This window comes from Pan troglodytes, chromosome 23 (genome assembly GCF_028858775.2).
Source record: "Pan troglodytes isolate AG18354 chromosome 23, NHGRI_mPanTro3-v2.0_pri, whole genome shotgun sequence".
Classification (NCBI taxonomy): Eukaryota; Metazoa; Chordata; class Mammalia; order Primates; family Hominidae; genus Pan; species Pan troglodytes.
In genome coordinates, this window is record NC_086016.1 from 38,288,870 (window position 1) to 38,431,594 (window position 142,725).

A 142,725-nucleotide genomic window follows, 5' to 3' on the forward strand; every position below is an offset into this window, starting at 1 on the left:
TGGTGGGCATGTCCCGTCAGACAGCAATAACTGAAGCATCCCCTAAGAATAACCCTACATTCCTTGGTGAATTTTTGTTCAATGTTCCAAGGTATGGATCCCGGGAATGGCCAATCCAGATGTTTACATCATACTTATGAAGAACTCTGTTCCTTGGATCAGAGGTTGTGCAAGGAACCAAGACCTTTTGTTTTGGGCTAGGTGGAGGTTTCCTGGCAGAGGTGCTAAGTGGAGATTGCTCTGGGAAGAATATTATATAACCTGCATGCATTTGACAAACAGGAGGGGATTTCTTGTCTTGCCTGCTGCTCCTGGGCTCCCTGTACATAAGCTCCCTGAATAAAGCTTATGTCTCACCTGCTGTCTCCAGGTCTTTTCTTCTGTCTCTCCAAGGCTGTGTCCTGTCAGCTCATTAGCATAGGGGTCCAGCATGACAAATATAAAACGGTGTTTAACATTCTTTGGGTTATGTTTATATAAATGTGTTATTAATATGTGTTCCAAAATTGTATGAGATTCTATAGGTCTAATATGTCTTGGCATATGTTATCAGAAACAATTATGATTATTATGTTAAGTAGTTGTTTGCCACAGAAATAAAGTAATTTCCTTGTCGAATGTGTCTTTACCAATGCTGTTCTCATACTTTTGTTATCTGCAATAAGTGTTTTACTTTACTTCTCAAAAAACAGTTTATGATCAGCTACAGATTGTGCCATTGGACTAAGAAGAAAAATAAACCTTCCAGGACTGTAATTCAAAAGTTGATGTGGTCATGAAGATTGCTAACCCAATATCAAGTGGAAGAAGGTAATTACATGGGAGTGAATTAATGGAGAACAAAAAGAAATTTTTAATGACTTTTTGTTTAATATACGACTGATTCTTTTGTTTTTCTTAGTCAAGAAAACTTCTTTTTCCCTTTGGGCTAGTTAAGCTAGTGACAGCACCTAACTAGTGACACCCGGAATTCAAACTCAGGCTTCCTATCTCCAGAGCATGCACTCTCACTATTTCATGTCCCAGCATAAGAAAATTATTTAAATATATTTATTTACTCCCTAAAGAAAAAGCTAGGGCCGGGCGTGGTGGCTCACACCTGTAATCCCAGCACTTTGGGAGGCTGAGGCGGGTGGATCACCTGAGGTCAGGAGTTCAAGACCAGCCTTGGCAACATGGTGAAACCCCGTCTCTACTAAAAGTACAAAAATTAGCTGGGCACAGTGGCTTGTGCCTGTAATCCCAGTTACTCGGGAGGCTGAGGCAGGAGAATCGCTTGAGCCAGGGAGGTGGAGGTTGCAGTGAGCCAAGATCGCGCCACTGCACTCCAGCCTGGGTGACAGAGGGAGACTCCGTCTCAAAAAAAAAAAAAAAAAGAAAAGAAAAAAGAAAAAGCTAAAATTGGGACTAATTGCTCTTAATTTGGGTAAGTGGAGCCGTCTGTACTAATTGATTGATTGATTGGGAAGGGGTAAGTAGAGCCCTCTGTACTAATTGATTGGTCTTAACCATCTGCTGCACTCACTTATTACTTTATTTTTTTAATTTAAGAGGACAGAAGTCAGTTTATAGTAGTTAGTAACTGCTAACCTCAATAGCAAGTTAGGTTCTGGTGTCACTTTCTTTGAAGGTTATGGAGCAATGTGAGCATGTGCCAGTGAGAAATAAGCCTGCCTCTGATATGGAAGTGCTGGGAAGGGAAGAGTGTAGTCCCTTTAAATGATATGGAAGGGGGAAGCTGAGCGCTTCCCCCTGTAATCCCACCTTTGGGAGGCCTGTAATCCCAGCATTTTGGGAGGCCAAGGCGGACAGAGCACAAGGTCAGGAGTTCGAGACCGACCTGGCCAATATGGTGAAACCCCGTCTCTACTAAAAATACAAAAATTAGCTGGGCATGGTGGCGGGTGCCTGTAGTCCCAGCTATTCGGGAGGCTGAGGCAGGAGAATTGCTTGAACCCGGGAGGCAGAGGTTGCCGTGAGCCATGATTACACCACTGCACCCCAGCCTGGAGACAGAGTGAGACTTTGTCTCAAAGAAAAAAACAGAAAAGAAAAGAAGTGGGGGCCTCACACACAGTTTCCTGGATAACAGGAACTATTGTAAGAGATCCCACCAAACCACAACCATGCAGAATGAATCACAGCCCTGCACAAAGGCCACCTCTATGAGGACATCTGCCCAACAACTGTCTGTTTAACCTTGAGCTAAGGTGATCCTTGTTATTAATTCTTGTACCTAGGGATCATTATTTAAAATAACTTACATAATTCTCCCCATTTTGTCTTTAAAAACCTCTGCTTTCAGCCGGGCGTGGTGGCTCACGCCTGTAATCCCAGCACTTTGGGAGGCTGAGGCGGATGGATCACCTGAGGTCAGGAGTTTGAGACCAGCCTGCCCAACATGGAGAAACCCCATCTCTACTAAAAGTACAAAATTAGCCGGGCATGGTGGCACATGCCTGTATTTCCAGCTACTTGGGAGGCTGAGGCAGGAGAATTGCTGGAACCTGGGAGGCGGAAGTTGCAGTGAGCCGAGATTGCGCCACCGCATTCCAGCCTGGCTACAAAGCAAGACTCCGTCTTGGGGGAAAAAAAAAAAAAAAAACCACCTCTGCTTTCCTTTGTCTCCCTGAGTCGGCCTGTGGTCCCACCATGGGGTGTCCTGGCACATCATGTATTCCCGGATTTACAAATCCTTCTGCTCATTCCAGAATAAACTTGTTATCTTCAGAGACTCCCTTTCTGTTGTTATTTTAGGTTGACGACAGACTCCCTGAACGTAATCTCATAGTGGAGCAACCAGAATGGGGACTGCAGACTCAAATCCAGGTGAGAATCAGGTGTCTCTTAACTTCAGGGATGTGGGACGTGAGCAGAGACCATCCATTTGGAGATTCCGAGGATCTAGTGACTAAGAATAGGGCTCAGTTTCACCATCGACACCGCAGGAAAATTCACCCAGGATGTCTGCAGCTCCAGAGGAGGGGGCTTGGGCCAAAATCTTGGGTCCATATGCAATTTCGGCCACTGAGAAGGCAAACCCAACTCGAAGGGGGAAATGAACCCTGAAATTGCTTTGGAAGATGTGCGGTGACATCGCCAGCACCACCTAGTGGAAGCTGGAAGTGTGGACAGCCCTCCTCACAGCCACCACCCCCACCCCGCCCTGCCCCGCCAATGGAGAGATGTGCTTGGCCAGGTCATGCCCGATGTCATTGTCTGTGTGCACCATGACAGGGACCCCAGCACCCTGTTCTGCTCTTTTTCAAGGCACCCTGGAAGGAGGTGGCGAGCTTCAAGCTGGGCATTTGACAATGGGGGCTTCTGAAGGCATCAGTGGCTAGCGGAGACAAACAAGCCTAGGACTGCAAAGTGCAGGGGAAGGGAATTGTGTTTCATGCCCACAGCCCCTGGGGACCCCATAGGAGGCTGAGGGAGCAGCCACTGGTCCCGGCCACTCACAGCCCGGCCACTAGCAGTGTCTCATGGACAATCCTTTTTGTCTTTCCTCATATGGAAAAATTGGGCCCTGAGTAACAGGTGTCAGCTTCAGGAAGGTTCAGAAGTAGGTATAAAAACGACAAACACAATCAAGCTCATATTTTCCTGCTGAAGTCAAGACAAATGTGTGTTTCATTTTGATGCACATATAACATTTAAGAGAACTGGACTCATTCACAGAGTTAACAGAGTAGTTTTTGGATTCAAATTTGAAATAGGTAATTGAGTAATTGATATAGATGCAGGATTTCAGCTTGAATGCCTCTCTGCTGATAGGTACTGAGGGTGCTGCAAATAAGCTTTAGCCCAGGGAGAGGGAGAAGCATCTAGCTCAGTGGATCCCAAACAGGAGAAATGAGGAGTGGAGGGTAGGGAGGGTGCTGTGAGCACCCACAGCACCAGGATCTCTGGAACATGCACCAAGGGGCACTGCCAACCTCTATCCCCTTCCCTCCAGCAGCCAAGAGACAAAGGAGACTCTTGTCTGGAGTCATTGCGGTGCCAAAGCATGACCTTAAAAATGATAGCAACTTAGCTGGGCGTGGTGGCTCACGCCTGTAATCCCAGCTCTTTGGGAGGCCGAGGTGGGAGGATCACCTGAGGACCTGAGGTCAGGAGTTCGAGACCAGCCTGGCCAACATGGTGAAACCCTGTCTCTACTAAAAATACAGAAATTAGCTGGGTGTGGTGGCAGGCACCTGTAGTCCCAGCTACTTGGGAGGCTGAGGCAGGAGAATCGTTTGAACCCAGGCGGCAGAGGTTGCAGTGAGCTGAGAGCGCACCACTGCACTCCAGTCTGGGTGACAGAGCGAGACTCTGTCTCTAAATAAATAAATAAATAAATAAAATAATAGCACTTAGCTGCTGTGGAAAACTATATGGCGGTTCTTTGAAAACTTAAACATAGAATTACCATAGGATCCCTCAATTCCACTTCTGGGAATATACCCAACAGCATGAAAACAGGGACCTGACCAGATATTTGTACAGTCATGCTCATGGCAGCATCGTTCACCATAGCCAAATGGTGGAGGCAACCCGGGTGTCCACCGACAGATGAACGGATAAGCAAAATGGTACGTGTACCCACAGGGAATATTATTCTGCCTTAAAAGAGGAAGGAAACTCTGACCCATGCTATAACAGGGATGAACCTTAAGGACATTCTGCTAAGTGAAATAAGCCCGTCACAAAAGGACACATGCTGTATGATTCCGTTCATGTGAGGTTCTTACGGTGGTCAAATTTATAAAGATAAGGAGCAGAGTGGTGGTTGTCAAGGGCTGGGGGAGGGAGAATGAGGAGTTCATGTTTACTGGGTACAAAGTGTCAGTTTTGCAAGAGGAGTTCTGTGGATGATGGTGGTTGTGCAACAACGTGAATGTAATTCCACGAAACTGTTCACCTAAAAATGGTTAAAAAGGCAATTTTAGGTTATGAATATTTTACAGTTAAAGTCTTTAATTAAAGTCCTTTCAAAGCCCAACCTTTGCAGAAAAAAAATTATAGCACCTGAGCCCTTTTTGGTTTGCAGAACATTTTCACACACATAGTCATACATGCTTCAACGACGGTCCTGTGATAAAAACATTTATTAATTTGGCTTCCCAGAGGAGAAAACTAAGGTTCAAATGGGGTGAAATGGCCAGGTGTGGTGGCTCATGCCTGTAATCCCAGCATTTTGGGAAGCCGAGGCAGGTGGATCTCCTGAGGTCAGGAGTTCGAGACCAGCCTGGCCAACATGGCAAAACCCCATCTCAACTAAAAATACAAAAATTAGCCAGGTGTGGTAGTGCACACGCCTGTAGTCCCAGCTACTCAGAAGGCTGAGGCACGAGAATCACTTGAACCTGGGAGGCACAGGTTGCATTGAGTCAAGATCACTCCACTGCTCTCCAGCCTGAGTGACAGGGACTCTGTCTCAAAAAAAAAAAAAAAAAAAAAAAAAAAAATCCAGGTGTGGTGGCTCACGCCTGTAATCCCAACACTTTGGAGGTCAGGAGTTTCAGATCAGCCTGACCAACATGGTGAAACCCTGTCTCTACTAAAAATACAAAAAAATTAGTCAGGCATGGTGGCGGGCACCTGTAATCCCAGCTACTCGGGAGGCTGAGACAGAAGAATCGCTTGAACCTGGGAGGCAGAGGTTGCAGCGAGCTGAGATTGCGCCACTGCATTCCAGCCTGGGTGACAGAGTGAGACTCCATCTCAGGAAAAAAAAAAAAAAAGATTCTGACAAAATGCCGTGAAGATTGTTTGTGGATCTTGTCTTGCTAAAGTGGAGTTGGATTCAGAGGGTTGGGGGCGGGGTCTGAAAGTTTCTAAGCAGTTCTCACGTGGAGCCAACGCTGCTGGTGCAAGGACCACCATCCAGCAGCAAAGATCCAGTGTACTTCACTTAATAGACAAGGAAGCTAGCCGGGAAGGGAGTGACTTGCCCAGGGTGACAGGGCAGGGTGGCACATAGGAAGCTAAGGGCCAGGGAACGTGCATGCAGCTGTTCTGCCAAAAATCGGTCACCTTCTTAAGCTGACCCAGATAGTGTCCACTTTTTAAAAATTTTTTATTTATTTATTTTGAGACAGAGTCTCACTCTCGCCCAGGCTAGAGTACAGTGGCACAATCTCAGCTCACTGCAACCTCTGCCTCCTGGGTTCAAGCGATTCTCCTGCCTCAGCTTCCTGAGTAGCTGGGATTACAGGCACACACCACCACGCCCGGCTAATTTTTTTTGTATTTTTAGTAGAGATGTTGGCCAGGCTGGTCTTGAACTCCTGACCTCAGGTGATCCCCCTGCCTCAGCCTCCAAAGTGCTGGGATTACAGGCGTGAGCCACCATGCCCGGCCTTGAACCAAGGTTTCTAAGATGCTCTTAGCCTCCTTGGATCTGGCCTAGCCCACCTTTCCATCTTAGCTTTTCTGCACAACCGCCCACAGCTAGCCCAGCCTACGCCTCAGCCAATCTGGTTCCCGACGATGCAGAGCCGGCATTGGCTGCAGAAGCCAGGCCTAGTCCTGTTCAGGGCCCCCTGGCCGCAGACAAATGCTACAGACACGGCTCGTAGCACATGGTTCTCTTTATTGTGATGCTCAGTGGAAAACATCTGTAAACCAGCTTACTGTAGTGGTGACAGCTGCAACACATGCTAAGGCACTTTTATTATATAAAAAAGGGGGTAGGGTGGGAGTTTCACTCACTCCTTTGTGACAGCAACTGGGACCTGAATTCAGAGCTTTGTAGGCATACGCAGCTTTTATATCGCTTCATGATTTGAGAGTTTGTTTCCTTTAAAAAAAAAAATGCCTTCTTGCCATAAGTCTCAATGCAGCATATACAAAACAGTTAGGAATACAAGTAAATTCGGCAACCAGTGTAGACCAGTGAGGACAAGCTACTCTCTTCTAAACAAAGGCAGTGAGAAAGACTCGGAATTTTATCATTTATTACAAGAAAGGGGAAAAAAGAAAACCTTATTTTGCTTTCAAAAATACCTGTGCAGGTGGCAGATTTTTAAACTATACTGAGTCAACGGTGCAGGTAAACTACCCTCGGGCCCAGTCCTAGAGTAGACACAAGATCGCCTGGGAGGGCCGCTGGCCCCTCTAACGCTCTGGCTGTCAGACTTGGGACAAGTCCCTTAACCATTAAATATATTTGGTCCCCAAGAGTGTTGGGAGAAGCCACTGGAAGGCTGCTGGCCTTTCCAGCTTGACCCCGACAGCCTTGCTGTGGCAGAGGCAGGCTGTCCTCGGTAAAGGAGGGGAGGGGGCATTGCACTTGAGACATTTTAGAATCAGGAGGGAGACAGCGGACAGTGGCGCTGCCTGGGACAGGGTGGGGAGGAATCCACTCCTCCCCCCAGCCCAGCCTTCTGTGCCCTGCACAGAGGTGGAGGCCCAGGGCCTGCTCCTTCTGGACCGCCCAGAGCCATGGGAGTGGGAGGCCCAAGGGGCAGAGGTGTGTGAGGTCACCACGTGTGATTGCAAACAGCAAAGAAAGGAGGGGGAGTGGGGGCGCTGGTGGCAGAGGTCAGGGAGGCTGACGACTGCGGGGGGTCCGACTACCAGAAGGCCTCAGTCTGAAGAAAAATAGATTCATAGAAAACTCTGGCCCCTCCCCGGGGGCCTGCCCTCCTCGCCTCAACATCTTGTGCTTTTTGGCAAGAGAGGGCTGAGGAGCCTGCTGGTCGCTCTCTGCCTGGGCCCGGGCCCTGTCTCTTTGGTATCAGATTCTGAGCGGGGGAGGGAGCTGGAAGGGGATGCGGCAGAGGAAGCCAAATGCCCTCAACAACACCTGGAGGGAAACGGGATGGGGGCACGGGGCAGAGGGCAGGAGGAGGCACGTTCACAGCAGTCCCAAGAACGTGGGGAGAGGCGTGCTGCGGGGTCTGGGAAGGGGAGGCTGTGGTGTCTGTCTGTCCATCCATCTCAGGCTGCAGGAGAAGAGGCTTATTCAGCAGGTTTGGCCTCAGCCCCATCCGCTTTGCCATCCACCTCTTCGTCGGAGCCATCCCCGGCACCTTTCCGGGCCATTCGGCGGGGCACGACAAACGGCAGGTCCCCGCGCCTGGGGGCAGAGGTAGAGGCAGAGGGTCAGCGGGCCCGGCCAGGCCAGGGGCGGCCACAGCACAGCCCACACATCTCAAAGCGAATTCGAGAGGGAAACCAGGTGCCTGGCTGCTCCCACCAGAAAGAAGCAAAGTGGAGTCTTGGGAGCCACAGCTGAGCTAGACAGGACCACTCTCAGGAAAGCAGGCAAAGCTTCCCGCAAAATGTTTAGGTGTCGGACATCTTCACACACAACAGTAGCACAAAAACAGCTCAGGCAAACAGGACCAATTACAATAGGAAAGGCACAAAAGTAAGTGTAAAATGCCATCCTCTGTTGCAACTCCTATAAAACCGGTGAAACCAAGACAGGTAAACAGGCGTGCCTGTTCACACAGAGTACAAAGACAGGCACCCTCCTTCTACCACATGGCAGAAAATTCATATACAATACTGACTACTTATGCTTAAAAAAAGAGCCCCATGAAGGCCTGGCACGGTGGCTCATGCTTGTAATCTCAGCTCTCTGGGAGGCCGAGGCGGGTGGAGCACCTGAGGTCAGGAGTTTGAGACCAGCCTGACCAACATGGTAAAACCCCGTCTCTACTAAAAATACAAAAATTAGCCGGGCATAGTGGTGCATGCCTGTAATCCCAGCTACTCCAGAGGCTGAGGGAGGAGAATCGCTTGAACCCGGGAGGCAGAGGCTGCAGTAAGCCGAGATTGCACCATTGCACTCCAGTCTGGGCAACAAGAGCGAAACTCCGTCTCAAAAAAAAAAAAAAAACAAAACACGTAAACACATAAGAAAAAAACACGTAAGAAATGAGAATCTCAAAAAACACAAAATGAGAATCTCAAAAAACCCACAAAAAACACATAAGAAATGAGAATCTCAGAGAATAAGATCCTCTGCTTCAAACATTCACTACTTCTTGAGTGTTAACACTCCCTGAGAAACGCAAAGGAGCGTTTTTAACCTCTGTAGGCATTGTTCATGAGGCTCACATTCGTTTTGCAGATATTTAACTGAGGCACCTAACATGTGCCAGGACTGGGCCAGGTGGCCTCAAGCAACTTCCAATTCAAAAGACAATAGACTTTTAGGACAGCTGGGAATAAACTACCTAGAGTTTACTGTGTGTTCAAAACACTAAGCTAAAGCCTCAAAGGCAAGGAGCCAGAAGGGGCAGGGATTGCTTTGTGCGGTCCTTTCTTGGTGACATTCGTGCCTTGCTTGTGGGCTCTGGTTGAGGAACAAGCTACCTTTTGAGAGAAGTGCCGAGGCAAAGGGGCGGGTGGGCAGGGCGGCTCACCTGAGCTTGTTCTTTAGGGAGCTGACTTCGCGGTTCATGGCATCGGCCGTCTCGGTGGCGTCCTCCAGCTCGCGCTGCAGTTTCCGGCGGGAGGCGTTGGCCCGCTGGGCCTCCTCTTCGGCCTCCTCCAGCTGCCGCTTGAGCTGCTTCAGGCGGGTAGATGCCTTGTCGGCCTGCGGAGATGGACGTGTGGCCCGTGGCCCCGGTTAGGGGCTCTGGGCGTGCAGCCAGCCAGCCCCACTGCCCTGCCTGTCACCCCATCTGCTGCCCAGCCCCGCTGCCCTTCTCACTGCCCCACCAGCGCCCACACCTGGTCCTTGTACTGCTCGGCGTTCCTCCGCTCGTCATCCACCTGCAGCAGCACATCCTTCAGCTTCTTCTCGGTCCGACGCACCTGTTTGCAGGCTGCCTGGCGCTCCCTGCATGACAGACAAGGTGGCTCAGAGGGAACACCCTCCGTCAGAGGGTCCGGCCAACAAGCCCTAACCTGGACCACCCATTCCCCAGGGCTCACTGGCATCTAGGGATCACGTAGGGAGGCCTTTGCTAGACACCTATGTGTGCCTGGCTTCTTACGACGGGCACTGCAAATAGCCCCATTTACAGATGAGGAAACGGGCTCAGGTAAGGGAAGCGACACACCTCAAAGAGCATCTATGTAACTGGAAAAGAGGTTTGGGGGCCTTGTGTAAACCCCATTCCCTCCAAGGAAGTCTCAGTCCTGCTGAGCCCATAGAACAACTGCCCCAGTGGGCAGGACCCCCCTGTACCTCCTGCTCTGATTCACTCTCAGACACAGCCACCAAAACTCCTGGCTTTAGAGGTGGAACAGAGAATCCTGTTCAAACCCCACAAGCTCCCCCAACCACCCAACCTGTGGAAGGGATGAGGGCCCCATCAGGAGGGAGGGAAACAGCCCCAGGCTCAGGAGACAGAGAGCTGGTTGTGGCCCAGGTTTGGGCAGGACTGCAGGGGGGCCAGAGTTTTTTCCAGGACAGCTGGGGTTGGGCGGGGCCGGGGGCACGTACTTGGTCTCGTTGTCCAGCTGCTCCTCCAGCTGTGCGATCTTGGCCTCGAGGGCGGTGATGGAAGCCTTGTACTTGGACTTGACAGTGCCCTCCATCTCCTGCAGCTTGACCTTAAGCTCCTTGTTCTGGCGTTCCAGCTGCTGCCGAGCATTCTCGTTCTTCTGGGCGTGGCTGCGCTCCAGGTTCAGGTCGGTGTTGATCTGGTCGATCTGCAGAAGAAGGGCCAGTGACCTTGGGGAGGGCTGGGGCCCTGGCTGGAGGGCATGAGCAGGGCCAGAGGAAGGTGGCAGCAGGATCCCACCAAACCCTTGGGGTCCAGAGTCTTGGGTCTCCCAGAAAAGGGAAGATTAGAAACTTCTGAACACCCAACACAGAAGCCAGAGGGGGACCTTTCAGGTCCAGGTGCCTGGACATTTTCCCCTAAGCGCCTGGGGAGCAGCTGGCACTTGGCCTGCGCTTCTGCCGGCTGGGTCCAAGGCCAGCTCTGCCGTGGTGGCTCCAGCCAGAGCCCAGGGTGGGAGAAGTCCTGGCACCCACCTGCAGGTTGGCCTTCTTCAGCCGGTCGTTGATCAGCTCCGTGTTGCCCTGCTCCTCCTCCAGCTCCTCCTCCAGCTGGGCGATGCGGGCCTCCAGACGCCGCTTCTCCTCTAACGCCAGGGCTCTGCAGGGTGGGCGGGAGAAGTGAGGGGCCTACCCTGGGGACACACCTGGTCCCCCCCAACTCTGCCCCCTCACTCAGCTCACCCTTTGCCGCTGCTGTTGGCGATCTCGTCAGCCAGCTCATCCCGCTCCTGCTGGGCCTGGCGCTTGGCACGCTCAGCAGCTGCCAGTTCCTGCCACAAAGACCCAGAGTGTGACCTGAAGGCAGCCACAGCCCCACAAGACCATCCTTCCCAGCCCCAGGCACCCTCCCCTCAAGCCCTTCCCCAGGCCCACCTCCCCACGAAGCCCTTCCTCCAGAAACCCTCTAGCTCACAGGGCTGGTGCCCCCCTGAAGATATAGCTTAAACACCATATGTTTATAAAACTCTTACATTTAAGTGCTAGGAATCAAGCCAGGTGCCAGGGTATGGCGATAAGTAAGAAGTGTCCTGGCCTAACCAGGGAGACCACGTGGACAGAGTCACTCAGGGCGGCCCCTCCCTGTTCTGGGTGAGCCAGAGCTTGGAGTCAGCTCTGGAGGCCACAGGCAGATGGCTACATCCTGGACGCACTCGCAGCCGGCACATCACACTGCAGGGCACCCTCCAGACCTGGGAAACACTTCAGGACGGGCTCAGGTGCGACGGGCAGGGCGGCCGAGGGGACGCTCAGACCCCTTCTCACCAGGCAGCATTCACAGCAGGAGGTGGTGGTGGCCACAAAGCCTCATCTCATGTGAGGGATGCCAGTTTCACACACACACACACACACACACTCTGATCATACGAGGGAGCCCCGCTATGAAACGGAACCCTGGAGGGAATCCTTATGTAACCTGAGAGCCATCCCCAGCCAATTCCTGGAGCCCAGTCGGACTCCAGCCCTGTCCTCAGCTGAAAGCCCCACGCTGCCACCTGCTGGCCGCAGGGCAGCAGTGCCGCTCTCCATTGCAGCCCCACCCACCTCCTGCAACTGGATCATCTCGGCCTCCATGCTCTTCAGCTTCTTCTCGTTCTCTTTGGCCTGGGCCAGGATCTCCTCACGAGAGGCGCGGGTGTCATCCAGCTCGCGCATGCAGTCCTTCATCTGGGCCTGGGGTGGGGACAGAGGCTTGGCACCCCACCCAGCTCCTTGGCCCTCCACCCCAACCCTCATGGGTCACCTCGCCAACAGGGCTCATGGCTGGTGCTCCACTCAATGCTGTATTTAACCAACTAACCGTGGTGACAGGGCAAAAAGGCAACTAAAGACAACCATCTGTGTATCCCACCCCTTAAATGCACACTTTGACAGTGTTCGTCACCATGGACGTGAGCCCAAGCTGAGCTTCATTTTCTACTTTCTGTCCCCTCCTGTGGGCCGGAAGCCAGTGCCCATGGTGCCACCCCTAATGCGCACCTGCCACTCAAAACCAGTGCCCAGCCTGCCGGGCTGTCCCCACCACAGGCAGGAAACACCTTTCCTTTTGTTATTCTCCTGTTACTTCTTTTAACACTAAAGATCTTTGTCAAATAGCCTTTTTTTCCTTTTGCAGATAAATCCGAAATTGAGATTCCCCAAATCAAACAGAGTGACTGGCTGTGTGCAGCCCGACCACACCAGTAAAAAAATGCCACCAGCAATCAGAGCATCTATGCCCACAACCTTGACCACAGTGAAGTTTTAAAGCTTTTGTGGGTTTTTTTTTACACTTAAAATTTTTTTTTTGGCCGGGCGCAGTGGCTCATGCTTGTAATCCCAGCACTTTGGGAGGCCGAGGCGGGTGGATCACAAGGTCAGGAGATTGAGACCATCCTGGCTAACATGGTGAAACCCCGTCTCTACTAAAAATACAAAAATTAGCCGGGCGTGGCGGCGTGCGCCTGTAGTCCCAGCTGCTGGGGAGGCTGAGGCAGGAGAATGGCGTGAACCCGGGAGGCGGAGCTTGCAGCAAGCCGAGATCACATCACTGCACTCCAGCCTGAGCGACAGAGCAAGACTCTGTCTCAAAAAAAAAAAAAAAAAAAAAATTTTTTAAACTAAGGTTATTCTTGTTACATGATAGGCGTATCAGAGCTGTTTTTATGTGTTAATTATTCTTTAATTATTAGTGAGGTGAAGATTTCCAAGTATGTGTCCCACACTCTGGGCTGCTTCTTGGAACCATCGCCCCAGAGCCCAGAAGGCTGAAGGGTGTCAGGACCCGGGTGATTCTGGAAGTGTGCATTAAGTGAGACCTTCTTGAACTCCACCCATGTCTAGGCTTGTACTTGTTTGCTTCTGTGTTTTATGTACCCAGTCATACACCGTTTTGCAAGTTTCCTGTTGGACTATCATGTTTCCACTCACCTCTGAGCCTCTGAGTCTCTGTCAGTGAGATGGGGCCGGAAGCACCCAGGACCTTCCCAGGAGGTGCCACCCTGCCAGGTTCCCGCCCCGGGCCGAGCCCTGGCACCTTCACATGTAGTTGGCTCAGTCGGGTGCCACCCACCCTCACCTGGGCCCCGCCCACCCTCACCTGCAGCTTCCGCAGCTGTTTGATGGCTTCGTCCCGGTTCTTGTTGGCCGAGTCGATGTGCGCCTCCAGGTCCTTCAGGTCCATCTCCAGCTTCTTCCGGGCGGCCACTGCCATCGAGCGCTGCTTCCTCTCGTCCTCCAGCTCTGCCTCCATCTCCCGCACCTGGGGGAAGGAACATCAACAACTTGGGAAGCTGGACCCACTGGGAGACCCTGCCCGGAGACCCTGCCCTAGCTCTGAATTCAGGAGCCTCAGGCCAGTTCTGCAGGATCCATGGGGCCTCGGGAAGCCAGTGGGGATTACTGACCATAAGAACTCTAAGAAGGTAAGTCACTGAACCCCGAGACAGGGGGCTAGAAAGAAGGGATATGGGAGGGGAGGCGTGGTCAAGGAGCCCTAACACAATCCAGGTGGAAGGAGAGAACAGAAGCCTGCGTGAAGCCAAGGCAGCCTTGGGCACCCGCGGGGTAGCAGGAGGCCATGCACACCTGTCTGACCAGCTGCTTCTTCTTCTCCTCGCTCTGCTCGTCCCGGCCCTGCAGGTCCCGCTCGAACTGGGCCTTCATGGCCTGCAGGTTGACCTCCAACCGCAGCTTGGCGTCTTCGGTGGCCTGCAGCTCGTCCTCCAGCTCTTCCAGCTGCGTCTTCATCTCCTCCACCTGCTGCTCTAGGGCCCGCTTGGACTTCTCCAGCTCGTGGACCTGAGCCCCAGAGAGCCCAAGTCAGGAGCAAAGGGACTGGCAGGTACCTGGGTCTGCGCGACCCGGAGTCCGTGCACACACCGACCCTCTGTGATGACCCCGCTCGGGCCCTTCCCAAGACCTGGCTGCCAGGCCCAGCACTCACGCTCTTGCCCACGTCATCCTTAGAGCTCATAAGGTCCTCCATCTCCGTGCGGAACTGCTTGTTGAGCCGCTCCAGCTCCGCCTTCTGCTCCATGGCTTCCTCCAGGGCCCGAGCCAGCGACAGCGCCTTGGTCTCCTTCTCTCGGGCCTCCGCCTCAGCCCGGTCGCGCTCCTCTGCGTACTTGGCAGAGATGGTCTTCTCCTCCGCCAGGAGCTGGGAAAGAGGTGGGCACCATGAGGCTCAGAGCTACGGCCCCCAGCAGGGCAGAGCAGCTGGGCCTAAGCTCCCTGGGGAAGGAGGAGCCCAGAGGCCACGGCGGAGAGGAGCAGGCCTAGGAAGCACAGGCCCAGGGCTGTGCCCAGGACAATACACACAGTCCCGTGCATCCTCATGATGGGATGACTGCCGAATGGAGCAGGCACTACTGCGAACACCATGTTGTAACGTCTGTTTAATTTTCATCACTTACTAATCGCAACCCTTTATGGCACGCTGCCCCTTCCATGAAAGCCCTCTAAACCTGTAAGAGCTTTGGTTCTCCTGAACCAAAGCTGGCATTTGGTTGGCACTTTTCACGAAGTGAATGCCAAGCTGGCTGCCAAGAAGCCTGAACCCCATTTGTGGTCTTCTCTAATGACAGCTTCTGTCCCCTGGCATCTGTTCTCTGTGTGCACCCACCTGGCTCTATCCTATTTCCCCACCTTCCCTTCCTTTTGGCCCAAACCTTAATTATCCCATGGGTTGCTGACCATTTCCTAAAGGGCCAGATAGTGCATTCTTTAGAGTACGTAGGCCCTACAGTCTCTGCAGCCATGGCTCAACCCCACTACCACAGCACAAAGCAACCAGAGACAACATGAGAACGATGGAGCGTGGCTGTGTTCAGTCTATCTTTCCCTACAAAATGCAGGGGGCCGGATCCGGCTGCCACAGTTGGCTGCCCGATGTCTTCTACTGTTCTATCCTGCCCCCGAGTCCGCATCCCCCTCAGCTGCCCTCAGATCTTTTGGAATAAGGAAGTGATATGAACGCATAAATAAATCGTTTAAAAGACAGTCAAACCAGTTCATTAGAGAAAATCTGAAAAATGTAAAAAATCAGAAAGGAAAAGTCACTCCTCAACCCATCGCATGAAGACGCCCTCTTCCGCTGGCCTTCTCCCTGGGACCCTCAACAAGCCAGTGACTGAGGGTCCTGTAAGCGCTGGCCCCGCACGGCCCCTCCCGGGCGAGACCCTGAGGGAGCCCAGGCTTTCTCTGATGGGCCCTTTGTTTTGGACTCAGTGCTTGAAGGAGAGGAAATGCAAAGGATGGGGCCAACGGCCACACACCTGGTCAAACTTCTTCTGCTTCTTCTCCAGGTTGCACGCGCTCTGGCGCTGGTGGTCCAGGTCCACCAGCAGGTCGTCCAGCTCCTGCTGCAGCCGCGTCTTGGTCTTCTCCAGCTTGTCGTAGGCGGCCACCTTCTCCTCGTGCCGCTGGCTCAGGCCCTCCAGGTCCTTCTGGAGCTTCCTCTTCACCTCCTCAGCAGTTTCCAGGCACCCCACACTGTCCTCCATCTTCTTTTTCATGTCGGCCACCTGGGCAGGAGCAAGGAGTAAGCAGATGCCCGAGATGGCACCTGCTCAGGTGGCACACCCGTCCCTGGGGCAGCTGGGAGCCTGCCTGCCACACCGTGGAAGGGGCACCGGGGATCTGCCCAGTTATGAAACCGCCTCCCCCAGTCACTCCCCTCTCCACAGGGGCAAGACAAATGGAGCTTCTGCAAAGGGGCATCTGTCTACTGTGTGAAGCCCGGGGGAGGCTGACCCCCAGGCCCGCTGTGGGGGCTCCCAGCCCACATCCACACCAAGCCTCTTGCTCTACGGAGACCGCTCCCAGAGAGCAGGGCCCGTGCCCTGTAGGGGTGTCCACAGGGTCCCCATCACCCAGCCCCATCCTTGCACTTGGAGATAAACCCACAATCAGGCACGCTCGCGGGCTACTCCTACCCTGACTGTGGAATGGACTCCCAGCCCATCCCGAGGTGGTTCAGGCCTTCTGGCCTGGCACATGGAGGCCCAAGATAGGATCTAGAGCAGGGGCTCTAAATACATATTAGGCTACGGACCCCTTCGCAGTCTAGAGAGGCCTAGGGACTCCTTCTCATGACAATGTTTCAACAGGCATGAAATAAACATATGGGATCAGCAGGACAACCAGTACAGAAAAATGCAGTTGTCATACATTCTAGAAAACCGTGGCTCAGGAAGCCACGTGCTGCTAGATGGCACATCAGATAACAAACAGCGCAGGCCTGGGACCCACGAGGCCAAGGAGCTCGGCCACAACCCTGAAAGGGTAACTGGCCATTTCTACAGATGACGACGGCACAGGGACTGCCACCACCATGGCTTGCTGCCTACATCCATAATGGAAGCAATGCTGAATTTCAGCTAAAGACTGGTGAAAATAAAGGTGTAAAATAGTGAAAATAGTGGTGTCCCCCATCTAAGTCCATAGATCCCTGGATTCCTCTCCTTGAGAGCACTGATGTGGGAGAGCACGGTCGGCTTCCCTGGGGGAGAGCAGCAATGGGCTGGCCCAGCGGGCAGGGCTGTCCTGCAGTGCCCAGGCCAGTGCCCGGCCAGCAGCTCCCCAGCCTGCAGAGTCCGGCCGGTCCCCCAGGCCTCCAAACCTGGGCATGGAGGGTGGCAATCTGCTTCTCCAGGTTGTGCTTGGCCTCCTCCTCCTCCTCCAGCTGCTCCCGGAAGGAATTCTTCTCGTCCTCCACCTGCTTGAGCTTGGTGCTCAGGCTCAGCTTCTGCCGGTTCTCCTCCTGCAGCAGCTCCTACTCGTGGGTTGAGAGGGGTGCGGGTGCTTAGGAAGGTGGTGTCCAAAACCCAGGAACCCCACACCCTTGAGGAAAGGGAGGAGCTGGTCCTGCTGATTTAGGGGATGGCCACGTGAAGACCTGGAGGGAGCTGGGAGGACGCAGAGACCCACCCACAGGATGAAGCAGATGAAGGAGAGGATGGGCAATCCGATGGGCTCTGAAGCTAACGTTGCGTGGACACAGAGGCCTTTCTGGAGGAGTCCACCTTCTGGGAACCTGGCGCCACCCCTACCTGAGTGTCCTGCAGCTGGGACTCCAGCGCGGAGAAGTCCTTGGTGAGCTTGCTGGACTTGCTGTCGGACTGGCTGAGAAGCCCGGTCACGTTGTCCAGCTCCACCTGCACCGGGCGGGGAGACACAAAGGACCATGGACCCACCCCCACTGCTCCTGCCCCACCTCATCTCCTTTAGATAAAGCTGGACCTGAGTCACAAGCTGAACCGTGAGGGTCTGAGGAGCCGGTTTGAGAAGAGAGAGAGACAGAGAGCACACATGCACCCGGGGACCTGGGCCACAACTGCTGCTGGGGCCCACTGCCCGCGCCGGGGTCCTGGCGGAGGCCTCACCTGCAGCTTGGTGACCTTGTCAGCCAGCTCTGTGCGCACGCGCTCTCCCTCATTGAACTTGACCTGCAGCTCCTGCAGCTGCGCCTCCACTTTCTTGCGCTTGTGCTCCGAGTCCCCTTTGCCCTGCAGCAGCACCTTCACCTCGTTGGCCAGCTCCCCCCGCTCGTTCTCCAGAGTCTGCTTTGCCTTCTCGAGGTTTGCTTTCACCTAGCGGGGAAGAAAGCAAAGACGTGAGTGGGGGCCTCCTGACACAAGGCTGGCTGGTCTATCATCACTGGACCCTAGATCCAGACGTCGCTGCTTCTGCAGCCCTGACGACGGTGTGCCTGAGTCTTGGACTCAGACGGCTCAGGCCTCATCTGTCCTGTGCTCTTCTCTCTTAGCTGGTGGGTGACTTGGCTCCTGTCTTCACTGCTTAGGACATCTCACAGCTTCCCCATCTCTAAAATAATACCTGCCCAGCCTTCTGCCCTGGGTAGAGGCCAGGTTCTAGGGCATGGCATTGGTGTTGCAGATGTTAGCAATATTTATAACGCAATGAGGGGAACTATAATTGTTTGTAGTTAGACTTCCAGTAAAGCCTGTCTGAAGTCTGATGTTCAAAGTAACGATGTAATGTTTTCACCCTCAAATAATCACATGAGACAGACATACCATAATCCTCCCTTATGAACAGGGAAACTGAGGCACGAGTCACAAAGCCCCTTAGAGGGGGAGCCTGGCCTCAGAACCAGGCAGTTGGGTAGGACCCTGCAACTGCTCTGCAGGACTGGTTTGGATTCTGTGGGCCCAGCACGGGGAACCGTGCCCTCCTCCTGCCGTCTCAGGGAGGCTCCGCACCCGCTTCGTCTGCTCCAGCTGCTCCGCCAGCTCCTCCACGGCCTGTGAGTGCTTCTGCCTCATCTCCTGGATCTGGGCCTCGTGGGTCTTGGCCTCCTCCTCCAGGGTCTTCTTCAGGATGTTCACCTCCTGCTCACGTTTCGACCTGGACAGAGAAATCCCCTCAGAGTGGAGGCCGGGGATGCTGGAGCGAGGCTGTCCCTGGGGCTCTTCCCTGACCAAAGAGAGGCCTGGCCAGGGCACAGGCCCTCCAGGCAGCTTTTCTACCCACCGGCCCCTCCTAGCCATCTATCCCATAGCCCAGGCTCAAAGATGCCCTGTGAGAGCTTCTGTAGCCTTTCAGCTTTAAAGTCCAGCCTTGCCTCACCCCCAACTTTGAGCCAGGTCCTTCAACAGACTTTCTACTCTGTAGAGAGAAACCGCTGAGGAACCAGCAGCTTCCATGCCTGCTGGTGCCTAAGAGGGCCACGGTGTGTGTGTGTGTGTGTGTGTGTGTGTGTGTGTGTGTGTGTGTGTGTGTGTGTGTGTGTGTGTGTGCAGAGGCCCGGGGTCCATGTCTCCAAGCCAAGGCCCCCCCGGCTGCCCTCCCCATCCCCAGGGACTTGGTCCCAGGGCACACCTGAGCTCCTGCTGGGCAGCTGTGGAATCCAGCGTGTCCTCCAACTCTGTTTTCAGCGCCTCTAGCTCTTCCCCAAGGTCCCGTTTCTGCTTCTCAGCTTTATTCCTGGAAGCACGCTCAGACTCCAGGTCTTCCTGGAGTTCAGAGATCTGAGATTCCAGCTCCCGGATCTTCTTGAGGGCCATGTTCTTCTGGGCAGCTTCCTCTTCCACTCTGCCAAAGCGACCAGCAACATCAGTATAAGGAGAGTTTCACCTCCAAGGAGCAGAGTTTGCAGGACAGGCCTGAGAGAGGTGCAGCAGCCAAAGCTGCCTCCTGTGGTCACAATCATGGCACTTAGGATGGCTCTCAGCAGAAACAACATCTGAGACAACCAGATCGAAGGGCAACACCCCTCTGAGAAGCAGAAAACCTCACAGAGGAATCATTTCAATTTCCAAAGTAAGATTCACTGCTTCAAATATTTTTAAAAGTCAAATGATGTGTTAAATGGGAAGAAAAGGAAATAAAATGCTACACCACAGGACGACTGCAACTCAGTAAAAATACGAATGTGCTACGGACTTTAGATGGTTATGACAGGTCTACGTAGGTTCACCAATTAGAACAGACTCACCGCTGTGGTGGGGGATGTTGACTGCAGGGGAGGCGGTGCGTGAGTGGGGCAGCGGATAGGTGGAGAAACTTCTGCTGACTCTTCTGTGAATCTAAAACTACTCTAAAAAATAAAGTCTCTTTCTTTTTTTTTAAACAGAGTCTCGCTCTGTCACCTAGGCTGGAGTGCAATGGCACGATCTTGGCTGACTGCAACCTCTGCCTCCTGGGTTCAAGCGATTCTCCTGCCTCAGCCTCCTGAGTAGGTGAGATTACAGTCGTGTGCCACCACACTGGTGAATTTTTTATATTTTTGGTAGGGATGGGGGTTTCACCATGTTGGCCAGGCTGGTCTCGAACTCCTGACCTCAAGTGATCCACCCAGCTTGGCCTCCCAAAGTGCTGGGATCACAGACGTGAGCCAACGTGCCTGGCCAAGTCTTTTTTTTTTTTTTTTTTTTTTTAAGTGTGCCTATAGCAAGAAATTAGGAAAGGACTATTGTAGGTGGGTGATAGAGCTGTGGATGACTTTTTTTCAAATTATAAACAAATAAACAAAAGACAAATGAGGCCCCTCACCATGCCCTGAGTGCACAAGAACTGTTTTGCTATGAAATAAATGGCTCTTCTAAGACAACAGTGGAAAGAATGCTCACAGCTCACTAGTGCCGAGAACTAGGGCCAGCAGCAAGCAGGAAGGGCTGGCCCAGGCCACCTGGCCTCAAGCGGGCAGGCGGGGTCCTCACCTGGCCAGGGCGGCCTGGAGCTCCTCCTCTTTCTTGGCCAGCTGCATCTTGAGCTCCGCGATCTGGGCCTGGAGCTCGGCGATCTGGTCACTGAGGTCTGTGGAGTCTCCCTCCAGCTTCCGGCGGGTCTTCTCCAGCTCCTGTCGCTGCTTCTCCTCCCTGCGGAGGCGCTCTGCAATGAGGGGGGAGCCCACATAGCCCTCAGTGCCATGGGTTCTGTCTCCGTGTCAATTACTTATACAAAATACTGAGCACTCGTTATGAAATGTGTGTCAGGCTTAAAGCATCACAAACACAGAGACACTCGCACCCAACTCCTGGATGCAGGAAGAGGACATCACCGCAAACTGCTAGCCCCTGGCGTGTCTCTCTCCAACTCACCCCTTGTCCTTCCCTGCCAGGAATTAAGTACTCTCCTAAAGCTGGTGTTCGTAATTCCCTTGGTTCCCTTGAAGGCTGTACCATGTCTGTATCTCTAAAAAACATGTTCAATTGTGTGTGAATCTGAACTTATATAATGGAACTGCCTTGTGTGAATTCCACAGTTGGAATCGCACGGTCAGGGCTCTATGTCTAGCTTTATAACTCTGTGATGTCACTTGGGAAAGCTACTTTCTATACCTCATCTGAATAATAAGCAAAAGGAGACAGCCTACTTCATTAGGATGCTGTGAGGCACCAATGACTTACTATCTTAAAAAGCACCTAGAACAGTGCCTGCCTCGTGATGGTTATTCCCTGCCGTGCCTTTGCCACCCCATCTCATGATCTTGAGATGTAGCCCGTGAAGTTTCGCTGGAATAGATGTGTAAGGACATTTGTCTAGGATTCCATTATGAGAATACACCACAACTTACTTATGTACCCGTCCTGCAGCTGGCGGGCATGCGGCTGTGTTCATCGCACGCTCTGATCAACGCTGCTGCAAGCATCCTGCTCACTCTCAGTGCACACGGCTGAGTGACGGATGGAACGGCCGGGTCACCGGCATGCTAAGTTTCAACCTCACTAGGACTGCCGGATCGTTCTCTAATGCCGTCTACCAGTTTGCAGTCCCAGCAGCAGCATGTGTGTGCTCTGACGGCTCCGTGTCTACATTAGCCCTTATTAGTGTCAACCTTTCATGTCTGTCCATCTGGTGGGTGCAAGGCAACCCCTAGACCTCCTAGATGACCAAGTCTTCCGGGCTCCTCCCAGGTGAGGGAGGGTGTCTGTGAGGGAAGAGATCTCTCTGTGTCCGGCCCTCTCTTCTGCTGGACCTGACTCACCTCATCCCCTGCAGGTGTGAGGGGGCCGGACAAGACTGTGAAACTAAGCTGGGGATAATCCTCCCGGCGGTCAGGTTTTGGTCTCCCTCCCCTGGGTATGAGCTCAGAGTTCCCAGACTAGTCGGGGTTCCCCTGTTCCCCCAGCTGTCCACTCCTCTCAAGGGGCAGGGCCGGGGGTCTTCAGACAGCCACGGACCTGTGCTTCTACCCCAGCGCCCCCTCCCTGCCACAGATCCCGAGGGCACACAGAGACAAGGCAGGATTTGTCACCCTGCCCTAAGTCAAGCAATGAGCTTCCGCAGTATTCGTCTAGGACTTTACGGTACATATGTGTTCACATGTATTTAATGAAATTCTCACAGACACCCTAGCACTGTGTCTGCTTTTTAGGTAAAACTAAAGCTCATAGAGCTTAAGTCATAGGTGCAAGATGAGCCAGCTAATCAGTGACAGAGCTAGTGAGTCCTGTGGGTCAAACCCAGAGCCTCCTAGGAAGTCTCAGAAGCTTCCAAAACCCACGGCACACAACAGAGCAATGCCAAAGCTCTCTAAACATGCTTCATGCAGGGGGGCATCTAGCCACAGAGCAACAGGGGCCTGGAGGCTCAGGTTCCCGCAGGCACCAGACACGGCTCCCCTCGACCTGGTGACCTCAGGTCTAAAGGGCAGCAGCCAGTGCTGTAGGGTGACCCAGGCTCACCCGTGAGCTGAGACGGCCTCGGTGTTCCAGTCAGACAGGCCGGCCCCTGCCCGCCAGCCCTTGCCCGCCAGCCCCTGCCCATCACCTCCTGCTCGTCACCCCCTCACCTTCCAAGTCAGTGATCATTGCCTCATGCTTGTTCTTGAGCTTGGCGAGGCTCTTAGATTTCTCCTCCTCTTCCGTGAGGTTGGTGGTGAACTCAGCTATTCTGTCTTCCAGCAGTTTCTTTTCCTGGGGAGAGGGGAGTAGGCTGGCATTTAGTGTTGGCTGAGCACAGAACACTTGCTAGCCTCAAAGCATGACTCGCCCGGAAATTTGGGGCTGAATGGAGAGGGCTTTAGACGCTTGGTCAAGTTCATTAGGATTTTCCTGGATCAAAGGATAATTTTGAAAGGTCACGAGCTCCCCTGAAACAGCGAGGTATGCTTCCTTAGAACTGAAAAATGTGGGTGCCCAAGCCCTTCCCCTTCCCCTGTGGGCTTGGGTGAGAAAGGATTCCAGGTGACAGCTAGTGTCAGCAGGGACAGATGGCTCCACTCCTTCAAGAGGCTGCCACACGGCGCTCACCTGCGCCACCAGGCCACCTTCTCCGTGCCTCTCTCTCACCTGCCAGGTGGGCCACAGCCCCTACCGCTCTTCAGCCCTGCGGTGCCCCAGGCTGCTCTCCTTGCTTTCTGCTCTGTGTGGCCCCCACAACACCCCTGCCCAGCGGCCACTGCTCGGCACAAGCGCCTGAGTCCCCTCATCCCAGTCCCGGGTGGGCGTCCTGCCACCTCAGCCTCCTCAGCCTTTGGGGCTCCCATGTTCTGAGGAGCCCCGAAAGGTGGGGAGGCTGCCTTCTCCTCTAACTGGTTCCCCGGCTGCTATCTGCTCCCTGGGCAGACACCGACAGGACCCAACTCATTCTCAGGAGGAACAGCTGCCGCCTAGGGACAGTGGAGGAAGAGTACCCCGTATCTCAACACAGAGTCACCAAGGTGTCCCCAACCCCACAGTGACCAACACTTGCAATGCTGCACAGATGGCCACCTTTACACAGGCTCGGGTCTCACGGCTGGCAAAGAAGAGCTTTCCAGAGGGGAAAGGACAAACCCTTCCCCAGGGCCCCTTTGCTTATGAGGAAATCCCTCAACTAAGGCCCATGGGACCTCCAGGGAGCACTTGCAGTTAAGCAGAAGCCCTCATGCTGCAGGCAGAAGAGACAGGAAGCAGCAGCAGCGGGGAGCCAGGCCCTGCAAGGGTGACCACACTCTCCCATCCACGGCGCCCCTGGAGCAGCGGCAGGCGGCAGCCACGGGCCTCACCTTGGCCAGCTTGCAGTTCTGGTCCTCCAGGATGATCTGCTCCTCCTCCAGCTTTTTCAGCTTTGCCTCGGTGGTCACCTTCTCCAGCTGCAGCTTCTGCCGGGCGCTCTCCTCCTCCTCCAGCTGCTCCTCAAGCTCCTGCCGGGGGCCAGAGACACGGTAAGGACAGCAGGCCCAGAGGCATGGCCAAGGTGAAGGCAGCAAGGTCCGAAGGCCAGATCCAAACGCCAAGGAGAAAATAGCAAGGTCTGTGAGCCCAGGGCCATGGCTGAGGTGGGGACGGCAAGGTTCGCCAGCCCAGGGCCACAGCCGAGGCAGGGCCCAAGCCCCATTTGTAGGATTCCAGATTTCAAACTGGGACACAGGGCCAGAACACCGGTGCAATGTTCTGAAGGGTTTCCTGCAGCAAGCTCCCACCCATGAAACAGGCAGGACGCAGAGGTGCTGGCCCTGTGCCCCTTCGGCTAGCCAGGGCCAGGGCTAATGGCAGGGAAATCAAATTGGCCTTGATGCTGGCCCAGGCAGTGCTCATGGAGATCTCAGATGCACGTGTCACAAACTACCAGCCCAAAGGGAACACCTCTCACTGAGTGCCCCAAGCAGATTGCGTGAGGAGCAGCCTCCTTGGACCCTAATTCCATGTTCTCCCAGCTCCTGGTTCCTGCTTCTCCGCCCCGGCCTGCCCCTCCGGCGCCACCCCTCCCCGGGTGCGGCGGGCAGGAACCTGGATGTTCTGCTGCATCTTCTTCTTCTCCGCCTGCAGGTGCTGGCAGCGCTCTTCCTCCTCCTCCACCCTGGCCTCTAGGTCATGGCAGATCTCTTCTAGTTCCTGCTTCTTGGCGGTCAGGCGGGCCCGGAGCTCCTCAGCCTCGGCACACAGCTCAGTTTCTGCCTGGAGCTGCTCCTGCAGCTGCAATTTCTCTGCCATGAGCTGCAAACAACAAGTGGAAAACACAAGCTCCTCGCAACACCCTCAAGCCACTCCATCCTCAAGGACAGACACCGTGGCTCGGGATCCCAGAGGGAAAGGAACATGCAGACAAGAGTAGCTTTCATCTGGAGAGCTCTGAAGCTTCCAGGTACCTTCCAGACATCGTGTCCTTGATTTTTCACTACCCCATGAGCTCCAGAGCAAGGTCCCAGAAAATGGGCTCAAGTCACGTGGTAGAGCTGAGGTTTGAACCCAACACTTGTGAACGTTCCATTCTATTAAGTGGCCTCCCTACATCACTTAACACCCAATGGGGTCTGCAGAGAGACTGGTCACTGTTTACAGCAATAGGAAACTCAGTTGTAGAAAACTCCTATAGTAATAGAAGCTTCCAGCATGCCGTGCCTACCGATGGCCAGCAGGTGGCAGCACCGGGCAGGTCGTGCGACCTGGACTGAGCCTGCACTGACACCCACCTGAGACTGCAGCGTCTCCATCTCTGTGAGCCTGTTCTCTGCAGCCAGCTGCTTCTCTCTGACCTTCACCAGCTCTTCCTCCTTGGCCATCATCTCCTCCTCCTGCCGGCTCACCTGCAGCAGCGGCTTGACCTGGGAGAGGAGATAGAGGTAGAGACATGCTCGGCTGAAAGATGCCCGCCTCTGCCAACAGGTGTGAGGCCTCTCCCTCACCTCTGGAAACATGAAAGTGAGGGGCAAGAAGACACGCTGTGGTGGGGGCTGCAAGCAGGCACATCCTTCCTGGCGCTCTGTACCAGAGGCTTCTGACCCGCTAACTACATTCCAGGGAAACTATCCCTGCGTGTGCGTGAAGATGTTCACCTCGGCATTGTTTATCACAGCAAGAAAATGAGGAAGGACCCATCTCTGAAAAAGTACCCAGATAATGATGTGTTCCCTAGGGAACAGCACACTACCTCTAAAAAAACGATGCTTATGAAGGAATCATAAATGGAACGTACAAACTACAAGACTGTTTGTATGAGTCAAACTCAGCTATGGAAGAATGTATACTGTTTACATAGCTGAGGTTTTACAGGCAGTGAGAAAAAGAGCGAGAGATTAAACACTAAAACAGCTGCTGCTGTTGGTTTAGGCTAAGGGTTTATGTGTGAATTTTTATTTAATTCTTTAGGCTTTTTGTGAGTTGGTTTTTCGCCATTACCATAAATTATGTATTATACACAAAAGCAGCCCGGACAAGTTTAAAAATAAAGAGATTTTTTTTTAAAGGCCAGGAAGGTCAGCCTAGGCAAGATAGCGAGACCTTGTCTCTACTAAAAATCAAAAAGGGCCGGGCACAGTGGCTCATGCCTGTAATTCCAGCACTTTGGGAGGCTGAGGTGGGAGGATTGCTGGAGCCCAAGAGTTTGTAACCAACCTGGGCGACATAGTGAGACCATACCTCTACAAAAAATACAAACAATTAGCCAGGTATGTATGGTGGTGTGCACCTGTAGTCCCAGCTACTCAGGAGGCCCTTCTAGCACGCACCTTGGTGAAGAGCCGCCACCACTGCCAGTTCCGCAGCTTCAGGTAGGCAGCGCAGTTCCGCTGGAGGACCTTCATGGCAGTAAGCTGCTGCTGCCGCTTGGCAAATGCTCTGTGTGGTGAGGAACATGGTCAGCGCGGGGCAGTGGACAGCAAACCCGACCTAACAGTCCTGGTCTTGTCCTCAAGCTTTTCTGGGGGTCTACCCTTGCCTGGGGCACCTCAAGAAAGAAATTCAGGGAAGGGGTCTGGCCTTGGGGTTGAGATAAGTTTCTCCCACTTACAGGCTGTGTGACTCCATGAGGCACTGATCTTACAGTGGGCGAAGGACCTAGGTCACCAGACTACCCCTCCACTGAGGTGCCCATGGGGGTGAAGGCACGTGTGAAGTAACCACAGATCCTACTCAGTGTGGGGACTGAGCGTGACCCTTGGTGATTAAGCCGACTGGCCCTGGGTGACTCTGGACTTCAGCTTCCCACCCTTCGTGCTGTTCCCTATCTGAGCTTTTGTTTGGTGGGAGAACGTCAGAAGCTGATGTACTGTGAAGGTGGGCTGCAGGTGTCAGCTGGAGGGCTTTTGGATAAACAAGCCTCCATCTGTGCAAATGCCACACCCTCGAGCTTCGTCTCCCAGAGCTCGGCGCTCCTGCTAGGACCCTCATCCCCGAGCACAAGGGGACGAGTGTGCAGTGCCCACACCCGCTGTCCTGCAGCAGGGGAGCCGTCATTCCCCAGGGAGTCAAGGATGAGTCTGGACTCAAGGATGGCCTGCTCCCCTGGAATCACAGGGTTCTTTAGGGACAGGCAGGCTCTGGGTGCTATCCCCACAAGGGTCACACGGTAAGGAGTCCTGGTAAGCAGGATCTTTCAGGCAGGCAAATCCAAGCAGAGTCAGCCTCTTCCCACCCATCACTCTAAACCCCAATCAGAAATGCCCGATTCAGCCAGGAGCAGTGGCTCACGCCTGTAATCCCAGCACTTTGGGAGGCTGAGGTGGGTGAATCACTTGAGGTCAGGAGTTCGAAACCAGCCTGGGCAACATGACGAAACTCCGTCTCTACTAAAAATACAAAAATTAGCCGGGCGTGGTGGCGTGCGCCTGTAACCTCAGCTACTAGTGAGGCTGAGGCAGGAGAATCACTTGAACGTGGGAGGTGGAGGTTGCAGTGAGCCGAGAACGTGCCACAGCACTCCAGCCTGGGCGACAGAGTGAGACTCCATCTCAAAAAAAAAAAAAGAAAAAAGAAAAAAAAAAGAACTGCCCGATTCTACTCCTCAAAGGTAGAAACCCAGGAACAGGGGTAGGAAGAGCCACCTGGGCCTCCCTGACAGGCATGTGACTGGCTGCAGTGGGGTGTCCTAGACCACGGCCTGCTAAGTGCTCTTTGGCAACAGAAGGGCGTGGCAAGGCCTGGCGTGTGGGGCAGGAATATCTCCCGAGACTCACTTCCTGGCCAGGTAGCCCCTGCAGCAGGCCTGGAACCCTATGATGACGTCGGTGATCTTCAGGTCTCGCTCCTCCTCCAGGTGGGCCAGCACACCGGCGCGGAAGAAGACTTTGCTCTGGCCAATGCGGTACAGGTTGCTGTCGAGCTCCAGGGCTTTTATCTAGGTGGGAGGAGTAGGCCGTTTACCTGGCCAGCAACTGGCCACGGCTCCATGAAAGGGTGGCCCAGGCACAGCTGGAGGTGTGCCCTTCACCCTTCTTCTCACTGGCTGACGAGCATCTGGAGAGCAGAAAGCCATCTCCTCTCCCTCCTTCTTCCTGTTCCCCATCTCCCCGTCACCGAACGCAGGCTGTGCACACAGTAGGTGTTGAATTTTTCCTTCTCTTTTCCTCCCACCAACTCCCTACTCTGCAGCCAAAGCTTTCTGATTCTTTAGAAAGAACGTGAAGTAAAACGAGGCCAAAGGTAGCAGCTGCTAACCTGGACACGCCAGAAACAACAGGATGCTAGGAAGGGGAAAAAAGGAGCAGGGTGGGATTCAGCCCTGGCTTGGCACTGAGTCACCGCAGGGCTTTCATTCAACCGGAACTCAGAGCATGCGCACGGCCCGTCCAGCACTGCACTAGGGCTGGGAGTGGGGAGGGAGGGAGGAGAAGCCCAGGTCACGGAGCACCAGGCCTGCTGCCCTGGCTGCGAGCTGCCCTGCTCACCACACTGGATGTGGAGTCAGGCCCGTGAGCAAGAAAGCAGGAGAATGTCCCCCAAACCAAAGAGGCCATCATCTTACATCAGAGCCCGGCCATGGCTACAGTTCTTGTCTCCTCCACACAACCCTGGTGCCAAACACCATCCCTGGCTATCTGAGGCCCAGGGGCTGCTGCAAAGGGCGCCCGGCAGAGTCAGACGCGGAGCATCAGAAGGGACACAGCCTGGGCATCCACCGACCACTGATATAGCAAGGCGGGCCCTGGCCATGTGGGCACTCCCCAGACAAGGGGCTGACCATCCAGAGAGGCAGGGACAGCAGCTCAACTCACCATGAGCACGCACGCCTGCTTCCCGTCCATGAAACCCTTGGGAATGGAGTTTGGAGTCAGGATCTCATATCTGAGGAAGGAAAGAGAGGCCTGGTCATTTTACCCATTGCCTCGATTCCACATGCCTGGAATATAGGCGAGAGATTAACATCATTTCTACAATGCAACAGACACAGAATTCTTTACACAAACTCTCCTAAGGAAAGAAGACACAGGCAAATCCCACCCCACTCTTTTCTTCGGCTGAATGAAACAAGGAAGCCTTGGTGTTTTCTGGAAAGTGAATGGAAACTCGTGTAGGACCGTTTCAATCACTCAAGGGCGTGCTTCAGGTTGGACTAAGTGCTAATTGCCTGGGATCCTCATCTGTCACCCAGGGACAGCCATGTTCACACAGCTTCCCTGGGACGCTGCAGGGAGCTGTTAATAAACAGAGATGGCCCAAGAAATAAAGGGCTGCGTCCCGACAGCAACTGACATTCAGCACAGTCATTAGAGAAATAGGAAGGTGTCGCCGTCTTCGCACACAGCAACGCACGGCCGTGTTTCATTTCCACAAAGTTCCTGTAATATCCTAGGTCTCTGGCTGATTCTTTTACATTTCTTTTCATAGCTCCTCTAATGTAGCAAATAGCACCAGGGCCGGCAGTTACTAGGAGCAAAAGTCAACAGGATGATGATGACCTGCATTTCGGTATTAAAATGGGGAAGTCTCCTTTCCTGCAAAGGGTGGAAAAGAGAAGGAGGTGGGGAAGAGCTGGCCAGACTCAGTTCTACATGGATGGAGGACGTCGCTCCCTCACGACAGGATCCTGCCAGGGAACAGCAGCCCACCTCTGGGACTCACTGCACACACAGCAGGGCCCAGGAGAAGCGGGCTCCGGGCCCTGGCTCACCTCTGCCGAAACTCCTGGAAGACCACCCTGTTGGGGAAGCCCTGGCGGCAGATACGGATGCCCTCGAGAACGCCGTTGCAGCGCAGCTGGTCCAGCACGAGATGCGGGTCCAGCTTGCCGGCCTGGGGAAGAAAACACACGCATGCGGTCTCACTTCCGTGCCTAGAACAGTCGGAGAATAGTCGGGGAACCCCTATGAACCTGACAGGGCAAGAGCCTAAGGGAGGGGGTCGCTGCAGCCCACAGGTTTGGACAATGAAGTCAAAGGATCCAGGTCTGGGAGGGGCCGATGCCACCAAGAGGAAGTGCAGGCTGTGAACGTAGCATATCTCCTAAGCGAGCCAAGGCCCACCCTGCAGAGAAACGACTGAAGGCTCTGTGCATGCTGGGCTGGAGGGGTGCTTTTGCTGGGGAGACAGACAAGGGCTGAGCACCCCACACCACAGTGCCCTGCCCGGGCCACCCCACCAGGCGGCCGCACCTTCTTCTCGTGGTTGGGGATGATGCAGCGGACAAAGTTGGGGTTGGTGTTCCTCAGCGTAGCCATCAGCTTGGCCAGCTGCTCCTTGTAAAGCTGCCCCACAGTGCGGAACATGCCCTTCCGCGTCTTGAAGGCCCCGGGCAGTGCGGTCTCCGACATGCCGGCCACCTGGTCCAGGCCAATGATGCGGTCCACTGTGGAGACCACAGAGAACACGTGAGTGCCCACACAGTTGCAGCCGGGTGGTGGGGGAGCACGTAGGAGAGAGAGACAGGCACACGTCGGACAGGAAAAGAGGAGACAGAATGAAACAACAGGACCCTTTCCAATTGGAGCCTACACTGGGTGCTAAGGTCATCCCCAAACACAGTGGGAAGCCAAGGGGGATGCAAAGGCACTGGGCTTGTCTCTTGGGGAGCCATGCATCTGCCACAGCCACCTCACCTTCCTGTCACCTACCTTCAGCCACTCTCGAAGCTCTTATTTCCAAAAAGACTCAATGAAGCTAGTCATGTATTTTGGAATAGTGAGAATTCTACTAGCCTGGCTCTAACGAGGGGTGTGAAAACCTGGCTTACGGAATCCTGCTGTCCTATGGTCACAGTTAGAAAAAAAAAAAATCAGTATCTTGAATTCTCACTGACCCTGTCATAAGAGCACTGGGCTGGGAGTCAGGAGGCAGAGCTTGGGGCCACCCTGTCACTGTCTGCAGAACCTGGCAGGGTCCCCTCTATATCTACGCAGACATCTCAGGAAGAGAGAGCTCCAAAGAACTGCTCTTGATCATAAATACTCCAAAGTTTAGGGATCTCTTCACGTACTTGTATTTCATTTTGTCTCCTGGTGCACGGGTCTTTCTCATGTAAACCGACCCTCAAGGGAAGCAGCCCCTAGCACTGGAACTCACGCCCAGCAGCAATTAAACCAATTGCATCCTCCAAGGTAAAAAACAAACAAACAAGCCAAACCAAAGTGGCCAGCGATTTGAGATCAGTTTAAGCAAGAGCTAATGTTAAATGTGAAGCCTTCTATTACTGGATATAAAAGTGAAGAATACTGACGAAGCCCGTTTCGTATTCCTTCACGGCCAGATTACTATTATTTACTTGAAGACAGCAAAAAGGATGCTTGCTTAAGACAGAAGCCAGGAGTGTGGATGGAGCCTACAAACCAGTCAATTAAAATGGGAGGTGGCTGGGCATGGTGGCTCGCGCCTGTAATCCCAGCACTTTGGGAGGCTGAGGCGGGTGGATCACCTGAAGTCAGGAGTTCGAGACCAGCCAGGCTAACATGGTGAAACCCCATCTCTACTAAAAATACAAAAGTTAGCTGGGCGTGGTGGCGGGTGCCTGTAATCCTAGCTACTTGGGAGGCTGAGGCAGGAGAATCGCTTGAACCCAGGAGGCGGAGGTTGCAGTGAGCCGAGATTGCACCATGGCACTCCAGCCTGGGTGACAAGAACAAAACTCCGTCTCAAAAAAAAAAAAAAGGGAGTCATCTTTGACCTTATGTACCCACCACAGGGCCAATATTCCTGGCTGCCACAGGTTTCCTGGGCGTGGCAACTTGCAAAAGCCACTCAGGTTGTCCAGAGAAAGGTTAATGTGGCCTCATCGTAACTGGCCCTTTTAGCTGAGTGTATCCTGGCCCCACCCCCATGGAGCAGACCTTGCCGAGCAACTGTTGAATGAACACACAGATGCCACTTCAGCTTTCAGGTGCACAGACACAGCAGTGTGCATACCTGAACCTCATGCTAAGACACTCGCAGCCACTCAAGCAGTTTAAGACACTGTCTTTAGGCATGAAGCTCTAAGGAGGATACACATTTTTAAACAATTTTTGCTGTTTTAAGATTTTTTTTTTTTTGAGGCAGGGTCTCACCCTGTCACCCAGGCTGGAGTACAGTGGTGCAATCACAGCTCACTGCAGCCTTGACCTCCTGTGCTCAAGTGATCCTCCCGCCTCAGCCTCCTGAGCAGCTGGGACTACAGGCATGCACTATCACACCCAGCTGATTTTTTTTTTTAATTTTTTTGTAGAGATGAGGGTCTCCCTGTGTTGCCCAGAATGGTCTCAAACTCCTGGACTCAAGCAATCCTCCCGCCTCAGCCTCCCAGATTGCTGGGATTACAGTGTTTTAAGATTTGAATGTGACGTCTCCAAATTCCAGACACAGCCCCTCATTTGCCCAGTTTGCTACTACAGGCCGGCGACAGGCACAGTGCGGGGAACCTGCCCAGAAGCCCAGGGGCAGATCAGGGAACTGGGGTGTAAGCAGGCAGGAAAAGCCAAGGCAAGCAGGGGGGGCGCGAGAAAACCTAGGCAGAAGCATTTCTTGCACAGCTTTGGACGCACCACACACACAAGAGACACCACTCGGGCGGCCAGTCACCTGGTTCTAGGTGGAGAATAGGAAAGCGATGATAGAAATAGGCTCTCTGAGTGCTCTGCATCTCTGCAACAGAGAGGTTAAAGCAAAACCCAGGCAAAGGAAAAGGAGAAACCAACAGAAAGAATTAAAAAGAACCACTCAAAGCAACCAGCCTACCAAGGAGTAGAGGCGGGAATGCGACATGGCGCGGGGCTGGGAGCCTGGGCTGCGAGGCTCGGGGCTGCCCTTGACTTTCCCACACACGGAAAGCGCTCCGCCCAGGAGGACCCGGCCACGGTGTGTGCGCGAGGGCCGTGGCCTCCTGTTTCGGTCCGAGGAGCCCTCTCTCATGGGAGCTACAGAGGGCAGAGACCACCTGGCCTATGTCAGGGGGCACATGTGTACCCCTTGTTTGGCGGCTCAGCCCACTGTGGAGGTGGGAAGATGACCAGCCGCAGCCAAGAGGAGGTAGGGGGCGAAGGGCAAAGGGCGTACCATCCTTCCACAGCTCGGAGACAAACTTGTCAGAGGACTGGTGGAGCAGTGTGGCGATGTTGTCATTCAGGGGATCCATGTTCTTCATCAGCCACTCGTCAGCTTTGTAATCCACCTGGCGGGGTCAGAGAGGCAGGAGTCACAAGCTGCGCTGGGGACACGTGTGCTCACAGGGTCTCCGGAGCACAGGCTAACCCCATGCGTGGAAAAGTCAGAAAACGTGAAGACCCTTTGATCCAGCATTTCCACCCCTAAGAAGGAAGTGATGAGGATAAGGGGCGCGAGGCATCAAGACGTTCTCTGAGGCGTCTCGTGCAGAGCCAAAGCCTCAAAGCAAGGCATGGCCAACAACGGGAGCCTGGCTCTAGACATGGCATGGTGGCCACATGGTACCATGCTGGGTTTCAGCTTTCTTTAAATTTTTAGGTAATATGAACAAAGAAAAACAATCCTGGAAGGACAACAAAATGTTACTATTTCTTTTTAGTCATAAGACAAGTAATTTTTGTTTTTTCTTTGTCTTTTTAGAATGTTCACGTTTTCTCTAAGTATGTGTCAGTTTCATCTTTTTGGAAATATATTCTGTTTTCAAATATATTTTTTTAATTGGGCAGCCTCCTAAACTAGAGGGTTCAGAGAGACTCCCAGAAATAGATTCCTTTTTTCTCATTTTAAATAGAGATAGGGGCTGGGTGCGGTGGCTCATGCCTGTAATCCCAGCACTTTGGGAGGCCAAGGCGGGCGGATCACCTGAGGTCAGGAGTTCGAGACCAGCCTGGCCAACATGGTGAAACCCCATCTCTATTAAAAATACAAAAATTAGCCGGGCGTGGTGGCACATGCCTGTAATCCCAGCTACAGGGCTGTAATCTCAGCCCCTAGGGGGGCTGAGGCAGGAGGACCGCTTGAACCTGGGAGACGGAGGTTGCAGTGAGCTGAGATCGTGCCACTGCACTCTAGCCTGGGCAACAGAACAAGACTCCGTCTCAAAAAAAAAAAAAAAAAAAATAGAGATAGGGTCTCACTATGTTGCCCAAGCTGGTCTCAAACTTCTGGGCTCAAACTGTCTTCTTGCCTTGGCCTCCCCAAGTGTTGGGATTACAGGCATGAGCCCCTGTGCTCTGCTAAAATATATACTTAACAAAACAAGTAATACAGCATGACATCTTCATTGCAAAAGGTCCCAGAACAATACCCAGAGAGCATCAGGGACCTAGGCCTCCCTCTTCCCAACACAAACTGCAGCCCAGAGGTGCTCCCCTCAGTATGCAAGCGAATGCACGCTGCTGCAGCCCAGAGGTGCTCCCCTCAGTATGCAAGCGAATGCACGCTGCTGCAGCCCAGGGGTGCTCCCCTCAGCATGAAGGCGAATGCACGCTGCTGCAGCCCAGGGGTGCTCCTCAGCATGCAGGCGAATGCACGCTGCTGCAGCCCAGGGGTGCTCCCCTCAGCATGCAGGCTAATGCACCCCGCTGCAGCCCAGGGGTGCTCCCCTCAGTATGCAGGTGAATGCACGTTGCTGTTTATCATGAGGTAGGTGATGCCAGTTTCCTTTCCCCAGGCTCAGACCCTCTCACCCAGGCCAACATCCTTGTCCTTTTAGCGGCCACAGCACAGCCCACGGAAAGACGCACCACAGTTGATGCCATCGTGCAGGCCCCTTGGTGGGCTTTAGGGTGTTCCTAATTATTCAGCATTACAAATAATCCCACAGCAAAAGCCTTCCTGGAAGCTTCTGCACTGATGAGCGTGTGCGTTTCCCGAAGGTGAGAGTGGAGAAAGGAGGCTCGGGAAACATTCCTTGGTTAATGGTGTAAATCGCTTTTTTGGCTTTATTATTTTTTTCATGGGTAGTTTAAGACAGTTGCTTCCGCAGCCCCAGGAACCAGCCAAGCTAAATAGAAGAGGCCGGCACAGGTGTGCTAGAACCGGGCCTGGACTCCTTGTGGCTTGGGAACAGACCTGTGAAAGCTCCCACATCTCCTCGCCAGTCACCACCAACTAGTCACCACCAAAAAGGAGATGGCGCAGCCCCTGCCTAATCACAGCAATTAACTGTTAGGGTCTTTGTGCAGGAAGCACACAATATGCTGAGAAAAACCAGCTTTTGTCTAAGCATGCACCTCTATGGACTAAGTTGGGTCTAAGCCCCAGTCACATGCCGACTGGGAAGATGTCTGCTAGGTAAGTGTTGAGGGCAGGTCCACCACTGACTGACTGTGGCAGACTTGGCAACAGCAGCTGTCACCCACAGCAGTGGCAATTCCCCACACCTCCCCCCGCCGAAACTAGGACATGTTTGGCGATGTCTGGAGACATTTTGGGTTGTCACAACTAAGGACGGTGCTCCTAACTCTAGCGGGTAGCAGCCAGGGATGCTGCTAAACATCCTAGCATGCACAGGAGGGTCCCACAATAAAGAATGACCCAGCCCGCAATACCAGGAATGCCGAGGTTGAGGAGCCCTGCCCCAGAGCACTGATCCATGCCACATGTTGGGCCTCAAGAGCTTGTTTAATCCACGTAATCCTGTACGGTGGGTGGTCATTCTCATTTTCCAGATGAGGAAACCAAGGATCAGAGAGGTTAAGTAACTGACCCGAAGTCAAACAGCTTATGAGTGGCAGAGCTCTATTCAAACTCTGAGCCCATGCCTTTAGCCAAGCTCTGCACCTGACAGTCAGGCCCAACGATAATGCATGATGACAACCAGCCTGGGCACCGCGGTGGAGTGTCGCAGGCTTCTAACAGCATGGAGCAGGTGAAGGGGCTCTGTAAGCTGTGTAAATGATGATGCTGTCACCGGCCACATTACTGGGTGAGTCATTGTGCAAGAACCGTACTCAGGTCACACCCCTGCGTCCCCAGGAGCTACCCGGCTCCTGGTCCTAGAGAGCCTCGACTCCACCTCTCCTGTGAAGATCTGGCCAGCACCTCCCCGTGAGTGCTCCTCACCTTGCCTGCATAGTGGATAATGCAGAAATCAGCTTTGTCCTTCAGCTGCTTGGGCTTCTGGAACTTGGGGTGGGTGCCCTGCTCCTGCATCACCTTCTCCACGAAGCTCTTGTCGGTGGCTTTGGGGAACCAGCATTCCTCGTCCAGCAGGGCCAGAATGCCCGGGGGGCCTGCCTGGAGGAAGCGCAGCATCAGCACAGGTGAGCGCACCCTGGGAGGGGCACCCCACCCTTCAAGAAGCCAAAGCCCGGACATCAGAATCCCCTGAATCCCACAGAGGGTGGGCGACACACTCCCCAGGAGAAGCAAAGCACTGTTGAAGATTTCTAGTTTATAAAGAAACCTCTGGGGCCCAGGCTGCGGCTGACACCTTTACCCAAAGATCCATCACGGTGGTTCTCCAGCATTAGTGAAAGCCCCAGTGGGTTTGATGAAAAGTGCAGATCTGCTGACCCGGGGGGCCAGAGTCTGACTTCACAGTGCACTGGGGTCTGCCCAGGAGGCTGCCCTCAACAAGTACCCTGTGATCCTGCCACGGGAGATGCCACCCCACATGCTTTGCGCCTGCATGTCTATGATGAGATGGGATATGTAGGAGGAGCCCCTTGAGGAAGACAGTCCCAGGGACCCAGCAGCCTTCTGCACACTGAGTTTACAAGACAAGAAAGCAGATTTGGACACTGCAGAGAGGCTGACAAAACTTGAAGCCCAGTGGGTTCCTATTAGTTGGAAAATTCAACTGATTAAAGAAAAAAGCTCATTACAAAAGTAAATTTTTGGCCAGGCGCGGTGGCTCACGCCTGTAATCCCAGCACTTTGGGAGGCCGAGGCGGGCGGATCACCTAAGGTCAGGAGCTCGAGACCAGCCTGGCCAACATGGTGAAACTCCGTCTCTACTAATAATACAAAAATAAGCCTGTAATCCCAGCCACTCAGGAGGCTGAGGCAGGAGAATCGCTTCAAACAGGGAGGCAAAGGTTGCAGTGAGCCGAGATCACGCCATTGCACTCCAGCCTGGGCGACAAGAGCAAAACTCTGTCTCAAAAAAAAAATGGAAATTTTTTTCAAACTGAAAAAACTTTGTCCTAGGCCTTCTGATCAATTAACCATAATCAAAAGAAAACCCAGAGACAGGCCAGGCACGGTGGCTCACACCTGTAATCCCAGTACTTTGGGAGGCCGAGGAGGGCAAATCATGAGGTCGGGAGATTGAGACCACGGTGAAACTCCGCCTCCACTAAAAATACAAAAAAATTAGCTGGGCGTGGTGGCGGGCGCCTGTAGTCCCAGCTACTCAGGAGGCTGAGGCAGGAGAATGGCATGAACCCGGAAGGCGGAGCTTGCAGTGAGCCAAGATCAGGCCACTGCACTCCAGCCTGGGCGACAGAGCGAGACTCCGTCTCAAAAAAAAAAAAAGAAGAAAACACAGACACAGAAACAGCTCAGGCTTCATTACAGATCATACCCCCAACAAGCCTAAAACACAAACAGGCGACCCAACCTCTACCTGGCAAGAGGTTTAAGTATGAACTCATTGGAAAGGGTTCCTCTTTTCCATCTTCACACAGCTAATGCTGGCGATAAAAGCACTGCTGCTTGCTGGTTTTATGGGGGGATGAGCTGAGCTTTGGTACGTGTACACCTGGGCAGAGCACTCAACGCCCAGGGTCTGCACTGTTCCATGCTACAGTGAAAGCAGCCCGCGATAGGGCCTTACTACATCCATGCATGGCTGTTTCTTTAAGACAAAGAAATGCTTATCGAGCCCAGCCTTCAGGAGGATGCTGGGTGGTCTTCTGGGACTGAAAACAGGATGCTAGGGCCCCCGCCACATCTGCACCTGGTCCGGCAGCTGGGAAAAGCCCAGCCCACAGCTGCCGCCCAGAGCATCTCCTCTAATGGAGGCACCCACCCAGGCCTCCCAGGCACTGGATCTCAGCCTCGGGGCTTCGTCCTCCGGGTGGCACCAAAAGGAAGGGGAGTTAAGACACCTCCACAACCAACACAGAGCTGAGGTGAGGAGCGGGTGCCCCGGAAGGGAAAAGCCAGAGGCAGGTGTGAGGTCAAAGCAAGCCTGGCACTCACTGGCTTCTCAATGAGGTCGATGCAGGGCTGCAGGTCGAGGCCAAAGTCGATGAAGTTCCACTCGATGCCCTCGCGCTGGTACTCCTCCTGCTCCAGGATGAACATGGTGTGGTTGAAGAGCTGCTGCAGCTTCTCATTGGTGTAATTGATGCACAGCTGCTCAAACGAGTTCAGCTGCAAGGAGAGAAAACAATGTCAGAGAGACGCCAACCCTGCACTAAAGAGGCCCAGACACCCCTTGAGAAGGAGGGTGGGGCAGGGATACAGGAAGGGCCTCCTTGGGCACCTCCATGCCGCTGCCTTTAGAGCCCGGATGCTCCTGGCCTTCCCTTTATCCACCCAGCAGTGGGCAACATTTACTCTTTGGAGCCAGGGACCGCGGGCAGTCTGGTAAAGCCTTTTCAGAATAGTGCTTTAAATTGCATCCAATAGATTACAAAGAAAGTAGTTATTTTGAAATATAATCATCAAAATATTGTGATCCAGTAATACATTGTTTTTTATTTTTATTTTTTATTTTTTGAGACAGAGTCTCATTCTGTCACCCAGGCTGGAGTACAATGGCGCAATCTCAGCTCACTGCAGCCTCCGCTTCCTGGGCTCAAGTGATCCTCCCAGCTTAGCCTCCCTAGTAGCTGGGACCCCAGGCACACACTATGGTACATGGCTAATATTGGTATTTTTTGTAGAAATGGGGTTTCACCATGTTGCTCAGGCTGGTCTTGAACCCCTGAGCTCAAGCAATTCTTCTGCCTCAGCCTCTCGAAGTACTGGGACTACAGGTGTGAGCCACTGCACCAGGCCCTTCTATTTTTTTATTGAAGAGATGGGGCCTTGCTTTGTTGCCCAGGCTGGTCTCAAACTCCTGACTTCAAATGATTCTCTTGCCTCAGCCTTCCAAAGTGCTGGGATTACAGGAGTGAGCCACTGCACCCGGCCTCTGTGCTTCCTTATTAACAAGAACTAGCCATGGGCTTAATAACTTCCAAAATTTTGAGGTAGCGATGCATAAATGACACTACCAGATCTCTGCAACAACCGGAATGCAACACGAAAACATCTGATTTCTATTGGTGACAGATCACAAGTACTGCTAATACAACTGTGGTTTGTATAGTTTGTTCAGTTCGCAACTGGAAAAAATACATGATTTCAATGAGAGGTTAGTAAAAAATAAAGATGTAATTTTCTCATCCCAGCTCATGGCTCCTCTCAAACCTCCCGTGGACTCCAGGTTAAGAACCTCTAATCTACTGTAAGTATCGGTTTCCCTACTAGACCTCAAAGTCGTCATGGGCAAGGGAGATGTCTTATCCTGATGCTCAGGGAATATTTGCTGGAAGAATAAACAGGAAGCACCTGCCCAGGAAGCCTCCAAGAATGTGACCTAAAAGGTCCCATCCTCCCAGCCTGGACAACATGGCAAAACCCCATCCGTACAAAAAATACAAAAATTAGCCAGGTGTCATGCCACATGCCTGTAGTACCAGCTACTCGGGAAGCTGAGGTGGGAGAATGGCTTATGCCCGGGAGGTCGAAGCTGCAGTGAGCCATGTTCACACCACTGCACTCCAGCCTGGGTGACAGAGCAAGACCCTGCCTCAAAAAAAAATAATAAACAAACAAAAGGTCTCATTTTCTCCAGCATTTCTGGTTGAAAATGAGCCCTTCTGTTTAGCTTAAAAGACATCTAACTGAGCCTGGGCCACACCTGAGGCCCCATCTCTACAAAAAATGTAAAAATTAGCTGGGAGTGGTGGTGTGTGCCTATAGTTCCAGCTACTAGGGGGCTGAGGTGGGAGGATCGGTTAAGCCCAGGAGGTAAAGGCTGCAGCGAGCTATGACTGCACCTCTGTACTCCAGCCTGAGTGACAAAGCGAGACCCTGACTTTTTTTTTTTTTTTTTTGAGACAGAGTTTCACACTTGTTGCCCAGGCTGGAGTGCAATGGCGTGATCTCGGCTCACTACAACCTCCGCCTCCCGAGTTCAAGCAATTCTCCTGCCTCAGCCTCCTGAGTAGCTGGGATTACAGGCATGCGCCACCACGCCCGGCTAATATATTTTTAGTAGAGACGGGGTTTCTCCATGTTGGTCAGGCTGGTCTCAAACTCCCGACCTCAAGCAATCTGCCGGCCTTGGCCTCCCAAAGTGCTGGGATTACAGGCATGAGCTACTGTGCCCAGCCGAGACCCTGTCTTTTAAAAAAGAAAAAAAAAAAAAAAAAAACCCCACACCCAACCAAAGTCTTCATGCAAAGGAGATGGCCAACTCAGATCGATGCGGGACCATGAGAAGCAGGGTTCTTAACCAAGGATAAGGCAACCAACAGGCCAAGGAGGCAGCAGGGTGGGTAATGAAGGGCAAGGCTCACATCAAAGATCTCGAAGCCGGCAATGTCCAGGATCCCGATGAAGGAGGCGCCCTGCCTCTTGGTCTTGTCCAGAGCCTTGTTGATGCGCAGCACCAGCCAGCGGAACATCCGCTCATAGGTCGCCTTGGCCAAGGCCTCGATGGCAAAGTCAGCCTGTGGGGCACACCCGGGGAGAGTGGTGTCAGATACAAAGGATCTGAAAACCCTCATACCCTATGCCCCAGTAATTTCACTTTTAGAGTCCTCCCCCTAGAGGAACAGCCCTAAGTATGTGGGGGGGAAAAAAAAATCTTCGTGCACAAATATGTTCACTGTGGTGTTATTTAAAATGATGAAAAGTAGAAACAACCTAATATCTAACAATATGGGGACAATAAACTTAGATCTTTTGAAATAAAATGGGGACACACTAAAGGATTTACAGAAAAAGTGATGCTTCAAAATAAGGCAGTGGTCTATGGCCGTACCACCCTAAATGCACCCGATCTCATCAAAATAAGGCAGCAGTCTATGGCCATACCACCCTAAACGTGCCCGATCTCATCAAAATAAGGCAGCAGTCTACGGCCATACCACCCTAAACGCGCCCGATCTCATCAAAATAAGGCAGTGGGCAGAGGGGCAGGGGGAGATAAGACAAACGATGAGCCGAGACTCGCCGTGAGTTAGTAACTGCTGAAGCCGCCTACGTGATGGGCACGTGGGGCTCTTTACACTCTCCCCTCTTCTTTGTTTTGCACATTTGAAAAGCTCTGTAATTAAAAGCCAGAGAAATAAGTTTAATTCTTTTTTTTTTTTTAAGTCTTGTAGGAAAGAGCTGCCCAACGATATTCATCACTGGGAATTGTTTTCCTTCTCTTGATTTTTCTGTATTAAGAGTCATGTAGTATTTTTGTAATAGAAAATGGAGGTTTCTCCTTAATGGTCAGGGAAACGAACAGGTGGCAATAATAATACGCGATGTCTTTTGAAAACAACGGTCTTGTCTTTCATGCAATGCTTCTGCACAGAAACAGCCGTGAGCTGTCAGTGTACAGCGAATGGGAGAAAGACTAAAAAATGAGCTTCCAAGTATTTTTGAGAGATGGGTTTGGCACCCTAAAAACCCCCATGGCCAGCACCCTAAAAGAAACTGGAAACCCCGGAGAGAGGCAGAAAGCGGTCCGCACTGGGCGGGACCTCCACTCCGGGGGCAGGCAGGCACATCAGTCTGGCAGGAAGGAGCAAGCACTGCTGCTCGTCTCTCAGCACACGTGGCAAGCCCAAGGCAGCAGGTGGTAGAGAAACAGCCGCTTGGCACAGGCTCGAGGATGGCGGGAGCCGCCACCCTGGCACCAGAAGGAGTTGAGCTACAGTGGCATCAAGTTCCTGCTTTTATACCAGACAGGACATGCCTATATCCTTGACGACCAATCAGCCACAATACCATCTCAATGTAAAGAGGCACAATGCAGCCTCAGGATGGCACTTCCTGGGCATGAAGCCTTGAGCGTGCCATGAAGTTTCTCCAGTGCTCTAGATGGGGTTATGCCACCTCTCTCCGGGTTGCTGTGAGGACTGCATCATGGAATCATGTGAAAGTGCCTGACACGGACACCCCAGGATGGCCCACAACAGCCTCAACTGTGCTGCTGCAGGGACATTCACCCAGGAGGCAGCCAGCTGCCCTGGCCCCAGAGGACATACCTGCTCTTTAGTCTGCGCCTTCTGGACGTAATCCCTTCCCACCTTGATGCGCGGGGTGAGGATTCCTCTGGTGAAATCGGTCACATTGATACCCAAGAGATGGGACACCTTTTGGGCAGCTAAGATTTTTCAGAGAATAAGAGAGGGACAAAAAGTCCTAATTAGACCCAAGAGACTAAGTCCCTCTGCTTGACTTGGGAGCAGAGAGGAAGAAAGCCATGGGGTGAATGAGCAATCATTACCAGGACAACCACATCTGGGCCCTTCTTTAGCAGGGCCACAGACACCTAGCACCCCCCAGACTCAGCAGCCACATGCAGGTCAGTGGGCAGGGCAGCTGTACCTCCCCCGAGCCCCACGGGGCAGAGAGGAAGGCGTCCTGACTGGAGGCCCCAGCGGCAGCAGCGGTTCCTCTGTCCACTCTCAGCCGCACACCTCAGAGTGTAAAAGCAGGTCCCTACCCACCACTGGGGCTGAGAGGAGCAGGCCAACCTGGTGCTGGGGCACGGAACAGCACAGGATCCCACAGGAATGTCTTTTTTTTTTTTTTTTGAGACGGAGTCTTGCTCTTGTTGCCCAGGCTGGAGTGCAGTGGCGCGACTTCGGCTCACTGCAACCCCTACCTCCTGGCTTCAAGCAGTTCTCCTGCCTCAGCCTCCCGAGTAGCTGGGATTACAGGCGCACGCCACCATGCCCGGCTAATTTTTGTATTTTTAATAGAGATGGGGTTTCACAATGTTGGCCAGGCTGGTCTCGAACTCCTGACCTCGTGATCTGCCCGCCTCAGCCTCCCAAACTGCTGGGATTACAGATGTGAGCCACCACGCCCGGTCAGGAGTGTCTTTTACAATCTACACACCCATGCGTTACATCCTTAGAGAGACCCTAAGGAGGGCACGTTAAGACTGAATAACTTGCATGGGGTCATTTGCAGCAACCCTAACAAAGGGGCTGAGTCGGGTGTGGCAAGGACATAATTTCAAGATCTCGACATAGTCACGGGCAAGGCTCCCATTAAGGAGGAGCTACGGCAGAAATCATTGGTGTCCTGACAAATGGTTTGGTCTCAGGAATGAATAAGGGAAGCCCTGGTCCACATGATCACAAGTTTTTCTGAAATGCTTACTTGGTGAGAAAAAAAAGCAGGGTCATGTTTACGTGTGTTTTACATCTGTATAGAAAATACCGACAGATATACGGCCATAAACACACCTAACATTAAAAAGAACAGTGTCCGGAATTTCCGCAAGACCTTCCCTCCTGAGCAAATCCATGGCCAAGCACCTGCCCCATTATTTCCGGCGAGAGGCCCCGGGTGTTACCTGTGTTGTCGGGCATGGACGCCTGGTCAGTGTTCCGCTCCTTCTTGAAGACGATGTTGCCGAGCTGAAGAACCCCTGAGATGACCCGCAGCAGGCCTTTGGGTGCAATCAGAGGCAGCTCAGAAGCAGACATGGGTCATGGTGATTCCCGGGGGTGGGGGCCACTCATCTAGAGATCCTCAAGCCAGACAAGCCAAGCAGGGACACCCCCCAACTCCCTGGGGCCACAGGGGCGCCAGGTCTGCGTCTAACGGTGTGCGGTGGGCCCAGCCACCCTAGAGGGCTCACCCCCTCCTGGCCGACATGGCCTGTCCGCACTGCCATTCATGCTGGGCTTCACCAGCACAAAGCACCCATCTATCCCCAGCTTCTTCCACACTCCCCGAGACAGGACATGAATATTCTACTTTCAGCAAATGGCAAGGGCTGTGCAGTGGACCCGAGCCCTGGGCAGTTAAGAACATGTCCTTTGCACCCTTTCTGAATGCCTGTGGTACCACCAGGAACAAATAACCTTGAACCTCAAATCTGAGGAATCATTTTCCCACACACTGAAGGCCTTCCCCTTCCCCTGGCCTCTAGCAGCCTCCCCAGGCCCATCGGCTACCCTGATGCCCCTGAGGCCGTGGGTACCAGCCTTCCTCTGCCCCACACTTGACCACAGGAGGGCCAGCCCTGTACCCATTTGCTCCTCTTCTGGGATGCCCATAATTCTCATGGCCTCCATGGTCTCCTGGAACATGTCCTTGTCCTGCTGCCCAGGGATGGTGACGTGTCCATTGGACAGGAAGCGGTATTTGTTGTACGGCTCCAACAGGAGATCAGCTGTAAGGGGTGGAGGGCAAGGGCGCCTCAGTGAGGTGCTGAAAGCAGAGGCTCCCTCAGCGCTGTGACCTCAAAGGTTGGAGAGACTGGGACAGACCCTGAGCCCTGACGCGCCCTGGAAACCGCAGAGTAGCCAGCGACGTTCAGCTTTCCTCAGTGTCTGAGACTCTGACACTCCCGTCTCCTGGCCCAGGAGAGCGCCAGGGTCCTGCGATTTGCAGCTACATGTGCAACCCACCCTAGCTTTTCTCTGGCATGGTCAGAAACAGAAGACCAAGTCCTTAGGATGGCGCAGAGAACAGGAGTCACTCTCACTTCTCCCCGTTAAACCCAAGGCCAAAAGTTTTCATTTCCCAAATGATGTCTACGGCCCAATTCTGGCAAGAGGCCCAGAGCCCGGCAGCCCCGGTGTCAGGCTGCAGGCCAACTACTCACTCTTCAGGTGCTCTCCAGCCCCAGACAGGAGATAATAGAAGATGTGGAAGGTCCGTTCTTCCTTGGCTTGGCGGATAGCACGAGATTTCTCCAAAAGATCTTTGCAAATATTAAGGAGCAACACAAGCTGGGGAGAAGGCAAGCCCTCCACTGTCCTCATTTTTTTTTTTTTTGGAGACAGAGTCTCGCTCTGTCACCCAGGTTGGAGTGCAGTGGCGTGATCTCGGCTCACTGCAGCCTCCACCTCCTGGATTCAAGCGATTCTCCTGCCTCAGCCTCCCAAGTAGCTGGGATTACAGGCGCCCACCACCACACCCAGCTAATTTTTAGTAGAGACAGAGTTTCGCCATGTTGGCCAGGCTGGTCTTGAACTCCTGACCTCAGGTGATCCACCCACCTTAGCCTCCCAAAGTGTTGGGATTACAGGAGTGAGCCACTGTGCCTGGCCAGCCTTCCATTGTCCTCTTATTCTCGTCCAAAGGAACTGAACTTCACCAGGAAGGAAGAATGGCACAAAATGGCAAAACACAGCAAAAGCAAACTACCTGGGTTCTCACCTTCAAGGGGCACGGTATGTCCAAGAGGAACTCACACCTTCGGGAGCCTTGTCTCATTCTTACAGGTAATGGGAACAAGAACATTCCCACAAGCAAAGGCTAAACGGTGGCACGCGGGAGAGTGGCATCCCCCAAACGCCTACCTCTGGGAGCCACACTAGACGGCTTTCAACAGCTCCATGCCATTCAAAGCACAGGTTATCCTGCCTGTAAATAAGGAAAGCCCTAAGCTCTGTGTTGGGTTTGCACTAGCTGATCCTGACAGTCCCCTAGCTCCACAGAGAAGGTGTCAGGATGGGCCCATAAGGGGGAAAGTGCTGGAATCAGGAGGCAGCTTCTTCTCTACAGAGGTCATGCCTCCCCTCCAGATCCAGAACTCTTATCCCAACGAACCACAAGGATACAAGTCTCAATGTTGGCTCCAACGATGTAGCCATTGACATCAAAGTTGATGCGAATGAATTTGCCCTAAGTAAGAAAGGATAGCAAGAGATCAGGGGTGCCCCTGACATGGGGAGCTAGAGAGCAAGAGGGAGACCACAGCCCCCCGCCCCACCTCCAGTGGGCACAGCTTGGAGGGAGAAAACCCAGGGACAGGACCCATGTACCAGGCCAGGGGCCCCCTACGCCCACACCACACGGGACCTCAGGACTCAGGCGCCACACTGCCTAAGGCCATGAGCCTGAGACAAGCTGATCCCACACCCAGGTTCCACCGCAGAGGGGGAAAGAGACCAGTTATCTGGAAGTGTTCCTCTCTGCCTGACCCGGGAACTAACTGGCTACTGGTGACAGCTGAGCACTCTGGGGCACAGCAGGCAGCGCCCTCACTGGCCTTTCCACCTCTCATGAGAGAGGCTGAAGAAGCTACTCGTGGCCTTCGTCCTTAAGAGGTGCAGGGCAGGTCCACACCAACTGGCATTCGGTCTGGCCTAGTCCACACGACAGGCCAGATAGCACCGAGTCTGAACCGTCCTCGGTTTTGAGGGGAGGGCACCCAGGAAAAGGCACCATGAGCCAAAGCTCCGGGCAAGGCCCTCTGTCCCCAGAGCCGGGGCGCCGCCGCGCTACTCACGAAGCGGGAGGAGTTGTCATTCTTCACGGTCTTGGCGTTCCCGAAGGCCTCCAGGATGGGGTTGGCCTGCAGCAGCTGCCGCTCCAGCTCGCCCTGCAAGGAACCCAGGGACGCAATGAAGGCCGGGCAGCGACCTGGGCTGCCGAGCCTGCCCTGCCTGGAAGGGGGACGATGGCAGAGCCGTGTCAGCATGTCCAACGTGCCAGGAACAGAGGTTTCCGGGTGGGCTCCAGTGTGCGACTCCAACCAAGGCCAGGCCCCGGTATCATCCAAGTGCGGCCTTCCCGCCAGGCTTTGGAAACCTTGGTCAGTTTGAACTTACTTCCATGGCCCTGGAAACGGCAGGCAGGAAGCTCCCTCAGCTCTAGGAACCTGGCCCTGGAGGACCCATGTGAAAGCAGCACTTAAACTAGGGAGCCGGCGGCACAGACACCCTGGGACAGTGTCTCCACCCTGTATACACCAGCTTCCCTCTACCTCCTTGCCTCTAATCCTCACATTTTTATTCCTTTTCATAGGAAAAGCAAATGAGGGGATCGGATCTGGAAAATATACACGCTCATCTCATCTGTGTCCTGATAAATGCTTCACTTTCTGTACCAGCCCCTCCACTGCCGCGTCCAAAACCACCATGACAGGCAGTGAGCACGCGATCCATGAGGCCCACTTTGGGCTCCAAGCTGTTTACTGAGAATGTCAATAAATCCTACTCTGAACTCCAGGGTGCTTTGTGGTAGACAAAATGCACCCTTGTGCCTTCTTATCCCTGGATCCCCACCATACTCATGGGGCAGGACAGAGCAGCCCCATTTCACAGAAGAGGAAGCTGAGGCCAAGGGAGGGGTGCTCAAGGTCATCCAGCTATCAATCAGCAGAGCGGGGTGGCAGAATTCCAGTCCCCTACCTAACCTGTCAGCCACTGCCCTGTCTTTGCACCTGTGCAGCAGGCCCATGCAACCAGGGATTAACTAACGCTGGCTAAGGAAACTAGGGAGTTGGTTCCCCTTAATGCCTGAGTGCCCTCTGGGGAAAAGAACATCACACAAGGGCCAGGCAAGGCTTTGTATTTATTAAAGACTGGAGTCAAGCCAGGGTTTTCCGGGAACAGCAGCCGCCTGTGAGTGATGACAAGGAAAACTAGGAGGAGTAGGAGCTCCCAGGAGAGCCATGGACCCTGGCCTTACAAGCACACCTGCCACAGACGAGACCCATCTGCAGGGCACCGGGGACACTCTGGAGTCTAGCAGAGCCAGATTGGAAGCCCACCTGAGACCACAAGGGACACAGCAGAGCCTCTTCCTCTGGCAGCCCTCCTAGGCCAGGACCCCCCAGCCCAGGGCTAGGAAGCCTTCCGCTTGTGAACCATCCAGACAAGTGAGGGCATTGCTCTAGTGCCCGCCCCTGAAGGAGGGTCAGCAGGGCCAGGTCAGAGGGCAGGGGTCAAGCCCACAGAGCAGGCTCTACGTGTGCGCTGGGCACCAGTGGTAACTGGACACCGGGCTTCCACCCACAGGCCTCGGGCGGGCCTGGGAAGTCGGCTGAGGCAGCCCACGGAGCCAGACTTGGATGAGAATGGCTCCCCCACCCACTACGCCGTTCCTCTCAGAGCACAGGCCAGGCTGCCAGGCTGGCTGAACCGCCCCATTCCCGCAGACAGAAGGGAGCGCGGCCCCTCCATTGCCTGTGCTCGCCCTGGCTGAGAGGCGAACTGAGGCCTCTGTTTGGGACCACACGCTGTTGCCGTGGAAAGTGGGGCCGCAGGGCCAAGTCGGGAGCAGCCACTTCAGATTCCAGAGCTGTGTTCCCTGCTGACAACAGTGATGACTAACCTATGGCTTTTTATCTACTGACATCTAATTGGGCACAGAAGAGACTTTAATTTTTCAATGAAATCTGCGTAACATGAAATGATGCGGTACTGTATAAGGTTTGGGGTTACCCATCGGTTTCTGAAGGGCTTCACTGGGTGGTGTTTCTGCCAGTGGGCCCCAGCTCGTACACAAATAACAGAGCAGGGAGAGTCAAAGGTCACCATTCAGGCTCCGGGCATCTGCCTGGAAAGCCCCTTGGACCAAGCTCTGCTTTGCCAACCTGCAGCCCAGGCCAAACCTGGCCTCCCCACAGCAAGGTGAGGTCTGGAACAACCCCTCTGCTGGTGTTGGGAGGGTCAACTTGGTCACTGCAAGTGAGAGAGTGCTGGCTCCCAAACCAATTCAAGGGTGTTCCGTGCTCCGGTGGCCTGTGGAAAATCACAGCACAGCTTCAGGCAAGGAAATCAACCAAACCGGCCAATGGCCTTTCACGCTGACAGCCTGAGCTATGACTGGAAGACTGGGGCAACCTACTCCCTCACTCTAGTGGGCTCAGGGCAGGGACGGGGTGCCTACCAAAGTCTGCTTTTTGACAACGTGGCTCCCACTGTCACCCCCAACCCCAGCATGCTGTCTTTGCTGAGTGCTGCCTTCCCCTCTACAACAGGAACCCCAGATGTAAGGCATATGATCTATTTCACTGCTCTCCGTGTCCTGTCTCCTGTCTTCCAGGACAGGAACTCCAATGTCACCCTCCCAAGAACCAGTCACATACTAGGCAGTCAATAAATACTTGGGAAATGGATTTTACTGCAAATTCAGAGATGGAAAAGCACAGCTAGAGAACTCCTAACCTCACAGCTCTGTTTTTAAAATAGGCCTCCTAAAAAGAATGGAAAATGGGGGGTAGGGAGGGAGAGAGGGATGGAGAGAGAGAGAGACAGAGAGGGAGACAGAAGAAAAGAAACTTTATTAGTTTCTAAATATAACTCCTGACGCCCCATGGAAAAAGATTCCAAACGTCTTGAGAAGCTTGGCACATGAAAAGTTACTTTTGGTTCGGTTCCAGAAGACTGTACTCATTAGGCCATTCTGTAGGCCACACCCCAGACCTGCATGCAGACTCACACCCCTCCTTACTTACGAAGGCCGCACACGGCACGCCAGTAAGGTGGAGCCACCGGGAGCGGCCAAGCTCCCCTGACGGCTTCAAGGAACACCACTGGCACTTAGCTTTCACAGGGGAGGTTAAGAGTGTGTGCTTGAGAGAGAGCATCCCACAGCCATGCTTAAGTCTGATCACCCCAACCTCTGAAAAACTCCAACGTGAGAACTCCCCGGCACTGCTTCTGACTGGCACGGCGGTGGCAGGTGAGGGCAGCCGGCCATCTGCATCTGGTCTGGACCACAGAGCGTGGAGGGCTCCGTGAGAGCGGAGTCCCCATCCACCGTGCCGGGGTCAGGTTCCACACGGGACATGACAGCTATGGTGCGCTGTGGGGAAATCTGGGCATGACTGGAGTTTCTGAGAACAACTAGGTGTGAGGCCCGTCCCCATTCTGCAGGAGCTGTCATTTCAGAGTGCACAGGAGGTCACTGTGTGCCACACCCAGCCCCTCCTCCCAAGACAGTCAGTGAGCTGAGCCTAAAAGAAGAGTTCTAGCTGCAGAAAGTGACAAGTGTGGGGTGAAAAGCTGCTTAGAACAAAATACAGAATTCAAGGGCACACGATGGGCAGAACACGCATTCCCAGTGCAGAACGTGCAGTAAACGTGCAGCTCACCTAGCGAGGACACTGCTGGGTTCAACCATAATCCATCAAAAGGGAGAGGAAAAAAATGGAGGTGAGATGACTTTCCAATTGCCCTTTCTCTCTTCGCTGGGGTGGTGGGGGTGGGTGGCTGTTCACCCAGAGGCATTTCAACAGCAGGGAAAAGAAATGGAATCAAATACAGGTCTGCCTGAGACCTTTCAAGCCTCCATCAACTTGAGGACCAAGTCTTGGAATCTGCCTTCCAGCCTCAGAAGGGGAGGACACACAGCAATGAGCTGCAAAAGCCAAGAGGGCTGCCATGCAAACTCCAGGACCTCGCCAGTTTCCACAGCAACTCACAAGGCTAGGAGGCCAAGGACGGAATGGGCTTGCTACCGCTGGACCACTCCCAGGACAGGCCACGCCGTCGCCTCAATGGAAATGGGCCCAGCCTCTGCTTCATTCCCCAAAGCATCCTCTTGTAAAGCTGAAGCCAGGACCACTAAGTGCTCTTCCTCCATCATCCCACCAAGGCCAAGCAAGCGGCCACGGGGACAAGGGCCGCAGCACTCACCTGGTCCTTCTTGCTCTTATGCGAGGACGCCACGTACGCCAGATACTGGATGACCTTCTTGGTGTTCTCCGTCTTGCCAGCTCCTGATTCACCACTACCAAGAGAGGCAAGGAAGTCCTGGGCTTAGGCATGGCCAAGTCCTTGACCTCTGTCCCTTCCCACTGCACGCTCCACTGCCTCGCATTCTGTTGGGTGCCTGTGAAGGACCCAACGTGTAGCAGAAAACGGGACTGCCACATAAACGCTCTGGAATCCTCAGGCAGTTCACTTCCCATGGCTCTCCAGGGGCCAGACAGAAGTAAACTGAAATCCACTGCCTGTCCTGGTCACTTGGCAGGGCAAGTGACTTCACATCCAAGTGTTTTAAAAATCAGTTTTAGGCAGCTGTGGACTTAGGGGTCAAAGGCACTTGTACATGTTCCTTTGAAACGTCACTTAAAGGAACGTTCTATGCCATTAACTCCCTTGGCAATGGGGTTTAAGTTCAGAGGCTTGTTAAGTTCAGAGGCTGAGAGGCCCCAGTATCTACTTCAATCCAGGTAAAGAAAAGCCACCATCCAGAGCAAGAAGGAATGCCTTCCGCCCAGAAGTTACGGAGGAGCTGGTTCCCAGCTGGATTGTGGAGAAATCTTGCTTTTCCTTTCTGCCATAAGCTCCACCCTCCTTCCCACTGGCTCCTTGAGGAAGGATGATTGAAATTGAGCTCATCCATGCAGTGGGACCACTGAGTAGCAAACATACAAACTGAAGTCCTATCCCTTGGAGAAGTGGAGGAGGGGCCTTGAATTGGGAATGGGGGACTCTGTAAGCCCCAGTTGTGGTTTCAGTAGGAGACCTCAAGAATGAGAACAGATTGGGGTGAAACGAACCGCTACCCAGACGGAGAAATACTTACGTGCACAAGATGGATTGATCTTCTCGGTCTGAAACAAAGGAGACATCAGATTAACTCCCGCCAGATACAAAAGCCTCCCCGCCTTGGTCCCAAAGAGTTGCCCGTTTCCCAGACAGGGAGCACAGTGTCACAGATGCTGTCTTTGTGGGGATCTCGCAGTCCACCCTCACACCTGGCTGGGAGGAGCATTTGCCGGGGAGAGTGCCACTGGGCAGCTGCTCCTGCCGCCCAGGAGCTCAGACTGTCCACCCACGCTGTTCAGCCCCCACCAGAAAACCAGAAATAGTTCTGTGTCTCCCACCTTAGAGGAACTAGTGTGTGGAAAACTCTCCAGGAGTCGACTTCCCTGGGAGCTGAGTGGGACCTGCCCTGTGTGTTTATAACAGGGTGGGGGGCTGAAGCTGTTAGAAAGAAGCCTGCTGCAGGTGCTCTAAATACCATCCCCACTGAAGGAAGGAGCACCATTTAAGAGGCTGGGGAAGGAGGGGTGATGAGGCCTGGCTTTGCAACGGGACAGCCCTGGGATAAGATGCTGCCTTACAGCCTGAGACCCGGGACAGGTGCGCAGGCTTCTTTGAGCCCCAGCTCCCTCCTCCGCAGCGTGGGATAACAGTACTTGTGTCCACAACACATGTGAACACACCAGCACGGTGTCTGGCAAGTGGAAGGCGTGCAATGATGTCACTTTAGAGGCAGCTTGTAAAGAATGACAGCTCCTGATGGGTTTCTGTGACAACCTGTTCTCTAGCCGGGTGTCAGGAACTTTCAGCAACTATCAACAGCTCTATGAACTGCTCGGCAAGGAAGGTTATAAATACCCACCCTCCCCCAGTACAGGAGGGGCAGTAATGCCCACACTCTGAAAGCTAAGTTTGCCAGAAACACTAAGGCATCCTGGCTGTTCAGTACTGGGTATTCAAGCAACAGCTGAAAATACAAACTCATTTTTTTCCGTTTTATCCCACCCCATCTAATAGCCTCACCGTCCTTGAAGTCAAATTGGCCTGAATCCAGGATCAGGCTACTTACAAATATTTGAGCTGCAGTGAGGTATTTAATTCTGAGTCTCAGTTTCTACATCCACAAAGTAAGATCTGCTACTAACTCCCTTGCAGGATTAGTTTGAAAAATAGAAATAACACATAAAATGGACCTGCCACAGTCCCTGTAAAGACAGTAAGCTCCACAAACGGTTGCTGTCTATACCGACTTCCCCATCGCGACGTCGCCACAATGGGTGGCAGTGGCGTTGTCAGGGCAGTGGGAGCATCCGTGGCTGTTGGTACAGTATCGGCCCTGGGTGGAAACACGGATTCAGCGACGTGTGAAGGACACACTGAGTGGCTCGCACCGCCTGGTCAGGGCCCTGCGTGACTAGGCACTGGGAGAATGACTCACGGCTTTCCACGTGCATGGCCTCAGGAGACACATTTAACTGTTCAACACCAGTAGCCACCGACCAGCTAGGCTGCCTGCCTCTTCCGAGGTGAGCTTTCTAGCGTGCCTGACCTCAGCAGCGTGTGGGGCTGGGCACTGCCTCCAATCTCTTCTTCTGCCCACTGGTCATTCAGGAGGGAAAAGGAAGCCCAGACAGAAAGAAGAAAAAACAAACCTCACACCCAACACCAATGACAGCTGCCCTTGCCCTGGGCCGCAGCTTCCTCCCAGCCCCCTAAGCATCAACGGGGTGGGGGCGCAGAGGGGCTGGGTCACTCTCATTCACAAACACACCCCACACCCTGCTCTCTGATGTGGAAACTACTCAGGAGGCAAGCTCTAGGGAAGGCAAGCCTTACTCCCCCTTGCCTTTCTCAAAAAACACAGAGTCCTTCAAGCCTGCACAGCGAGGACAGAGATTAGAGACCTGAATCCTCGACTAGACAGACGGGAAGACAGAAGGGAGGGAGGCGGCAGGAACGACAGCCTGGGGAAGACAGAGCAATTTCGTCGCTGGCCCCTAACGACAGTGTGGCAACTGATAAGGGTTTGGAACAAACATTTTTGTCATCCCAGCCCCTTGCCCTCCCCCACTGCGTCTCCCTGTGGTCTGCCCCAGCTGTGGGCATGTTTAGTCACCGGCTCTACTAGCAGGCAAGAATGTACCTGCGAGTGCTGGCAAGTCGTGAGCAGCAACGGCCCAATTCTACCATAAAAGGAAACATTCCCCAACCCTTCCAGAGGAACCGTTTTCCCAGGGCTGTCCCTAGGATGGCTGGAATTCCTCTAATTGTGTGAGGAGGAGTCAGAGGCTCTGCTGCTGAACAACAGGAAGCAGAGCCCCCAAACACACTCGAGGGCATGCACACACAGGCACACGCACGCACAAGGACATGGACACACACATAGACACACAAGCATCTGTGCATACACAGTCACATATGGAGGTAGGTGTACAGAGGTACGTGTGCACAGAAATACATGCGCACACACGTGTGCAAAGCCATATACGTAGATCCACACATGGACGCACACAAGGCACACAGCTGCACACGCATTCACAGATGCATATCCACAAGCACAAGTGCAAACACAGGCACGCAAGGCACATGTATTCACAGGTGAATGTGAACATACATGTATGTACATAGCCATGCACACACACGGATGTATGCACAGGCACACACACTTCAAATTCCGAAACCCCAGAGCCAAATTCAGTGTCTCCTCTTCATCCACCCGAGCATCCCTAGCTCTCCCACTTCTCCAGCCTTCCCCCTCCAATTCCTGAAGCCAATTTACCACTGTCAACACAGCCTAACCATACCTTAAAGAAATCTGGATTTGTTCTGCCAGGAACATTCATCTGGACAAATGCTTTCTGCAAGGCAAACTGCTGGGAGGCCTCCTCATTGCACCTCTTACCGCACTGCTTAGTATCCTAAATCCACCGGCCCTATGCACCACGAATTGTACCATGGCCCCATGCAACCGAAAAGGTCTTTCCAATGCTCAGGAAGGGTTTTGGTCTGTTATCTTGTGTGGCCTCCAATAACCTTACAAGGTATTGTATTGTAATGTACAAAGCAGGTATTATCATCATTGTTTTGCAATCTTTCCACACAGCAGTTCTTCTAGATTTGTTCCTGATCTCAGAGGCCTCTCTTCTGGGCAGTGGGGTGGTTAGAATTCTTAGCAACCAGTGGGCTCTTTGGCCTACTCAGTTTACTCTGCAGCCCACCTCCCCACCCTATGCATTCTAGTGGAGACTGCCATTGGCGCCCACCCCATCAACCCTTCCCCGCACTGTCATCTCACAGGATGAGCACATTCAGAGTCCGGCCCAATCCGCTTGTTTTGGCTCGAGTCCTTATTTGGCCTGTAAGGACTGAAGGCTTATTTGAAAACGCCCTTCCTTCCTCTAAACGGGAGGAGGCCACCAGGGACAAGCCTCTTCTGGGACACGAGCCCCCTGCCAGATGAAAGTCTAGCCGTGGTAGGTGCCTGAACCCACTGCCCCAGCCCCTCTCTTGGTGAGGGTGGGGTAGAGACGGGGTTATGAGTCACTCTGCAGTAGTTTTCAGACTTTTCAAAAAGCAGCGGCAGTCCTTCCTCAGATAAAATCTTCCCAAATTCCTGAGCAAGGGACAGTGGGTGGTGGAGACAGGGTTCCTCATAGCACAGTTTGACAACCACTAGTCCATGTGTCTGGAGCAGTTCTGCAAAGGAGGAAGCCACAGCCGAGAGCGCTGCGGCCCTGGGTTCCGCTCTTCCCCACGCAATGCCTGGCCCCTTGACCTCTCTGGGAATGAAGGGACTGCTCTGAGGATGGAAGGAAATGGTGTTCCTGTCGTACACGGTGTGAGGCAGACGCCCAGCCATGCCGTCCTCACCCGCCTGCTGTCTCGGAGCTCCCAACTGAGCAATTCCCTGGCACCGCCACGAGAAAGTCTTTCATAAAACTTACAAATTCAGGAACCAGGCCATTTTCTCCCTGGATTTCATTTTCAACCTAAAATGTCCTGAGGCCAAGCCCATGCAGTGAGGGCATCTGAGCTGATGTGGCCATCTACCTGTGGACAGGTGTTTCCAGCCAGCTCAGCAGGCTGGGCCCAGGAGGGAGAAAGGGGAACCTGACCGCAGGTATTTCATCCCAGGTGCAGACTTCTGCTGGGGGCTTAAGCCTCACTTCCTCTGTGAGAGGAGCTGCAGCTCACTCTTGTCCATAAAAGGCCACGAGGCTTGCAGAGCGGTGACATCAGCCCAACAGGAAGTACAGAGGAAGGGGCCTGCTTCACCAGCAGCCACTGCTGGGACTGACTCATCACCCCACTCCCAAGATCACACCTCCCGAGGTTCCAGCATGGAGCAGCTCTCTCGGGCTCCACCTGGGAGAGGCCCCTGCAAGACCCCATCTTCAGCTCCACTGGGCTTCTTGAGAAATGGGTATGGGCCAAGAAAGAAAGACAGGAAAAAGGGCAGTTTCAGGTTGGACAACATGCCCACGTTGGGTGAGACTGATGGGATAATCTGAGACAAACGGGACCAAAACTTTCCACCACCAGGGAGTCTTCTGCTTTCAGGGAAACTCCAGAGTGGCCCCTGGGGGTGGCTTGCTATATGTGTTGGCACTGTGAGCCCTGCCCTGCGTTGCCAGGATGGCTTGATCAGAGTTGCACAAATGGGGCTGAGAACTCAGGTCTCTGGAAACCTCACCCACCCCAGGACTCCCCTCCATCGAACACCCCTGTGAGCACAGCACTCGGCACCTCCCGCAGGCCTGCATCAGTGCTGCAAAGAAAGGGCCGCGACACTCTCATGACGGGAAGCTCTGCTTCTCCACAGCCAGCTCAATTCACAAGCTTGGGTTACAAGTCTTTGGGAGGCAAACAGAGAGGTGAAGAAAAGCAAGTGCAAAATGATGCTTCATATTAGCAGAGGCTGCAGATCTGTGCCGAGTGGGGTGGAGCTTCCTGGCAGCCTGCCTGCCTAGCAATCTGCCAGCAAACGAGGAAGCCCCTTCCGTCGCTCCCAGGCACACAATGTGGTCATGGGCGAGTGTGCCCTCCAGGCCACCACGGGAGGCCCAGACCAAGGGACATGCCACCTCAGCAGCATCCACACCAGAAGCCAGTTCGACTCGGCCCAGTGCCTCTGCCCATAGCCCCTGTGATCTCCCAGGTGGAACCTTGGTTTGAACCTGCTGAGACCCAAGTCCCCACTTATAGGAGGCAGAGAATGGGTAGCCCTCCCCCTCCAGGCACTCTGGATAATTTAAAAAAAAAAAAAAAAAACCTCAAGGGATTGCTCTTAACTTTCATTATGTCAGACTAAGCGAGGCCCCAAACAAGCCTTCTCTTGGCCAAAATGCATTAGGAAAACACAGGTAAGTTCCCAGCACACAGGCAAATCTGCCAGAAACAGCACTGCTGTTTCTGTGGGTGGGGCCAGGAGGGGGAACCTTCTCCTTCTGGGGTTGTTGCCAAGGCAGCTCCAACAGGTTTGTCAGATTGGAGGGAAATTCAAAAGCCACATACGAGTGCTGACCACCCACAGCACATGCCACCGGGACACTCCCAGTCCGGTTCCGCCTTGCTCCTACCTAACATTTCCCTTGGGAAAAGGAAAGACAAGGCAGGAGGGGCCCCTGTTGACTTCTGCAGAGGGCTGGATCAACAGGGAATAAGAGGGAAGGAGCTGGGACACACACAGGGAGCATGGCAGACACAGCCAGGCACTGCTCATGACAAACTCGGCTCCCTGTTGGAGCACAAACAGGCCTGCAAAGACAGCAACCGGCTTTGTGAAACTCCTTTTGATGAGTCAAACGTGCTTGAGAGCACCAGGGACATCAATGGTAGGAGGTGAACAGTAACAGCGCATGAACATGTTGCCTCGGAGGAGCGGTCGGTAGAAGGAAAGGCATGTCGGTGACTGTTAGGCTAGGATTCACTCCTGGAGCACGGCTCACACTTCCTCTCCTTTCAGCTTAGACCTGTGCCCTGTTGTATCTGTGGACCAGCTCATGTGGAAGAGACAAGATCTTCAGGAAGAATCCCAAAGCCAGGTGGGAATGACATCCTGAGCCCCCATCAGTACTGTCTGTTTGCCAAAAGAAAACCTGGGGTCTCAAGAGTTTATGGAGTTTATGATCAAGGTCCACACGGGGCTGACAGCCTTGGTCAAGACTAAACAAATTTGACAGAAGCCACTTGCAGAATCCCAACTTTTATACCTGCAGATTTTCAGTTCATTTATCTTTCTTTAGTTGTAGGGAATTACTTTGGTTCTCAACTGATAACTTCATTCCAGAAATCAGGTATGTAAAGGAAAGCAACTCCTTTCTCTGAACACACTGTTGTTCAGCCCTGACAAACTGGGACACAGTTCAACCGAAGTCTCTAAGCCAGAGCTGGAGAGAACAGGAAAAACGGGCTGGTAGGTGACACTCACCAGGCAGCAAGAGAACTCGTCACGGGAGGCCAAAAGCACAAAGTGGCTTAGTGATTAGGGATTTGATGTGAGTTTTTGTTGTTGGTTTATTTCAGGGGATGTGGAGCAGAAACAAAAAACACTGGGCAAAGCTTCCAAACACCCCCACCCAAAATTTCGGGTTCTAAGAGGCCACTTCCTTTTTATCTCCCGCTCAGTGGGCCCAGAGCAAAGCATGGTGGGCCTGTTGGGTTGGATTTACAAAAAAAAAAAAGTAAGCCTAACGCTGAATCCTTGAAAAGGGCCCGTTAACCGCAGATTCCTCTTCTAGAAAGAAGAAGTTCTAGAAATGAGACTGACAGGCAGGACCATGGGTAGTTCAGCAGCCTCATGCTGGGGCCGGGCTTTCCTTCCTGGGGGAGCAGCACAAAGCAGCCAGCTCGCATCAGCTCGAGGACAGCGCCTCCCGGCTGCAGCCATGGTGTTGGGTGGTGGCCCAGGGCCTGCTTCCCACAGCACCTGTCTGGTCCACCAGCATCCCAGGGAACAGAAAAGTGTCTCAGGGCTGCAGAAGAACCAACTCTGGATCAAGCACATCTCCTAAAGCTCCACTGAGGCCACATCAGCCCCAGGCCTCAGACCAGATAAGCCAGAGACCGCGTCTGCTATCGCGTTCCAGTGTGTGGCGCAGTCGCTGCAGGGGCGGCTGTGACAACTCACTTCCTGCACCTGGACTCTCGGGAGAGTGTTTTTGGGGAGATTCAAATGGCTGCCTGGAAGATGCATTTGGCCATCACCTTCATTAAGCGAGCAGGAGTGTGGACGGAAGGAATGAGCGATTTGAAGCCTCCGTGGAAGGCGGGGCAGTTCAGTCAAGAAGTGTTTGGACTCCTACTGCCAGCTCTAACAGGTACTTATCGCAGGCATCACACACACGGCGTCTTACTTCTTACCATGGCCCTGCCCGGGAGTGTCATGAAGCCCAAGAGGAGGACAAGAGGACAAAGGCTCAATTAGAGTGAGTTGACTTGCTCCAGCCAGGTTGCAGTTAGGAAGCGAAAGAGGCAGATTCCTGCTCTGTCTAGTCCAAAACCCACAGTCTCTCCTCCACGACACACTTCCTCTTGCTCAAAGGCAATACGCGGCACTTTTCCCAAGTCTAAGGCTGAGACAGGCCCAGCAGCCCCTTTTTGGTGCCCTATAGAAGTGCTGTGTCATCTATCAAAGGCCCGTACCCACCCCAGAAGCTCTCAAGGCTCGGTGGGGCACCCCTCCTCTGTGCTGGTCTCTCGCTCTCATCTTGAAGCTGATTTGCCTGTCTCCGAGCACGAGACAGTCACCTCCTCCAGTCAGGCCCCAGCCTGCTGTCTGTACACTCTGCAGAGTGCCCGGCACACACACAGTAGGTGCTCAGCTCAGCCAGCACAGAGAGACCAGCAGGTGCAGACACAGAACACGCCCCATCTTGGAGAGCCCACGCTGCCTCCACAGGCACATTTAGGCACACAGGGCCTGCTCCCGACCTCCCCAGCAGACAGCGGTGCCTTTGTGTGCTGACGGCTGGCAGGGCTGGCAGCCTCCCGGCTGGGTGCATTCCTGCTTCAGCAGAGTCATCCCATCTGTGGCTTCCATGGTGCTCCTTCCTCAGCTGCCTGTCCCGGTGAGTCGATTCAAACAGAGTTTTTCTGCCCCTTGAAGCTTTTTCCTGAGCCTCTGCCGAACATGGCACTTTTCCTCAGAAAGTCCTTGGAAAGCAGACAGTTCCACAGGAGACACAACTAGCGGGGCAGGGAGAATGTGGAGAGAAGGAAAGAGAGGGCCTCTCCTCCCCTAGTGCCCCCCAACCACTGAGCTGGAGATAAGAATTCCTTCAAGACCAGCCAGAGAAAATGAGGGGCACCAATGCCCCACGGGCCTGTGCCAGGGTAACAGGCACCAGGACAGGAAATCAGGAGACTGCTTTCTGGGGCTGGCACTCTGTGGGCTTTTCGACAAGCCAGTTAACATTATCTGTGCCTGCCTCTTTACGTATGAATTCGAAGAGCCATGCTCAGACGTGAAGATACACAAAAATTCTACCCCTCATTGTTTACAGAAAAAGGTCAGACACCGAGGGGCATGTGCACACTCACTGGCACTCTGAGCGGCTGCTGGGTGACCAAACACCTCTGGTGCAGCTTCCCTTGGGAACCAGGGATTGGGTGGGAAGGGAGACTGGCACAGAGCAAAGGGTTAAATTGCTCTCAGACAAGTTTAGGCCTAGAATGAAAGCAGATCTGCTTCCCTCAAAATGCTGGGAACTCATTAAAATATTAATACCATAAAGTCACTGAAAGTGAACCAAACCTGGCATTCTACCTAATTCACATAGAAGGGGCTTTTTCTACTCACTGGGGAGATAACTGGGCTCATGTCAAATTCCTCAACCAGTGAGTTCTCCTGTAGAGACATACACACCTTTCCCCACAGGGGAGACCCCAGAGGGTCTGGCCCAGGATCCAGAAGCACCATTTCCTAGGCGAGGCAGACCTTTTGCAGACCACAGCTGCTTCCACCTGAACTCTACAGCAGACCATTGTGCCTGCCCCGGGACACAGTCCCACCCATCCCCCGCTGCCTGGCAAGGGCCAGCAACACAACGTTTATGCTCTCTCACTCTCCTGGCCTTGGCCAGTTCAAAGCCTTTGGTGCCATCACAGAGTTCCGAGGAACAGTCCAATCCCCAAGGCAGGAAGACCCAGGAACGGCCATGACAACGAATTAACAACATGGGAAAGCCAGGGGCAGGAGGGTGAACCAACCATGTCACCCAAGGCCATGCTGGGCACGTCTGGGATGCCCTGTAACTACTTACTGACTGACACACACCACCGCCTTTCTGCAAGATCCGACCTCGCCACACCTGACAAAACTCCCAGGACACCTGACATTGGCTCAGTCGTGCTGGCGCAGGTGTAGGCACCAAATGTCTTGTTTTGTAGCTAGGGCCACAAATCTCTGTCTATAAACATGCCTCGTCTCTCCACCTGGACCGCCAGGGCATCCAGTAACAGGATAATGTCAAAACCTCCTGGCATTCTGGCACCTTCTGTCACCTACCTCCACGGCCTAATCCAAGGCACTACATGCTGTCATGCCCCACCCGTGCCCATGGCAGACAGCACTAATCCATCTCAGAATTCCTGCATCGAGTCTCAAATCCTTGCCAGCACAGGGCTCCAGGCAGCCACTACTGATCGATCGGAGATGACACTCAAAGTAAAACTAATCTGCAATGCTTAGTCCAGTAGTTCTTAACTGGGAATAATCTTGCCCCCCACGGAAACTTGATGGCAATGTCTGAGAATATTTTTGGTTGTCACAACTGGAGAGGGAAGGTGTGGCTGGCACCAAGTGAATAGAGGCCAGGATGCTGCTAAAAATCCTACAGTGCTCAGGAAGATCCCCCACCCCCAACAGAGAATCATCCAGCCTCAAATATCACTAGTACCAAGAGTGAGAATCCCTGGCTTAGTCTGACAATAGGTGAGTGACATATAATTTATCCTCCAAACTGGGATGCTTCTGAAAGTGAAAGAGAGTGCTATTAATAATAACTGTGGAACAACAGGCATAAATCAGGACTGTACAGGCAAACCAGTACACTGAACAGATAAAGGCAGATGGAGGTCCCCAGGAAGGGTCAAAGAGCTCCTCTCCTACAAGTCCACAGACAGAGCCACCAACTGCCCTGTTTGGCAGAATAAATGCTAGTATGTCATAAGGCACAGCCAGCTCAGGAAGGAAATCTTTGTCTCGTTCTTGTTTAAAGAAAAAGCACAAAAGGAACTTTCCAGCTGTGCCTTTTAAGATGTAAGTGGCAGAGAACAAATCTGTTTCCCCCAAAGCCAGGTGGGCAGCATGCACTAAGACTTCACTCCAAAAGACAGGAGCAGATTTTAACAGCCTGCAGACCCCGAGGCTCCACGGGTGACACATGACCCAGGGCAAGAACCAAAGGTTCCTCTGGATATTTTTCTTTTACTAGTGAACCAGCTTGTCATAACATGGACAACTTCTGTTACTAACTTCCTCCCTGCTCCAAGAGCAAGAAATCTATTAGTATTTGCTTTGCAGGTCAGCTATATACAAAAAGAAGGAACTTTCTTTTCTTTTCTTTTTTTTTAATTGAGACCAAGTCTCGCTCTGTTGCCCAGGCTGGAGTCCAATGACACGATCTCAGCTCACTGCAACCTCTGCTGCCCGGGTTCAAGCAATTCTCATGCCTCAGCCTCCTGAGTAGTTGGGACTACAGGCGTGCGCCACAATGCCTGGCTAATTTTTTTGTTTTTTTAGTAGAGACAGGGTTTCGCCATGTTGACCAGGCTGGTCTCGAACTCCTGACCTCAGGTGATCCACCTGCGTCGGCCTCCCAAAGTGCTGGGATTACAGGTGTGAGCCACCACACCCAGCCGAAGAAGAAGGAAAATAGCCTAGAGACGTCCTTCGTCAGTCAATGTGGGAGCTCAACAGCTGCAGCAAGTCCAATGCTAGCAGAAGGCAAAGTGAAAACCTCTCAGACTAAGGGTTAGAAAACACATGGACCCAATTCCTGCACGGACTGCTTTAAAGGAGGCATCAACAATACAAGTTTCCCGTGCTCACAAATGTATTTCCTATCCCTGGTCTCCAAAAGATGAAATCGCCCACCTGGCTGGGTGCGGTGGCTCACGCCTATAATCCCAGCACTTTGGGAGGCCGAGGCGGGTGGATCATGAGGTTAGGAGTTCAAGACCAGCCTGACCAACATGGTGAAACCCCGTCTCTACTAAAAATACAAAAAAAATTAGCCAGGCGTGGTAGCATGCACCTGTAATCCTAGCTACTCAGGAGGCTGAGGCAGGAGAATTGCTTGAACCCAGGAGGCGGAGGCTGCGGTGAGCCGAGATCGTGCCACTGCACTCCAGCCTGGGTGACAGAGTGAGACTCCATCTCAAAAAAAAAAAAAAAAAAAAACAGAAATCGCCCACCTACCTGCCCTCATAATTTGCAAATCTGATCAAACCACTTGATTCAGAATCTTGACAAATCATGAAGAGACCCTGAATTGCACAGATGTACGAGGGCAGCCCCTAAGTTCCTATGAAGGCCATGCGGTATGGCCAAGAAAAAGGAAAGCTCTGGTTCTCTGCATCCTTTTTTTTGTCCCCCAAATACTTTCAATGTATGGAGCTTTCAGGCCACCACCAAATTTTTGTTGTTGTTGAACAAATAAAAATTGAATGAATCTCTTGGAGAAGGAGTCCCACATGTTAACTGAAGACAGTCTGAAGTCCAGATCTGAAGACTGTCTCCTGCCTCATCAGTATACATTACTCAGTCTTAATGTCTTGCCTAAAAGGAAAAATGCCCAGTTGCTAGATAACCATCCCAATCCAGGATCCAAGTGTGAGAACAGGCGCTTACTCAGTAGCTCAGATCTCAAGATGACTCCGGAGTACACTTTTTGCACTAGGCCAATTAAGAGAGCTGGGAGCAAACTGACTCATAACCTCTAGAGACAAAGAATCAGACTTTTCTGGAATCCCACAGAATGTTTTTCCACCAGGCTGTTCTAGTTAGCATTTTGAAACAGACATTCTACTTTAGAACTGAAGGGCTGACTTCCTCAAGATATTTTGATAGACGTGAACATAAGCCAAAGACTCGGCCAAACTTGAGCATCCTACATAATGCATCAAGCTCAACAGTAAAATGCCTCCTTCACAGAACAGCGTGGGTGGTGGAGGACAGGCTGCAAGCTGCCACTGTAAACCACTAAACCAGGGACAAAGTGGTTAACCCAACAAGATGCATTACCACCACTGTCTAGATAGACTGCAAAGTTTAAAGAAAAAAGGATCCATATGTAATGGGACATAACAAACCACTATCCATACAAGATAGGAGAATACGGCCCTGCCTGAAAATTGCGTTTGAGTCAGGATTACATATGCCAGGTACTTGGCTAAGCTCTGAGAATATAAAGGCAACATGGGCCCTGTCTTTGTCTAGGAGAGAAAAAGAAACGTGTAAACACTGCAGTCAAATAAAGCACTACCAGGGCTCTGATGCAAATCTAGCCCAGATATTCTCCTTGGAGGCCCTAATGCTTCCGTCATGTTTTTTAAAAAAGAATAGGGATTTGCCAGGCATTGCAGGCAGATGGAGCAGGTAGGGTGTTTTGAAGCAGAAAGAGCTATTAGGGAAATGTAAGGAGTTCCACATAGCTAGGAAGGTGGGAAGGTAGGCAAGGGGCCAATTTTGAAGGGCACTGTACACTAACACAGAGTCACAGTGTTATTAGGCTAGTGCAAATGTAATCGCGGTCTTTGCCATTACTTTTAATGGCAAAGACCGCGATTACTTTTGCAGCAACCTAATAGCTCTGGGGGAATGAGGAGCATTTCTATGATTTGTCAAGATTTCAAATCAAGTGATTTGATCACATTTACATCCCAGAAAGATGACCAGCTGGTGGAAGCACAGGGTAGGGGGCTCTATTAAGAGTAAAGTTGGCCGGGCACGGTGGCTCACGCCTGTAATCCCAGCACTTTGGGAGGCCGAGGTGGGTGGATCACCTGAGGTCAGGAGTTCGAGACCAGCCGGGCCAACATGGCAAAACCCCGTCTCTACTAAAAATACAAAAATTAGCCGTGCATGGTGGCACGAGCCTGTAATCCCAGCTACTAGGGGGGCTGAGGCAAGAGAATCGCTTGAGCCTGGGAAGCGGAGGTTGCAGTGAGCCAAGATCATGCCACTGCACACTCCAGCCTGGGTGACAGAACGAGATTCCGTCTCAAAAAAAAAAAAACAAAGAAAGAAAGAGAGTGGTAGAGACTGTCCGATGCTGGGGAGAGGTGAGGTAGGAACTCCTGAGAGCCGTGGACTTAGCAACACACAGGTCATACATAGGTGACCTCTGTTGGCCAGTCTGGAGAATGGGTGGGGACAGACAGCCAGGGCGAGGAGAGTGACCAGGAGGTGGGGATGGAGGCAGTGAGCACAGACACTTCCTCCACAAAGCTTCACTGCAATGGAACAGAAGGGGCACAGAAGCCAGAGTGACAGGGGGGCAGAAGCCACCCGAGGCTCTGCATCTGTTTGTGTAGAGACGGGAAGAACTCGAACGTGTTTCTAGACTGTGGGGAAGGAGCAAGAAAGGAAGAGGGAAAAACACAAAGGCAAGGGAAGAACAGGAAGAAGAAGGGGCCTAAAAGAAAGCAGAGGGGACAGGCACAAGAGCTCTTGAAAAGTATGAGAAATTGAGAGAAAAATTAGGAAATGTATATTTTAAAGCTTCTAGAACATTCTATCAACATATAACCATGTCCTCTGGATAGCCATTGGCCCTGGCTTTCATACAGAGGTCTACAGACCTCCATGATGCACTGCCCATCACCAGCCACTAGATCAATGTGGCACCAAATGTGACTTAGCACCTGCAAAGGTGTCGATGAGGCCCCAGGTGAAGATTCAGCCCCAGGTGGGCACACACTACGTCACCCACCTTGCATCATACTCCTGTAGGCGGTGTCTGTGATGGCATAGATGTGAGGGGGCATCTCGTGCCTCTTCTTGCCCTTGTACATTTCCACAATCTCTTCAGAGTAGATGGGCAGGTTCTTGTAAGGATTGATGACCACACAGAACAGGCCTGAATAGGTCTAAAGAAAAGAGCGGCAGATAGGAACAGGTTAGGAAGTTTGACTCTCAGTAGTGTACAAACTTTGCAGCAAAATATCTGCGGCTTCAAAGGACCCCTGAGTCAGCCTGTTGTGAAGGCACTCCCTGATGGCCCTTGCTCCCAGTGGCCCAGCTCCCGCAGCCCTGCTGCAGGTGTGGAGCCCCGGTATCCTCCTTCTGCCCTGTAAGTGAAGATCCTCCCTCTCCACTGCAGGAGTGCTCCAGCCTCGTAGGTCAGTGAGTGTGCGTATCCACCAGGCAAGGTCCGCGGCCAAGCAGACAGCAGAAGTCCAGTTACAAAACTCAGATCCGAGGACAATGAGAGATGTCTTTGTCATCGTGAGAGAGGCACAAACAGAAAAGGGCTCAGCTGCAGCGCAGCAAACTGCAGAAACACAAATCATTCCACACTGAAGGACGCTGAGAGATAGTGAAGCTTACACCTTTCTAGCACTGGAAAAACGCACTGTGTCCTAAACCAATTAGATCTTTTGTGGGACAGTGGGTCCCTGACAGACACCTCTTTCTCTGGAATCTTCTAGAGACATTCACATGCAAATCCCTCAAACACTTTAAGACTATTTCACGTCCCCCGTGAGCTTTCTCCAAGACTTCCTCTCTGGAGGGGAACCCAATTAATCAACATCCTTAATGTGAGGTACCTAAAATATACCCAATACTCCAAGTGTGACTTGATCAAATTCAAATAAGACCCCCAGAGTCAGATGTCCTGAGTTCAAATCTCAGCAAGGGTAAGGTTCTTAACCTCTCTCCCCCTCCATTTCTCGATGTGAAAAACGGGGACAGGCAGAGCTCTAGACCTCATTGGGTGGTTATGAGGATTAAATGAAGCACATAGCACAGCACGCAGCATAGCCTTGGAGAGTAGCTCCGGGTAGGCGAGGAGAACCATTTCCAACAGCAACAGTTTACACACATCTGTCCTTCCTCATCTTCAGGTAAATACACCTTACCTTGTGACTACCTCCATGTCTTCAGGGAAATATACTTTACCTTGTGACTACTAATTCTTTTTCTAATAAGTTTCCTGTTACTTTTTCTCCCAAGATCCCTTTCCCCTACCAAAAAAAAAAAAAAAAAGATTCCTAAAAGCTGCACAAGACTCCCAAGACCACCCAGGGTGGCAGATGTTCAGATGGGGAACGCAACCCTCTTTAAGCAACTGGAGTGACCCAAGTACCCTCTTCCTAAGAAAATGGGCCTGAGGGGCCTGGTGAAGTGAGGCCGGGGCTCCACGCACCACATCACCTACGGCCCTGCCCCTGTGAAGTGATGATGGAAGGTCACAAGGCACTGGGCAGAGCTGGGAGCAGACTCGGGTCTCCAATGCCAACCTCCTTGGTCACGGAGGCCGGTTCTCCGAGCTCCTTCCAACCTTTTGTTTTCTCCATCACAAGTGGCCTGCACCTTCATCGTTCATGAAGCAGCCACCATCTGAGGGACTGCATGCACTACAGAGTCAACCCAGCCCCCTCCACCTGTGCCCTCTCCAGTCGCTCCAAAACTGGGGATGGATCTTGTGGCTGAACCCAAAGACGGGTCCACACAGGAACCAGTCATGAAGAGAAGGCTCTTCTCAGGCACTGGCCAAAGGCTATGGCACAGGGAATTTCCAAGCAGCAATTAGACTAAAGGCAGAACCCAGAGGGCCCCAACAACCACACAATGGTATGCATTCAAAACAGCTGAGGCCACGCACAGGGGCTCACACTGGAATTCCAGCACTTGGGGAGGCCAGGGTGAGAGGATCGCTTGAGGCTAGGAGTTCGAGACCAGCCTGGGCAAAAAAGCAAGTTTCCATCACTACAAAAAATTAAAAAATTAAAATAAAAATTAGCTGCGTGTGGTGGCATGCACCTGTAGTCCCAGCTACTCAAGAGGCTGAGATAGGAGGATCACTTGAGGCCAGGAGTTCGAGGTTGCACTAAGCCATGATGGCAACACTGTGCTCCAGCCTGGGTGATAGAGGGAGACCCTGCTCTTAAAAAAAAAAAAAAAAAAAAAAAAAGAGCAGCTGAGCTTAGAAATGGACAAGCGTGTTTGGCTGCTTGGAAAAGGAGATGCAGGGCCCTTGATTTCCTTTCTTCCTGGGATAATTAGTCACTTGTTTTCCCTCCAACTACTCTTTTCACAAGAGACCAGGAAAGCTCTTAAGAAGTGTAAACACGGTATTGGCAACCTGCAGGCCCAGGCATTTCAGGAGGAAGAGACACAGGAGCCTGTTCTGGTTTTTCCTCTGCGTGAATGTTGAGTGGGGACAAGAGAGAAGGCCAGGGAGCAGCAAGGTCACCCCAGGAGCTCAGAAACAATCAAGCTTTGTTCCTGGACTTTGAGAAAACCCACACTCTAGGAAATCCAGCCCAGGAAAACCAAGGACACGTGGTCGCACACTAAGGGAGTGCCATGGAGCCAGATGTTTGGAAACAGCTGGTGCTGACAGCAGAAGGGGACCACGGGTCATTAGGACAAGTCTTTCTGACAGCTGGGTGGGCAGATGGTCCTATGGAGTGGTCTACGGGAGCTCAAAGTTCTCTGGGCTAATCCCGTCAAAGCAGTGATGACGGAGCTAAGCCCTGCGGAATGAGCACTGAGGCTCAGGTGGGAGGAAGGAGATTCACTGGATGCTCGTGGAGGCAAGACATCGAGCAAGCGGCTTTGCTCCCACGCGGCGCGGCCACAACACGGCGCTGCTCCATTCACAGGCCACAGAGGCTCTTTGTGCCCATCCGCCCCCATCCCAGGGCCTCACCCCCTGAAGAAAAAGACAGAGCAGCTGTGGCTCAGAATTAGCCACGCCGCCCACAATGCTGGGCAAACAGGCTGCATGAAGGCTCCTGAGGTCATGATTTGGAAGCTTGATGGAGAGATAGACCATGAATGAGGCAGCACCTCCCCGCCCAGGCGGCCCCGCCCAGGCGCGCTGACATGCTAATAACTCTGCACCTGCTGGGGTCTCCACTAGAATGACTGCAGAGGCCATCAATGGGCCTCTTAGTGATGATGCTTAGAAGAAGGCTGGTGAGAGGCAGGAGGAACTGCACACCAGAGGTGACAGCAAGGAAGCAAAAATGAGAGTTAATGCCTCCAGCCAAAGAGTTCTAGAGAAAAGATGTGGGCACTACCCACCACACCCACCCACAGTAAAACCTCCGCGTGTGGCTTGCAATGGAAAGACGCAGCCACTAACACTGAGTGTATCTGAATAATGACTGTTCCCTTTCGTGGGAGGGAGAGGCCCTGTGCAAGCTCAGGCAGGCTCAGGTGCTCCACTTGTTTCAATTTATATCCAGCAGATCCCAAAAGAGACTCAAGTTAAAAAGGCACCAATAAAGAGCCAAGCAGAGAAACAGGAGTTACTTTCACTTGTAACACACATCAGCAGCCTGAGTCCAGGCCCCCAGGCCTTGCCCCGAGCCAGGTGCTGGCTGGGTACTTTAGAAAGTTCCCATGGATGCCGGGTGTGGTAGCTCACGCCTGTAATCCCAGCACTTTGGGAGGCCAAGGCGGGAGGATCACAAGGTCAGGAGATCGAGGCCATCCTGGCTAACACGGTGAAACCCCGTCTCCACTAAAAATACAAAAAATTAGCCGGGTGTGGTAGTGGGTGCCTGTAGTCCCAGCTACTCGGGAGGCTGAGGCAGGAGAATGGCGTGAACCCGGGAGGCAGAGGTTGCAGTGAGCCGAGATCATGCCACTGCACTCCAGCCTGGGCGACAGGGCAAGACTCCGTCTCAAAAAAAAAAAAAAAAAAGTTCCCATGGAATCCTCGCAGATGAGGAAGTGAGACTCCACATAGCCATGTCTCACGGCCAGTAAGGGGCAGAGCTGGGATTTGAACCAGGTCCTCGAGGCTCCAACTATAGCACTTAAGGGCTCTGCTTTACTGAGCAGAGGCCATCTCAGCTTAGTGGCACAGCAGAGTGGGTGTGACATAAGCTATAAAGCCTGCCAAGAGGAGCGCCTCCCAATCCCAGACAATGAGGCTGCAGCTCCCATGTCACCCCCACAGACACACTGTGCTTCCTTAAAGCACAGTCTGCCATTCATTTATTTGCAAGTCACTAATTCTGAATTTCAGTGGTTAATACTCCTTAGGGACAGGGGCCTTTAATTTGGTCCACATGATAATCTTATCAAGTAACAGATGAGACACAATAGGTCTGAAAATCAGGAACCCAAGTTCCAGCCTCAGCCTGGCCAACACCTGGCTGTGTGACCCTGCTTAAGTTCCTTGCTATCTCTGGGCCTCAATTCTTCCCACCTGCCATGTTAGAAGGCTGGGCTGGGGCCGGGTGCGGTGGCTCATGCCTGTAATCCCAGCACTTTGGGAGGACGAGGTGGGCGGATCATGAGGTCAGGAGTTCGAGACCAGCCTGGCCAATATGGGGCAACCCCGTCTTTACTAAAAATACAAACATTAGCCGGGCATGCTGGTGGGCACCTGTAGTCGCAGCTACTCAGGAGGCTGAGGCAGGAGAATTGCTTGAACCCGGGAGGCAGAGGTTGCAATGAGCCAAGATGGCACCACACCACTGCACTCCAACCTGGGCAACAAAGTGAGACTCCGTCTCAAAAAAAAAAAAAAGAAAAGAAGGCTGGGTTGTAAAGGAGACTGTTCCACATATCTACTTGTTGACAGGTCTTTGATGAGCCAGGTTCATCCCCAAAGGGTGGGCATCGATGGCAGAAAACAAAGACCTCATTGTCACAGACCGATTTAGCAATCAACAAGGAAATGCAGTCCTAGTCAGGAGTTCCGGGCAAATACAATGGCCCATGGCTCCCACTGAAGGCTTTAGCACATTGCAGGGCACTCAGAAGCATGAGTCTACCTCGTAGAAATGTGCTTAAGTCTGTCTGAAGTCATACAGAAAATTAAACAGCTGACCCTTTGAGAGCTGCTGTCTCTGTAACAGAATGAGCCTGCCACCACCTGCTTTTATTACATATGTGATCATGAGCAAAATCCCTCAGTCTGAAATTGGTCTTCCCATCTGTAAAGTGGGAAGGCCATAATAATCTTTTTTCTTTTTTTTATTTGAGACAGGGTCTCACTCTGTCGCCCAGGCTGGAGTGCAGTGGTGCAATCTCAGCTGACTGCACCCTTGACCCCCCGGGGCTCAAATGATCCTCCCACCTCAGCCTCCAACAAGGAGCTGGGACTACAGGCACGCCACACTATGCCCAGCTATTTTTTTTATTTTTTGTAGAGGTGGGGTTTCACCATGTTGCCCAGATTGGCCTCAAACTCCTGAGCTCAAGCTATCCTCTCCTCTTGGCCTCCCAAGGTCCTGGGATTGCAGGCATGCACCACCATGCCCGGCCTATAATAACCTCTTCATGGCTTTTTTCCACTAGGTCAAAAACATTTTGAGGACTGTTTTATTCAGCCCAAAGTTCAAGGTGGCTAGAGAAGCATAAAGAAATAAAGAGCTATTTTAGGAATAATAACAAGCAGATATTTCTTTCCCACTGGGGACAAAACCAGAAGGAAATATCTTTGAGTTGAACAGAGGAATTTGGGGTTGATATTGGACAGGACTTTGTGACCCCAGAGCCCGTTGCCTCCGGGATGCATAAATGCTCATCTCCCTGTCTCCTAATTTGGTGATGGGCTGTGTTTCTGCATTTTCTTTCTTGCCAGAAGAAAGAAAATGACGCCCCTGATCTGCTCCATGTGCTGGCCCTTTGCACATGCTGCTCTCTGGACTCTCAGTACACTTCCCCTTGGTCAAGCCTGGCAACGGACCAGCACTAAAGTGCTGGACAGAGTCCCAGAGCAAGTCTTACTCTTGGTAGCTCACCTCTGCTCAAAGCACACTCCCTAGGGAAGTAACCCACACCAACAAGCATCCGTAAAGAACAAGATGGGCCGGGCACAGTGGCTCACGCCTGTAATCCAAGCACTTTGGGAGGCCCAAGCAGGAGAATCACTTGCACTCAGGAGTTCGAGACCAGCCCTAGGCAACATAATGAGACCCTGTCTCTAATAAAAATATTAAAAATTAGCCAGGCGTGGTGGCACAGGCCTGTAGTCCCAGCCACCAGAGAGGCTAAGGTGGGAGGACCGCTTAAGCCTAAGAGTTTGAGGCCGCAGTGAGCTGTGATCATGCCACTGCACTCCTGTCTGGGCAACAGAGCTACTTTGGGAGGCTGAGGTGGGCGGATCATGAGGTCAGGAGTTCAAGACCAGACTGGCCAATTAAAAAAGACTCTGTCTCAAAAAAAAAAAAAAAAAAAAAAACAGTAAGATGGCAGAGATACCAAAAATGGGCTTGGGGCAAATGGTGAAGGGAGAGGAGATCCAGTGATGCAAGAGGAACAAAGCAGGAAACCAGGAACTGGCACTCCCTACTTTAGAAGGAATCTACTGCATTTTTAAAGTGCAAAAGGCTTATTGGAAAGAAATCAAAAGAGATAAAGGTATTTTTTTAAATATCTTTTAAAATACTTTATTATTTTAATAATAAAATAAAATATTTTATTTTAAAAGATATTTTTAAAAATATTTTAAATAATTAAGATATTTTATTAAAAAATTTTTAAAGATATTTAAAAAATAAAATGTTAAAAAAGAAGATTTTTTAAAGATATTATTAAAAATAATTAAAATTTAAAAAAAGAGGCCAGGTGCGGTGGCTTGCGCCTGTAATGCCAGCACTTTGGGAGACCGAGGCAGGTGGATCACCTGAGGTCAGGCATTCAAGACCAGCCTCGCCAACATGGTGAAACCCCATCTCTACTAAAAATACAAAAATTAGCCAGGCATTATGGAGGTGCCTATAATCCCAGCTACTCAGGAGGCTCAGGAAGGAAAATCGCTTGAACCCAGGAGACAGAGGTTACAGTGAGCCAAGATCACACCATTGCACTCCAGCGTGGGCAACAGAGCAAGACTCCGTCTCAAAAAAAAAAAAATTAAATTAAATTAAATTAAAAAAGAAGGAATCTACAACATTGACCTGAACCTTCATATTTCCACCAAAACTTGAGAACAAAGGCCAGTGGGTGGGCATCCCTCAGACAGGGCCATATTCTTCTCCCTACGTATGTTCTAAAACAGGCTTCCTGTTTTGTTTTTGGCTGCAAAGGGAAAAGAATAATGCTATAAGAACATCCCACTAGGATGTTCAGATGTCAAAGTTCAAGGATGTCACCCCAGCACTCCTTCAAGCCCCCTTCTCAACCAGAGAGCCAGGGCCCAGGCACGTGAGGGTGATGGGAAGACCCGGCCCGCCCCCACCTCGGAGCCCTCAGACCCACCCTGCGGGGTGCCACGGCAGCCACTTACGTAGATGAGCCCTGAGTAGTAACGCTCCTTGAGGTTGTGCAGCACCGAGGCTTCGTTGAGGCACGTGAGCTCTGCCATGTCCTCCACCTTGGAGAACTTGGGCGGGTTCATCTTCTGGATGTCATCCTTGTTCACCTTCACCTTCTTCCCATTCTCCACCAGCTCCACGATGGCCTCTTCGCCCACCTCCTCCTTGAGGCTGGCTGGCTCAAAGCCACTTTTGTCGGAAGGCACCCATACCAGCTTCTTGGCAGCCCAGTCGGCCTGGGCCAGCGGGTTGTTGATGAAGTTTTTATCCACATAGAGATACTTATCGGCAGCTTGCTGTGCCATGGTGACTTATAGCCAGGACCTAAGAGGGGAGGAGAAAGACAACACATTACATACAACCACGTCAGCCACACAACATCACTCATGCTCACACCTCTTCTCTTTGCAGACTGTATAGGATTAAGACACAGTAAAACTCTATATAACCAGGCTGCACAACTTTCTTGCTCCACACTTTTGGGATAAAGATGTGCATCACTGAAAAAACAAGTTGGGCCCAGGACAGTGGCTCATGCCTGTAATCCCAGCACTTTGGGAGGCCAAGGTAGGCATATTACCTGAGGTCAGGAGTTCAAGACCAGCCTGGCCAACCTGGTGAAAACCCATCTCTACTAAAAATACAAAAATTAACCAGGCATGGTGGTGCACACCTGTCATCCTAGCTACTCGGGAGGCTGAGGCAGGAGAATCGCTTGAACCCAGGAGGCGGAGGTTGCAGTAAGCCAGCTCACACCACTGCACTCCAGCCTGGGCAACAGAAAAACAAGGTGATAGCAGGGATTTTGTTAGCAACTAATGGTAAGGTGTATCGCCCTAGGGTCAATCCACAATCAAGAAAACTATTGTGCCAAATGAACATAACAAGAGTCTCAAAGACAGATGCAATTCAAGTCGCTATGCTACAGATACAAAGGTAGCAAAGTAGCCACACAGTTTGGGAGGATTTCCAACAAAAACAGGTTTCTAATCAGCCAAAAAACACAACTGACTACAACCCCACATAGTGGAAGTTTCCAGTTTAAAAAACTTGTTATTAGTTCATGAAGTCAACTAAGACAAGAGAAGAAAATAAAACATCAATACATGTTGCCACCAGATTTTAATTCCATCTTGGTAATACGGCCCAAAAAAAGCACAGAGAAAAGATGCCAGGTTCCAAGAAACATGGAGAATGCTAAGAGTGCTTCCCTTTGGGGACACTAAGGTCAAAAGTGACCCTCACAATTCATGAGCCAAGAGAACTTAAGTTCATGTGTGTTTGCTTTTTTCAAAACTCATTTGCAAGATGAAGATATAAAATAGGCTGGGGACACTGGCTCAGGCCTGTAATCCTAGCACTTTGGGAGGCCGAGGCAGGCGGATCACCTGAGGTTGGGAGTTTGAGACCAGCCCGACCAACATGGAGAAACCCCGTCTCTACTAAAAATACAAAATTAGCAGGGCGTGGTGGCGCATGCCTGTAATCCTAGCTGCTCAGGAGGCTGAGGCAGGAGAATCACTTGAACCCAGGAGGCGGGGGTTGTGGTGAGCCGAGATTGTGCCATGGCACTCCAGCCTGGGCAACAAGAGCAAAACTCTGTCTCAAAAAAAAGACATAAAATAACAATGCCTTATATATCTGTATGGTTTTATAGTTTATGAAATGCTTTCACACATATTTCGCTATCTCGAAAGGTCTTTGTCGTAACAACTCTGTAAACCAGGTAAGGTATATATTATTACCACCAATTTACAGATGAGGAAACAAGCTCCCTGGATGTAAGGGGCTTCTCCATAGTCATCCAGTCCTGTGGCCTTTCCATGACTAACACCATCGTTATTCCCGCTCAGAGGCGCAGGCTGGGATCACCTGAGGTGACTACCCTAGTGTAAAACAGACTCAGCTTGTGGTCACCAGAGGAGGCAGCCCAGAAGCTCACTGCCCAGCTCCTGCTGGGAAATCAAGGAAGATCAGGAAGGTTTTTTTTCCCTCTATGAGATCAAGCCCCCTCCCCTCAGGCCCCTGCAATCCAGGAAGTCCCCAGATCCAAACACGGAACACCATGGGCTTTTGTGCTTCCAGATTCCAAGAGGGACTTGGATCTCAAGGAGGCTGGGGGCATGGGAGGGAAAGAACAAAGGGAAAAATCTAGGCTGACCAGAACTTTTCATCTGGGCTCATTAGTGGTTTTCAGTCAAAGCCAAGGGGCTCCCCTGGACTCACTCCAGAAGGGGCGGTTTTCCAGGAAAAAACCTTTTTGCTGGCTCCCTTTCGCCAGGAGGGACACAAGTCCCAGGAACAGAGCTTGGCAGCGTCACCAGCTTCCCCGGCCGGTGGCTCTGTTGACATTTCCCAACACAGGCAAACCCCACAGACCCTTGTGGGGGCCAGGGGGCACATCCACTCTGCAAGGACCACCCTGAGAGCAGGCCGGGCTCAGAATGAGTCAGAGCAAACAAGACAGGAACGGTGGCTGTGAACTGCCTGGCCGCCCCTCGTCTTTGCTGCGGGTCTGAGGTCTAGGGTCTATACCAGGAGCAGCCCCCAGGGCACCACCAGCTTATTTTCAGCTGTCTGCACTTCACCCTGGCCAGTCCATTCAAGCAAATCCAAGGTTTCTCCCTGCCAGGTAAATCCTAGTTGTTCTTTCTCCCTACCATGTGTCTAACCACTAACTAGTCAACAGGCACCCCTAGCGTCCCAGCACCCAGGCTCCCCAAAGTCTCCCCATCACGCCCCTGCCCTGCTCAAGACCTTGCAGCAATCACAGAACACAGGTCTCAGGCTGCGGGTTCTCAGCCTTTTCACAGACCTCAAACCCACAAAGGATAACTCCATGAATAGCAGAGAGACTCACTTGAACCCCATGCCCCCAAACCCTAAGTGTGCTGCTGACCCCGCCAATGAAGGCATCTGAGGACATCGGTGCCCCTCACGAGACTCCTACCGAGAGCAGAAGGGGCAGGGGATGGTTACTAAGTACCTCCCAGCACCACGCTCAGTTTATTCACCACCTCACCTAACTGGCAACCATCCTGGGAAAGAGCTGTCTCATCATCCCCAATTCATAAACTAGGAAACAGACTCAGAAAGGGCAAGTCACTTGCCCAGAGTTGCCCAGCCCAGGCATGGAGTGGGACGCTAACCCAGGGACGCCTGGCTCCTGTGCCTGGCCTCCTCCCAGAACAATTGTGCCTGGTGTCCCTCAGAAGCCAGGCCGGCACTGGAGCTGGGCCCTAACTGTCCCCACGAGCTGAGTGTGATGTGGGGAGTGGAGAGGAATGCATTCCAGGGCGTTCAACAAATATTTGCCGGATGTTATCAGGTAGGCAGGAAGGCTGAGTGAGCCTTCCCAGTGTGGACCACATGGCCCGTCAAAAAGCAGGCACGTTAGAACTCAAGATTTACTCCCTCGGCCCGCTACTGTCGGCGCAAGCTTGCAGCCCATCAGCAATGGCAGAATGAGCTCTGACCGTCCTCAAACGCTGCTTCGCCCCAGCAATGCCAACCCTAACAGCAAAGAACCCATCTGGTAGCCTGGCTTCTCGGCAGCCCATGGGCACCCTCAGGCTGCAGGGCCCAGGCACTCAGACTGCCCTGGAAATCCGCTCTGGAGGGTCACAAACATCACACCAGCTGGCGGGGAGGAATTCCACCCAACCAACTGTCCTCAGAACCTCACCCTGTCCGACTTTCAGGCTTTGGTGGGAGGGCAGGGGACAGTCACAGGCCAGTGGTGTCCACTTGAAGACTAGCAGAGGCCTGGCCACCAAGCCACAGTTCTTGCAAGAGGAAGAGAGAATGCATCCCACCAGGGACACCCCCCGCCTCCAAGGACCAAGGCTCCAGCCGAAGGTCAGAGCCCCCGCTTGCCTGGGCACCTCCCTCCCAGAACTTTTCATTAAGCAAGGCTGGGCTCTGCTCAGCCTGGCCAAGGACAGGGCTATTTGGTTTCAGCAACTCTGCTAGAATGACGTGGGTTAGCAGCAGCGCCAATATCAATACACGGGTTAGACCAGCAGGGAGAGCCGCAAAGGTCAGGATAAACAGTGGAGTTTCTATGAAAGCCCCCTCGCCCACCTGGGCAGGATTAGCCACATTCAATGATGGGGGGCCACAGGGCTGCAGCAGAGCTGCTGTTTCCACCTGTATCCTGTGCCTCTGGGGGCGTGTGTGTGTGTGTTCATGTGTGTGTATAAGTGTGTTCAGTCAGGTTAATACTCAGACCTCTCCAGGATGCATGTGGGTTAAACCACCTTATCTATAATCCATATGCCTCATTTATGAATGGGGGATAGTAAAGAGCTGCTAAAAAGTCAATAAGGGGCACGACAGCAGGATACCTGGGAGGCAGTCTATCAAACACAGCAGCCAGCGTGCAGCCACTCCTTCCTACTCTGTCCTGGGGCTGTTAAACAGCCTCTTTGAAACTTTTTTTTTGAGACAGAGACTCACTCTGTTGCCCAGGCTGGAGTGCAATGGCAAGATCTCAGCTCGCTGCAACCTCCACCTCCCAGATTCAAGCAATTCTCCTGTCTCAGGCTTCCGAGTAGCTGGGACTACAGGCGCCCGCCACCACAGCCGGCTAATTTTTGTATTTTTAGTAGAGATGGGGTTTTAGGTCAGGCTGGTCTTGAACTCTTGACCTCAGGTGATCCGCCCGCCTTGGACTCCCAAAGTGCTGGGATTACAGGCATGAGCCACTGCGCCCGGATGAAACTTTTTAAAACTGCCCATAATATAAAAGTTTTTGAAAATAAAAGAAAAATAATCCCCTAAATTCCTGAACTCCCCCCACCACCTCTCCCCGCCTTGCAAAATCAGTTTTCTCTTTCTTTTCGTGGTCCTTTCTGGACCTGGCTCATGGAAACACTTGATTTTCAACTATCAGGCCGAGGACAGAGTTTCAGATTTTGTATTTTCCTTACTTACTATGACTATTTTCCTGTAGGGCTAGGATTTGCTTGGTTTTTGTTTTTTGAGATGAAGTCTTGCTCTGTCACCCAGGCTAGAGTGCAATGGCACGATCTCGGCTCACTGCAACCTCCGCCTCCTGGGTTCAAGCGATTCTCCCACCTCAGCCTCCCGAGTATCTGGGACTACAGGCGTGTGCCACCCCGCCTGGCTAATTTTTTGTATTTTTAGTAGAGACGGGGTTTCACCATGTTGGCCTCGCTGGTCTCAAACTCCTGACCTCATGTGATCTGCCCGCCTTGGCCTCCCAAAGTGCTGGGATTACAGGTGTGAGCCACCACACCCAGCCTCAGATTTGCCTGTTAATCAATTTTATCCAACTCATTTTATAGATGATGATGCAGTGGTGGCCCTGAGAGAAAGTAACTCTACTCGGTCACACAAGCTGGGGAATGAGGACCTGAACCCAGAACTCCTGACGCCAAGGCCTCACTGTCCATCATTTAATGGCTGCACCATATTCTCAATATTCTCAAGTGTTTTTTTCTTTTTTAAGGACCACTTATAAGGTTTTTTTACCCTCTTATCTAGTATACCATCTTTATTTTTTTTTGAGACGGAGTCCCGCTCTATCACCCAGGCTGGAGTGCACTGGCGTGATCTCAGCTCACTGCAACCTCCGCTTCCCAGGTTCAAGCGATTCTCCGCTGCAGCCTCCCGAGTAGCTGGGATTACAGGCATCCGCCATCACGCCCAGCTAATTTTTGTAGTTTTAGTAGAAATGGGGTTTCACCATGTTGGCCAGGCTGGTCTCAAACTCCTGACCTCAGGTGATCTGCCTGCCTCGGCTTCCCAAAGTGCTGGGCTTACAGGCGTGAGCCACCGCACCCGGCCGTAGTGTACCACCACCTTGAGATACATTCCCAGAAGTGGAGTTATGGGAGAAAAGAACATACAAACACTTCTACAGTCCTGGGATGTCCCATCCAATTGTTTTCCAAAAGGGCTGAATCGACATGCACTGCCATTTGAGCAGGATGTACATGTGAAAGCAACCAACCAGCATCATCATCTACCACTTAAAAAAACAAAAAAACAAAAAACAACACACACACACACACACACACACACACACACACACACACAAAGGAAAGATCTCCGTGGCTTAGAAAGTCCCGAGCTCCTGTGGGAATGGGCAGGCCAGCAAGAGGTTCAGAAGGAAGCAAGCAGCTCTCGCCCCTGGAGATGAGATTGGACCAGGCTGAGGCCGTCCCCCAGCGCTTTCCTTCCCGCCGGCTTCCTGCGGGTGCCAGTCCAACTCCAAGAAACCCAAGCAGTTGCCTTTTTAGGCCATAATCGAGCGGGACACAACCAGAGGCTAAATTAGGACTCTCAGGAAATGATGAAACTGAAAGTAAATAGGTTGACCAAAAACATCTTCTTTCAACCCAAAATGTAATGCCTCAATTATTTGCCTTCTCCCCTTCCCCCCAAACATCCATATGGATCTTTTATTTCTCCCTGTTTTCCCAGAGAATACTCTCCCTCCCTCCCTCCGTTTCTCTTTTTACTTACTTGTGGGTTTGTCTGGAAAATGAACAGCTAGCACCTTAAAGACAGAATTTATTCTACTCTCAGATCTTTGGTTGAAACGTTGAGAGCATTTCCACTCCCAGACAACGAGGGCTGATGTAAACCTTTCCGTGGGCCAAGTTCTAGGCTGGGAGTGTCCAAGTCATCACCTTCACCATAAAGCTGCATAGACCAAGGGCCTGCTAGGAAGCGCTGTATGTTCTCACTCAATCCTTGCAATAATTTCATGAGGCACATACATACTCATTTTACAGGTGGGGGAAATGGGGCTCAGACAAGGCACAAAACCTAGGGTCAGACTCAGCGCTGTGTGGCTTCAATGCCCTGCTCCGTTTCCCCCTTAGCTGCCTTACTGGTGAGGTCAAGGGGGCTACAAGAAGCAAACAAACAGAGAACCCCCCCTTTATTAATTAAGCAGACATTGATAATGCCACCTCAAAGCTGTAAACCCCGTCTCCCCATGCTGGCTTGCACAAGGGACTCCATCCCTACAACCTAAATTGCTGGGTGCTAAAAGTAAGAAAGAAGGTGGGAGTGTGACCTTGGGTGAGCCATTTGAGTTCTCTGTGCCCAGTCTGCCAGGAGTTGACCTAACCAATCTCCAATGGCCTTGGGCACGCCAAGGCTTCAGTTCAGACACCCCAGCGGCCTCAGCCCAGACACTGGAAGCCCTATTCCAGCCTCACCACTGATGTATGCAAGCAGCCCCTCTGTTTGTTTTTTTCCATCCCCACCCCCATCCTGGAGAACACAGGTGAACATGTCCTTTCTCTTTCTACTTGCAGCCGTTGGTTTTGAGTTAAATAAAACTATCAACGTAGCTGGCTTCCATTGTTAAGAAAGATTCTTTGGGCCAGGCGTGGTGGCTCACGCCTGTAATCCCTGCACTTTGGGAGGCTGAGGCAAGTGGATCACCTGAGGTCAGGAGTTTGAGACCAGCCTGGCCAAAACCGTGAAACCCTGTCTCTACTAAAAATACAAAACTTAGCCAGGCGTGGTGGCGCGTGCCTGTAATCCTAGCTACTAGGGAGGCTGAGGCACGAGAATCGCTTGAACCCAGGAGGCACAGGTTGCAGTGAGCTGAGATGGTGCCACTGCACTCCAGCCTGGGCAACAGAGTGAGACTCCATCTCAAAAAAAAAAAAAAAAAAAAAAAGATTCTTTGAAAGCAGCTGCTATAATAATATAGAATTTTTCAAGCTCATTTGATTCACTTATTCAATCAACTAATACATAGAGAATCCACATGCAAAAAAATCATGACAAAGGCATAAAGATCCCAGGGGGTTTCTAATGAGGTCGCGCGGCAGGACGGACATGCACCTAGGTGACTAGGTGGAGTGTCCACCTGGGCAATGTGGTAGAGTAGACAGAAAGCAAGCTCCTGGGCTTCCTTCTGTCCTGTTCACTGCTGAATCCAACACCCAAACGCAGTAAGCACCCGCTAGACAGATCTGCCATGTGGATGAATGCAGAAACTCCTTGTTGTGTGGCCTTCGGCCGGTGCCACCTCTCTGGCCTCAACTGTAAACGCAGATAATATTTGATGCTGCCTTCCCTGCCTCGCAGGGCTGCTTAATGCAGCATGTATTCCTTAAATACACATAATGATGAGACAGGACACCTACCATAGTGGAACATTCATGCAGAGAGGAAGACCCACTTCAACAACCGGCTCCACCACAGACTCAGTGAAGAAGAGGAGAGGAACATGCAACTTGCCGTGGGAACAAAGAGAAAGGGACGCTTCCTTGGACACTCAAGCGAAGAGTGTCATGGAGGATATGACATTTAAACTGGGTCCTGGAAGACGGGTAGAATATTGGCAGGGAAGGGAAGAGATGGTGGAAAGGTATCCCGGGCCGAGGGAGAAAAGCAAGAGCCAACGTACAGGAAGAAGGTACGATCGCTCAATCACCACATACAAAACAATGCCACGGCACTATGGCTGTCTGGGGCCAGAGAATCCTTTGTGGTGGGGCTGTCCTGTGCCATGTGGGGTATTTAGCAGCAAAGCAGCACCCCTGGCCTCTACCTACTAGATGCCAGCCGCACCCCGTCCCCAGTTGTGACAACCAAATATGTCTCCAGACATCACCAAAGGTGGAAATTGGGGGTTGCGGGGGAAGACAAATCACGCCCAGTTGAGCCCCCTGATTGAAGGGGTTAGTATGAGCAAACGCAGCACCATGAAGCCAGACCTCTCAGTCGCCATCCTCCCCCAACTCTGAAGTGCACGGGCCAAATCTCCTTAACAAAACAGAAATCCTCAGGGCAAAAGGATTCCCAGGACCCCATAAAAATGGCCATTATGGATGGCATTGTCACCAAGGAATGACAGCCCCTTGTAACATACTGTATTCTAAGAGATCTGACCTAGATTCTCCTGCTGGACTGTGCTTTAAAGATCCTGAATACCCAATTTAAAAGTAAACCAATCAACCAGGCAGAAGAGACTGATGTGCCTCCCCAGGCAGGCAAGAAGCACCTTCAGAACCTCCAACACGGCAGCTCAGCCTGCGACTCATAAGCAAAGTCACCAGCATCAAAGGGTCCAGATGATTAACGGAAGACAAGCGGGAGCCACATTTTGGAGGTTGGGGGTGGGAGTTGTTGACACAGCTGTGCCAGCTCACCCCACCCTGGGAATCCCATCAGGCTGGAGTGCAGTGGCGTGATCTTGGCTCACTGCAACCTCCACCTCCCGGGTTCAAGCAATTCTCCTGCCTCAGCCTCCCGAGTAGCTGGGACTACAGGTGCACACCGCCACACCCAGCTAATTTTTTGTATTTTAGTAGAGATGGGGTTTCGCCATATTGGCCAGGCTGGTCTCGAACTACTGAGCTCAGGCAATCCGCCCGCCTCGGCCTCCCAAAGTGGTGGGATTATAGGTGTGAGCCACCGCACCAGGCCCAAACGCTATTTATTGAATAGTTTTGGCAAATCAATCTGGATTAGACCCAGGAAATCCATGGCTTCCACCACTGGGACAGCCGGATTATTTCCCGCCCAGAGCTCTCCCCCACACCCTTCATATATTAATAAATATATTTAAACACCTACCAACGAGCCATCTCCACCTGGTGGATGCACCATCACACCTGAACTCCCCCACCTTCTCTCCCCAGACCCATACCCTCTTCTGGGTGTCCATCTCTGGGAGACACCATCCATCTGGCCACCCAAGACAGTCACCGTAAACTCCTCCCCAGCCCTCCACCAACACCACTGCCCGTGCCCTGTTCCAGTCCAGGCCCACAGGCCCTCCCTTCTGGACTGCTCCAACTGCCTCTCTCCTGGCCTCCCCTGCCACTTCTACAGAACTCCTTTCTGATGACTCACAAATTCAAATTCCTATTTATATGACTTCCTATTTTATTGATATTATTTGATCAGTTCAAAATGGTTCGACAGCTCCACACCTTCTCCAGAATAAAATCTGCATACTAAGCAAGCCCTCTAGGACCCCACCCATTCATCTTGCCCCTGCCCTTCCTTTTGCCACAGTCATTCCCAGCGGCATATAATCAATTCCCCATTCACACTACACTCTGCTCAGGCCTCCAGGCCTTCAAAGAAGGCAGAGAAGTGTCCTTTGTATTAGGAACCCTCTCTGAGATCAAAGCTCAAACGCTCCCTTCTCTAAAGACTTTTTGCAGCAAAAAGATGTCTCATATCTATGTCCCTCCCGTCTGTGCTCTGTACTTGTTCCACTGTAACCAAACAGCTAAATACTCATTATTTGTAGTTTTATTTGAGGACAGGAATTGGGTCTCATTCATCAATTCCAAATGTCTGGCACAATGCCTGGCCCAGAGCAGGTGCTCAGTTAAAGTGTCCTGAATGAATAAATGAGAAACAAGGCCAAAATGAGGAAGAAAGACTTAATGGGGAAGGTCCCCAGAGGCTGGAAAATCCCCTTGGGCTGTGGCTGTGCAAAGAGGGACAGGGCTGGAGAGCTGAAGGTTAACAGGAGAGCCAAGTTGAAACCACACACGCATGAGGGTTATAGCCACCTAATTTGTTACAAACACCAAACCATTTATGGACTAATTTTTATATCCTCAAAACAAAAAAGGAAAGAATGCATACTGGGGCTTTCAATCTACAAAGAGAAATAGGACTGAAGATAATTTACTGGTTTTGCATATAATTCAACCATCTCTGTTTTCTAGAACCTTCTAGCACCCCCTGATTAACCAGTGTAGAGGCACCTACCACCTACTACCAGTCTGACATACCAGAAAGAATCTTGGCTGGCATGGCCTCTGCTCTTGCTAGGATGCCATGAGAAGGTCATGTGCCCTCCTGGAATGCTACGCCTTCATCTATCAAGTAGGTGCTGGCAACATCAACCTTTGGTATCAACTCAGAACTAACAGACAGAAGTGGAAAAACCACAGCCATGTGAGGTCCTGGTTCTGCAAATCCCAAGATAAATTGCTTGTAATGTACCACGATGGAGTTTATGGCTCTGGGGCCAGACAGACCTGGATTGGAGTCCCAGGTCCCCTGCTCACAATTCCTGTGACCTTGAAGCTGTTAGCACCTCAATTTCCTAGCTTTAGAATGAGGACAAACACCACCACCACCACCACCACCACCACCTAACATCAGAAGAGTTGTAGCTCAAGTTCCCAGTGGAGAATGGCATGAAAGGAATTTCCCTCCCAACTCCTCTATCTTGTGATTCTGAGCTATTTAATCCCCATTCTTCCTAGGAATGACACCTGGGCCCTCTGAAAATCAGTTACCAGGAGTCTAGTGACTCTTTCTGCAGGTTATATCCATCCATAGAGGACAGTTCTCAGGGACAGTGACTATAAAGACAGCAATTTGCAGAGGGAAGAGGGTTTCATGGCCGAGTAAGGATGGAATGCCGTCTCCCTATGGCCCTCTTGCAATCACAATATGCACAAAATGTTGTAGGAAGCAGCCTGCAAAAAGAAATCTGCTTAACTTAGGCCGGGAGCTGTGGCTCACACCTGTAATCCCAGCACTTTGAGAGGCCGAGGCGGGCGGATCATGAGGTCAGGAGATCGAGACCATCCTGGCTAACACGGTGAAACCCCGTCTCTACTAAAAATACAAAAAATTAGCCGGGCATGGTGGCGGGCGCCTGTAGTCCCAGCTACTCTGGAGGCTGAGGCAGGAGAATGGCGTGAACCCGGGAGGGGGAGCTTGCAGTGAGCCGAGATCGCACCACTGCACTCTAGCCTGGGCAACAGTGTGAGACTCCATCTCAAAAAAAAAAAAAAAGAAAGAAAAAGAAAAAAGAAATCTGCTTAACTCCATCCCAGGAATATCCTGCAGGAAAAACCTCTCTCCATGCTGGTCTGGGAAATGCTGGTCTGGTGAGATGGGCACAAAGCCTGTGGCAGAAGAGCTGGATTTGAGTCCAGAGAGGTGCTGACCAGCTGTGCAATCCTGCAGGCACCACCCAGGCCTCGGCTTTCCCACCTGCAAAATGTCCTATCTGCTCACAGGTATGCACAAGGCCACTCTCTGCAATACACACCAGGGCTGTCAGAGCAGTTATCTACAGGGTGGGTCAATAAAGTGGCTCCTCTGTCACCCAGGGCTAATAACCTACAGCAGCCTCGACCTAGGCCCTCACTCTCCCCAGGCTAACAAGGAGCGGGGGGCTCCTCCCAGCTGCCAGTGCCCAGGAGGTAGGAGCTGAAGACTGCGGGTGGGCCCCCCTTCCCTTTCCACCTCAGGAATGTTGTTTGCTTACAGAAGAGGCTGGAACTTGTTTCCATTAGCAGTATTCCAACCCAAGCCTGTGTTGATGCTTAGCAGATAAGAAAACCAGAGAGGAACTTAGTGCCCGGGCCCCAGAGCCTGCCCCATCTGCAGGTTCTGCCTTTGCCTCCTTGAAGTGGGCATGGAGGGGGGCTCAGGTGACTGCTGAAAGTCCAGGCAACAATGAAAGATGATGGCATTTGCCTGTCCAAGGGAGGGCCTGTGGTCACTTTCACTTTGCCTGGCACCGAAGGAAACTCAGGCTATCAAAAACAACACCAGTACGTATTTCAAATCATGTTGTACACAATGGATATAAACAATTTTTGTCAACTTAAAAATTAAATGAACAATTTCTTTTAAAAAAAAAATGACACCAGAAACCAGAATGTGGTACATAGAGTCCCTCCTCCTGTGTGGGAAGGGGTGGGGGCAATAGCTTGGGACAGGCTGGAGGAGATAAACTGGGGCAGCTAACCCAGGATCTTATCAGCCATTTAGGAATGTGGACTTTATTCTAGGAATAATTGGGGAGGAGCAGAGGTGACATCAGATTTGTATTTTAAAGTAATTGGCTGGGGGTGTACGGTGGCTCACGCCTGTAATCCCAACACTTTGGGAGGACAAGGCAGGTGGATCACGAGGTCAGGAGTTCAAGACCAGCCTGGCCAACATGGTGAAACCCCATCTCTACTAAAAATACAAAAATTAGCCAGGCGTGGTGGTGTGCGCCTGTAATCCCAGCTACCCGGGAGGCTGAGGCCAAGAACTGCTTGAATCCAGGAGGCAGAGGTTGCAGTGAGCCAAGATTGCACCACTGCACTCCAGCCTGGGGGACAGAGCGAGACTCTGCCTCAAAAATAAAAAAAACAGAAATCATCCTCCCTTACCTGCGTGGAGGGGGCAATGAGAAGTCAGTGGTTGGAAAATACTGGGGACTTGCAAGGAGGGAGCTTCCAATCTAAGAGAAGAAAAGACAGTTCCCTGACCAGGCTAGGTGGAGAGTGATTAAATGACACGAGAGGGACAAGTGCAGACTTTACCCTCTGATCTCCTACTCCATAGAGCCTGGCTCGAGAAGAGTCCTGGAATCACCGTCCTACCACAGTGAGAAGTGACCAAGCAATCCCAGGAGCTCCAGGGCCAGTGTTTCCAGAGCATCTTAGGCACGGATCTCATGTGGCATGTGTCACACAGACTACACAATAAAGTGTCCAATGGGGTGTCCTCCACTAAGATACCAACTTCAGGACCACAGAGACAAGGCTTTAGGTCCTCAGCACGGAAACCATTTCTGAGTCGCTCTGTTGCCCGGGCTGGAGTGCAGTGGCACGATCTTGGCTCACTGCAACCTCTGCCTCCTGGATTCAAGTGATTTTCCCGCCTCAGCTGGGACTACAGGTGCATGCCAGCACGCTCGGCTAATTTTTGTATTTTAGTAGAGATGGGGTTTCACCATGTTGGCCAGGATGGTCTTGAACTCCTGACCTCAAGTGATCCACCTGTCTCAGCCTTCCAAAGCGCTGGGATTACAGGCATGAGCCACTACACCCGGCCTGAAACCATTTCTTAATGAATAAATCAATCAACCAATGAGCCAGGGCAGAAAGCAGCAAAAGTTTGAGGCCAGCCCTGCCATCACCCCAGAATGACAGCCCGCCCAGCATGGATAGAAGTGTGTCCCCCACAGCCTTTATAACCCCACCCCAATGCCTTCCACCACTGCCTCTCAACCATCTTTCCAGCCACACCTCTCTTATCCCCTGCTACAACCTTCCATTCCAGTCACTAGAGCACACTCCCCAGAGCAGCCTTTGCTTCAGCTGTCACCCAGAGACAAGCTGGAGGGCCCATCTCCCCAATTCTCCGCAGACTGAGAGTCCCCAAAACCAAGTGGACATGCCATCGCCCCCAGGCAGCCTCTCCTAGTATGAATTACTCATAGTATGAATTACCCTAGTATGAATTACTCACGCTTCTCCCTCCTCCCCAATAGGCCCAGCGCAATCTGCCTCATACAGAACCATGGCTTCATTGCATGTGTCCTCTGCTGTCTCTTAGAACTCTCTAGAGGCAGGAACTGTCTCCCCAACCCTCTTGCTCTTGCCCAGGGTGCTGCAGAGAGAGCATCAATGCTTGTTGAAAATAACTGAATTGTTGAAAATGCTTGCAAGTATTTTCTGGGAACCTGGCAGTCCAAGAGAATGACCACTCCAAGGGTAGCTGGAGGGAGAGACAGAGGGAGGGAGGAACGAGGGAAGGAAGGAAGGAGAGGAGGAAACAATAGGTTAAGCAGCTTTTGCCCCGTGTTAAGAGGCCAGGCAGACAGACCTAGGGCTGGATCTGCAGATAAGTCATCTACACTGGACCCTTGCCTTTGCTTTTAATTGGTTCAATATTTGCACAGTGACATCACACCTGCGCCTTACCTACTCAATAACAAGCTTTCTCTCAGTCACCCAGGAGAAACTGCAAAGAAAAGCAAATTGTTTCAGGTATGGTGGGGACGTCCCCTCCTAAATAGTGAAGGGCAGATGATCCCCTTTGACTCACCCCCAGGTTGGAAGCGGCTGACAGGGGAAGGGTTTGGTTGGGTTCACCAAGCGCACCAAGCATGTCCCCCTGCAGATGGTAACTCCCCAGCTGGCTGGAGGCTTCCCACACCCCCAGGAGGGGGAACTTGAACCCTTCAGATTCCTGCAGCAAAGTTATTCCTTCCCTTAGCTTCTGCTGATAGAATGGTTTTTCTTTCCTCAAGCACGTGAGCACAGTTTGCTGAAACCCAATGCAGAAAAATAACCATACTCAGAAGATGTAATTATATGGCCACTGTCTCAGTGGGAAAGTGCAGCATGAGGGCTTTCTGAGTCCACATCATGACTGCTGAGAAGTGCAACCAGAGACCAGAAACAGAAGATCACTTTTGAAGGTTGCTCAGCCTAGAACCCTTCAAGCCTTCAGCAGCTTGTTATCCTCTGAGTGATTATTTAAATAACACAAAAAAAGCGAATGAATGAGAAGCCACTTTCCCCCAGTAGCCATCTCACCTCTCGTCCTGCGGGGCTGAGGGCTCCAAGGCAGAGATTGGGTCGCCACTGCATCCCCAGTGCCCCACATATGGGAGGTGCCGTACTAAAGTCATGGGAGAGGCTCCCATCTTCCCAAAGGTCCAGACTCCAGGGACCAACTCCAGTCAAATCTGAGTCACCCATTCTTAAGTACCTGATATTAAGCCCAATCATCTTCTATCTTATTGTCCAAATAAGTCCACACGACTATGGTGTGGCTCATGTCTCCCCTTAGCAGGACAGACAGCAAGGGCCACCCACAATGGGCCATAGCTTCTCTGTGGCCATCCAGGGTCCTCACCCTCCGCCCCACCCCCTGCCTCACTGATAACTATATCTGCCGTACACTAATTTTTATTTTGTTTCCAAGAGGCACATCACTGGCCAGGGGTCAGCAACAATCTCCCTGCATTGATCAAGCGGTCATTACAGTGGACTCTGATCATGGGCTTCAAAAGGAGAGGGACCTGCTCATGGTGATTATTCACTTACAGCCTTCACAGAAGACATCTGAGGACGAGCCACAGCCAGGAGGTAGACAGGCTGCCTGTGGAATGCCAGAGCCACCACTTAACTAACAACAAACTTTGCCAGCTTGACTTGGGCCCCAAGCCTCAGTTTCTCCACCTGTAAAATGGAACTGATCCCAGCTACCCCCATGGACAGCTACAAGGAGCCCCAGCGGGTCTAGCTGACAGCCCCCACCCCCACCCCCACCAGCCCCTTCTTCTGCATTGGATCGGAGTATCGTCTAACTCACCGTGCCACTGTGAGGACAAAATAAGCTCCCAGAGCTGGGCTCAGGGCAGCCCCGAACACCAGCCCCTCCCCCATGATCTTTGCCTCGTCTCAAGACAGCCTGTGTCGCCACTGAGCTCATAATGAGTCAGTCACAGACGCTGCCCTCACACAGCCCACTTCGAGGGTTTGAAGTCACATCCTGCCTAACCCAACTCGACATGATTTATTCCACCCCAGGAATGTAGCTCACTTCCCAGAATTTTGTTAAGCCCTTTAGTAAAAGAGTCTGATCTGGCAAGGGGCTCCCTTTACAGCCCTGGCTGAACATGCAGCTCAGCTCGGGCCTGGAGGCAGGAACCACCCTAAGTCAGGGCTGCCAGAGGCGCCAGGGCATCTCATCCTTGGGGCCCCAACATTCATCTTAAGCTGTAATTTTTATTTTTTTATTTTATTTTTTTGAGACAGAGTGTCACCGTCGCCCAAGCTGGAGTGCAGCGGCACAATCTTGGCTCGCTGCAATCTCCTGGGTTCAAGCAATTCTCCTGCCTCAGCCTCCCAAGTAGCTGGCATTACAGGCATGCACCACCGTACCCAGCTAATTTTTGTATTTTTAGCAGAGACGGAGTTTCACCATGTTGACCAGGCTAGTCTCAAACCCCTGACCTCAAGTGATTTGCCCGCCTCAGCCTTCCAAAGTGCTGGGATTACAGGCATGAGCCACCACACCCTGCCTTTTCTTAAATTTTAATTTCAAAACTTTTTGTCATAAATACAAACATGTCTAACAAAACTGTCACAATGTGACATACACATGCTATTCACTCTGATTCTTTTCCATTCAATTCAAGTCTATTTTATTTCATTTCTAAACACACTGGTTGCCGGCCAGGCATGGTGGCTCACGCCTATAATCCCAGCGCTTTGGGAGGCTGAGGCGGACAGATCACCTGAGGTCAGGAGTTCAAGACAGCCCGGCCAACATGGCAAAACCCCATTTCTACTAAAAATACAAAAATTAGCCAGGCGTGGTGGTAGGCACCTGTAATCCCAGCTATTCGGGAGGCTGAGGCAAAAGAATCACTTGAACCTGGGAGGCAGAATTTGCAGTGAGCCAAGATCCTGCCACTGCACTCCAGCCTGGGTGACAGAGCGAGACTCCATCTGAAAAATAAATAAATAAATAAACAAACAAACTGGTTGCCACTCACTTCATGACCCACCAATGAATCTCACTTGAAAGTTCTTGAAAAACACCACCGTGACTTATCTACGCTAGGAAGGAGAGGCACGATCTGCCTAAGATCACATAGCCAGGCCAAGCAGAAACTCAAGTCCAAAGCCAAAGGGAAACTCAGTGAGGGGTGGGGGGTCGGGGGGAGTGTCCCACTCCAGGCAAGTGACACTCAGCTGTAGCAACCCGATCACCTGACACATTCATCTCGTGGTGTTTACATCATCTGATCCCGCCAGCCTTGGCAAAGTGAAGGGTCACGCGGCCCCTCCCCCTAAAAAAGGAGAGAGCCTCAGAGGCTCAGGGAGGCTAAGTGACTTGCCTAGGTACAGGGCTTCCCGGCAACATCCTTGCCGATGTGCAGGGGCAAGAGCACAAGAACGAAAGAGGAGCCCACCTTCCTCAGCATCCAAAGTAACGAGAGATCAAGTCTGGCATCAGAAACATCACCCCTCCCATCTCCAGGCCCAGCCCCACGCTGGAGAGATACCCAGAAGTGACGGTGTTCTAAAGGCTTAAATACAAGAAGCATCATCAGGGAGGGGAAGGCCACTGTGCTGGAGCTACAGCGATGAGCCCCAGGAAAGTGATCACCCCTGGGGTGGCACAACTTAGACTAGAACAAACCCCCATCCTGATCCTAATGGCCCCCAGGCTGCATCCGTTATGCGACACTCACGTGTGCACACTCTACAAATGGAAAACCCAAAGCTTCTATTTGTCTAGGTCAGTGGTCAAGGACCCCTTTGAGAACTTGTGAGAGGTGGTGAACGCCTTGCATACCACGTTAGGGGGCTCGCAGAGACTCTGCAGTGCGGTCCATGGACTTTTAGGAGTCCCCTGGTCACAAGCTCAAAGGTAATGGGGCACTAGTGTGGCCTCCTTTTCTACCGAGACAACATGAACAAAGACTTGAGGCAGGATCTCTTCCTTCGTCACCCTCCGGAGGGTTAAGCAGGATCTCACTGAGGAAGCAAAGCTGTGGACAGAATAACCCAATAGCAAGAGTCCACGTGGCACGGGAGGGAGGCCGATTCTCCTGCACTGCTCTAGGGTGCCCTGGACTCCAGGAACAAGAAGCCCAAAACTGAAGGGTGAACGGTCTCTCCTCCCAACATTTCCATCCCTTGGTCCGGTTCTCAAATGAGCAAGCACACAGCCAGCCCTGGGCATATAGAAGGTATGGCAGGCAGTGCCAAGCTTTCCAGAGAAGCATCCCAGAGCTTCCTGCATTCCCCCGGGGAAATGATCAAATACAAGTGAGGATGAAATCCACTTATTTTGCACTTTACAGAAAAATTAACTTACCGCTCCTAGACTGGGTTGCGGCAGCACCCTTGTCTGAAAGGCTGGCCAACCCCAGTGTCCTTGAGCAGGCAGCCTGGCCGGCAGGATGACCTTACCACGTCCTTCCCCAGAAACGTGACTACCGCTTACTTTACCACCCACCAAGCAGCGCTCCTTTGCCCAGGCCACAGGCTGGTTTGAAAGTGGCCAAAGCTGTGGCTGCACATGAAAGAAGGAAGCAGCAGCGGCCCCTGCTCTAGAGAGCTGCCAGATTTGGGCCAATGCCATCCTGCCCTGGACAGAGCCCCAGGCCCCCTCCTCCCCTCCCCACTCCAAGATGGGTGCATACAGACTTGCACACACACAGATATGCATGCACACAGACACGTGCAAAGATCTGTGCACACAGAGGTGCAGAGACATGCACACAGAGACCTGTGCAAACAGACATGCACATATACAAACACACACACACAGGTGCCTGCATACAGGCACCCCAGAGGATGCTGGGATATGGCCGAAGTCAGGCCAGCCTGGAGGTAAGCACTGGATTCTCCTCACTGGTTCAGGATATCTGGCAAATTATTTAAATGTCCTGAACCTCCCTTTCTTCATCTGTACAATGGGAATGAAAAGGCCCACCTCCCAGGACCCTGTTGGTAATTAAATAACGGCCACTTGCACTTTATTCTGAGTGCTTTTCACCAGGAATCTCACTTTAGCACACGGCACTCTTGTGAGGTAGATTCTAGTGGTATCCCGTTTTGCAGATGGGGAAACAAGGCCAGAAGGCTTACTTGCTGAAGGACACACAGGCACTAGCTGCTGGTGTCTGTACCCTGCAGGTCTCACTTGGGTCTCCAGGTCTTCCATCCCTAACCACTCTGCTCCACTGCCCCTAGGGGTGCAATGAGACAGCGAATGCACACAGAGCATCTGGCAAGGCTCCACATAGGACCTGGTCAACAGCAGTTGCTCCGTGATCAGGAAGGGGAAGCGCAGAGGTGGACCCGCAAGCTTTCCAGTAGCCCAGGGCCAAAGCACCAGTATCTGTCCTCCTGTCTGCTACCAATCCCCTCCAGCAGACTCACTTTTAACCCAATTTCTCTAAGATAACAGTGCTGGGAGGTGGAGGAGTGTTATCTCCCCACCCTTACCCCTCCCAGCTGTCTAGATCGCCCTAAACAGCCAGGAATTTAATGAGCCTGGAGTTGTCTCTGACTCCCAACCACAACCAATTCGGAATGCCCCAGGTCCTGCAGCACAACAAAGGCTGCCCTGCAAAGCCCGGAAGAGCCTGCCCCGTCCGTGATAGAGCATCACATTCTTCAGATTCTTGTGTAAAAGCCAGAAGTAAGGCAAGGGGGTGGGGGTGGGGGGGCTCTAATTTCAACCTAAGGGTCATTAAAGCCTGTGACCTGTATTAAAAGGGAAGAGACCCACCCCTCTGCAGCCCCTCTGTACCATGCTGGTCCTCCAAGGTGTATGATACTGCACAGGTCGGCACACCCGGGCCTCACAACCAGGAAGCGCCCTCAGCCTAGCGTCCCCCCTTTGAGGACATCAAGGCTCCAGGACACACAGCTAGCCAATGGCAGGAGGGATTCTGCCAGACTGATCTTCAGCATCGTACTGGTGGCCGCTATCTCTTTCTTTCTGTCTAACATAGGTTTAAAGTTCTAGCCAGAGAGTCCACAGAACTAACCCCAGGTAGAGTTCAGGGGAAGACGTCGAGGTGCTGATGGAGACTCATGAATTCCACAGTGCTCGGCAGCAAGTAATTAATCTCATGATGAGGCGTTTTTCATGAGCACTTGGCATTATATACCCACCTCCCCCTCGCCCTGGCAAAGGCAGGAAACAGTGGGCGGCAGGCCGGCTCTGGGCAGAAGGCGGGCTGAGAACAGCATGCTGGTGGGCTAGGAAGGTACGAGGGGGCGGTATCCATTCTTCAGAGGGAGGACAGCAAAAACCCAGGTTCCCCACAAGGACCAGGCTAACCAGACCTCACACCAGCCTGCCAGCCTTCACCTGCTGTCTACCCGACAGGTATCTTAGGATGGAACAGGGAGGGCTGTAATTTACAGCTGGTGCCATAAAGCCAACTAGGTAACGCGACCCAGCAACCAGCACTGTGAGGCTATGCGTGGAAGTCTACAAAAACCCAATTTCACAACTATTGTCCACATAATGGTTGAAGTGGGATGAGAAGGCAGGAGAGGCGATGGAAGTTGATATGGAAAATAACTGGCCTGAAAATGAGGAGCTGGGAGAGGATTTTAGATCATTCACTTGCTACCTGGGGCTAGTCACGTAGGTTTTCTTGGACTCTCAACATTCCCAGCTACAAAATAGGAACACTAATACTGCCACCTTCATGGGATTGAGAGACTTTTGTTGCAATAACCTGAAAGTGACTTTAACCTTTGTAACGTGATATAAAAAATAGACTGAAATTTTTAAACAGATAAAAATATATCACCTGGCACTGTGCCGGATAAATTGGGGACAGATAAAACATATAAACAATAAAGCTATACTTTATTAGCATCAAAACCCTCTGTGGCATTTATTTTCCTCATTCCACAGATAAGGAAAACTGAGGCACACAGAAAGACTGTATGACTCACTCAAGGTCAAAGGGCCTGCAGGTGGGAGAACCAAGATTAGGGCAGATGGTCTGAGTCCAGAGTGCCTGCCTATTTACCTAAGCACCAGACACACGCCCATCATGCTGGTGAGGCTCAGAAGCCAAAGAAATAAAGCCATCTACCCAGGGCACATCAGGGTCTGTGCCACCCACATTCTAGTATGAATATCCTCACCTGCTTCTCAAGCATGTATCAAGTGCTCACCATGGGCAAGGCACCATGCAAGGGTCCTGGCGGCAAGGCCTCTAAAAGGGGAAGCGAGACCAGCACATAAGCCAGCACAGAGAATTGCTAAGACATGAAGCAGTCCGCTGGGAACAGTGGCATAAGCAAAGCATTCGGCAACGCACGCTCGAACCGCAGCCATCCAACACTCGGGCCAGTAACTGGGAGTTTAGGTTATAGTCCTGCACCAGCTTTCTACAACAGTTCCTCCTTACCGGTGTCAAAAGTGCTTATGACTTAACAGAGGGGAGGAGCCACCTCCAAGAACAATTGGCTCACAGGCACTGGGCAGAAGGCAGGGCAGCCTGGGAGCTGGGAGCAGCCAGGGCAGCCCCCACCCGGTTCTCAAGTGTTTTGATCAGAAGTAGAAGCCCAGAGCAGAGAGCAAAGTGGGACAAAAGGAAAAAGCGCTGGTGAACCAGGGGTGGGCAGTGGGGGGTGGGAAGCAGGGCAGGAGGGGCATTGATACTTATCGGGAGTCCATCATGAACTAGACACTGCTGAGAGCATTTCATACTTTAGCTACCCAGAGAACACTAACAGATAGTTCCATGAACTAGAGTTTACAGACACAGAAACTGGAGCTCAAAGCAATTAAACAACCGGTAGAGCACCGTCCTGGAGGGCTCCTCCCCCGGATCTGAAGGCATCCACAGAATGTCCCTGGATCAGAGAACCCTCTGCTGACACAAACACACTCCCCTACTCCCTTCTTCCCTGTTACAGATTGAATTGTGTCCCTCCCAAAAATATCCATTATGTTGGAGCCCTAACTCCCAGTACCGCAGAATGTGACTGTGGTATTTGAGGACAGGGCCTTGGAAGAGGTAATTAAGTTAAAATGAGGTCCTTCGGGTAGGCCCTAATCCCATGGCTGGTGTCCTTATAAGACGAGGAAGAGACACCAGGCGTGTGCGTGCACAGAGTGAAGACCATGTGAGGACACAGTGGGGGGACGGCCATCTATAAGCCAAGGAGAGAGGGCTCAAAGGAAACCAAGCCTGTCCACACCTTGATCTTGCATTTCCAGCCTCCAGAACTGAGGGGATAAATGTCTGCTGCTTAACCACACAATCTTGTACTTCATCATAGCAGCCTGAGCAATTTTTTTTGATTCCTATTTTTATTTTGAGAAAGGGTTTCACTCTTGTTGCCCAGGCTGGAGTGCAATGGCGCCATCTCGGCTCACTGCAACCTCTGCCTCCCAGGTTCATGCGATTCTTCCTGCCTCAGCCTCCCAAGTAGCTGGGATTGCAGGTGCCCACCACCACGCCTGGCTAATTTTTGTATTTTTAGTAGAGACGGTTTCACCATGTTGGCCAGGCTGGTCTCGAACTCCTGACCTCAGGTGATCCGCCCGCCTCGGCCTCCCAAAGTGCTGGGATTACAGGCGTGAGCCACCACACCCAGCTGCCTGAGCAATTTAGTACCTCTCAACATACCCCCTCACCTGCTTGGGCTCTCTACAGCTCTTACTGTCTTGACCTACCTAGTAAGTATGTTTGATTATTGTCTGTTTCCGCCACTAGAGAGTAAACTGCAGGGACTTCAGTTGCCTTAATCAATGATGCGTCCCCAGAACCTAGAACAGTCTCTAGCAATTGATATGTATTTAATGAACAAATAAATTGAATGAAAATGAAATGTAAACCCAGCAGCTGCTTCTGAAGTCACCCACTCCCTGCCCCACACCCCACTTCCTGTTGCTTTCTCTATTCCTTGTATCCAACTCTCCTTCCTCCAATATAACAGCTACTAAATAATTTTAAATAGTATAAATTCAGACCATGTGCCGTGGCTCACATCTGTAATCCCAGCACTTTTGAAGGTCAAGGCAGGAGGATCACTTGAACTCAGATGTTCAAGACCAGCCTGGGTAACATAGCAAGACCCCATCTCTACCAAAAAATTTTAAAATCAGCCAGGTGTGGTGGTGTGCACCTGTAGTCCCAGCTACTTGGGAGGCTGAGGTGGGAGGATCACTTGAGCCCAGGAGGTTGAGGCTGCAATAAGCTATGATTGCGCCACTGCACTCCAGCCTGGGCAAAAGAAAGAGTGAGACCCTGTTTCTCAAAAAAAAAAAAAAAAAAAAAAAAAAAAAAAAAAAAATTGACAGGTAATAAAAAAAAAGTTAGGTTAAGGTTTAGGTTGTGTTTTTGCTGAGTTTGTATTTAATCATGGGAGGTATTAAGGACTGTGACAGAGCTGTCCCAGTGAAACCTCAAACCCAAGAGGCCTGGTGCTGATCCAGGTCCCAAGAGCAGGCTGGAGGGGGGGACGCAAGGAGCTCGGCAAATCTGCAACACACAAGGGCAGCGGTGGCCACCGTGACCACCTGGGCCCCCAGCCCTGTTCGTGCCCTCGGTGGGGTGGGGAGCAACAAGACTTTGGAAACTTTCCCATAAGCAAACGACTTCTCTCCTGCTGTCTAGGAAGACAGCAGAATTCAGGTCAGCGGGACTTGAGTGGGGAGCCGGGGTTGGGGAACAGGGGCCTTGGAGGCCGAAAGAGGCGGCCACAACACCTGGCAGAGGAAGCCTTTCTCTGGAATGAAAGGAAATACCGGAGCAAAGGCAGCTCTTGCATTCCAATTTCTAGCCCCTTGACCACCCATCCTCTCCCCTTAGGCCCACCCCCAAATACTCTCTTTTTACAAACATCTGTCTGCTCAAAAGTAGCCACTAGGATTCTGAAACTTCCTCTTTACAACAAAACTAAACTGTTGCAACTTGTTGCTACCATTCTCACACCATCCTGGAAAAGGCAGGGGCCTCAGCAGAGCCCAAGTCTCCTGCCAATGGCCTTCCGACTTTGGAAGACCACTCCACCCCACTATCCTCCCCCTGCCCCTGCCCTCAGCTGCCCCTGCTCCACTGCCACCCTCGGTAGGGTCTCTCTCAGTAGGGCCGGGGGCTATTTCCCAAGCCTCCCTGTTGTCATGGTCCCTTGGAGACTTTTTCTCTCCCTCACTTCCTCCCAGTGGGTTTTCTGGCCAGGGGCCTTGGAAGTGACACAACGGCGGAGGCGGGGTGAACAGGTTGAAGAGCTTCCTCCAAAAGCCCAGACAGATCTCCCAGCTCCCTTGTTTCTAAGCCTTCTCACCACTACTGACAAAGCGGTTTTACCTGTTTTCCATCGGCTGGAATTGACTGGAATTGGGCATCCAAGCAGCCACCACCTCCTCAGCCCCCTCAATCACAACCACACCAGAGTGAAGTGGCATGTTCCTAGGTCTACACTGCGAGCCCCCTCCAGGACAGGGCCTGGGACCTCTCGTTCATCTGCATCCTGACCAGCGGGCAGTTTCTGGCCTAGATCTAGAATAGATGTACTGGATACATTTGCTGAATGAATTTCCAAGACTCAATAAAACTCATGGAACTTTCTGGCAACATGAAAAATGGTCCCTCTCCTCAGTGGACATAAGAGGGTCATTAAAATATGAATTCTGGCGACCAATGCAACATAGGAACTTTGCATTATAGTACTAAGTAACTCAGAACACACACAGTCTCCGTTCTGCTTACAATTTTGTAAAATACATGTGTATATGGACAGAAAACCCAGAAAAATGCAAAACGGTGGATGAGGTGCGGGGCAAATCTGCTTCTTGCCAGCTTTGTTGCAATAATGCTTGTGCAATAAATACCACCCACCCCCCTTATTTTTTTCTTTACTTTAAAAACAGAAGAACTGGCTGGGCGCAGTGGCTCACACCTGTAATTCTAGCACTTTGGGAGGTCGAGGCAAGTGGATCACCTGAAATCAGGAGTTCAAGACCAGCCCAGCCAACATGGCAAAACCCCATCTCTACTAAAAATACAAAAATTAGCCAGGTATGGTAGCTCAAGCCTGTAATCCCAGCACTTTGGGAGGCCAAGGTGGGCGGATCACCTGAGGTCAGGAGTTTTTGAGACCAGCCTGGCCAACATGACAAAACCCCATCTCTACTAAAAATACAAAAATTAGCCGGGCATGGTGGCACGCGCCTGCAATCCCGGCTACTCGGGAGGCTGAGGCAGGAGGATTGCTTGAACCTGGGAGGCGGAGGTTGCAGTGAGGCAAGATTGTGACAGTACACTCCAGCCTGGGCGACAGAGTGAGACTCTGTTTCAAATAATAATAATAAATAAAAACAGAAGAACTGATTCTAATAACAATTACGTCTCTCTCAATATTCCATGAAAAATCTCATCCCAAGTCCTTTGGCTAGAAAAACATGCTGGCCACACAACCAGAGGGCGCAGGCCGCGTTCCCAGCATCCACCCCCAAGGTGAGTGACCTGGGAGTGGAATCCTGCACTCCCACATTTCCTGGGAAATGGGGCAAGGAAACAAGCCTTCACGGGCCGTCTTGGCCTATGCAGAGGCTGGGTCGTGGCCTAAGGAGGAGAGGAAACGTTTCACCAGGCCCAGGTGACTCACAGGGCCTTCACCAACCTGAATCACCCCTGAACAAAGCTCTGCCTGAGTCTGGGCAACTGAACGAGGTCCCACCCCTGCTCCCTGGACTTGCCACACCATGTCTCTACTTTACAATCTCGAAGGCTGCCTCCTCCAGGAAGCCTTCTCAGACTCCCCCCTGCCTTCTCCCTGGGTTTCCAGCATCGGTATCTGGTGTGAGACCATCAGCTCCCGGAAACAAGGGCCTATGTTTCTTTTCCCTCCATATTCCTAGCACCCAGCCAGTGCCTTATACCTAGAATCAGTTCCTCCTAGTAGGAGTCACTACTGAATGACTATGAATCTGATGGGTGGACAGATGAAGGACGAAAGGAACCCAACGGTTTCAAGTTGGCTGATGTCAAGACCTCACTAGGCAACATGATGGCAGGTTGCCTGGCTAGCTGGTTCCCCAGAGGGCACTACTCAGACAGGCACAGCAGTGCCTGGATTCACGCTGGGGCCAGGGTCTTTCCACCTGCTCTCCCTTAGGACCAACCACATTCATTTGAAAAATGGCCAGTGGGGTTAAAGGTGAAGTCAGTAGCCAAGGCATCACTGCTGACCTGGCAACCCCGCTGTGGGTTGCCAACTGCTGTACGCGAGATCCCATTCTGCTGCAGCCCAACGTTCTCTCTGCCCATTGAATGAATGCTCAGCCACTGGTGAGGGTGGAGGCCTCAAGGACCAGCCCAACCACTCACCGCCAAGTGAGAAAACACAAGTCCTGGAATGCAGGGCGTCTCCAAGGCCACAGAGAGTCAGGAGCTGGAGCACCCAAGTTTGAATCCCTGCACAGTCTCCCCATCTGCAAAATGAGGATAAGTTCCTACCTTATGGAAACAAGGGAAGAATTAAATGAGATAATCCATGTAAAAGCCCTAGCATGGCCAGGTGTAGGTGCAGTGGTGGCTCACGCCTATAATCCCGGCACATTGAGAGGCCAAGGTGGGAGGATCACCTGAGGCCAGAAGCTTGAGACCAACCTGGACAACACAGTGAGACCCCATTTCCATTTTTTTAAATGTAAGTTAAAATTTTTTAAATAAAAGATGATAATTTTTAAAAAGCATCAGCATGGTACCTAGTACATACAAGTGCTCAATAATTTCTTTTTTTTGAGATGGAGTTTTGCTCCTGTTGCCCAGGCTAGAGTGCAGTGATGAAATCTCAGCTCACGCAACCTCCGCCTCCCAGGTTCAAGCAATTCTCCTGCCTCAGCCACTCGAGTAGCAGGGATTACTGGCATGTACCACCACACCCGGCTAATTTTGTATTTTTAATAGAGACGGGGTTTCACCATGTTGGCCAGGCTGGTCTCGAACTCCTGACCTCAGGTGATCCACCCACCTGGGCCTCCCAAAATGCTGGGATTACAGATGTGAGCCACCACGTCCGGCCAATAAAGTTTAATAATTATAATTAATAACAAGGCTGTGATGTGACTCAGAGAGCAGCTCTTCCTCCCTTCCATGCCCACCTTCCCATCCTCCCTCCTCCTCCCAGGCAATCCTAGCCTCCAGGAACCTAGCTCAAGATGCTCAGATGTCTCCTGACTCAGGGTAGCATGGGCTTGCCTCAGTATCCCAACTCCCTGTTGGAGGATAAGGCTGCTTGGTGACAGGGACAGGCTGTCAGCCCTCCATCGCTGCTGAGCCCCACCAAGCCAGCACAGTGCAGACCACATAGCTGGAGCTTAGGGAGTCTCTGCGGACTGACTTGGCAAAGGGCAACTCCCTTATACCCAATACTTGCTTCTTAAATATAAAAAATAAAAACTTGAAAATGCCCTCCTACCGCCACCTTTCTCCTCCCAGGGATTCCCCGATCAGTGTTCTGTAAAATGAAGAGGTCACTAACCGGCATTCAAAAGCTTTTGGCTATCTAGGCCTCCCTGTCGCAGGCTTAGAACTGAAGACACTGGCTGGGCGCTGTGGCTCATGCCTGTAATCCCAGCATTTTGGGAGGCTGAGGCAGGGGATCACCTGAGGTCTAGAGTTTGAGACCAGCCTAGCCAGCATGGTGAAACCCTGTCTCTACTAAAAATACAAAAATTAGCTGGATGTGGTGGTGCACACCTGTAATCCCAGCTACTTGGGAGGATGAGGCAGGTGAATCGCTTGAACCTGGGAGGTGGAGGTTGCAGTGAACCAAGATCGTGCAACTGCACTCTAGCCTAGGCGACAAAGCAAGACCCTATCTCAAAAAAAAAAAAAAAAAAAGTGAAGACACCAATGAGACCTGAACCCCATTTGTGCAATAACGACTAGGAGCTGACTCTGTCCCAAACACGGAATTACAGCCTAGGAACAGAAATGAAAGAAGACCCCGCCTTTGACCTCCTCATCCACACAGGACAGCGAGTTCTCAATCTTCTCCCCGATTCTGGCCCAGTTAGATTAAGTCACCCAGACTGTCCCAAATGCCTCGTTCTTATGTTTATCTGACAGGAAGCTGCCTTCTCTAGCTCAGTGACTTAATGTGAAACACAGGAAACGCAGTGGCTTTTGAACATAGACAACTCTAAATAAAGGTGCCTCTATCGCTTTATAACAGCCTTTCCAAAAAAAAAATACTTAAACCAGCTCAGATCAGTGTAATGAGATGAACTGAACTGTATGGGAAAAGGATGCGAAAGTTGCAGGCATCAGAAACCCCAGCATCAATGCCGGGGGCGAGTTCCAGCAGGTTCCTCAGTCATCTTAATCACCGCACCTTGTTATCGAGGGACAGGCTTGTTGGATAAATACGAAATCTCTAAAACTTGAACCTGGCCGGGTGCGGTGGCTCACGCCTGTAATCTCAGCACTTTGGGAGGCCAAGGCGGGCGGATCATGAGGTCAGGAGATGGAGACCATCCTGGCTAATGCGGTGAAACCCCGTCTCTACCAAAAATACAAAAAAATTAGCCAGGCACGGTGGCGGGCACCTTGTAGTCTCAGCTACTCGGGAGGCTGAGGCAGAAGAATGGCGTGAACCCGAGAGGTGGAGCTTGCAATGAGCCGAGATGGTGCCACTGCAGTCCAGCCTGGACGACAGAGCGAGACTCCGTCTCAAAAAAACAAAAAAAAACTTGAACGTGTATTTCCTACCACCTGAGGAGAGATGATGTTATTGTTACTATGAAGAAAAGGAGAAGCTGGGCGAGGTGGCTCACACCTGTAATCCTAGCACTTTGGGAGGCCAAGGCAGGTAGATCGCTTGAGCTCAGGAGTTTGAGACAAGCCTGGGCAACATGGCAAAACCCCGTCTCTACAAAAAAAAAAAAAAAAAAAAAAAACTAACCAGGCCTGGTGGTGCATGCCTGTGGTCCCAGCTATTTAGGAGGCTGAGGTGGGAGGAATGCTTGAGACGGAGGCCGAGGCTGTAGTGAGTTGCTATCGCGCCACCACATTCCAGCGTGGGCAACAGAGCAAGACGCTGTCTCATAAAAAAAGGAGAGAGATGAAGGGGAGGAAGAGGAGGACCAGACCACTTCACATCCATTTATAATGCTAAGAAAGAGGCTTCTCCACGGTGCAGATGGGAAAACTAAGGCGAGCAGCAGGAGAAAAGGCGGGCGGTCTGCTCCTAGCTCTGCCTGATCCCAAAACTTTATTTTGTTCCTTCTCCCGTGCATTTTGTGTTGAAAATACAACAAATTATCACCCGAGACATTAAGTGACCTAAAGTTACTAGAAATCAGGGCTGGCTGAGGACAGTGGGCAGAGGTGTGGCTTTCTGAATGGCCCACCCTGCTGCCTGGCACCACCCCATGTGAAATATTGATTTTTCGAGCTGTGGGAACTTTCAGCCCAAGTGGCCACGTCCAGCTGGAAGAAGTTCAGAGAAACCCAAAACACTTTCCACCCCATTCCTTAACCCTAGTGCCCCCCAACAAAAAACAACAAAAAAGACGAAGGGAGTAGAAGAATAGACTCTTAAGGAAAGATTAAAGGAGCTAAGTATGTGTTGCTTGGCTAAACAGGGCATAAACATCAAAAAAAAAGAGAGTCACCATTTAGAAAACACGTTTAAATAAAGCCTCCTGATTTGGAAAGGCACTGGGTATGAGCGAAACCAGGGGCCAAGGTTTTCTACTGACTCACAGAATGAGCTTGAGCAAATCGCTTTTTCTCTAATTAGGAAAAAAAAAAAAGAAATGTTATTTTAATTATTCCCAACATCTCTTCCAGCCAGGCATTCTATAATTCTAAATCCAGTAGGGAGGGTTTTCATTGTTGTTGCTGATTTTTCTTTTAAGCAGGGGATCATTTCAAATTAGAGTTAAAATGCAAGAAGAAAGGCTCTTCTTTCTAAGGCCCACGTCCTTTTGGTGAGTGGCAACCTACTCAGAGATTAGCTTCGAGCTCTCCCAACACATTAAAAATTGTACAGAGAGGCCAGGCGCGGTGGCTCACGCCTGTAATCCCAGCACTTCGGGAGGCCGAGGCGGGCGGATCATGAGGTCAGGAGATGGAGACCATCCTGGCTAACACGGTGAAACCCCGTCTCTACTGAAAATACAAAAAAAATTAGCCGGGCGTGGTGGCGGGTGCCTGTAGTCCCAGCTACTTGGGAGGCTGAGGCAGGAGAATGGCGTGAACCCGGGAGGTGGAGCGTGCAGTGAGCTGAGATCGCGCCACTGCACTCCAGCCTGGGTGACAGAGCGAGACTCCGTCTCAGAAAAATAAAAAGTTGTACAGAAAGACATCATCTTGGCCTAAGAAGGCAAGAGAGGGACCTCCCTGAGAAGCCCCTTTTCTCCTCTGGGACATACCATAAGGATGGTAAGGGCCTCTGAGAGGTACCAAGGAAGTGACTCGAGGGTGGGGAAGATCAGCTACCTGTAACCCCACTACAGGCCTTAGCCCAACCTGCACGGCAGGAAGCCACACCCTTCCGGAAGGCCCTGCAAAGGCTCCTTCCAGCCACAGCAGGAGGGTCCCGGGCTAGAGATGCAGACAGCCACTGAGGGACTCCCAGCTGCTCCAGCGCTTGGCAGGCCAGCTAAGGGCCTTCTCTGGGGACACCTGCCCGGGTGCTGAATCATCTCAGGCTCGAGAAGCTAATCGTGGGAATGGGAACCTGAGTAATTCCAAAAGAAGCCTAGGTTACTTTTTAAAGAGACATGCATCAGACAGAGTGGGCAGCTCCCCTCCTGCCTCCCAAATATTTGGTGCCATCTAAGCACAAGGGACAGGGAGCTGGGTACAGATACAGGCTGCCCGCCCATGCAGTGGCGGTCCCATTTTAGAGCCAGTCTCATAGTGTGTGCTCATGTGTGACTCACACCATTCCCCCAGGAGGCCCGGAGGCTGCCTTGCAGGACCTCAGGACCCTGATGGGGTCTTCCAGACTTTACTCAGGAAAGGAGTCAATCGGGCACAACAGCAGCGCCGGCAGCTCCTCCCAGGGCCCACACCATCCAAGGCGAAAGACAGCCATCCTTGAGAAGGGGGGTAGGGCCCTCCGATTCAAAACACCCCTCTGATCACATCTTCTCAAGAATTTGGGCTTTTCTAGTGTTGTTATACATAAAAACCACAGGCCAGATGTCTTAGGGGAAACTGGGGACAGAGTGGGAAGGGGCATAATAGTGGATGCAATGACCCCAAGTTAAAAAAGAAGGCCAGGTGGCCGGGTGCGGTGGCTCACGCCTGTAATCCCACCACTTCGGGAGGCCAAGCCAGGTGGATCACCTGAGGTCAGGAGTTCGAGACCAGCCTGGCCAACATGGTGAAACCCTGCCTCTACTAAAAATACAAAAATTAGCCAGGCGTGGTGACAGGTGCCTGTAATCCCAGCTACTCGGGAGGCTGAGGCAGGAGAATCGCTTGCACCTGGGAGGTGGAGGTTGCAGTGAGCTAAGATCACGCCACTGCACTCCAGCCTGGGCAACAGAGTGAAACTCTGTCTCCAAAAAAAAGAAAAGAAAAGAAAAGAAAGAAAGCCAGGTATGTGAGGGCCTGGGTTGGGCTTCAGGTTGGGGTGGGCTCCCCAGGACAGGACAGCTTATGATTTGGAGCCAAGCGAATTATGGAAACCTTGCAAGAGGGTATCCCAAAACGCTTTCCAGACACACATGCAGGCTTTCTCTTCTCATACAGCAAAGAAAAATCAATCATCTACCATTTCCCAGAATATGAGGAAGTAGATCAGAAAGGACTTCTGTTTAAGGGGTTACTCTAGTGATGTGACATCATGGGAAGAAAACAGGACCCAAAGGTTTCAAGCAGAAAGACCCTTCCCTCTTACCTTGTAAAAGGTAGGCATTCAATATGCAATATGGAACCTAAAGCAATGCACTTTAAAGTTGAGACCTACAGATTAGCCAGCTGGACCCCTTATTTTTATAGTTAAGAAAAATAAGAAATAGCTGAATTTTTGATTCTTTAGGGACAATATGGCCGGGCACACTGGCTCATGCCTGTAATCCCAGCACTTTGGGAAGAAAAAGCAGGTGGATCACTTGAAGTCAGGAGATGGGGACCAACCTGGGCAACATGGTGAAACCCCGTCTGTACTAAAAATACAAAAAAATTAGCTGGGCGTAGTGGTGCACACCTGTAATCCCAGCTACTCAGGAGGCTGAGGCAGGAGAATCACATGAACCCAGGAGGTGGAGGTTGCAGTGAGCCGAGATCGATCATGCCACTCCAGCCTGGGCAACAGAGCGAGACTCCATCTCAAAAAAAAAAAAAAAAAAGTATTGAGTGAAATGTACTGCTCACTCCCTGCTCCTGTTGCCTAGACCCTAGGCAACCACCATTACCAGGGTCTCAGTATCTTTCCAGAAATACTGCATGCACAGAGCAGAGTTTACATACCATGTTTTACACAAAACGAAGCACCATTTACAATACTTTGCGTCTGGTGTTTTTCACTTACAACGTAGCTTGGAGAGCACACCCTATCAGTACATATGGATTGACCTCATTTTTCAAAGGGATGCAAGGACTTCCACTGTACAGCTGTACCATGATTTAGTTGACCTTTTTAATAGCACAACTTGTTTCCTGTCATTTTCTCTGTCAATGCCGCAATGAAGATTCTCAGACATTTCCTTCAGCACATCTGAGTTTATCTGTGAGATGAATTCCTAGAATACAGTTGGAAGGAGTATGCTTTGACAGATACTGCCAAACAACTTTCTTTTGTTGTTGTTGTTGTTGTTTAATGTAACCCAGAGACAGACTCTCCCTGTGTTGCCCAGGCTGATCTCGAACTCCTGGGCTCAAGCAATCCTCCCCCACTGGCCTCCCAAAGTGCTGGGATTACAGATGTGAGCCACCATGCCCAGCCCCAAACGACCTTCTAAAAAGAGGGTTGTACAATATACACTCCCATCAATAAGGCACCAGAGTGCTGGCCAGGTGCGGTGGCTCACGCCTGTAATCCCAGCACTCTGGGAGGCCAAGGCGGGCGGATCACCTGAGGTCAGCAGTTCGAGACCAGCCTGGCCAACATGGTGAAACCCCGTTTCTATTAAAAATGCAAAAATTAGCTGGGCGTGGTGGCAGGCGCCTGTAATCCCAGCTACTTGGGAAGCTGAGGCAGGAGAATCGCTTGAACCCAGGAGGCGGAGGTTGCAGTGAGCCGAGATCGCACCACTGCACTCCAGCCTGGGCAACAGAGCGAGACTCAGTCTCAAAAAACAAAAAAAAGAGTGCCCAGGAAATTAAAATTACTTGATTTTGCTGGGTGTGGTGGCTCATGCCTATAATCCCAGCACTTTGGGAGGCCAAGGCGGGTGGATCGCCTGAGGTCGGAAGTTCAAGACCAGCCTGGCCAACGTGGTGAAACCCCATCTCTACTAAAAATGCAAAAACTAGCCGGGTGTGGTGGTGCACCCCTGTAATCCTGGCTACTCGGTAGGCTGAGGTGGGAATATTGCTTGAACCCAGGAGGCAGAGGCTGCAGTGAGCCAAGATCATGCCACGGTACTCCAGCCTGGGCAACAGAGTGAGACCCCATCTCAAATAAAGAAATAAATAAATAAATAAAATTACTTAATTTTTCAGTTTTTCAGGCACTCCCATACATAACTTGTGGGCACATAAACTGGTATGATATCTTTGTAGGGAGATACGGCACCTCCTCGGAAATCAAACCTGGCCAGGTGCAGTATTTCACACCTGTAACCCCAGCATTCTGAGAGGCTGAGGCAGGAGGGTTGCTTGAGCCCAGGGGTTTGAGACTAGCCTAGGCAATACAGCAAGATCCCATCCCTACAAAAAAACACAAAAATTAGCCAGGTGTAGCAGTGTGCACTTGTAATCCTGGCTACTCAGGAGGCTGAGGCAGAGAACTGCTTGAGCCCAGGAATTTGAGGCTGCAGTGAGCTATGATCATGCTACTGCACTATAGCCTGGGCAACAGAGCAAGACCCTGCTTCAAAACGAAATCAAAAAACAAAAAGGAAATCAAACCTCCCCTCACCCAGAGCCAGAGTTGGAAGTAAGGTCTCCAGTCACCCAAGTCCAGTGCTCTTCCTGTATCACCCTTTGGCTATCTCCCAGACCACAGGAAACCATGTGTTTGAACTAAAACCACAGTCTGCACACCTTCTGTCCCAGCCGGGGCCCTGTGAAGAGGTTACTCAGCACAAGTTCATGGCCAAGTGCATCCAAAAGCATCAGCAGATGGGCCTCATAGCCACTTGTGAATAGGCAGTCCACAACCACAGTCCACAACCACAATACACGCATACCTTGTTGTGCACAGAGGCAGAAAGAACACCGAGCTAGAAGCCAGGAAAACAATCTGTCCCCCAGCCTCATCCCCACCCCCTCAATCTGATAACCTAGGGAGTTAAGACTGGTCATTTATATTTAAAAAAAAAAAAAGCGGGGGGGGGGGGGGTGCCAGGTGCGGTGGCTCACGCCTGTAATCCTAACACTTTGGGAGGCTGAGGCGGGTAGATCACCTGAGGTCAGGAGCTCGAGACCAGCCTGGCCAACATAGTGAAACCCTGTGTCTACTAAAAATACAAAAAAATTAGCCACGCATGGTGGCGGGCACCTATAATCCCAGCTATTCGGGAGGTTGAGGCATGAGAACCGCTTGAACCCAGGATGCGGAGGTTACAGTAAGACAAGATAGTGCCACTGCACTCCAGCCTGGGTGACAGAGTGAGACCCTGTCTCAAAAAAAAAAAAAGGGGGCGAGGGGGTGCTGGGTGTGGTGGCTCACGCCTGTAATCCTAGCACTCTGGGAGGTCGAGGCCGGTGGATCGCTTGAGGTCAGAAGTTCCAGACCAGCCTGGTCAACATGGCAAAATCCCATCTCTACTAAAAATACAAAAATTAGCCAAGTATGGTGGCAGGCACCTGTAATCCCAGCTACTCGGGAGACTGAGGCAGAAGAATCGCTTAAACCTTGGGGGCAGAGGTTGCAGTGAGCTGAGATTGTGCCACTGCACTCTAGCCTGGGCGAGAGTGAGACTCGTCTCAAAAACAAACAAACAAACAAAAACCATATACAAGCCGGGCACGGTGGCTCACACCTGTAATCTCAGCACTGTGGGAGGCCAAGATGGGCAGATCACCTGAGGTCAGGAGTTCGAGACCAGCCTGGCCAACATGGTGAAACCTCATCTCAACTACAAATATAAAAACTAGTGGGGTGTGGTGGTGGGCACCTGTAATCCCAGCTACTCGGGAGGCTGAGGCAGGAGAATTACTTGAACCCAGGAGGAAGAGGTTGCAGCAAGCCGAGGTCATGCCATTGCACTCTAGCCTGGGCGACATAGCAAGACTCTGTCTCCAAAAAAAAAAAAAAAAATATATATATATATATATATATATATATATATATATATATATACAGCCACTACATATTAGGCCATGTACATACCTTATTTCTTTCAGTTCATGCATCTAACCCCACAGGGTAGGATCTTGATTCCCATATTATACATAAGCACATCCAAGCTGTGAGGCTATGTGACTTGCCTAAGGTCACAAAGCTAGTAAGTGGCATGGTCAGGATTTGAACTCAGCCTGTTTCCAAAGCTCACGTTCTTTCCACTACCCCACTCTTCCCAGCTCTAAGAGCGGGATTCAGTAAGCCACAGCAGCAGCACTGCCAGGGCTCCATTCTTTTGTCAGCAGAGGACTCCAGCCCAGGGTCTCAGCACACCAAGGGTTAAGGCTGAGAGGCAGTGACTCTCTGGGGCTGCACAAAGGGAAATGCACTTCCTGCCCCAGCAGGCAGAGATGCTGTTTTATGCTCAGTAAATTAGGACGTTTGTTTAATTAAGACGACACACAGATTTTGTTATTCTAAATATTTTTGGAACATGATGCTTGGGAGGAAGCTGTCAAGGCACGGGTTTTTTTTTTTCTCTCTCTCTCTTTTTCCTTTGCTTTGGGTTTCTCTTTCTCCCCCTCCAAGAGAAGGGTAGGGCCAGGCTCGGAGGAAAACAACAGCCAACCCCTCCTCTCCTTTTGAAATAAAGATGTCAAGCTGGTAAGGGCTGTCTTAAGTACTTTATTGAAGAATTAGCTAGAAGAGGAAGTAAAGGAAGAACAGCCAGCCTGGTTTCTAGCAATACCCTACCAGGCTACACAACAATGCTGCATTTTTTGAGTGTGTTTTTCTTCTTTTAAAGAGCTAACAGATCCTTGTTTTGTTTTTTCTGGAGCAAGAGCGGGCAAAAGGCAGGCTGTGATTAACATGCGTCCTTCATCCTACAAGAGAGAAGTTGTCCCATCTCCAACCCCTTAGGTTAAAAAGTTTAAAAATAAAAGCAAGAAAGCCAGGGCCCTCCCTCTCCTCTACCCTCCTGACCCTTTCAGATGAACAGCCTCACCGAATGCTGCCCTTCTCTCCGGGGCTGGGGAGCTCCCCAGAGCCTGCCAATGCCGGCTCTCCAGACACCTGGCTCTGCCCACTTGCGCTGCCAGGTTTTGCTGAGTGTGGAGACTGAAGTTCTTTGGTGTCACCCCACAGTCATCCAGAGCGCAGTGGCTCTCAAATTACACTGAGCAATCTCTCCATGTTTGTAATTACCCCCCAATTACCCACTAAGTGGCTCCTCACTTTCCAACACCGCATGCTTGCCTCAGTTTGCCAAACCTGCAATGTGCTTCTCCCTTGTAGCAGCCTCCTCCTTGCCCAAGAGAAGTGGCCCCTCTCAGCCTTGAAATTCCTAAGTCCTTTGTCTATGGCATACTTGGGACACACATCACAGGCTGCCTTTGTATTTCACTCGTTCTGCCACTTTCCCCTTGAGGACTGTAAACTCCCCAAGGGCAGAGGCAGGGCCCCAGGGATTTCACAGGGCAGTCTGGCTCCCTTCTCCCAATCCCCATGACTCACAGTACCTTTCCGGGGTCCCTGTCATCTCTACCTCACGTTAGACTCATCTACAGATTTGTCTCAGTTCTCCCCTAAGTGCCCATGGGCACGGGCCAGGTCTTACTCAACCTCCCACCCCCCCACCACCTGGCAGAGTCCCTGGCACAGAGAGGGCAGTTAAATATTTGCTCAATTACACATCTGTGTCCCCTTCCCCCACACATAGCAGCCTTGTATATAAACTGACTATTATTAATTGAGTGATTGTCTCAAAAGGCCTCCCTCCTTACCAAAAAGGGACTCCTAAGCCATCAGGTGAGCCAAACACTGGCCCAGACAGTGGAGTTAGAATGGCCACAGTGCTGCGCTGCACGGAGAAGGAGCTAAGGCTCTCTTCCCTTTCCACAGTTACTCATCAGTCACTTTGAAATCCTGTTAAACCCAGAAAAGGGCGCAGTGAACCGAGAAGTGGCTGGGCCTCTCAACTGCCCGGTGGAGACAGACGCCTGCCTCTACGACCTGGGACTTCCCAAGGAGTCTTCTCTCCACACCGGCTGGGTGGGGCCGTGCGCTCACCCTGCCCCCCACCACAGGACAGCCGGCAAGCTAGCGCTGGGGGTGCAGAGTCTCAGTTTGAAACAGCGGGGCTTCCCTGGAGAATGAGGGTGCCGCAGTCCTGTCTCCTGTGCGTGGCCCCAGAACAGGATGGGGTGAGGACCCCAGCACAGGGAAGCGGGTGCGGGGAGTGGAGAATAGAAAACTCCGATCTGGCTCAAACAGGAAAGATGCAATCGCCCAGGCCTGCTCGTAACGGCAGAGCTAGCTGCCCCCGCACCCCGCCCAGACGGGATGGCCCCTGGGTGCGGTGGAATCAGGTGCACGCCTGGGCGGCCCCGACGGCTGCTGCATTCCGGGCCTCCCTCCCCCGAGGATCAGAAGTCGGAGGTCGAGGGCTGGAGCAGGGACTGGGGGTGGCCCTTCCTGTCTCGCGCCCGGGTCCCCGCCGGGTCCCCTTTGTCCGGGCAGCCGCCGCACCTCCCCCGGGCCCTCCCCGACCAGTCCGACGGCAGCGGGCGAATGAGGAAGTCGGCCGCGGAGGCGGAAACCGGGCCGGGTGCAAGGTCTGCAGCGGGACGGTCCGACTCTGGCTCAGGAGGACGCCCTGACAGCTGCCAAACGGTGCCCGCTGCCCGTTACCTCCGTGCCTCAGACGCCAGAAACTTCCACGGGAGCGGCTGCCCCGGGCTCCCAACCCGTGAGGCTGCGTCCCAGGGGCCGCGGCTCCCGGAAGGGGTTAAAAAGTTTGCCCGAGTCGGGCCTGGGCGAGGCGAGGGCGGGGCGCGTGCCCCAGCGGCTGGGGGAGGTCGGCTCCAGTGCCCAGTCCTGGGACCGCGCCGGGGGACACGGGGGGCGCCGGGGAGCGCCGGGTCCCGAGGCCGCCCCTGCACCCCGAGGCCTCGCTGCCGCCGGCGCCCTCCCCGAGCGCCCGCGTGGGGGTCCCGGTCCCCCTGGGAAGGATGCTGTGCCGGGCCCTGAGCCGCCGGCGTTCGCGCCCGCCCGCGCGGGTGGCGGGCCGCACTGAGCCCAAGAACCACCAGTCGGCCTGGCGGCAGCGCGTCTCGCCCCCGCCCGCCCGCCGCCGCCTGCCCGGGGCGGGACCGCGGTGGGGCTCGCTCACCTGAACCTGGATCTGCCCCGGGAACAGGCGCTGCTTCTCCCGAGAGGACTTTCTCGAGCGCTCGGGCGGCGGCCGGGTGGGGCGAGCGCACGAGGCGGGAGCTGCAGCAGGTCAGCCTTGCTTAGCCTTCCGTGCCCTGCCCAGGAACCGCGGTGATCTGCGCGCCTCACCGCACCCAGCTCGGCTCCTCGCCGCCTTCCCGCCCCGCCCTCGGAGCCGCGGGCCCATTCCCAGCCGGGAGCCGGCTCCGGGGCGGAGCCTGGGGCACAATCCCGCCCCCTTCCTGCTACACCCACTGCAGGCCGCACCTGGCCTTGATGGGCAGACGTATTGGCCTGTGGAAAGGGGGGTGGGCGGAGCCTCTGCGGCCAGATGGGTGGGGATTCAACCTCCTCTTTCCGCCCCACCTCCACCCGCTCCACCTTCCCCCGCGCTTCCTAGGCGGGAGCCCCGCCCTCTAGGGCGGGTCCAACGGACAGCCAGGTTCTAGGACAAGGATTGACACAGGGGGAATCCAATCAGGAGGCGGCGACTCGGGGCGCGGAGAGCTCCGGGCCGGGGTTTTGGTGCCTTGCCTGGGCCGGGGCGAGGCCCGGCGGGAGCCGACTGGGAAGGTCTGGAACTCTGACACCCCGCCCCGCGAGCTGTGCTCTCAGTCTCATGTCATCCCACCAGAAGGACAGATATTAAGTACCATATATGGGAAAAATGCTATTTTACATAATTATGATCCCTGTGGGGGCGGGCATGGACTCAGCCCTGGATTCCATTGTGAGCGTCTTGAGTTCGATTCCTGACCCTGCCTCTTTAGGGTCCGCACGTTGCTGCCTTTCAGCCTCCAAACCTTCGCTCTGGCCGTTCCCTCCACCTGGAGTACCCTTCCGAGCCTCTCTTCACCTCCATGTCATTAACTCGCATACATCATTTCAGGTACTTGTTACAAATTGCACTTTTTTTTTGTTACTGTCCACTACAAGAGGATAAAAAATGTTTTCATTTTTAAATGAAAAATCTTTTGATCCATTTGGAATTTATTTTTGGGGTAAGGAAGAAACCTAAGATAATTTTTGTAATAGCCACTTGTCCAAACACTATTTTCTCCACTGATTTTAGTTGGCACCTTCATCGCCTATTGAACTATTATACTTGAAGCTATTTCTGACTTGTATACATTGATCTCTCTGTGTGCACCTGTGCCAATCCCACCAAGCTTTAATGAAGATACCTTTATAATACATTGTATATCTATGAGGGCAAATTTCTCATCATTACTCTTTCTTACTGGAATGTGCTTGCTATCATGACTATTCTTCCAAATTAACTTCAGAAAAAAACTATGTTCTAAAGGCAAAAGAAAGCTGGGAAAAAAAGATTTTGCAACTCTGTTACCAAGTACTACAGCAATATATAAAGATCTCTTCCCAGTTGATAAGAAAAACCTCGGCCGGGCGCGTGGCTCATGCCTGTAATCCCAACATTTTGGGAGGCCGAGGCGGGCGGATCACCTGAGGTTGGGAGTTCAAGGCCAGCCTGACCAACATGGAGAAACCCCGTCTCTACTAAAAATACAAAATAATTAGCCGCGCATGGTGGCCCATGCTTGTAATCCCAGTTATTCAGGAGGCTGAGGCAGGAGAATCGCTTGAACCCGGGAGGCGGAGGTTGCAGTGAGCAGAGATCGTACCACTGCACTCTAGCCTGGGCAACAAGAGCATAACTCCGTCTCAAAAAAAAAAAAACAAAGAAAAAGAAAAACCTCAAAGACTCCAAAATAAAAATGGCCAAAAACAGGAACAGGTGATTTTAAAGAAGAATTATAAATGGCCAATAATTATTTTTAAAAAGCCATAAGAAATGCAAACAAAACAACATAAAATGCCATTTTCACCTAATTAAAAAAAATGCTCAATATTGGTCAGGTTTATAGATACAGATGAGAAAGTAAATTGATCAATTCTATCTGAGAATTCATCTTAAAAGACATTAGAAAAGTACACAGATATGAACTTTAAAGTTCTTTGCAACATTGTTTATAGTCACTAAATGTTAGAAATAAATGTACAATATATTACAAGATTGAATACATTGTGATATAGTCATATGTCAAAAAGTACAAAAAAAGTCATTAAAATTTTTATGTAGATTTGTATTTGCTGATTGAAAATATACTAAGTGGCCAGACGCAGTGGCTCATGCCTGTAGTCCCAGCACTTTGGGAGGTGAGGTGGGAGGATTGCTTGAGCCCAGGAGTTCAAGACCATCCTGGGTAACATCACAAAATCCCATCTCTACAAAAAATACAAAAACTAGACTGCCATGGTGGCGCACATCTGTATTCCCAGCTACCCAGGAGGCTTAGCTGGGAGGATTGCTTGAGCCTGGGAGGTTGAGACTACAGTAAGCCTTGATCGTGCCACTGCACTCCAGCCTGGGCAACAGAGTAAGACCTTGCCTCAAAAAAGAAAAGAAAAAGAAAATCTACTAAGTGAGGAAGAGCAAATTTATAGAATGCTGTTACAACATGATTTTGTCCTGGTGTGGTCGCTCACGCCTATAATATACATACACACTTAGTTGGGCATGGTAGTACTTGCCTGCAGTCCTAGCTACTCAGGAGGCTGAGGTGGGAGGATTGCTTGAGCCCAGGAGTTTGAGGCTGCAATGAGCTGTGAGCATGCCACTGCACTCCAGCCTGGTCAACAAAGCAAGACCCTGTTTCTGGAAAAAATAAAAATAAAAAAGAAGAAGAAAGAAAAAATACAAAAATTGAAAGACTCATTTCATTCCAGGTGTGGTGGCTCACACCTGTTATCCCAGCACTTTGGGAGGCTGAGACGGGTGGATCACCTGAGGTCAGGAGTTCGAGACCAGCCTGGCCAACATGGCGAAACCCCATCTCTACTAAAAATACAAAAGTTAGCTGGACGTGGTGGCATGCACCAGTTATCCCAGCTACTCAGGAGGCTGAGGCAGGAGAATCGCTTGAACCCAGGAAGCGGAGGTTGCAGTGAGCTGAGATCACACCTCTGTATTCCAGCCTAGGCAACAGAGTGAGACTTCATCTAAAAAAAATTAAAAAATAAAAAGACTCATGTTGATGTCACCACTTCCTTTTTTTCTGAGACGGAATCTCGCTCTGTCACCCAGGCTGGAGTGCAGTGGCACGATCTTGGCTCACTGCAACCTCTGCCTCCCGGATTCAAGCAATTCTCCTGCCTCAGCCTCCCAAGTAGCTGGGATTACAGTCATGTGCCACCATGCCCGGCTAATTTTTTTGTATTTTTAGTAGAGACGAGGTTTCACCATATTGGCCAGGCTGGTCTCGAACTCCTGACCTTGTGATCCACCCGCCTCGACCTCCCAAAGTGCTGGGATTACAGGTGTGAGCCACCGCGCCCGGCCAGATGTCACCACTTCTAAAACATCTTTCCTGACTCTCAAGACCAGTTAGGAACTCCTCCTCTGTACTCCATTCTCTGGTATTTATTCTCTCATTGTATTTACACACTGAGTTTTAATCGTTCATTCACTTTCTGCTTTTTCCGCCCAGGCTGGAAGCTGCCTGTGGACAGTCAGGGACAGAGCCCTATTTGTCTCTCTGGGCCCAGAACTACCATAAGGCCTGACATAAAATGGCCTGTAGTAAATGCTTAAGCAGGACTCAGAGAGCCTGTTTCCTTATCTGCAAAATGAATGTGATCACTGGGCCTGGCCCAGCCCACAGGACTGTTGGGAGGAACAGAGGAGACTATGGACCTGAAAGTGTTTTATAAACCACTAAGCAATGCACACATACAACAGAGCATTATTGGTAATGATTATTTCCATTTTCCTCATGCCCCCGGCCTCTGAGCATCACCCTCTCCAGGGAAAACTTAAGGTCACTAATAAGACAAAAGGTCTCCATCAGGCAGGCCCTGAATTCTTTCCTCCCCATCCCCTAGGCTACATGAGTCCTTTAGCTAAGGTAGCCCTCTCACTTGCATAAGCCTAACCCCTTTTCCAGCCTCTAAGAACCTGCACCCTTAATAGTTTCTACTCCTGTAGATTTTGAAAAACATTTCTGGCCGGGCGTGGTGGCTCACACCTGTAATCCCAGCACTTTGGGAGGCTGAGGCGGGTGGATCACGAGGTCAGGAGATCGAGACCATCCTGGCTAACATGGTGAAACCCCATCTCTACTAGAAAATACAAAAAATTAGCCGGGCGTGGTGGCGGGTGCCTGTAGTCCCAGCTACTCGGGAGGCTGAGGCAGGAAGATGGTGTGAACCCAGGAGGCGGAGCTTGCAGTGAGCCGAGATCGCGCCACCGCACTCCAGCCTGGGCAACAGAGCGAGACTCTGTCTCAAAAAAAAAAAAAGAAAAATATTTCTTCATTTTGTCTGAGTATTAATACTACGTTCAGTGTGGAGTATACCAAAAAAAAAAAAGAAAAGAAAAATCACCCATAAGCTTACAACCCCATCACAGCTACTATTAACAAACCTCCTATGCCAGGCGCGGTGGCTCACGCCTACAATCACAGTACTTTGGGAGGCAGAGGCGGGCAGATCACTTGAGGTCAGGAGTTCGAGACCAGCCTGGCCAACATGGCGAAACCCCCTCTCTACTAAAAATAGAAAAATTAGCCAGGCATGGTGACATGCGCCTGTAATCCCAGCTACTAGGGAGGCTGAGGCCAGAGAATCACTTGAACCCGGGAGGCGGAGGTTGCAGTGAGCCGAGATCACGCCACTGCACTCCAGCCTGGGCAACAGAGCAAGACTCTTTAAAAAAAAAAAAAAACTCGTTATTTCCTTCAAATCTTTACACGGCTGGGCACAGTGGCTCACACCTGTAATCCCAGCACTTTGGGAGGCTGAGGCCAGCGGATCACGATGTCAGGAGTTCAAGACCAGCCTGGCCAACATGGTGAAACCCTGTCTCTACTAAAAATACAAAAATTAGCCGGGCGTGGTGACGCACACCAGTAATCCCAGCTACTCAGGAGGCTGAGGCAGGAGAATCACTTCAACCCAGGAGGCGGGGATTACAGTGAGCCAAGATCATCCCATTGCACTCCAGCCGGGGTGACAGAGTGAGACTCCGTCTCAAAAAAATAATAATAAAATAAAATGAAATCGAGAGATCTACATGTACATGGTCACCTGACTTATTATAATAGTGTCACTGCAAACAAGTCAGGGTAGAATGGTCTTTTGAATAAATGGTAGTAGGTCAATTACATACCCACATAGGGAAACATGAATCGTGACCCGACCACACCATTAATGAACATAGTTTAGGATGGATCAGAGACCTAAATGTAAAAACAATAAAACATCTAAAAGAAAGCATAGGAGAATATCGGCCGGGCGTGGTGGCTCACGCCTGTAATCCCAGCACTTTGAGAGGCCGAGGTGGGCGGATCACCTGAGGTCAGGGATTCAAGACCAGCCTGACCAATATGATGAAACCCTGTCTCTACCAAAATACAAAAATTAGCCAGGCATGGTGGCATGCGCCTGTAATCCTAGCTACTCGGGAGGCTGAGGCAGGAGAATCGCTTAAACCCAGGAGGCAGAGGTTGTAGTGAGCCGAGATTGCACCATTGCACTCCAGCCTGGGCAACAAGAGCAAAATTCCGTCTCAAAAAAAAAAAAAAAAAAAAAGCATAGGAGAATATCTTCATGACCTTGAAGTAGATCAAAATTTCTTAAGACACACAAAAAAAGTATAAGCCATAAGAGATGGATGATTATTAAATTGAACCTCATTATTATTAATAACTTCTGTTCATCAAAAGACACATTTAAAAGAGTGAAAAATCAAATCATAGACTGGTAGAAAATATTTACAATACATATATCTAACAAAGAATATGTACCCAGAAGTTACCAAGAACATCTACATTAAGAAAAATGGGGCCAGCCGTGGTGGCTCACGCCTGTAATACCAGCACTTTGGGAGGCCGAGGTGGGCGGATTGACTGAGCTCAGGAGCTCGAGACCAGTCTGAGCAATACGGTGAAACTCCATCTCTACTAGAATACAAAAAATTAGCCGGGGTGGTGGCGGGCGCCTGTAATCCCAGCTACTCGGGAGGCTGAGGCAGAAGAATCGCTTGAACCCGGGAGGCAGAGGTTGCAGTGAGCCAAGATCTCGCCACTACACTCCAGCCTGGGCTACAGAGCGAGACTCTGTCTCAAAAAAAAAAAAAAAAAGGAAGAAGAAGAAAAAGAAGAAAGGGCAGGGTGCGGTGGCTCATGCCTGTAATACCAGCATTTTGGGAGGCCAGGGGTGGGGGAATCACTTGAGTCCAGGAGACCAGCCCAGGAAACATGGCGAAATCCTGTCTCTACAAAAAAATACAAAAATTGCCCAGGCGGAGTGGTGCACAGCTGTAGTTCCAGCTACTCAGGAGGCTGAGGTAGAAGGATCACTTGAGCCCAGGAGGTGAAGGCTGCAGTGAGCTCTGTGTCACCCAGGCTGGAGCTGCAGTGGCCTGATCACGGCTCACTGTTACTGCAGCCTCAACCTCCTGGACTCAAGCAATCTCCCACCTCAGCATCTCGAGTAGCTGAGACTACAGGGACTCACCACCATGCCCCACTCATTTTTTTTTCTTTTTTTCCTTGTTTTGTTTGTTCCTTTGTTGTCTTTTTCTTTTTACCCCCTAGTACCGGCCTTGCAGAGCAGGGCTACCCTATAGGCAGTGTGCCCAGAGTAGCACCTGGCCAATTTTTGTATTTGATTGTAGAGCTGGGAGGAGGTCTCACTTTTTTGCCCAGGCTGGTCTTCAACTCCTGGGCTTAAGCCATCCTTCCACCTCGGCCCTCCAAAATGCTGGGGATTACAGGCGTAAAGCCACCACGCCCGGCTGTATTGCATATTAAAGTAAATCCATTTTTAATGTGAAAAATTATGCTATAAATTCAAATATAGATATAAAAGCATACATGCTCATTTTAAAAGTTAGAAAACATAAAAAAGAATAACAAAACACCTTTGTTACCTGTAGTTCTACTCTCAAGTTCAAGATTCTTGGCGTGTTTCCCTATTGTTTAACTGCCTTCTCCTTAAATCCAGCACGCAGTGTCTAGCCCGGCTCCCACCATCCTGGTTCTTGCCAAACCTGTCTGCATGCCTGACTTCCTGCTCCATTCAGGTTTCCAGCCTCTCTCTGTCAACCACACTCATGCGCAGTCCTTCTCCTCCCTCTTCCCTGGCTCCCAGGACCCATCACTCCTCCCCACCATCTTACCCAGCCATCCTCTGCTCCCCAGCACTCCTGTCCCACTCTGATACTTGCCCTCCTTTCCTCCCCTCCACACCATGACCTTAGCTTCTCAACAAGGCCCTCCCCCACTGTCTCTTCCGACTGCCGCCTGTATCTTCTGCATCCTCAGTTAATGGTCCTGAAGCCCAGCTGTAAGCATCAGCTTGGCACAGACTTACAGAGTTGTTTTTCTGTTGGTTCGTTTGTTTGCTTTTTGAGACGAGTTTCGCTCTTGTCACCCAGGCTGGAGTCCAATGGCGTGATCTCGGCTCACTGCAACCTCTGCCTCCTGGGTTCAAGCGATTCTCCTGCCTCAGCCTCCCAAGTAGCTGGGATTACAGGCATGAGCCAGCACGCCCGGCTAATTTTTGTATTTTTAGTAGAGACAGGGTTTCTTCATGTTGATCAGGCTGGTCTCGAACTCCTGCCCTCAGGTGATCCACCCACCTCGGCCTCCCAAAGTGCTGGGATTACAGGCATGAGCCACCGGCCCTGGCCACGGAGTTCTTATATCCCAGGCATGGTGCTAAGGGTTTGGCGTATACATTATCTTATTAAAACCCTTCCTCAGTATCCACAGGGTGTTGGTTTCACGATGCCCCTGCCCTCCACTGAGGATACCAAAATTCACAGATGCTCGAGTTCCTTGTATAAAACCACAGTATTTGCTAAATAACCTACGTAACCATCCTTCCATATACTTTAAATCATCTCTAGATTACTTATAATCCCTAATACACTGTAGAATGTAAATGCTAGGTAGTTATTAAAATGTTTTGGCATTTTCTTAACCACAATCAGAGGTTTTTTTATTTGTATTAGTATTATTATTATTTGAGATAGAGTCTTGATCTATGGCCCAGGCTGGAGTGCAGTGATGCAATCTCAGCTCACTGCAACCTCTGCCTCCTGGGTTCAAGCGATTCTTCTACCTCAGCTGGGATTCTCCTACCTAGTAGCTGGGATTACAAGCACGTGCCACCACACCTGGCTAACTTTTGTATTTTTAGTAGAGACGGGGTTTTGCCATGTTGGCCAGGCTGATCTTGAACTCCTGACCTCAGGAGGCAGAGGTTGCAATGAGCCGAGATCATGCCACTGCACTCCAGCCTGGGCAACAGAGTGAGAGACTCCATCTCAAATAATTAATTAATTAATTAAAATAAAATAAGGTTGATGATAATCCCTACAAAACTGGGTTGTTGTGAGAATTAAATGACTTAACTAAATGTCAGGCACCAACAACAGGGCCAGCACAGAGTAAGTGCCAAGTGGTATTTGCTATGATGATGTCATGATGATTATGCATCTTTCTATCTTATCTCCTCTCAGAGGTTCATTTTTCATTCCCCAAATATTTCCTGAGGGCTTGTGATTTGCCAGATCCTGTACCAGGTGCTGGAACTTGGTGATAGACAATCCACAGTCTCTGCTCTGAAGACATCCATGCAGGTACTAACAGGTCAGCCTGGTAAATCCTGCGAAGGCTTCAGCACAGGGTGCTGTTGGGGAAAGAGGAGATGGGGTGTGTAGGGTAAGGGGGAATAGCAACTCATTCTAGACAGGAAAAACTGGGTGCGTAGCCCAGAGGGGAGAAGACAGTCTGTGCACAAGCTCAGTGAAAGGGGAGGGAATGTCAAGAAGGCAGTAGGAGTTGGAAGGGGCAAGGCCCTGCAGCAGCTATGCAGTCCTGGGACCCTCAGCATCACAGCAGCAACCTCACCTGGAGCCTTTAGAAATGCAGTCTCAGCTGGGTATGGTGGCTTATGCCTGTAATCCCAGCACTTTAGGAGGCCGAGGCAGGCAGATCACGAGGTCAGGAGTTTGAGACCAGCCTGGCCAATATGGTGAAACTCTGTCTCTACTAAAAATACAAAAAAACTAGCTGGGTGTGGTGGTGGGCACCTGTAGTCCCAGCTACTCGGGAGGCTGAGGCAGGAGAATGGAATGAACCCAGCAGGCGGAGCTTGCAGTGAGCCGAGATCGCGCCAGTGCACTCCAGCCTGGGTAACAGAGCGAGACTCTGTCTCAAAAAAAAAAAAAAAATTATCCAGGCATGTGGTGTCACATGCCTATAGTTCCAGCTACTCAGAAAGCTGAGGTGGAAGGATCACCTGAGCCTGAGAGTTTGAGGCTGCAGTGAGCCATGATCAGGCCACTGCACAGTCTCAAAAAAAAAGAAAGAAAGAAAGAAAACAAATGCAGAGTCTGAAGATCCAGCCCAGACCCACTGATTCTGAATCTGCATGTTAACAAGCCCCCAGGTGGCTGGCATCATATGAAAGTGTTCAAAGCACTGGCTTAATCAGAAAGTGTCTTGTGGTTGTGCTGAGGAGTTTTTAATGCATCAGACATCAGAATCTCTAGGGAGGCTTTTTTTTTTTTTTTTTTTTAAGAGGCAGGGTCCCACTCCGTCGCCCAGGTTGGAGTGCAGTGGCGCAGTCATAGCGCACTGCAACCTTAAATTCCTGGGCTCAAGGAATCCTCCCACCTCAGCCTCCCAGGAAGCTAAGACTACAGGCACATGCCATCATACCCAGCTCATTGTTTTATATTTTTGTAGAGAATGGGTCTTGCTTTGTTGCCTGGTCTGGTCTCAAACTCCTGGGCTCAAGCAGTCCCTCTCCCTCAGCCTCTAAAGTGCTGGGATTACACACATGAGCCACCGTGCCCAACCACCTAGGGAGATTTTAATTAAACCAGTACCTCAGGTGGTGAGTCCTGAACACCCACATTTCATACCATTCATTCAGCAAATGATCACTGAGCACCAGGTCTGTGCCCTCCACCTGAAGGACCACACCTCCTCCTTCCCTGGATCGGCGCTCAGGGCCCCCTCTCTAGCGTGCACTCAACAAACATTCCAGGAATCTGATGTGATGGTTCCCGTGCCTGATTCACAACACTGTCCATCTAGGGCTCACCCTGGTTTGCATACCATTAACACTTCCCCACTGCCCCTTGAGTCTTTGAGTGTGGTAACTCCTTCTGGAGGCCTCTCTGGATCCTCCAGCCTGGCATGGATGTTCTCCTCTGTGGTCCCATTGTACTTGGGGTTGCTTCTGTTTTATGTTTTTTTGAGACACGCTCTCACTCTCTTGCCCAGACTGGAGTGTAGTCACGTGATCTTGGCTCACTGGAGCCTTAACCTCACAGGTTCAAGTGATCCTCCTGCCTCAGCCTCCCAGGTAGCTGGGACTATAGACAGGTGCTACTACAGTCAGCTAATTTATTTTTCGTAGAGATGGGGTCTTTCTATACGGCCCATGCTGATCTCAAACTCTTAGCCTCAAACAATCTTCCTGCCTCAGCCTCCAAAAGTGCTTGGATTAGAGTCAAGGCCACCCCACCTGGCCTTAGGGTTGCTTCTGTCATAGCATTCTCATGCTGTCAGCTTGTCTACCTCTGGACAAGGAGGTCATGAGCTTCCTAAAGACAGACGAGTGCTTTATGCTTATATCCCAAGTACATGGCACGGAACCTAGCACTCTGCAAGACCCTCAATAAATGTCCATGGCATGAATAAACAAATAAGCTACTAAATTGAAATAAGAATCTATGTGGGCTGGGCACGGTGGCTCACACCTGCAATCCCAGCACTTTGGGAGGCCTAGGCAGGCAGATCATTTGATCCCGAGTAGCTGGGACTACAGGTGCCCACCACCACACCCGGCTAATTTTTTGTGTTTTTTAGTAGAGACGGGCTTTCACTGTGTTAGCCAGGATGGTCTCGATCTCTGACCTCGTGATCCGCCTGCCTTGGCCTCCCAAAGTGCCAGGATTACAGGTGGGAGCCACCGCACCCAGCCCATGCTTCTGTTTTTTTAAACAGCGTTATTGGGATAAAATTCACACACCTTACAACTCAGTTGTTTTTAGTATATTCACAGAGCTGTGCAATCATGACCAGTAATTCCTAAACATTTTCATCACCCTAAAGAAACTCCATAGCCATGAACAGTCACTTCCTGTTTTCCCTCAGCCTCCTCCCCCAGCGCTAGGCAACCATTAATCTACCTTCTGACACTACAGATAATTTGCCTATTGTGGACATTCCGTATAAATGGAATCATACAATATGTGGTCTTTTGTGTCTGGCTTCTTTGATCTAGCATGATGATTTCAGGGTTCATCCATGTCGTAGCATCTGTCAGTATTTCATTCCTTTCTATTGCCGAACGCCATTTCATTGTATGGATAAGCTACATTTCATTGATTCATTCATCAGATAATAACGAACCTTCCCGCAGGTGTACAGCATTTGGCTTTTGCAATAGCATTTTCATGCCACCTCGCTTCATCTTGATGTTTACTGTTTGAGGAGGGTTGTGTTTAGCCCCATTTTGCAGATGAGTGAACTGAGGCCAGAGTGAGCCGTTGTGACTTGCCAGAGATCACAAGGCTATTAAATAGCAGAGTCATAACTCGAAACCCTTTTCTCTGTGCCATTCTGCCTCCCTCCCCAATCCAACTCATGGCACATGTCTCTTTTCCCCTCATACACCCACTATTCATGGTGTCCACAGTGCCCTATGGCCACCTGGACTTGGATACACAGAGGTTTGGGGTGTGCTCTGGGAGGGTGTCAAGCCCTTATCTGATCTGGATTTCTAGGCCAAAGTTCAGCCTTCCAGCCTGAGTGCATGCAGGTCACTTCTGGGTCCCAGATGTGGGTAGGTGGGGTATAGCCAAGAGGAACCCCACAGCTCAGGAATCCATCAGACCTCACCATCCACTCTGCAGAAAAGGGACCTCTCCCACCTGCCCCAGCACCACCCAGCTCTTGCCATCGCCACTTCCTTCTGCTTGACCCTTCTTGCCACACCCTTTCCTCTCCAACCACAGAGAACTTTAAACACACTTCTTTTATGGCACTTGCCATACCGGGGCACAATGATTTTTTTATATGTCTGCTCCACCAACCTGTGAGCCGCAAACTTCAAGGGTCTCAATCATCTTCGTATCACAGGAACTGGCACTTAGTAGGAACTTGGTCAGTAGTGGTGGAATGAACAGATCTTCCTGTATTTTAATAATAACATCTACCGGTTGGGCACAGTGGCTCACACCTGTAATCCCAGCACTTTGGGAGGCCGAGGCGGGTGGATGACCTGAGGTCACGAGTTCGAGACCAGCCTGGTCAACCTGGTGAAACCCCGTCTCTACTAAAAATACAAAAATCAGCTGGGCGTGATGGCAGGTGCCTGTAATCCCAGCTACTCGGGAGGCTGAGGCAAGAGAATCACTTGAACCCAGGAGGAGGTTGCAGTGAGCCGACATCACGCCATTGCACTCCAGCCTGGGTGACACAGCGAGACTCCATCTCAAAATAAATAAATAAATAAAATAATAATAATAGTAACGGCCAGGCGCGGTGGCTCACCCCTGTAATCCCAGCACTTTGGTAAGGCCGAGGCAGGTGGATTACGAGGTCAGGAGTTCAGGACCAGCCTGGCCAAGATGGTGAAACACCGTCTCTACTAAAAATACAAAAATTAGCCAGGCGTGCTGGCAGGTGCCTGTAATCCCAGCTACTTGGGACGCTGAGGCAGAGAATTGCCTGAGCCGGGGAGGTGGAGGTTGCAGTGAGCCGAAATCATGCCACTGCACTCCAGCCTGGGCAACAGAGAGAGATTCTGTCTCAAAATAATAATAATAATAACATCTACCATTTATTGCATGTTTGCCATCTTATCGTGACAATAACCCCATGATGTGATGTCTAATCTCCTTCTTATAGAAGAATAATTGAAGACACAGAAAGGCAAAGTTTACAAGTCTAAGCCATCTCAGACAAGAAGAGATGGAGTAGATGACTTAAAAAAATAAATAAATAAAGCCAGGTGCTGTGGCTCACACCTGTGATCCCAGAAAGTTGGGAGGCTGAGGCAGGTGGATCACCTGAGGTCAGGAGTTTGAGACCAGCCTGGCCAACATGGTGAAACCTCGTCTCTACTAAAAATACAAAAATTAGCTGGGCATGGTGGTGCACACCTGTAATCCCAGCTATTCGGGAGGCTAAGGCAGGAGAATCACTTGAACCCAGGAGGTGGAGCTTGCAGTGAGCTGAGATCACACCACTGCACTCCAGCCTGGGCAACAGAGTGAGACTCCGTCTCAAAAAAAAGGAAATGTCCAAGTACCATTAGAAGTGAAAAAAAGAAGAAAAAGGAAAAGGAGGCCAGGAGCCCAAAACTTTTCAAATTTTACTCTCCTGTGATCTCTATTATTAGATCTCACTTTAGGTCTCGAGAGAAAACTGGCTCAGAGAGGTTAAGTGATTTCCAAGGACACTTGGGATGGGCCAGCCTCTGTTTCCAAGGGTCCAAGGAGAGACTTGCTTCAACACATCACCATCATTGCATTTTTTTTTTTTTGAGATGGAGTCTTGCTCTATTGCCCAGGCTGGAGTGCAATGGTGTGTTCTTGGCTCACTGCAACCTCTGCCTCCCGGGTTCAAGCAATTCTCCTGCCTCACTGCCTCAGCCTCCTGAGTAGCTGGGATTACAGGCGCATGCCACCACACCTGGCTAATTTTTTTTTTTTTTTTTTAGATGGAGTCTCGCTCTGTTGCCCAGGCTGGAGGGCAGTGGTGCCATCTCGGCTCACTGCAAGCTCCGCCTCCCGGGTTCACGCCATTCTCCTGCCTCAGCCTCCCGAGTAGCTGGGACTACAGGCTCCCACCACCACACCCGGCTAATTTTTTGTATTTTTAGTAGAGACGGGTTTCACCGTGTTAACCAGGATGGTCTCGATCTCCTGACCTGGTGATCTGCCTGCCTCGGCCTCCCAAAGTGCTGGGATTACAGGCGTGAGCCACCCCGCCCAGCCACACCTGGCCAATTTTTATATTTTTAATAGAGATGGGGGTTTCACCATGTTGGTCAGGCTGGTCTCGACCTCCTGACCTCGTGATCCTCCCGCCTTGGCCTCCCAAAGTGCTGGGATTACAGGCGTGAGCCACCGCACCCAGCCATCATTGCATATTTTGTTCACCTTGCATTGCTCAAGTGGGAGTTTCAGTTTCCACTGGGAAGCTTTAACAGGAAATGGGTAAATCAAAACTGCGGAGATATTGGAACACTCATATATTGCTGGTGGGATTGTAAAAAAGTGCAGCCACTTTGGAAAACACTGTGGCAGTTCCTGAAAATATTAAACATAGAGGCCAGCTGGGCATGGTGGCTCACACCTATAGTCCCAGCACTTTGGGAGGCCGAGGTGGGTGGATCACTTGAGGTCAGGAGTTCAAGACTAGCCTGGCCAACATTGTGAAACCCTGTCTGTACTAAAAATAGAAAAATTAGCCAGGCACGGTGGTGCAACCTCAGCTACTCGAGAGGCTGAGGTGGGAGGATCACCTGAACCCAGGTCACGGAGGTTGCAGTGAGCTGAGATCCTGCTGCTACACTCCAGCCTGGGCAACAGAGCAAGACTCTATCTAAAAAACAAACAAACAAATAAACACACACAAAAAAAACCCTTAAACATAGAGTTACCTTATTACCTAGAAATTTTTTTTTTTGAGATGGAGTTTCACTCTTGTTGCCCAGGCTGGAGTGCGGCTCACTGCAACCACTGCCTCCTGGGTTCAAGCGATTCTCCTGCCTCAGCCTCCCGAGCAGCGCCCACCACTATGCCCAGCTAATTTTTTGTATTTTTAGTAGAGATAAGGTTTCACTGTGTTGGCCAGACTGGTCTCGAACTACTGACCTCAGGTGATCCACCCACCTTGGCCTCTCAAAGGGCTGGGATTACAGGCATGAGCCACTGTGCCCCGCTGACTTTTTTTTTTTTTTTTTGAGCCAGAGTGGGCTCTGTCGCTCAGGCTGGAGTGCAGTGGTACAATCTTGGTTCACTGCAACCTCTGCCTCCAGGGTTCACGCCATTCTCCTGCCTCAGCCTCCAGAGTAGCTGGGACTACAGGCACCCACCACGTCACCTGGCCGTGCCCGGCTAATGTTTGTATTTTTAGTAGAGATGGGGTTTCCCCATATTGGCCAGGCTGGTCTCGAACTCCTGACCTTGTGATCCTCCCACCGTGGTGGGATTACAGGCATAAGCCACCACACGCAGCAGCGCCCAGCTAATTTTTTGTGCGTTTTTTGTAGAGACGAGGTTTCTCTATGTTGGCCAGGCTGGTCTCGAACTCTTCGCCCTCCCAAAGTGCTGAGATTACAGGCATGAACCACCGCACCCAGCCTTATCACCTAGAAATTCCTACTCCTAGGTAGAAGAATCTGCCAAAGAGAGATGGAACCATATGCCTACAAAAAACTTGTATATAAATGTATATGAATGAGTGTTCATAGCAGTGTTATTCATAATAGTGAAAACATGGAAAACAATGTCCATGAACGGAAGAATGGATAAAATGATAAAATGTGTCATATACATATAATGGAGTATTATTTGATAATAAAAAAGAATGAAGTGATTATACATGGTAATACACACATGAACCTTGAAAGCGTCATGCTAAGTGGAAGAAGTCAGGCTGGGTGCAGTGGCTCGGGCCTGTAATTCCAGCACTTTGGGAGACCAAGGCAGGCAGATCACCTGAGGTCAGGAGTTCGAGACCACCCTGGCCAACACAGTGAAATCCTGTCTCTACTATAAATACAAAAATTAGCCAGGCGTGGTGGTGCACACCTGTAGTTCCAGCTACTCAGGAGGCTGAGGCGCTGAGCAGCGCTTGAACCAGGGAGGCGGAGATTGCAGTGAGCAGAGATCGTACCACTGCACTACAGCCTAGGCAACAGAGTAGGACACTGTCTCAAAAAAAAAAAAAAAAGTGGAAGAAGTCAGCCACAAAAGGCCACGTGTTGTATAATTCAATTTATTAATTAATTAATTATTATTATTATTATCATTTTTTGAGATGGAATCTCCCTCTGTCGCCCAGGCTGGAGTGCAGTGGTGCAATCTCAACTCACTGCAACCTCCACTTCCCGGGTCCAAGGGATTCTCTTGCTTCAGCCTTATGAGTAGCTGGGATTACAGGCACTCACCACCATGTCCAGCTAATTTTTGTAATTTTAGTAGAGACAGGGTTTCACCATGTTGGCCAGGCTAGTCTCAAACTCCTGACTTCAGGTGATCCACCCGCCTCAGCATCCCAAAGTACTGGGATTACAGGCGTGAGCCACCGTGCCCGGCCTGAGCACAGCCTCATCTCAGTGTAGCCCAGCACGGCACCCGCAGCCAAGCTTGGCATGTTTGACTTGGTGTGGGAGTGTCTCTCAGACTCTTCTCTTCAAGGTTGCATTTTAACATTTGGCCTTATATTACTTCTGTGTGGCAAAGGACTTTACGGTCATAATATACGCCTTGCTGGGCGGTCAGGCCATGTGGTGTTAAATTCATTCCAAGATAGGGAAGCCAACATCCAAAGCTGTTTCAGCAGCCCAGCCCAGCTGGGTGCTAATGGAATCAGGGTGACATCACAGGATTTCAGCAATTTAGAGCAAATGCAATTTGACCCCCAGTGCAAAGCAGTTGGGATAGAAGGGTATGCATCCTGGGTCTGGTACCCAAACACCTGGGTTTGAATCTCAGTTCCACTACCTACTAGCTGAGTGAAAATTAAATAAGGTTATGTCTTTTAAAACCTAGCACAGTGGCCAGGCACAGTGGCTCACGCCTGTAATCCTAGCACTTTGGGGGGCCGAGGTGGGCGGATCATAAGGTCAGGAGATGGAGAACATCTTGGCCAACATGATGAAACCCCGTCTCTACTAAAAATACAAAAATTAGCCAGGTGTGGTGGCTCGCACCTGTAGTCCCAGCTACTTGGGAGGCTGAGGCAGGAGAATTGCTTGAACCTGGGAGGTGGAGGTTGCAGTGAGCCAAGATTGCGCCACTGCACTCTACCCTGGGCAACAAAGGCAAAACTCCATCTCAAAAAACAAAACAAAACAAAACAAAACAAAAACCCTAGCACAAAATCAGTGCCGTACATACGGATATTATTGGGGCGGGGGGGGCGGTTGTTCGGTTGGTGTTTTGGTTTTGCAATGGGGTCTCACTCTGTCGCCCAGGCTGGAGTGAAGTGGTGTGATCACAGCTCATTGCAGCCTCAACCTCCTGGGCTCAAGCAATCTTCCCACCTCAGCTTCCTGAGTAGCTGGGACTACAGGTGCATGTCACCACGCCCAGCTTACTTTATCATTGTAGTGACAGGGTCTCCCTGTGTTGCTCAGGCTAGATGGTGTTTTATTGTTGGGTAGAAAAGAGGGCTGGACTGGGGTGTCAGCTTTGCTGTTTCCTTGCTGTGTGATCTTAAACTAGTCATTTCTCAACTCTGGGCCTGTTTCCTCGTCTGTCAAAAGACAATAATGTGATAGGCCCCATCTAACTGACAAGGTTGGTTTGATGAGGCTTATCTGGCAAAATGTGTGGGGAAAACACTAGAGAAACTCGAGAGGCTTACACGGTTATGTTGGGTAACGTGGAAAGAGAGTGACTTGCAAGATTCTGGAGATGAGAGAAGGCTCTGAGCAATGCTGAGGCTCCCGACAGAGGGGCAAAGACCCCAGCAGTCAGAGTGATTGAGGAAGCACTGCTCTTGCCCAAGAGAAACCCCTCCACCTCGAAGTCATTCAACCAAAGGAAATGGAGACAAAACCACAAAGCACCGTTGGGCAAGACAGGGAGGTGCCAGCAAGTGGGGCAAGAGGCTCACAGCTGAGTGCCTCCTGGTAAACAGGCTGCAAAGGGGTCATGCTGCTGGAGGCAAAATGCAGGGGATAGAGGTAGCCCTACTGTCATTGCTGATGCCCAGGTTTAAGGTGGCTCCCAGGGGGCTAGGGGTTCCTCCTGTGCTTGCAGTCCCTTCCCCCTTCAGTGGCTTCCCATGGTCTTCAAGAAGGACAATAGCAGCTAACATTTATATAGCACATAGGATGTCCCAGGCACTTTCTGAAAACACTTCCATCTATTCACTCCTGTAATCCTTGCAACAACCCTATGAGGTAGGACTTAGATTCTCTATGTTACAAATGAGGTCACTGACACACAGAGAGGCTGAGTGACTTGCACAAGATAGCCAAGGCCATCTGCCTCTAGGACCCACTTTTTTTTTTTTTTTGAAATGGAATCTCACTCTGTTGCCCAGGCTAAAGTGCACGATCTCCGCTCACTGCAACCTCCACCTCCTGCGCTCAAATGATTCTCCCACCTCAGCCTCCCAAGTAGCTGAGAGTACAAGCGCCCACCGCCACACCTGGCTAATTTTTGTATTTTTAGTAGAGATGAGGTTTCACTATGTTGGCCAGGCTGGTCCCGAACTCCTGACCACAGGTAATCCACCCACCTTGGCCTCCCAAAGTGCTGGGATTACAGGCCTGAGCCACCGCACCCAGCCCCCAGGACCCACTTTCTTGGCAACTCCTCTGCTTTTTAGCCTTGAGATGGGGATGACTGGTCAGAGCCTGGCCTGAGAGCCAAGTAGCAAAGGGATTAGGGATAGGTGTGGTTTTTAGGATCTTAATAATAATAATAATAGTAATAGTCATAAGAACTACTAATCCAACTGTCCTTGTTGATGGCGTCAGTCCAGCATGGGCACTGGAGGTCTGAGGGCTCAGGGCCACCCAGCGATTCCATGTGTGTGGCCTAATTAGTTACATTCCAATAGCAACCCTCAGGGCAAACCACTCGTGCCAGACTCTGTAGTGGGTACTTTACCCATAGCAGCATCAAAAACAGCATTTTGGCCGGGCATGGTGGCTCAAGCCTGTAATCCCAGCACTTTAGGAGGCTGAGGCTGGCAGATCACTTGAGGTCAGGAATTCGAGACCAGCCTGGCAGATGTGGTAAAACCCTATCTCTACTAAAAATACAAAAATTAGCCGGGCGTGGTGGTACACACCTGTAATCCCAACAATTTGAGAGGCTGAGGCAGTCAGATCACCTGAGGTCAGGAGTTTGAGACCAGCCTGGCCAACATGGTGAAACACTGTCTCTACTAAAAATACAAAAATTAGCTGGGCATGGTAGTCTGTGCCTGTAATTCCAGCTACTCAGGAGGTTGAGGCACAAGAATCACTTGAACCTAGAGGAGGCAGAGGCTGCAGTGAGCCGAGATCATGCCACTGCACTCCAGCCTGGGTGACAGAGTGAGACTCTGCCTCAAATAATAGTAATAATACTACTACTAATAATAATAATAGGCTGGGCATAGTGGCTCATGCCTATAATTCCAGCACTTTGGGAGGCCGAGGCAGGCAGATCATCTGAGGTCAGGAGTTCGAGACCAGCCTGACAAACATGGTGAAACCCCGTCTCTACTAAAAATACAAAAATTAGCTGGGCATAGTGGCGCATGCCTGTAATCCCAGCTACTTGAGAGGCTGACGCAGGAGAATTGCTTGAACCTGGGAGGTGGAGGTTACAGTGAGCTGAGATCGCACCACTGCACTCCAGCATGGGCAACAAGAGTGAAACTCTGTCTCAAAAAAAAAAAAAAAAAAAAAAGAAAGAAAGAAAGAAAGAAAGAAATGGTGGCTCTTAATATCATTGTCCCTACAATACACCAGCAAGCTGGGCTTTATAACCCTACTAAAAGGGTAGAAACTGAGATTCAGGGAGATGAAGTGGCTCCTAAAGTTACAATGACAGGGACCAAAACCGGGACCAGAACCCACAGCCAGGTTCTCTTTCCTGAAATCCCCCGCTGCCTCCCTAGAGAACTCTAGCTCACTGGATGTAGCTTCTAAACCCTTTGCTAACTGGTTACAGCTCAGTCACCTGGGTAGAGGCCAGGCTGGCAGCTCCTAGAGAATCTAAGACATCTGGACCAGTGACCATCTTCCTCTCCCCTCCTCCACTGTCCAATTTAATTTCATGTCCATTTTCTGGGCACTGAGTAGGCACATGGCTATTCCTCCTGCTCTCCCTCAAGCAGGAGCAGTTGCCCCAGATACTACATGGCACCCTCCCTTATTTCACTGAGGACACTCTTAAAATGTCACCTCCACAAAGACACCATCGCTAAAGCCCTACTCCAAATGAAAACCAACGTCACTCTCTAGAGCTGACCTCTTTCCCTGTTTTTGTTGTTGTTGTTGTTGTTTTTGTTTTGTTTTGTTTCAGTTGGAGTCTCACGCTTGTTGCCCAGGCTAGAGTGCAGTGGCGAGATCTCGGCTCACTGCAACCTCTGCCTCCCGGGTCCAGGCGATTCTCCTGGCTCAGCCTCCTGAGTAGCTGGGATTACAGGCGCCTGCCACCAGGTTTGGCTAATTTTTGTATTTTAGTAAAAACAAGGTTTCACCATGTTGGCCAGGCTGGTCTCAAACTCCTGACCTCAGGTGATCTGCCTCCTCCATGTCCCAAAGTGCTGGGATTACATGTGTGAGCCAATGCACCCAGCCCCTTCCCTTGCTTTAGTTTTCTTCATGTCCTTGCCACGGCCTGACAAATTGCACACTGTGTTGCTTTATCCGTTTACTCTTTGTCTTCACTAAAACATAACTCCAGGAGGGCAGGAACTTTTAGGGTTAGTCCCCTGCCCTATCTCCAGTGCCTACAACAGCCCTGCATTTAATAAATGTTTGTTGATGGGCCAGGCGCGGTGGCTCACGCCTGTAATCCCAGCACTTTGGGAAGCCCAGGCAGGCAGATCACGAGGTCAGGAGATCGAGACCATCCTGGCTAACACAGTGAAACCCCGTCTCTACTAAAAATTACAAAAATAATAATTTAAAAATTAAAAACAAAAAATGTTTATTGAATCAATAAATGACACTGAGCCAAGGCTGTGAAGCTGTGCTGATGAACCATCTGGGACTGTAGGGGACTGTCTTGGTGACATTCTAAGAAGTACTCTTACACAAGTACAAACTAATTGTCCTGGAAGTACAGGGAAGGCAGAGATCAGTTCTGACCTCCGGGCAGGGACGAGGAGGCCTCTGAGCGATCCCTTTAGGCTGGGTGAAACTTCAAAGGTGGCACTATAATGAGAGAGAGAATCTCATGTGGAAGGAATGGCAAGGGCAGTCAAGGGCAAAGCTGTTTCCAGGGGCAGAAAACCGGGTTATGGAGACCAATCCATGTGGCTTTGGGTTTAGGGTTGACAAGCAGGTGAGGAGGAGGCTAGGGCAGGTTGCAGAGGGCTTTGAATGCCAGGCTGTTTGGAGTTTACAAGTCTCTGATAGTGTCCTAAGAAGAGCAATCTGTATCTATATATCATCAATATCTATATCTATCCATATACACATAATAAAAACACACGTGTGTTTATTTATTTGAGACAGGGTATCCCTCTATTGCCCAGGCTGGAGTGCAGTGGTGCAATCTCAGCTCACTGCAACCTCCGCCTCCCAGGTTCAAGCGATTCTCTTGCCTCAGCCGCCCAAGCAGCTGGGATTAGAGGCGCGCACCACCATGCCCGGCTAATTTTTTTTAGTAGAGACAGGGGTTCGCCATGTTGGCCAGGCTGGTCTCGAACTCCTGGCCTCAAGTGATCCGCCAGCCTCGGCCTCCCAGAGTGCTGGGATTACAGGCGTGGGCCACCGCGCCCGGCCTTTTAATGTATAATAGCCTTTTAATAGGCTCCCACGATTCAGTTGGGGCATAAAAGATTTTACAATGAAAATCTCCTTTCCATTTGTATTCTCACGGCCCCCGCCAGGGAAATTTGCCCACCCGGAGAAGTAACCAACGTAGTTATGTTTTGTGTCCTGCTCCAGCCGATTCATGTTTACAGCGAGTCCCTCACACCCGCCGTTTCAGGTTACACGGGCGGTGCAGCGGAGAGCGCGGCGGCGAAGAAGTTTCAGGCCCCTGCTCAGCCCCACTCGCCGCAGCCAGGTAGCCCCTCCACCCTTCCTGCCCGGAAGTTCTGCGCGCTCCACCCAAGGACAGGTGGGTTCGCCAGGGCACGCCCACTTCCGTTTCATTAGCCTATGGAATACGTTATGCAAATTGACACACGTCCCCGCGCCTCACGACAACCAATGGTTGCGGAGGCGCCGCAGGTCGCCCAGGCCCGTTCTCAGGATGCTCTGGGAGCTCTGCCACGTTTCTGCTGTGGCAGGAAGAACTGAAATTCCAGAAGCCGGAGAAACAAGCCGCCATCAAGACTGCTGAAGCGAGGCCTACGGCCCTGTAATCACACAAGCTCAGGCTTCACGGAAGCTGGAGGCCATGTCGCCTGATCCCCAGGCTGACCCCTTCCCTCCCTCTGCGTAATTCCTGCCAAGCTCCAGGTGCCCAGTGCCCACGTAGTCTCGGTGAACGTAGAGAAATCACTGCAGATGTAGCCACGCTTCTCTGAGTTAAGGACTCAGCGTCCGCAGGAGAGCCAAGGCCTCGCTGTTGGGGGTCAGAGCCTCTCAGAGAACAAGAGGCAAGTTCAAGTTCTGCCTCCACCACTTGTTAGCTATGCGACTTTGGGCAATCCGCGTCACCTTTCTAAGCCTCATTTTCCTCATCTGGAAAATAGGAATAATAACACTGCCCTCCCAGCTACGATAAGAGGACCAATGGCTAGTCAAATGGAAAACACGAGGGTCTTTGCAAACCATTGTGCTTGGTGGTTAAGAGTATCACTTGGGTTAGACAGATTTGAATTCAAATCCTGCTTTTCCCAGTTACTTGTGTTCCAACCTTAAGCAAATCACTTACTTTATCCTCTGATTCTCACTTTCTTCAACAGTAAAGAATTCCATGGGCTGTTGTTAGGATTAAATGAGTTAAGGTTTATTGACTGAGACAGGATCTCTGTCACCCAAGCTGGAGTGCAGTGGCACAAACACAGCTCACTGCAGCCTCAACCTCCCAAGCTCAAGCAATCCTCCTGCCTCAGCCTCCCAAGTAGCTGGAACTACAGGCATGCACCACCACACCTGGCTAATTTTTTTCTTATTTTTGTAGAAATTGAGTCTTACTAGCTGGGTGCAGTGGCTCACGCCTGTAATTCCCGGCACTTTGGGAGGCCGAGGCGGGCAGATCACGAGGTCAGGAGATTGAGACTATCCTGGCTAACACGGTGAAACCCCGTCTCTACTAAAAATACAAAAAAAAGAAAAAAAAAATTAGCCAGGTGTGGTGGTGGGCACCTGTAGTCCCAGCTACTGGGGAGGCTGAGGCAGGAGAAAGGCGTGAACCTGGGAGGCGGAGCTTGCAGTGAGCCAAGATCGCACCACTGCACTCCAGCCTGGGAGACAGAGCAAGACTCCGTCTCAAAAAAAACAAAACAAAACAAAACAAAACAAAAAACAAAGAGAAACTGGGTTCTTACTGTGTTGCCCAGGCTGGTCTTGAACTCCTGGGTTGGAGCAATCCTCCCACCTGAGCCCCACAAAGTACTGGGATTACAAGTGTGAGCCACTGTGCCCAGCCTGAGTTAAGGTTTTCAAAGCACTTGGCACAAAGCCAGGCCACGTGTGGTAGCAGAACCATGGCACCTCCTGGAACCTGGTTTCATCTCATCAGCTGTCTTCTGGATACGATATTGTTTGCCCTGCCTGCCACATAGGATTGTCATGAGTTGTAAATGACTTATGACACGTTTATAAACAGAAAAACATTACACCAATGTTAGTTAGTGGTATGGTGAGGCAGCCAGCACACTGGAAAAAGCATGACCTTGGCCCTGGCTGGGCCTTTTATTTACTGTGTGACCTTGGACGGATGATTTCACCTGCTGAATTGGTATTATGAGAATATATTCTTTTTTACCTAGCCTGGGCAACAAAGCAAGACCTTGTCTCTACCAAAAAAATTTTTAAAAATTAGCTGGGCATGGTGGCATGCACCTGTAGTCCCAGCTTCTTGGGAGGCTGAGGTGGGAGGATCGCTTGAGCCTGGGAGTTGGAGGCTGCAGTGTGCACTCAGGCTGCACACCAGTCTGAGTGAGAGTAAGACCTTGTCTCAAAATACATATATATATACACACATGCACACACACATCACATACATACATACATATGTACATATATATTCTTTTTAGAGAGATAAAATTTAAATTTAAATATAATACATTATTTAAAACATAATGAGTAATAAAAAGGCTGGGCACAGTGGCTGATACCTGTAATCCCAGCACTTTGGGAGGCCGAGGTGGGCGGATCACACGGTCAGGAGATCGAGACCATCTTGGCCAACAGGGTGAAACCCCATCTCTACTAAAAATACAAAAATTAGCCGGGCATGGTGGTGTGCACCTGTAGTCCCAACTACGTGGGAGGCTGAGGCAGGGGAATCGCTTGAACCCAGAAGGCAGAGGTTGCAGTGAGCTGAGATCGTGCCACCACACTCCAGCCTGGCGACAGAGGAAGACTCCATCTCAAAAAAAAAAAGTAATAAAAATATATAATCTGAAATTATTTTTCAACTTCATAGGTCGAGGCCTCCTCCCCTGGGGTAAGGAGAAGCCCAAATGCGAAGTTTACCCTGTTGTCTACATGCTAGAATTTACCATGGAAAACCAGAGTCATGGTTTTTCCTAAGATCAATGGGGAAAATGTCCAAACCCTAACAAGGGTCACCTCTGAATGGAGTGGCCACTCATTGCTGTCAGCATTCTCAAAGCCGCTCTGAAGTCATGGTCTATGGAGGGAAATGACCTCGGTTTGGAAGCCCTCGGGCTGGAGTTCCCTCAGCATCAGAGGTATCCAGGGACGCTGGGTGAGTCACTCCTCGCCAGTGGACTTGCCCTTCAACCTTGATGAGGACGAACACCTCATTAAGGAGCAATAGCTCTCCCCTCACCTTAATGCCTTACATGGGGATGGAGTAGCCCCGGGCCATCCTGCCAATCCACTGTGAGACTTCTCCAGCTGTCCTAGGATGCCTCTGGCCTTGGACAGCCTTCCTGTTCTTCCTCCTCTGGGGCCCACAGTCTGATCCTGACCCCCACCATTCTTCACTGCAGATTCTCATCCAGCTGGAGAAAGGAGGGGTAGGAGAATGCCAAGGCCCAAGCCCACTTTCTCTGCTGTGCCCACCAACACGTCTTCACTGTGTGTGGCAAGTGCCCCTGCAGTACAGGGCCTGCTGTACAAATCATTCATCAAGGCAGGTGAGAGAGAGACTGACATCTGGGGTATAGGCTTTTAACTACCTCATCCTGGAAGTGACATATGTCACTTTCACTGCCATATCATTAGCCAGACCTAGCCACAGGCCCACCCATGAAAGGATCTACAGGGGCCAGGCACAGTGCCTCATGCCTGTAATGCCAGCACTCTTGGAGGCAGAGGCTGGCGGATCACCTGAGGTCGGGAGTTCAAAACCAGCCTGGCCAACATGGCAAAAAACCATCTCTACTAAATATACAAAAATCAGCCGGGGTGGTTGCAGGCACCTGTAGTCCCAGCTACTTGGGTGCTTGAGGCAGGAGAATCGCTTGAACCCGGGAAGGGGAGGTTGCAGTGAGTGGAGATCATGCCATTCCACTCCAGCCTGGTGACAGAGTGAGACTCTGTCTCAAAAAAAAAAAAAAAAAGCTGGGCGCAGTGGCTCACGCCTGTAATCCCAGCACTTTGGGAGGCCGAGGCGGGCGGATCACGAGGTCAGGAGATCGAGACTATCCTGGCTAACACAGTGAAACCCCATCTCTACTAAAAATACAAAAAATTAGCCGGGTATGGTGGCGGACGCCTGTAGTCCCAGCTACTACTGGAGAGGCTGAGGCAGGAGAATGGCGTGAACCCGGGAGGCGGAGCTTGCAGTGAGCCAAGATCGCGCCACTGCACTCCAGCGTGGGGGACAGAGCGAGACTCCTCCTCAAAAAAAGAAAAAAAAGAAAGGATACAGGGCAGGGCTGGGCATTTCGTGAGCACTGTTGTCTACTTGTCTCAGTTGAGATCTTTTTTTTTTTTCCGAGATGGAATCTCACTCTGTCGCCCAGGCTGGAGTGCAGTGACTCGATCTCAGCTCACTGCAACCTCCACCTCCTTAGTTAAGTGATCCTCTTGTCTCAGCCTCCTAAGTAGCTGGGATTACAGGGAAGTACCATCAAGCCCGGTGAATTTTTTTATTTTTAGTAGAGACAGGGTTTTGCCATGATAGCCATAGTTGGTCTCAAACTTGTGACCTCAAGTGATCCACCCGCCTCGGCCTCCCAAAGTGCTGGGATTACAGGCCACCGCACCCGGCCAACAGTCGGGATCTTTCTGCTCAGCCTTTCAGCCAACATTAATTGACTCCAGAATTAGAGGCCATTAGAGTGGGAAGGACCTTGGGAACCATCTCAGCCAGTGAACTCCAAAATTAAAATCACATCAGGCTGGGCACTGTGGCTTATGCCTGTAATGCCAGCACTTTGGGAGGCCGAGGTGGGCAGATCACCTGAGGTCAGGAGTTCGAGACCAGCCCTGGCCAACATGGTGAAACCCCGTCTCTACTAAAAATACAAAAAATTAGCCAGGCATGGTGGCAGGCGCCTGTAATCCCAGCTACTTGGAAGGCTGAGGCAGGATAATCGCTTGAGTCCAGGAAGCGGAGGTTGCAGTGAGCCGAGATCGCACCACTGCACTCCAGCTTGGGCGACGGAGTGGTCATCTTAAAAAAAAAAAGAAAAGAAGAAAAACACAACAACAAACAATCAGAATCCTCTGGGGTTGTTGTCAAAAATGCAGAGTCCTTGGTCCTACCCCAGACCAGCTGAATCAAAATGTCTAGGATGGGACCAGAGAATTTACTTTTTTTTTTTTTTTTTTTTTTTTCGTAGAGGAGAGGTCTCACTATGTTGCCGAGGCTGGTCTTGAACTCCTAGGCTTGAGGGATCCTCCTGCCTGGGCCTCCCAGAGTGCTAGGATTACAGATGTGAGCCACCACACCTGGCTGAATTTACATTTTTAAAAAGCTCACCAGGCGATTTTAGCAACAGCTTGGTTTGGGACCCAGTGATAGAGTCAAACCCTCTTTTACAGATGAGAAAACCAAAGCTCAGAAAGGGTCAGTGACTTCCTCAAGGCCACGAAGAGAGTAAATGATAGAGCTTGGATCACAATCCCAGCTTCCTGGCCAGGGCTCATAACACCTGTAGCTGTCACCTGTTGCCTCTGCCCACCCAGTGTCATACCCGTCTCCTGACAACAGCATGTCCCCTTTCCCTTTGGGGAGTCACCAGCCTCCCATACTCAACTCCTGTGAGTCAAGCTGGGCCGATCCTTTTTCTCAAGTCTGGAGTGATCACATGACTTCGGCCTAACCAATCAGGATCCCAGGAGTATGTTCCAGGATGGTCTTGAGATCAAGTCCAGAGATAGAAGTAGCCCCAGGCTGCTTGCTGGAACAAGTTAGAGAAAGAAGCTCTCTTTCTTTCTTTTTTTCTTTTCTTTTTTTTTCTTTCTTTCTTTTTTTTTTTTTTTGAGACAGAGTTTCACTCTTGTTGCCCAGGCTGGAGTGCAATGGTGCGATCTCTGCTCACTGCAACCTCCGCCTCCCGGGTTCAAGCGATTCTCTTGCCTCAGCTTCCTGAGTAACCGGGTTTACAGGCATGCGCCACCACGCCTGGCTAATTTTGTATTTTTAGTAGAGACAGGGTTTCTCCATGTTGGTCAGGCTGGTCTCAAGCTCCTGACCTTAGGTGATCCATCCTCCTCGGCCTCCCAAAGTGCTAGGACTATAGGTGTGAACCACCACACCCGGTCTTTTTTCTTTTTTTTTTCTTTTCTTTTCTTTCTTTTTTTTTTTTTTTTGATACAGAGTCTCACACTGTTGCCTGGGCTGGAGTGCAGTGGCGCGATCTTGGCTCACTGCAACCTGCGCCTCCCAGGTTCAAGCGATTCTCCTGCCTCAGCCTCCGGAGTAGCTGGGATTACAGGTGCCCAACACCACACCCAGTTAATTTTTTGTATTTTTAGTAGAGATGTGGTTTCACTATGTTGGCCAGGCTGGTCTTGAACTCCTGACCTCGTGATTTGCTCACCTCGGCCTCCCAAAGTGCTGGGATTACAGATGTGAGCCACTGTGCCTGGCCAAGATTTCTTTTTTTTCTTTTGAGATGGAGCCTTGCTCTATCACCCAGGCTGGAGTGCAATGGCACGATCTCAGCCTCACTGCAACCTCTCCCTCCTGGGTTCAAGCAATTCTTCCACCTCAGTCTCCCAAGTAGCTGGGATTACAGGCACCCACCATCATGCCCGGCTAATTTTTGTATTTTTGTAGAGATGGGGTTTCACCATGTTGGCCAGGCTGGTCTTGAACTCCTCACCTGGTCTTGAACAGGTGATCCACCCGCCTCGGCTTCCCAAAGTACTGGGATTACAGGAGTGAGCCACCTCGCCTGGCCAGATGCTCTCTTTCCCCTAAGGTTACTAATTGGCCTGATGTGAACCTGGATGGAGCAGCTGGTGGTCTTTGCCATCATGTTGGGAGAAACTGCCTGAAAATAAATCCTGCACAGAGGAGAGCAGGGCTGAGGGACAGAGTCCTGACAGTATCATCTGGACTCCTGCACCCAGCTCCACCTGGACTTTTATTTATTATTATTATTTATTGCCAACCAATAAATTCCCTTTCAGTTCCCCCATGTTGGGGTTCTGCCCTTGCAACATCAAACAGCTGGGGACAGAGTGCCAGGATTCAGAGCAGCACCGGTCAGACACCAAGTGTCCATTGAGGGGCTGCGGGGAAAAGTTGAGTGCAAAATGCTGATTCTGCCTTTCACAAGCCAGGGACACAGGCAGCAAGGGGTGCCTAGGACAGTGTTCTAGAGCAGCATCGTAGACATCCAGGCTCTCATTTGATCTCCTCCCCAAAAAATAAGCAGAGGAAGCATAATCATCTCGGAATGATGAGGAATCCATGGCTCAGAGAGATGAGGTCACTTGCCCAAGGCCACACAGGAAGTGGCAGAGCTGAGGTTTAGCCCAGGTGTTTTCAAGTCTCAGCCAGGGCGCTTGGTGTTCCTTTGGCCACTCCCCATGGGGCTGGGTTCTGCCTGGAATCACAGCCAATATCTGCTGAGTGCTTGCCATGTGCTGGGAACCACGTAAGCACTTTACATGTTTTTTTCTTTGTTTGAGACAGAGTCTCACTCTGTTGCCCAGGCCGGAGTACAATGGCACGATCTCGGCACACTGCTACCTCTGCCTCCTGGATTCAAGCAGTTCTGCTGTCTCAGCCTCCCTAGTAACTGGAATTACAGGCACCCACCACCACGCCCGACTCATTTTTGTATTTTTAGTAGAGGCAGGGTTTCACCATGTTGGCCAGGCTGGTCTCAAACTCCTGACCTCAGGTGATCTGCCCGCTTCAGCCTCCCAAAGTGCTGGGATTTCAGGCATGAACCACCGCACCTGGCCACTTTACCTGTTTTATTTTCTAATTTTAATTAATTTATTTTTTTTTGAGACAGTGTCTCACTCTGTCACTCAGGCTGGAGTACAGTGTCATGATCAAGACTCACTGCAGCCTTGGCCTCCCAGGCTCAGGTGATCCTCCCACCTCAGCCTCCCGAGTAGCTGGGACCATGGGTGTGCACCACCATGCCCACTAATTTTTGTATTTCTTGTAGAGACGGGGTTTTGCCACGTTGCCCAGGCTGGTACTTTTATTTTATTTTATTTTATTTTATTTATTTATTTTTGAGAAGGAGTCTCTCTCTGTCACCAGGCTGGAGTGCAGTGGCGCGATCTCGGCTCACTGCAACCTCTGCCTCCCGGGTTCAAGCGATTCTCCTGCCTCAGCCTCCCGATTAGCTGGTACTACAGGCGCCTGCCACCACGCCTGGCTAATTTTTGTATTTTTAGTAGAGACGGGGTTTCACCGTGTTGGCCAGGCTGGTCTCGATCTCTTGACCTTGTGATCCACCCGCCTCAGCCTCCCAAAGTGCTGGGATTACAGGCGTGAGCCACCGCGCCCGGCCTGGTACTTTTATTTTTTAATAGCGACGGGGGGCCGGGCGCGGTGCCTCACGCCTGTAATCCCAGCACTTTGGGAGGCTGAGGCAGGCGGATCATGAGGTCAGGAGATGGAGACCATCCTGGCCAACACGGTGAAACCCCGTCTCTACTAAAAATACAAAAAAAATTAGCCGGGCGTGGTGGCAGGCACCTGTAGTCCCAGCTATTCGGGAGGCTGAGGCAGGAGAATGGCGTGAACCGGGAGGCGGAGATCGCGCCACTGCACACCAGCCTGGGCAACAGAGTGAGACTCCATCTCAAAAAAAAAAAAAAAAAATAGCGACTGGGTGTCACTATGTTGCCTACATTGGTCTCAAACTCCTCGGTCTCCCAAAGCGCTGGGATTGATGTAGGAGGTGGGACTCGACTCTGGAGGTGGGGCTCACACATTGAACCAAATCAAGGACTAGCTAGGCTGGGCGCTGTGGCTCAAGCCTGTAATCCCAGCACTTTGGGAGGCTGAGGCGGGTGGATCATGAGGTCAGGAGTTCGAGACCAGCCTGACCAACCTGGTGAACCATCATCTCTACTGAAAATTAAAAAATTAGCCAGGCATGGTGGCGGGTGCCTGTAGTCCCAGCCTCTCAGGAGGCTGAGGCAGGAGAATAGCTTGAACTCGGGAGGCAGAGGTTGCAGTGAGCCAAGATCATACCACTGCACTTCAGCCTGGGCGACAGAGCGAGACTCTCTCTCAAAAAAAAAAAAAAAAAAAAGAAAAGAAAAGAAAAAGAAAAAGAAAAGGAAGAACAGAAGAGAAAGGGCACCCCACACATACCCATTCCTCTCTTCCTCTGTTAAACCGGAGCCAGGGACTGGGGCTGGGTGTGTGTACTCCTCCCTTCCCAGGCTCTTGCTTGTTTCCAAAGGACCAGAGAAATGTCTGGAGGACTGCTGCTTCAGTCCACGTGACCAGGATGAAAGTCATTAAC

At 51.4% G+C, this 142,725-nt stretch overlaps 1 protein-coding gene across 1 annotated transcript; it reads right to left on the reverse strand.

Moving 5' to 3' along the window:
- Positions 1–6,563: 6,563 nt before the first annotated feature.
- On the reverse strand, positions 6,564–111,968 carry MYH9 (myosin heavy chain 9). The gene is made up of 41 exons (XM_016939084.4): positions 111,681–111,968; positions 72,791–73,142; positions 65,303–65,459; positions 51,406–51,433; positions 50,511–50,604; positions 46,373–46,465; positions 45,702–45,765; positions 44,741–44,839; positions 44,162–44,305; positions 43,481–43,576; positions 42,159–42,277; positions 40,473–40,625; positions 38,101–38,274; positions 36,016–36,189; positions 33,061–33,175; positions 30,192–30,385; positions 29,711–29,832; positions 28,815–28,884; positions 27,777–27,937; positions 26,331–26,439; positions 25,296–25,427; positions 24,613–24,819; positions 23,889–24,026; positions 22,692–22,815; positions 20,617–20,788; positions 19,277–19,489; positions 18,658–18,802; positions 17,818–18,024; positions 17,485–17,589; positions 17,055–17,207; positions 15,709–15,957; positions 14,379–14,591; positions 14,021–14,233; positions 13,533–13,694; positions 11,999–12,127; positions 11,138–11,226; positions 10,931–11,054; positions 10,394–10,602; positions 9,676–9,784; positions 9,366–9,538; positions 6,564–8,068 (listed from the first exon to the last, which is right to left on the reverse strand). The coding sequence occupies exons 2-41, from the start codon at positions 73,121–73,123 to the stop codon at positions 7,951–7,953; spliced, it is 5,883 nt and encodes a 1,960-aa protein (XP_016794573.1). The 5' UTR covers positions 73,124–73,142; positions 111,681–111,968; the 3' UTR covers positions 6,564–7,950.
- Between the last annotated feature and the right edge of the window lie 30,757 nt (positions 111,969–142,725).

What these genes read in the sequence shown, in the direction of transcription:
- MYH9 (XM_016939084.4), bottom strand. Translation starts at nt 73,123, where the DNA reads ATGGCACAGCAAGCTGCCGATAAGTATCTCTATGTGGATAAAAACTTC. An exon ending in ACTACTCAGGGCTCATCTAC is followed by an intron (nt 65,460 to 72,790) that starts GTAAGTGGCTGC and finishes TCTTTTCTTTAG; the next exon opens with ACCTATTCAGGCCTGTTCTG. An exon ending in AGAACTGCAAGCTGGCCAAG is followed by an intron (nt 22,816 to 23,888) that starts GTGAGGCCCGTG and finishes CCCTCTCCCCAG; the next exon opens with GAAAAGAAACTGCTGGAAGA.